At 44.2% G+C, this 144179-nt stretch overlaps 1 long non-coding RNA gene across 2 annotated transcripts; it reads right to left on the bottom strand.

Moving 5' to 3' along the window:
• Positions 1–26288: 26288 nt before the first annotated feature.
• On the bottom strand, positions 26289–106093 carry LOC147709540 (uncharacterized). Of its 2 annotated transcripts, none has more exons than XR_015296703.1 (3): positions 106016–106093; positions 53342–53645; positions 26289–26709 (listed from the first exon to the last, which is right to left on the bottom strand). It is a non-coding gene; the product is annotated as an uncharacterized LOC147709540 (long non-coding RNA). The 2 variants fall into 2 exon arrangements; XR_015296702.1 differs by lacking the exon at positions 106016–106093 and adding an exon at positions 95689–95750.
• Positions 106094–144179: the final 38086 nt, after the last annotated feature.

Genomic DNA, 144179 nt, shown 5'->3' on the forward strand with positions numbered 1-144179 from the left:
TAAGGTGGATGCTGGTGTATGTATATTTGGCCCCCATGTCTGGCCCTAGGCCCGACCAGTCTCGGACAGGCTCCAAAAAGCAACTTTGAGTTCTGTATGTTGGGTTTTTGTCATTTTGGTCTTGTTTGATTTAAATAACGATTTATTTGTCTAAAGTGGTGTGGTGTCCATTTGTAGTGTTTTCACTGTGTTACTTTGTGTGCTATGAACAAATCTTTTACACATTGCTTCTGAGATAGGCATGACTACTTGTGCAAAGCTGCAAAGGGGTTAAGCAGGGGTTATCTTGGGTGTGTAGCTCCCTTACCCTGACTAGAAGGAGGGGTCCCTATTTGGACAGGATGCATACCACTGCCATAGAAGTTCCTGACACTGAACAAAAATACTTTCTGTGCTGATATGCCCCTTGTGAAAGAGCAGATTGTGATAATTTATAATGAAGCCAGTCGATAGATGGCTAGAGAGTGAGAGGGGTAGAATTTTAATGAAAACAAAAGATCTCAGTTGACGCAAGACCTTATTAGGGGCCCAAATCTTAAAGAAAGTCACAAAAGTGCAGCCATGGTATGTCTTTACATTAGTGCAGATTTACGTATTTCATGAATTCACAAGAATTTATATACGTAGACTAGAAAATCGTACTTGTAGAAAATATTTGTGAACTATATTTTAGCATAAGCTTTATCCATGTGTATGTTTGCTCATGCGAAAATCTGATGAGCGTTGACAAGTTCTCTTTCTCTCCACCCACTTTTTCCCAACCCTGAAAGAAGTTTTGCTCCTGACCCTCGTCAAGAGCACAATTTCTACCTTTCTCTGTATGGGAAAAGACTAGTGAAGAACTGGTGAAAAACCTTTAAAAAACGAAAGTTAGTAGCTTTGCACAGACTCAAAAGGGCATTCCAATCCTGGAACTGCTAACTGTTACCTCCAACCCCAGTATGTAGATCTGCAAAAACGTGGGAAAATTAGGAAATTGTTAGCATGTAAGCCCTACTATGGTATTAGCACTGGTATAATATAAGAGGCCATTATCATACCTCCTATGGAATGAGATTGCTACCATAATTTGTGGCCTGAACTTCCACCTCGAGAACAACAACGACGCCAACACCACCGCCCTGAATGACAACCTCGCCAACCCCAGACTTAAACAACTCGTGACGACACCCACCCACGCCGCTAGACACACGCTGGACCCCATTTTCTCCGCAAGCCCCCACGTCTCCTTCAACCACACCACCGAACCCCAATGGACCGACCACAGATGTGTCCACTTCACCTTCAGGAAACCCACCACACACCATCGCACCCAACAGATGCCACGCCGCTGCTGGGGCAAGGTCACCGACGACCAACTGACCACTACCCTCGCCGTGAGACCACCCACCGACCCGGACACCGCCGCGACCAACCTCAAGCAGTGGATCAACGACTCCGCCAACTCCCTCGCCCCTCTCAAGACCTCCACAACCAACCATACCAACAAGAGCACCACCTGGTTCACTGTAGACCTCCGGATCTCCAAACGCAACTGTCGGAAGCTGGAGAAGAAATGGCTCCATAACCGAACACCAGACAGCTACATAGCCCACAAGAGCGCCAACCACAGACACCACCAACTCATCAGGACCGCCAAGAGGACCGCCTTCAAGGACAGCTTAGACAACAACGCACACAACACCAAAGAGCTCTTCATCATCGTGAAAGCGCTCTCCAACGCCATCTCCAACACCAACGACATCCCACCATCTTAAGACCTGTGCGACTCCCTGGCCACCTTCTTTCACTGCAAGATCACCGACATCCACGACAGCTTCAACTCCGACACCCCCGCACCCACCACCGAGCCCACCACCCCTTCGACCACCACCTGCACCAGCCGCCTGACTGCCTGGACCTACATCAGTGACGAAGACACCATCAAAACCATGAACTCCATCCACTCCGAATCCCCATCTGACCCCTGCCCTCACCACATCGTCAACAAAGCTAGCACAACCATCGCACCCCACCTCCGGAAAACAATCAACAGTTCCTTCAAGGCAGCAACCTTCCCGGAAAGCTGGAAGCACGCCGAGATCAACGCCCTTCTGAAGAAGCCCAAGGCAGACCCCAAGGACCTCAAGAACTTCGGGCCCATCTCCCTGCTCCCCGTTCCCGTCAAAAGTGACAGAGAAGATTGTCAACAAACAGCTAACCTGCTACCTCGAAGACAACAACATCCTGGACCCTTTCCGATTCAGTTTTCACAGCAACCACAGCACCGAGACCTCCCTCATCGCCGCCACTGATGACATCAGGATCCTGATGGACAAAGGAGAAACAGTCGCCCTCATCCTCCTGGACCTATCAGCAGCCTTCGACACGGTCTGCCACTGCACCTTATCAGCACACCTCTGTGACGCCGGAATTCAAGAGAAGGCCCTGGCCTGGACCACGACCTTCCTCTCCAGCAGAACCTAGAGCGTCCGCCTCCCAACCTTCCGCTCAAAAACTACCGAGATCATCTGCGGGGTCTGACAGGGATCCTCCCTCGGCCAGGCAAGTTAACGCCATCTCTGCGTCCTGCTTCAACACCCTCGAATGCTCCACAGGATCTTCAAACGGATCCCTCCTGGCACGAGAAAAACGTCACCCAGGCCCTCATCACCAGCAGACTCGACTACTGGAACGCCCTCTACTTAGGAACAACAACCAAGCTCCTGAGACGACTACAACGAATCCAGAACGCCTCAGCACGACTGATCCTCAACGTCCCCCAACGCAGCCACATCACACCCCACCTGAGAGGCCTGCACTGGCTTCCCGTTAACAAGACGTTCACCTTCAAACTCCTCATCCACGCACACAAAGCACTACACAACACCGGACCTACATACCTCAACAACCGACTCAGCTTCCACACCCCCACCCGAAGCCTCCGCTCAGCCAACCTTGCCCTCGCCACAGTTCCTCGTATCCAGAAAGCCACCCCGGCGGTAGATCCTTCTCCTACCTCGCCGCCAAGACCTGGAACGCTCTCCCTACCAGCCTACGACAGACTCAGGACCTGCTGGCCTTCACAAGACTTCTCAAGACCTGGCTCTTCGATCAGTAGCGCCCCCACCCCCAGCGCCTTGAGACCCTCACGGGTATGTAGCGCGCTTTAGAAATGCAGTGATTGATTGATTGATTGGCCGCACTACATGGCACCAAAGAGACAAGTAAACGTTTTTACAGGACAAGTAGATTTATGAAGCAACCTTTCCCATCAACAAGTAGATATATTTCTACTGCTTTAAAACACTATCCTTGCAACCTAACATTATCTAATCTCCCCCAGCCTCTCACCAACCATTCATCTGAATCTGCATAGCCGCTGTTAATCATGACACTTAACTGGTATCCACAAAATAATACAAAATACACAGAACAATTGTAATTATGATGGTAAACATAAAACATCAATATCTTTAGGGAAGCCAAAAAATGTTGAAGTCATAAGAGACATTAACAGCCTGAAAGTCTGTGCTAAAAGATCAATAAATGATTAAGAAACGTATTAAAAAGCTAAAAATTAGACAGCAGAACATTTCATTGGAGGTGTGGGGGGTTTAAACATTAATTGCAAAAGCTCAGAGGAAGATCGCAAAAACAATTTCAGAAATAAAGGTCTTAGCATGTTACAGTGGTGCAATCGCATATGACCATAACACACATTTAACCACTGGATTAACCACTAACCTTTGGTTCCAGAGTAGGGTATGACTCACAATAAAGTGCTTTAATGCCCCATCAGGACGCGCTTTCTGAAACTTTTCACCAGCCGTGAGAGGAACGGCTTGGCTGGTCATCTCAACGCCATGAGGGGAACGGCTCAGCACTAACCTGGACCGCCATAAAGGCAACGGCCTACATTTCCCAGCAATCCCTGGCTGGCGCAAGGAAGGAGCATCATTGGTGCGCCTGCTGCACTATGAAAAGCGCTGCTGCACTCCCGCAGCGCGGGGCAGCGCCCGGGCGAACCCCGGACAAACCCCGGGCCAAGGTCGACCCCGTCCTTGCCTGTTATTGCCAGGAAGAGGCAGGGCAGGGCCAACCCCCTACGTCTAAGGGCCCAGGTCTTCGTCCTCCACTAGAGACGGCAGAAAGGTATTGTGAGACTCTTCTTTAACTGCCCTTGCCTTTTGCAGTTAACACTTCCCCTCGTGTAGACAATTGGAACTGGCGGGCTTTGCGGCCAAGTTGATTGGGTATTATATTAATAACCACCTTCTATTCCAGTGTGGCCTGAGTGGACCCTATTGGACTTGTTATATACCTAAAACCAGGATATTTTCTGGACTTTGATGACAGCAATCTGCTTAAATGCCCATTAAGCACGTCACACTTTTGTCCTTTGGGCCAGATCTTGCTAGCCTCAGCACTTTGTACTTTATGGTCTGTGCTTACATACCCTTTTGCTGCCAAACCCATTAGCACATTGCACTTTTGTCCCTAGGGTCAAGGTTTCGTTTGGCTTCTGACCAACTCTGAAATCCAGTTGATAGGTTATTTGTCAACCATACCCTTAGGTCTGTGTTTATCCGGTTTCTTTTTTGTATTATTTGAATGATTGTTTCTCCTCTTGCTTTGGATATGGGGAAGCGTGGTTGTGTACCCAAAAAAACCCTTTGGTGTTATTACCAAACCTACTCCCCCAAACCTCAATTGATAGGATACTTCAGAGAGCTATTGGCGTAGTCTCGACTGAAATCGAGCTCACTGAGAGGCAACTATCCTTAACCCCAGATATCTTTCCTCAATCCCTAGGGCCAACTATCTCTGTACAATCTGTCCTGGCTCTATCCTTAGCTCCTTAAAGTCCCTACCTGGACCAAGTGAGACTTTGTCATCACCTACACATCCCTCCCCAGTAAAACCGAAAACCTGCAAAGGTAGAACAAACACTACATTACCCAAATCCACGAGGTAAAAAACAGGCAATGGGACAGGATCAAATAAAAAGCCAAGCCCAGAAATTAGGCTAAGTGCGGGTGAATCAGTCAGACTGGGAAGACTGCTAGAACCCCCCTCAAACTCTCACAAAAGCCCTGACTGCCCTTCATGGGTGAGGTATTTGATTGTGGAACTAGAGACACAGATGAGAGCTATTGTTAAAGAAGAGTTAGCGCTCCACCTTGGGAACAGAGCTAAGAGTCAGATGCCCGCCCCGTGCATACCTGGTAAATGTGTATATGTAAGTGTATGTATACTTGTAAAGCGCACTATCACCTTTCTGGCATCCTGGCGCTGTATACCGCTGTGGAACCCTTCTTGGCTTTCCCTGTGAGATGCCCCCTACTGGGCACCCCCAAGGTGAAGCCAGGCATCCTATCACTTTCAGGGCCGTTGTGGAGATTAAGCAAGCTATTTCCCAGAGTTGCAGAGTGGGACCCATGATTAGAGTAGGCACCGAGGCGAAAAATATTGAGTCCGTGGACATTTGAGCCCAAGACCCTGCCGGGTTGGGAATTGAACCCTGGTCCCAGGCCAAACCTCTGCCTCAGGGTGAAAGATTGCAGTACACAGAAGGACAAAGTATGGCAACTTCCACTAGCCAGGGGTGGTTCTTCCACCATTTCATCATGCCCTGCCACTATGATTGCTGTCAAGATAGGGACTCCCAGCGCTGCACAAGAGGGCAACATTCACACTCCTGGTGAGGAACCCGGTACACACTGGGCTCAATTAAGGATGGACGTTCCTAGCACCAGGGGTCCCAACGCGCAGAGTGTGAGTTTCCATCCTCATCAGATAATAGACAGGGAAGTGCCCAACACAGCAGACAACGTGCACGCAGGCCCAATCCCCCCGGCCCTCCCAATAATCGATTTACCCCCAGCCTCACTCCTTTATGTTACTGGTGTACCTGATATAAAAACTGGGCAGGAAGAAAGACAGCTGGAATTGAGAAACAAGTGCCTTTTCTGGCTCACCAGGCACGGATATTTTCCCTATGAGAGGGCGGGTGAGATATTACTAGTTCGGAGATTGGGTTGGGTTGGCAAGCACCCTAAGTCATTCAAAGGAGACTGTATAGTTATTAACTTTAGTAATCCCCCGGACAGTCCGAATTTTGGCTGACCAGTCCCGCAGCTTTCGTGCCCGGCCCACAGGGATCCAACTATACACCTTGGCCTTTTTTATTCTTGTAACTACCCATCACCATGGACTCCTTGCACTAGAGATCCAACACACTGGTTACAACCCCATCCTACATTTGGCCAGTCCTCCGGAATACAGTATAAAGTTGCAGTAGCAAACAAGTTTGGGGCCCTTGAAGAGGTAGAATGACTTTCAACCCCATCTGATCCCTCTTCTACCCGGGGACTAGGGAGGACAAATAGAGAGCTGAATCCGAAAATCACTGAGTTTCAGTCCCTAAACATCGCTTGTGAGATACAAGTTGCTTTAGGCGAACCCCATCATAAATCTCATCCGAGACTCCAAGGCTCGGTTGGTGCTTCCCTAGAGGTATTAAATAACCAAGCCCCTCTTATCTCCGAACTGACAATAGCAACTAAGGATGGGAACAGATTCTTAGTGAAAGTGGGAGTACTTGACCCCGAGATTGAGCCAAACATCACACAAACTATGAAACCTTCTGGTACTATTGTGTACAATGTCACTTCGAACTTGGGTCTTTAGCTGAGGGTGTTGACGTGGAACATTGCTGGTATCAAAAACAAACTTCAAAATCCTGATTGGATACAGTTTGTACAAAATCATGATGTATGTATGTTCCAGGAGACCTGGGCTAGAGAGGACTCTGTCATGAGGGGCTTTGCAACTTTTAATGTGCTAGCAACTATATGGGGGCGAGAGGTAGACTATTGGGAGGGGTAGGCACATGGGTTGCCACACACTTGGACTGTACTGTTGAACAGCTGAACACCTCTACGGATGAGATCCAGTGTGCCCTCCTAACTTTTAATTCTTGGATTAAAATTGCATTCATTAACATCAATCCCCGTCCGGTGTCCTTTGCCCAGGAATCCCAGACCATAGATATGCTTACCACATTCATTGAGCTAGTTCCCTCGAACACCAGGATGGTGATAAGAGGTGATTTTAATTGTCAGTTTTAGCCTCTAGCCCTCCCTACCGACCCTTCGCTCACTGCCGAGGATTCCCTTTGGCTAATTCCTGAACCGCTGATTCCTCCGGTGAGAGCGTGGATCCCCTGGTATTACAGGTCAATGCAGTCACACTAACTCATGCACTGAGGGCATGCACCCGTCGTACTAAGTCAGACCAGCACGGAAAACCCACTTTTAATAGACCGGGGCAAGCATCTTTATTGGACTATATTCTGGTTGCAGCAAGTATGTTGCATTGGGTTGTCGACTTTGCTGTCTGGCCAAGACACGACAGCGACCATAATGCTCTGGTACTCGATTTTAAGCTTCCGGACCTTCATAGTCCCCCAACCACTAGCCACTTCTCTGGTACCAACCTATCTTTAGACAATAACAGGAGGGAATTAGGTGGGAAACCCTGAAGCAGTCACCAGGAAAGACTGCTGCCCTGTATTCCCTAATTATTCCACCTTTACTCGTAACGGAGAAGGCTGCACAGGCCCCTAAGTCTCGTGGTACTATCGCTCAACTTACAGCTATCCACACAGATTTGACCACTAGCCTGACCAACATCTTTAATCCCTTGATACACTCCTAGGGCAAGAGGACCTCTTAATCCACTTGGTTTAATAATTCCTGCCGAACGGCAAAGGGTGCCCTCATTGGCACCATAAAAACAAAAGACAGTTCTATGATAAAAATTAGGAGGGCCTTATACAGTGATACTTTAAAGTTAGCCAAAACTGAGTGGGAGTCTGAAAGATGGGATGCAATTAAGCAGGGTCTCACTAATAGAGGGGAAACATCCTTTAAAACACAACTTTTACCACGCAGTGCTTTTACATCGCAACTTTTACAACGCAAACCATTACAAGCATTGCGCTGGGGGGCGCTCTAGGATAGGGAATAGATTTAATTTACTATCCAGCACCTTCCCTACTATCCACGGGGACTGGAGTTGGAATAGTAAATTAAACTATTCACTATCCAGCACCCCTCAACACTATGCGTTGTAAAGGCATGCGTTGTAAAAGTTGCGATGTAAAAGCATGCATGGTAAAAGCATGCGTTGTAATGTCATACATCCCTAATAGAGATATGAGGGCATTCTGGACCCTGGTTCGAACAGCTAGTTCCTCAGAGAGCTCACGCATTGAGCCGCACATTGCAGCAAACGCTGGGAAACTTCATTTCCAATCGTTGTATTCCACCAAGAGCATTATAGAGCCCACAGGGGGAATCTCGCCAACCGTTGTGGGGAACCCCCTCGAAGATGATATAGGGTTTACCCTGACTGAAGTGCTTAGTGCAATTGGGAAGCTTCCTCTTGGAAAGGCCCCTGGATTAGATAAGATTCCTGGGGACCTATTTCGGGAGCAGCCCAATTTCTGCGGCCCATATTTATGAGTAATATTTAATGCCATTTTAAATGGCATGAACATCCCGGTTACTTGGTTTGGGGCAGACATTTTCCAAGAATATAAGAAGGGAACTCCCCTCCTGCCCACCAACTACAGGCCAATAAGCTTGATTGATATAACCCAGAAGATGTTTGCCAGGATTGTCCTGGAGCGCCTCCAGTCCTGGGTGGATGAGTGTGATATTCTGAGTGCGTACCAGGCAGGCTTCCGTAAAAATATTTCTACCATCGACCAAATCTTTAGCCTCCAATCATTATATTGGAAGACTGTGACTATAGAGGGTGGGAGCCTCTATTTGATCTTCATTGATCTTAAATCAGCCTTTCATTTGGTGCCCCATGACAAACTTTGGGCAGTTCTAGAGCAACTGGGCATTCTGCCCTACTTGCTCTCTTTGATCAAGCGACTGCACACTGAAATTTTGCTCAGGTGTAATATGGGAAATATAGAAAATTGACTCTGCGTTTCCCAGTCAAAACTTACAGACAGTTTAGATTGATAGAGATAGATAGAGCACAAAAAAACAGTCCGTTTAACCTCGGACTTTCTTAATCCTAAAAACCAGTATTTATTTGAACTCTTTCTTGATGATGTACATCCGTTAGGAAACTCTATGTTCAATTCAGACTGGGTTGCTTGCCGGTCCATGCACGTACCAAGAATTGGTCAAAAGCTTCCCCTGTTGGATGTCCTGCCTGCAATAGCCAAGAAGAAACTCCCATTCATGTTTTCTTCTTTTGTCCAGGAAATGATGTACCTAGGAGGTACTGGCTTTTACCAATATGCAGAAACATGGGGTACAGACAGTGACGGGAGGCCTTAAGAGTTTTGAGAACCGACACTCATCCCCCGATTGTTTTTGCTGTGTTCCGTTTCCTTAACTCTATGTGGCATAGGCGCTGCAAGTTTTTAATCTCCCCCTGCACATGATAAATGTTCCTTTGCCATTTCCTACTCTCTTGATCTTACTAATATATTAAATCACTGTTTAATTCGCTTTTTAAATGTTAATATCTTTTAAACTGTTATGAAATGTGTTCAACTCACTGTACATAGCTATATCCTGTAATGTCTATTGATGTTTTAATTGCCCGAATTTAGTGATGTATGTATTTAATATTTTTGCTTTTATGGTCTATAAGATTGAAATAAAGTTTGGAAATGGAAATGGAAAAATAAGCGCTAGATAAATGCAATTACAATACTTGTGTTTAATGAGACTATATATATCTTACAAATAATTTGTATTCCATCAAGTAAGTGACTGCCTTTCCATAAGCTACCTCTGAAAGTTTGATAAAGCTGTGGTGCAATCATTTATATATCAGGTCAATGCCCTTGTGCCAAGTGCTAAACCTGCAGCAATTTCTGGCAAAACAGCGCTTTGCATGCTTAACCATGAAAGCCCATTAAGGAGAGAAGGAAAACTACAATTCCCAGAAGGCATTGTGCTGCTGGCTCAAAAGCATGGACTAACTGAAAGCGTCACACATAACATAAGCCAACTTTGCAGCACTGCATAAACAAGTCAAGATCATCTCTGACAGGCAAGCAGACCTTGTGCAGAATGCAATACATGAAATCATTACTTCTGCCTAGACTGAGGGATTATATGCCAGAATCGTTTGTAAAATACTAGTATGGGTGGTTAAGGGCATGGGTGTAGAATTCTTATCTCCCAACGTATGTTCTTCCAACATACATGGGTACTCAATAACAAGTAGCATTACATATAGATTAAACACTAACAGACAATTAAAGTACACTCAATACACATTCTAGCTCCCAAAAATGTACTAATACAAACACTTTTTATAAAAATAAAAACATGTAAAACATGTTTTCACTTTGTACCACTACTATACCAAACATTTCCACAGATTGTTTAAGTCTTTCACTGACAGTAGCTCATATAAATTCAGAGGGCTCACAAAACTGTTATAGTTTGGGTGCCAGCCTTTTTTAGGTCGAGCTTCGATAACAAGGCTATTCACGGGCACTAGCCATCGTACATCAGCCAGGCCCGCACTCTGCATCTTGCATTGGCTCCCCATAAAGGAGCGAATCCATTTTAAGACACTTTGCACGGTCCATAAAACACTCTATGGGAGTGGCCCCCCCATTCTAGATGACATGATCAGATCTTACAACCCTACCAGGAATCTTCGCTCGAACCAACAAAATCTGCTGACAGTTCCTAGGATCAGCAGAGCCCGCACAGGAGGTCGCCTGTTCTCGCACAACGGGGCTGGGTTGTGGAATGCTCTTCCTCCACCTCTTCGCCAAGAGCCTAACCTCCTTGTCTTCCGGAAAAAGTTAAAAACTCTTCTGTTTCCAAAAAACTAGATAATACAGATCTCCATTTTTAATCCATCTCTGTTTGGTCAGTCTTAAGCGCTGGGATGCTCCCGAGTAGCCATGCGCTATAGAAGAGCCTTTTAATAATAATAATAATCGACCTGTTATGTCTCTTTTGTGGGGTCTGGCAAACCCACTGATTGCCATGGGTTACTTTCTGTGGTAATCAGAAATGCTGGCTTCTTATTGGTGTATTTCTGTAAAAGTCCCTCCTTTGTGTGTTCAGCTCCCTTTCCGGCGAGTTCACTCAGAGAGCATTTTGGTCAGCCATCACACAGAACAGCGTGTGATGGCCTGTATTCCCTCCTCCTATCTGCATGTGATGGCCCCTCCTCCCTTTTCAGCAAAGGGGCAGAACAAGGAATTGTAAGGGTGTGCGAGTGCTGCATACAGCTTCTTCTCCTGGGACACGTGCAACATTGGTGAGCGAGCCTTTCGCCTTCATCTCCGTAAGCAGCAGCCCACTCCCAACGTAAGGCGCGGCTCGCCAAACTCTATTTTTATCATACTTTATGCTTTTAATGAGTAGCGCGGTACAGGCCGCATGCTGCGCTGCTTACTAAAAGCATAAAATATTGAAAAAAAATGAATTCGGCGAGATGAACTTTTTAGAGTGGGGCGAGGCGGGGCTTGCAGAATGCCCAACAGAGTTTTTTGAACTGCGCTAAATGAAATGAAGGAGCCGCTCGCCCAACTGTTTTTTTTTTACAAAATGTTATGCTTTTCGTAGGCAGTGCAGCATGCTGTCTGTGCCGTGCTGATTTTTCTATCCACCTCTCCTTCTCTATTTCTTCTTCTCCCTCCCTGCTGCTCTCTCCCTCATGCTGGAATGCTGTTGCATAGCTCGGATATGCCTGCAAGTTAGCTCCCAAACTGCCCAGACAAGCCTGCGGCTCCTGCTGCATCCATCCGTTTTGTAGTCTTTGCCGCTTTACCTGGTTTGTTTAAAATCTACATCCACACAGAAACATAGACAGACAGACACACACACACAGACAGCCTCTCACAAACACACACACACACATGCATGCAGACACACATGCAGACACAAATATGCAGTAGATCAAACAGTGTCCACAGTAGCCATAGGGGAGCCGCGTGTTGGGTGGAACTGCTGCCATGATGAGGATGGACAGTGACACTAGTGAGGCGCTCTGCACCCATGGTGCCCTTGTAGGGACATCGGGTATCACTGCGGAGCCCAGGCAGGAGCGCTAGGGTTTTTTTTAAAATACTACTGGCCCTGTGTCCAGCGGCTAGTCAGTGCCAGGGCGCATATAATGCAAGTGCCTGGCATAATGCAGCCACAGATAAACCACATTCTACCCCTCCAGGACTGATCCCATATATTGCCCATCGTTGCAGCTCCTTCACAACCTCTGGCAGTACCCCATTTAGAATTTGTTCTACGGAAAAATTCTCACATGTGGGATGAGAAAACCACAGTTCCGGCTTACTGCACTTTGACCCTGTTTATCCATTGTTTCCTACTACATAAAAACAAGGAAGAGCTTTTAATTAAACCAACCATGTGTATTACAAGTGGAAAATCTTCATTTATGTTTTCACCTCTTGTCTTCCCTGAATACGTAGCCGTAAGTGCTCCCTTCCCTTCACACCTCGCCTTAGCCTTCTGCCACATACTGCTTTTATTGATCGCATGTTCAAACTGTGCGACCCTGGCCAAATTGCCTATCATCTCTTTGTCCCCCTTCTCTGACAAACATTGAACCCCATGAGTGCTTAGAATAATCTCTATACCCATGTTAAGCTGCACAATATGGAACTGGACGGTTACAGTGGCTGCTGCTGCTCGCATCACAAGCTACTGTTATTACTGTTATAATAGTCAGCATATCAGACAAGTTTATATTAGTGGCCTTTTTATCCCCAACAGTGAACGACCTCAGTGCCACAAACAAGGTTGGCATCAGTAATCTCAAAAAGGATGTTATCAATTTCTATTGCCTCTATATTGCTAATACAAAAGTCATAACTGTTAAAAACATTTCCATTTCAATGCCACTAGCTCTAACGAAAAAAAAAGTGAGACCTAGTGCATTGCAAATGCTTTTTTTAAACATCTGCCTTCCGAAGCACAAGACCACACACACTGAAACTTAACATGGCCTGCACATGAAGCTAACCCACAGGGGTTGGACATTTCATCTGACCTTGCTTTTAGGTGTTACTTCACACACCTCTTGAGTGGAAGATTAGTATAGTAATTAGAAGGAAGAAAATGTCCACAATACTGAGAAAGCCTGTCCCCTTAACCTGATCCCCTTTGTTCACGAGGTTATAAATAATAAATGCAAAATGATTTGCAAACCACATTTTATAGACTTCTGAAACAGCTGAGTCCCTAAACACTATTGAAAATAAAAAGATATTGAACTATTGTCCTACCAAATATGAACAGATAAACAAATATGCTAAGTAAATGATCATTTGACAAGTAACAATTTCTGCTAAGAAATGATGTTCAAGCATTCGAGATCTCCGTGTATTTTTGTGCTTTGTTTCACATTTAGTTAACATCTAGAGAGGCTGCCTGATCAACTAGCAGGGTCGGTGCGTCCATTGGCCACATGGCCCCAAGTCGCACTGCGCGCAAACAAAATAGCCAACTTTAAAGACAAGTACTTGCGGCTCTGCTCAGGCAGGCATTCAATCGGCACAGAAGGGGGGTGGGTTGGGGGCGGGTCTGGCTGTGGCAGCAAGGAGGGTGACTGACAGCAGCGCTTACTAAAGCGCAGCTGCAATAGTGCGCATGCTCGATTTTTGGCTGGTCATTATTATGACCAGCCCGAACATGCGCACTAAAGCCACCTCCTTAGGACCAGGAGAGCGAGGGGGGAGTCAGGACCCGAGAGGCCGAGGGTTTCTTCATGCAGCAACCCCTGGTCTCTAATGGGTGGGTCGTCTCCGTGCCCTACCCAATCCTGGCGCTGCTAATGCAGCGTCTGGATTGGCTGCCTGAGACACCGTGCAGCCTGATGGCTGTTGTTCAAAAGGCGTGGGAGCAGGACCGGCCCAGGTTAGAGCAGCACAGAAGGCGCCAAGCAGCCCCCAACGTGGGACCCCGGTCCAGATCACCCGGTCAGGTAAGTTTGCTTTATTTTAATCTCTGTCATTTTCTTTTAAGGTCCCTCGCGCGACCCTCCCCTGAGTATGCGAGCCGTGACTGATCACTAATAGTTGTTAAAATGACAAAATAATAACATAGAATTGCTGAAGGTTTCACCATGTTATGCTACATAATTCGCACTTATTGCCGCACATGTTGTCATCCGTGCCGCATAATTTGGCCTCCCAATTCCTCGGGCTTGCAGTGGCTGTGGTAATAGATCCGCAAAGGTAGCATGCTGTGGCTGGCAGCTCCCGAACACTCTGTAGTTCTTGCCACATCTTGGAAGCCAGCCCTAGCCGGAGGCGACCTGGTGCCATAAGTCCCTAGGGGCACATTAGCAGCTCTCTGAGCAGAAGCGGCTCCTGCTCTCACTCCATACTGGACAGTACAAATTGCAATTATAAATTGTGTTTGAGTGCTGAAGAACCTGAGCGAAAATAAACAAATTGGCCTATTTTTTAGGTCTCGCCTACACAGCGCACATGCGTTGCCTAGGAAATGGACATTTTCAATCGCTTTGGCTTTTCAGCCAAGAACGTGCACGCGTTCCATTGCCATCAAAGGCAATGCGTGCACGTGGGGCGATCCACTTGTGGGAGTGTGCGGCTGGCACCATATGGTAGCAATTATCACGGTGCGGGAGGCGCGCTCCTGCAAATGAATTGCGCAGGTCCCCCTCCTCCCCCTGTTTCATTGGTTGCGTGCTTCTAAGAGTTGCACGTGCCCATAGCTCGGTGTTTAGCTGCTACTGTGGGAGGGCTCTAGCGACGAAAGTGAAGTGACGGTGACGCCTTATACGGAGTGACTAACTGAGCTTGAAGAAGCTAGCGGCGCGGGGCTAATGCAGCTTGTTTGCCTACTAAGCCTGGATGAAGGACTGTGTCAACGAGATTTCTGGTGGTAAGTAAATCCACTAAGACAGGTTCAGAGAGCTGCTTAGACTGCATCGCTGATGCCATACCTACCATGCAAGAGCCACACAGCGCTTACTTGTACGTCAGCACGTCATCTCCTCCTTCACTAGCCTCTCCTACTTCCGGTAGTGTGACTCACCTCCCCGGTGCTGTGACTCCCACTGATGTACGGGCTTCTGTGTATGAAGGCCTGCATTAGCCGATTACACCCGGGTTGTCACTACCACCATCCATCTGTGCATCCGTAGGCCTCTGTCCCAGTCCTTCGCCGGTAGCAGTACTCATCCGGTGAGCCCACCCTCCCCTGTTGAAGGGGATTTTCTTCTAGGTTCCACATCTGCCGTAGAGCACCGGACAAGAGGCTTGATGTTTTACTCTTTTTAGACGCTTAGTGGTGACTGCCAACGAAAGCATAATAGAATGTACTCAGATTTTCACCCCATCTTTGGATAACTACGCTTTTTATTTTGAGAAAATGCAAAAACTGCAAAAAATCTAATAGTGTAATGTTGTATTTCCATAATATGTTTCGTACAGCTGACAATTTATAAGTGTATGTCTCTATTCTTGTGGCGTTTGGGATGTGCTTGCCTCATGCTTCAGTATTCTCAGCAGTTGTTGGTTTCTATCCCTCTGACAGTCAGATGCCTGGTTTTCTGTGGGCAGATGCTGGCCATAGGATGGATTATTATACAATAAATCTGTTTCTCCTCATCGCTGCCGACGAACATCTCCTCTTTTAGCTGTGAGAAATAGCAACTAAATCAGGGTATTACACACTCCAAGTGTCTGAAAGAAGGCAAATTCTGTACACACTTGATTCTAACTTCCCCTGGACACGGCCCTGTCTGGCAGGTGATTCACAGTTTCACTTTCAAAATCTTTTTTTTCTCCATGTTATATGTTACAAGACAACAATAGCTGCCCTCTGAAAACAAAAGCCTGTTTATCACACTTTATACCACCCTTTTGCGGCTTTCATAGGATACAAATATCAGGCTGTATTATTTGCCCAATGGAATCACTAAGAGGGTCATGCGTGATAACCAGATCACCGTCGACATCAGCAGCAAGAGTTTCACTAAAAGAGCAATCATGACCCTTTACCAGCAAAACACAAGGCGCATTCTTAGGCGGCTCTGTCTTATTATGAATGCACATTTATTTGCTTTTCTTATTCATGAAGCTCATAGATGACATGTCTTGTACATGATAATAAAGCACAAACAAGCATGAATTAGACAACAATAGCTGCCCTCTAAAAACAAAACCCTGTTTGTTTACCACACTTTATACTACCCTTTTGCGGCGTTCAAAGGATAAAAATATCAGGCTGTATTATTTGCCCAATGTAATCACTAAGAGGGTCACGCGTGATAACCAGATCACCGTTGACAACAGCAGCAAGCGTTTCACTAAAAGAGCAATCATGACACTTTACCAGCAAAACACAAGGCGCATTCTTAGGCGGCTCTGTCTTATTATGAATGCACATTGATTTGCTTTTCTTATTCATGAAGCTCGTATATGACGTGTTTTGGAGGTGATAATGAAGAACAAACAAGCATGAATTATGGACCGGAAATAAACATATGTTTTCACCTAAATAAGTGAGAATTGCGTTACTGTCAGGAAAATCTTTGACAATTTATTCCAGCACCTGTTCCCAGCTGCATATATATTTACATTGAGAGGTACTTTTAATTGGCTTCGTCTAAATATTGATCTGGTGGCCAGGAAGGCAGCGTGTACGCTGGAGATGAAACGTGATGCCCTAAATCGTATAAAGATGAGCCTTGGATGTGAAAGTGAGGGGAGAAAGACAATAGCTTCGTGCAAAACTGAACACCTCATAAGGTAAAAATATTTCAAAGTTCCACACGTCATCTGCATTTCTTCTTCCATGTGGGTATCTTTGCATGCTAAAAACACCAGAGAGCTGCTGTTGTGAGCAAGGCAGATACCATCTTCATTAGTGAAACATTAAAACAAACTTAAGCAGTAGATGCAAATGGGAAGAGATGCATTTCTGACTCTTTGGGGCTGATTAGGAATTGCACGGTACTTGTTTAGGGTATGGGGTAAATCTGCAAGTGAAAATTTAAATTACTGTGCAGTAACATCGCACCAGTATTATGACATTATGTATTGGAATGGGGAATTGGTCTGTGGAGCTGCACTTCCTAGTTGTAAAGCCACACAGAATTTCCAGTTTTAAGGGTTTTAAGGCATACATTCACACTTGCTCTGAGAAAAATTAGTGCCAGGTAAAATCAGATTAGACGCTGGAATGCCCCACCAATCATTATCAGGTGGATTAGAATTCCATAGGTGAACCTGTTCCACCTGTCTTATAAGAGTTGGAATGGGGAATTACCATGTGGAACTGGATTTACGGTCACGAAATGATGTAGAATTCTAAATTCCATGGGATTCCACGCATACAGTTACCACCTGATCAATGTATGTGAGAGCGTCTGTGTGGGGTGTGGATGGAGGGAGAGGCTGTGGGGATTAGGAAGGAAAGGGGCATAGAAGGTGGTGCAGGGGGTAGAACTGAATGCGTCCCCACCAGAAATAAAAAAAAACAAATCGGGTGACAAGGCTTGACTTCTGCAGCAAAAGTCCCCTACGATTTTACTAAGTAGAATTACTTCCTGTAAAATGGGGTCCAGTGTTCCAGCAACTAGGAATACCAAGTGCTTTAATGCGATCCACTCATGATCCTACAGTAATTCCTCTCTGCCTGACTCATAACCATAGCCCTTTTCTGAAAGAGACAAACAACCAGAGTAGGTAACAAGGGCTAAGAGTCAAAGGTGTGGCGTAACGGCCAGAGAGGCCGACTTTGGAGCTGGCGTTCTGTGTAGACTCAGCCTGTGATTCTGAGCAAATCATGTAACCACCCCGTGCCTAGGAACAGCGCCTAGGGCCGTCTTTCTTCTCATTCCTCTGCCTCTCTCCTCTCTTTTCAGTTCCCCTGTTTCTTGACCTTTCTGTTTCCCTGCTAGTTTCTCTCATACCCAAATTTTGTCCCTTTTCTCTATCTTTTGCTCCCCTCTTTTCTCTAATACCATCACACTACGCACATAACTAATATTAAAATTGTTTTTTTGGGGGGGTGTAAAATTTCATATACCACCAACATACACACCAGTAAATCACACTACACACATACATCCCACCAACACACATCATATCACAATTCACCACTATATTCCACACCATGCTACTACCCTTACGTCACTAAACTAATCACAACTTGCACACAAACTTTAAAGTATTAAACACAACAGCTACATTGCTCTATAACATACCTTAAAAACATTACAAAAATCTCAGGCTAAACACTTATAAGGTCCCAAAGGCGAGACCTATTGGCTATGCCAATGCTTGTTTAACTTTTCCTGCTGTTCGGGCGCATTTGGATCTGCATTCTTTGACAACTTTAATGTTTTGCTAAACTTCCATTCGTGTCTGTCATCATGCTTTCTTTATAGCTCCTTAGTGCCAAGACCTCTGGGTGCCAGCTGCTCTTTACAAATAATACGTAATAATAATAGCTTTAAAATACCCTCAAAATGGGCCCTTCTTTGCAAATCGGACCAGATATCACGGGGTAGGATGATTAACTTCGTTATTGCCCAACGGTACAGTCAAATTATTCTGTACGTAGAATACATGTTACATTTTGAATGGGTGTTATTATTATTACTCTAAGCAACTAGTCAGAGGTCACGGCAGAATAAACAAAAGAAACACTTCGTTTCTTTACTGAAACCCTTTCTGAGAGTCTGTAAGCAAAGCGAGAGGGTTGGTTTTTTTATCTCAAAATATTTTTATTGAAAATAAATTTTACATATACAAAAAACAAACCATTTGTCATATTTCTTGGCAGTTCCGACAAATGTGTGCTGTTGGCTTAGTGGAGCCCGAGAGAGAAGAAAAGAGGAGAGAAGAAGAGGAGGGGGGGTGTGGGGGTGCTTACTGCCTACTGCCCCAGGTGGGCGTCAAGAGCTTCCCACATGTCTTCCCTGACAGTATGTTTCACCGCCTGGTGTTTAGCGGTGATGTTGTCTGCTCCCCGTAGGAATGTTACCCAGTTGAACCAGCGTTTGAAGGTGACTTTGCTCGTGTTTTTCCAGTTCCCCAGGACTGTTTTGATGGCTGCTGTGAACAGAACATCGACTAGTTCGCGTTTTCCTTTGGAATCGAGCTGGGGAGCTAGGAAGGCTGTGGCTATACCTTCTAGGCCACGCTGTATCTGGCAGCCTGTGATCGTGTCTATGAAGTTGTGGACTTTGCTCCAGAATGTTTTGACCTTGGTACAGTCATATAGCATGTGAGCTAAGTCTCCCCTTGCTTTGTGACAATTCCAGCAAGTGCTGCTTTCACTCGCCCCCACTGTTTCTAGCTTCGCTGGAGTCCAGTGTAGCCTGTGTAGTATCCAGTATTTTGTTTGTGCTAGTTGTGGGGTTACTTTGTTTTTGGACGCCGATGCCCATAGTCTAGCCCTCTCGTGTTCGTTTAGTGGTCTCTGTATTTTCTCTTCCCAGAAAGCTATTGTTTTGTTATTTAGAGTGGTGGTGCGTGGTGTGATTAGTTTGTAAATCTGCCCTGTTTGGTGGCCTGTCTTGTTTAAACTTTATGAGTACTGTATGATGGTGGGTTTGTGTTTCGAGAGGTTTGCTTTGGTGATGGCTGCTTTCATTTTTAGGAATTCATAGAATTCCTTGTTTGGTAGTTTGTGCATCTGCTGCAGTGCTTTGTAAGTGACTGGGTTGCCTCCCGCCTCTAGTTGTGCCGGCACTGTGATGCCTCTGCTGTACCACTCTTTGTATGTTACTTTGGGGTTGTGGCATATCGACTCCCATTTGGAACCTCTGATGCTGACTTCTAGTTCTCTGTCTACTCTAGTAGCGCCGTTTTTGTGTTCCGGAGTATTGCATTTTTAGCATCTGGGTGCCTGTTGGCCGTTATTGCCATGATCGGATCATACCCCCCAGGATGCCCCTTTCCAGGTCTAGCCAGACCGGCTCGTACTCTGGTGTAGGGGCGATCCGGTGTATTCCTTGTTTGGGAAGGCATGCCATTTGGAAGGCCTTGTAGTTCGTGAGGTTCAGTTCTCCTTGTTCTTTTTTCAGTCTGAGCTTAGCTAAGCTAATTCTTGGCTTTTTCCCCCCCATAGGAACGTGTTGATTGCTTTATCTATATGTTTGTGGAAGTCTGTGGTTAGGGTGAGTGGCAACATGCTCAGCAAGTAGTTTAGCATTGGTGTGACCATCATCTTGACTGTCTCGATTCTGCCCCACCAGCTAATGAATTTGGGGCCCCATGAGTCTAGCTTGGTCCTGATCTTTTTCAGCATTGCCTCCTCGTTGTGGTCTAAGGTGGACCTAAGGTCCCTCCCGAAGAGGAGGCCTAGATAGTTCAGGGGTTTTGTTTGCCACACCAGTCCGGACGTCCCTAGGACCGTCCTGGTGGTGTGGCAGTTCATAGGTTTGCATTCGGATTTGTCCCTCTTGAGTTTATATCCTGAGACATGTGCGTACTCCTCGATTGTTTGTACCTGGGCTTCTATTGACTCCTCTGGGTTACTGGTGGTGATCAGTATGTCGTCGGTGTACGCCGCCAGTTTGAAAGCTTGCCCCTCTACTTGTACCCCAGTTATACGCGGGTTGGTCCTAATCATGTGGAGGAGCGGCTCTAGTGCTAGTAGGAATAGACCCGGTGACAGTGGACAACCCTGCCTTGTTCCTCTGCCTAGGGTGAATGTTTCTGACGTGGATACATTGACCACCACTCGTGCGCGGGGGTCTTTGTATAGAGACATGATCATGCCTCTATATTTCTCTCCTAGGCCGAACTTGCGCATACATTGGTCTAGGAATGGCCATGAGACTCTATCGAAGGCCTTTTCTGCGTCTAGTGCGATCATAACAGCCTTCTCCCTGCTATTTGCAGTACGGTGTATTAAGTGACAGAGTAGTCTGGTGTTGTCTTGTGAGTGTCTGTTTTTTAGGTAGCCCACTTGCGTTTTGTGTATGAGAAGGGGAAGGAATGTGTTTAGCCTTGCGGCCATAACTTTTGGCGTAGATTTTACAGTCAACGTTTATTAATGAGATTGGCCGGTAGTTTTGCGGGAACTGAGGATCTTTCCCCTCTTTGGGGATGACAATAATATTTGCCTCCGCCATTGATTTGGTCATACAGCCCCTTTCCGCGCATGTCTGGAAGACTCTGACCATTGTATCTTTTAGCAGTGGTTGGAACTGTTTATAGAATGTTGCGGTGAACCCATCTGGCCCTGGGGCTTTGTTAGCTTTCAGAGAGTCTATAGCCATGCCTACTTCTGTTCTGGTTATGTTTTGTTCTAGCGCCTCTCTCTGTTTGTTACTGAGTTTGAGCAGGTCTAGTTTATCTAGCAAGCTTGCCCCTCCGTCTGTGCCTAGTGATGTGTCAGCTGTGTACAGTTCCTCGTAGAAGCCTCTGAACGTTTCAAGAATTTGCTTGTTTGCCGTATGCATTGTGTTGTTTTTGTCCGTGATTGCTGCGACTGAGTGCTGCCTTTGTTTGGCTTTTAGGTACCCCGCTAGTGCCCTTCCTGCTTTGTTTGCTGAGCATACGTTTATGGATTTGAATTTGTTAATCCATGTGGAGGCTCTCTCACTTAGTATCCTGTTCAGTTCGTACTTCTTCTTTTTGAGTGTCGTTAATGTGTTCCTGTCTGACAGATTAGCCGTGTGGTTTACTTCTAGCTCCTTTATCTGCCCCTCCAGTTCTCTGATTTTCTTATTCCTGCCTCTGTTCATCCTTGCCTTGATGCTTAGGAGTTTCCCTCTCATTGTGGCTTCGAGTGCATCCCACAGTGTCGTGACTTCGGTGTCTTTTGTGTCATTAAATGTCAGATATTCTCTAATTGCCTCTTCTATTCCGGTGACGTTTGTGGGGTTCTCTAGTATGTCGCTATTGAGGCGCCATCTCCGGCTCGGTGTTTCATTGTGTTTGCCGCTTATGGAGAGGGAGATGTGAGCATGATCTGAAATTGTTAGTGCGCCTATTTCCGTTGATTTCGTCAGGTGTGTGTGTGTGTCAGACATGAGTATGTAATCTATTCTACTGTATGAGTTGTGGGGGTTCAAATAGAATGTGTATTCTCTGGCGCTGGGGTGTTGTAGTCTCCACGGGTCTGATAGTGCAAGTTTGGTGCATACGTTTTTGAGTGTGTTCTGTTCTTGCGTGGCATGGCTGGGTCTGTGTGGGTGTCTGTCTGTGGCGTTGTCCATCGCTAGGTTCATATCTCCAGCTGTGATTAGCAGTTCCCCCACTGGGATGTTGCTGAGCTCGCTTTCTACCTCTTCCCAGAATTTTTTGTCTGTTGCGTTGGGCCCGTATATGTTTGCTATGTGCATGGTCTCCTCCCCCCTTTTGATGCATGTGAGTAGTCTTCTGCCTTTTGTGTCAGCTTGGTGGTCGTGGACCCTGAACTTTGCTTTCTTGCTAATAATAGTGATCACTCCCCCCTTCTTATTCACGGCTGGTGAGCACACTACCTCGCTTATCCAGTTTGCCTTGACCTGTTTGCGTACTCTATGGAGACTCTGGTCTCTTGGAGGACGTATATGTCTGCTTTTAACTTATTTAAGTAGTCTAGCGTCTTCCGTCGCTTGACGGGGTGATTGAGGCCTTTGACATTCAGGGATACAATCTTTATGTCCGCGGCTATCCGTGCTAGGCCTGGGGTGTCGGGTGTGGTCATGGTGCAGTGGTTATATCGCTGCTACCTGAGCTGGTGTCTAAGTTGGTGTCTTGTTCCAGTTGTGGGGCCACCGGTACTATTTCCCACCTAGAGTGTTCAAGCCCCCCCTCCGGGGTATGATTAGGACTGGGGATGTGTGCAGGGATAGAAGAAAGAAGGAAAAAGAGAGTAGGTAACTCCCCCAAGATGTGATTGTCTGTGCTTCATGGCCTCCCCCCCGGCCCTTTCCCCCCCCCTGTCAACGTACTGTAAATGTGCGACAGCAACGGTTCTCCGCCCCCCGCCCCCCAGGGTGTGTCAATTCCTCCTCGCCCCATTCCGTGCTGTGCATTCACTAAAAGGATATTCTTTGCAGATCACTGGGGCCTGCCCGTGAGTGAACACTTCCTGGGAGTTGCATAATACTGTATGTAGTAGTCTTACTTCAGAGACAAAAGGGTGGTGAGGTAGTGCAGAGTACATCGCTTGTTGAGGTAGATGGGTTGTTAGTTCTGTAGGTCATGATTTAAGTGTCAGTTTCCCCGATTGTCTGAGCACCGCTGTGTTTGGCAAACTGAGGTGGCCTTATTGAGGTAGCCGTTGTTCAGGTACACGTGCTAGTGCTGAGTCTATCCTCGACCTCCTGCTTCCCCTTTTTCCCCGGTTTCTGAGCCATCCGATGATGCCCTTCTTTTTTGCAGTTCCTGGGCTGTTTTGTTCCATCTCCTCCGGCTCCTGTACCTGGAGGTAACTGCGTAGCTCGGCTGGGTCGTCAAAAGTGTGCGTGGCTTGGATGGCAACGCAGGCGGTTGCCTAAGTTTGAGAGCTCCGTAACCCCGGGTAAACAAACGGCGAGCAACATAGCAAAAAGAGCCCCATCCCTCACGTGAAGCAGTGCAGAAGGCGTGGGAACATAAGGAGCAGAAGGCAAGGAAATCCGGCGCCATCGCAGAAACAGCGAAGAAGGAATAAACCGTAAGTCTCTCTGAGGGAGTGACTAAGGAAGGAGGCGGACAAAGATGGCGATGCTCTGAAAGAGGCTGTAGGAGAGTGGGCAGACACCGCAACACGGACTCTACCACCAAACGCGCCCGATTTCCTCAGCACGCTGAAAACAAGAGCGGAGGTAAGGGCAAAGGCGGCAGAGAGCGCGGAAAGCAATTTCCAGGCAAACACTTGAAGCTCCGATACTGGAGAAAGCGAAACCGAATCCTATCAGCCTAGGGCGGCCATCTTAAACTGTACAATAACAAGGCAGCGACGTCAGGAAGTGAGACAAACAAGGCGCGCAGGCTCGAAGGGCCAGATCCCGCGTGGGTGCACCGGCAATCGGAATCTGACAACCACCAGACCGAGACCCAAACGCAGGGGGACCCAAGAACCCAAGAACCCAGACCAACAGCCACACAACGCAGGTTGTAGAGCAAGGGCGGCGGCCATCTTAAGAAGGGCATACGGCTGCACGGTACAACAAGGGGTCTAAAGAACAGAGAACAAAGCAACAAGGGGCAGCCTTTGCGGTTTTGCCGTACTAAGGACTCAGTGGTTAACAGCGGCTATCACCGGCCAAAGGACGCTGTACCCCCGGTACCCAACAAAAAGCCGAACGAGTACGGTGGCCATCTTAAGGTGGGCATCAAACGCTCAGAGGGACGGCAGAAGGAGCGAACAAAAGGCCACAAGCGATACTGATCAAAACGCAAGCTCGCAAGGCCAGTACCACCCTGGGAATACCAACAATTACCAGACCATGATAGAGGCTGTACCGCAATAACGTACGGGTGGAGGTGAACGGGCACCAAGCACCAAGAGACAAGCAACAGGGAACAATCACAAACGAGCGCGGTGCACAACACCGACAGACACCAGCAGCGGCGCTTACACAGCCAACCCCGAAATGAATAAGGGGGTCGCCAGACAAATCAACCACACGGACACCCAACATTGCCGCAGAAGCCCTGGCATCCGGGAAAACAAGAACAAGGACAGTAAGGTGGCCCAGCAGGTTCACCTTTGGGGACACCACAAAGGATACCACAAAAGACAAACACATAAGTACTACAAACAACAGCCCACACCTGGGAATCCAGCAGGCAGACCAGCAAAAGAAGGACAGGCTGTCCATCTACCTGGAAAGAAGAGGCTTTGATAGGATGTCCGGCAGAGAAGACAAACTGGGCAGCGACAACAAAAAAATAAAGAAAGACCTGGTTGACTCACCAATCAAAACGAAGAACATCCACAACACTGAGGCAGCAATGGATGTGCTCTTCAAAAAGATAACAGAAGCCAATGACCTGGCCAAGGCCACCAAGACCTCTATGGACAATGTTCAACTAGAACTCACTGCAATACGTGCAGACCAGAACAGAATTGCCTGCAGAGTGGGAGAGGCGGAGAGAAGAATAAGTGACATAGAAGACAAAGCAGTCACCACAGACAGAGACGTACGCTATATCTCCAAGATATCGAGTGATATGCAGAGAATGCTCGCGGAACAGGATGACAGAAGCAGAAAGGGGAACATCAGGATCCTGGGGGTGCCAGAACACCAGGAAGTGGCGGCAGGGTCATGCGCAGCTTTACTTGAAACCCTAATCCCCAAACTGACAGGCCCTCATTTCGAAAAAGTTTTCGAAATAGACAAAGCATATAGGGTACCGGCCATGAAGCAACAGCACATGAAGGGACCAAGAACAATCATCTGCAGGCCCCTGAGAGCAAACCATACCGACGCCATTTTCGCTTTTGCGAGGAGAAGCCAAACACTCAAATGGAATGGACAAAAAATAATTATCACCCAAGACTTCTCGAAGAGTACGGTAGAAACCAGAAAAGGTTTCCTGGCACTGAGAGACACACTGAAGAAGGCCAGGATCACGTGTAGCTTTACAGGGCCAGCAAAAATGAAGATAACTGAGAGCGAGAGGGTTGTGTGCATTCCTTCAACTGCTCGGTACGCTGCTGCTCCTGCCTGCTGGAGCCGAGGCTCGCTTCTCCTGAGGTGGGCAGGGCTGCTGGGGGCCCGTCCGAGCTGTCCAATCAGCAAGATCTCCGGAGGCTGCCGAATGCCAGGGGATACCTGATCCCGAGGGGATACCAGATATTACACAACCCGGCCTCTTATCTTCGTTCTGTAGTACTCCATGTCGAGGGTGAAGTCGCTTTTTGGAGATGAGTGTCTTTGGAGTCCGGTAGTTCTGGGTCAGTACCAGTGAACATATCAGCAAATACCCTGGAAAGAGCAGTTGTACAAATGAGTCAGTGTCTCAGTGGGGCTGGGGCAGCCAGGTGGCGGGGGTCTGTGCAGCCTTACTGACGTCAGGCCAATGCCTGGAATGCAGGCAGCGCAGGGATACAGGAAGCTGCAGTTTATGGTGATGTTTGATGCTTGGTTGGAGGACACACACACACACACACACATACACGAACGCACGCAGTGAAGGAATACAGAATAACACAAATAGCTTGTGACAGTGTTAACATGTTAACTTACTATTGATACCGTTGATACCAATGATACCAAAGCCAAGAAAAAGTGGGGTTTTGGTGTGTCAGCTGTCCAACAATTGCCTTTACCGTTTGTGGTCGCATTACAGAATAACACTAACAGTATGAAAAAACAGTTACAATTAAACATTTATTGAATTAAGCTGAAAGAAATATTTGAACATTTCAAAATATTTTGAATCAAATTAACAAACAGAAATCCAGCACATAGGAATTAAGAGCAATCATTTTAGTGAGGCAATTAGCAGTTCATGCATCAGCAATTGCAGAAATATTGCTTTGTATTCAATACATTGAGAAAGTAGCACTCCAATACTCAATTATATCTGTAAATGTATTGAGTATGACTGTCTTGAAGAAAGGCCCTTATTCGGCTTGCTTGTATGATTCCGGTTCAGCAAAGACCTGCACTTCACAAAGCGTGAGGACCCCTCCGTTGTCTCGTATAACGACGTTGACATAACGACCGACCAATCCATGGCAGTAGAAGGTCTGGGTGGCGCCGGCTGCGAGACCGTAAATGTAGGCGCACCTGGGGAAGTAATGAACAGACAAAGATGGAAGAACTCATTAATGTTTGAAACAATCTACATTCCTGTGCTCCGTTTTGCATCAATTATTCACGTCAAAAGGCCATTTCAGAGCAAGTGTTGACAAAGGCAAGAGGTTTGGTTTTTGAATTGTTCATCCCAAGACACATGACATACCTGCACACATGTTCACAGAGCAACACACATACAATAATTTTCTTAACCGTTGTAGCGGTTAGCCCCTCGTTTTAGAGCTGTGGCAGTTTGCTCCCCTGTTATTGCACATCCTGATTGTGCTGGAACGATATCGTGGAGGGTGTGGCCGGTTGGGCAGCTCCTCTTGTGGTTGCAACAGTTTCTCAGGGCGCCTGTTCTTGGAGTCCATGAACTCAAGTCTGAGTCCAGCTAACTCACCTCGGCGCCACTGGACTGAATATGACGACTTGGCTCGGGCTCCCTGGGTTACCGACATTGGAAGTCTATGTGTCCGCTGAACCTGTGAGTCCATGTCCGAGTAGGCAAGACCAGGGAATGCTTGCTGAAATAATGTGACCACATAGGCTTTAAGATCCAAGCCTTCCCCCTTCACGTATGATACAGTTACAGTGCAAATCTTTACCCCGACTTGCTGTAGGGGGTGCTCTGGAAGTTGGAACAGTATAATTTACCATTCCAAATTCCAGGGCGTGCAACAGTAGGGAGGATGTTGGAGTTAAATCCAACACCTTCTACCCCCTGCAACAAAGCTTTTGTGTGGTAACGACATGGGGGGTAATGGCATGCATTATGATGCATGCATTGTAACGGTTGTTTCATGCACTGCATTGCTGGTATTGGACAGCCAACAAATGATGGCTCTAACTTCTCCCTTAGTAGTAACCCACTTAGGGAAGGTGCTAGCCTTGCACCCCTCTTTTGAGCATGTCGAAATGGAGCTATTGTGCAGCACCTCAGACCTTTCCCTCCTTTGACTCTACGTGGCTTATTGCCCGGGGCGCTGGCTTTTGTAGCATTAGGCCTCAAGACCTCAGTCAGTTCTATAGACCCCCCTGTGTTATCAACCGAAACATCTGGTGCAGTGACAGGCACTACGGGGTGCACCATCACTACTTCTGGGTCTGGCACAATTGAAATTACTACCGCCTCCAGGTTAGATGGTCCTGAATGTACCAGGCATTCTGCTCCCACATTGGTGTCCATGGCATCGGGTAGTTTTCCCTTCCCGTTGCTCCCTACCAAATGTTGGGGTAACAGTGATACAGAGGGAGAGTTTCCGCAGGGCCCAGTAGTGTTTTGACATATCAAAATATCAGTCTGTCCCATACCTTGTTGTAGATCATTTGACTGACTCAGGCTGTCTGTCCCAGTTGCCTCCTGGGAATCATGTTCCTGGTTCTCATCCCAGTGGTGATTAAACATTCAGGGTCAGATGTAGGTAATCTCAATTTACCTATTCCTAAATACCGAATCATACCGATTTGGTATTTAAGAATAGGTAAATGGGATGTAGGTAATTTTTCATTAAAATTACCGAATCGGTAAGTTTCGGTAATTACCGAATCTGTATTTACCGATTCGGAGGCCCATAGGAATGAATGGCAATTACCAAATCGGTAAATACAGATTCGGTAAAAGGGGGAAAACATTGAAGGGTGGCAGGGTGTCACTTTCACACCCTGTTGCACCCCTCAATTGTATATGGGTGCACATGTGGCAGACATACATGCCCTAAGGGCATGTATGTCTGCCACATCGCACTGTTGAAAATGCAAAAAAAAATGCTTTTTCAAAGGTTTTCATTATTTACCACCAACTTGTACTTGGTGGTAAATAACGAATACTTAACTGAGGAATGCACCAACTTGAGTGCTCCCTACATCCTGGATTCGGTAATTTACCGAATTGGTATGTTAAGAATTCGGTATTGTATCGAATCCTTAAATTACCGATTCGGTAAAATACTGAATCCTAAAAAAATACCACCTACATTTAGAAAGCCCAATACCGGTCGGTAACGGCCGAAATTCAGTAATTTCGGCCGTTACCGACCGGTATTGGGCGACCTACTTCTGGCCCTCAGTTACTTCCAGGGTGGTTTAAGAAGTTGTGTTAGTTCCTCAGTCTTTGTGCACAGCGCTGAGCAACGTGTCTGGCATTTCAGAGACCGGAGTGGAGTTCTCTGAGATGCAGGACTGGAGTAAGCCCGCTGGTCTGCCAGATCAAGTAACCTCAAGATTGGTTTCCTCAGCAGTGAGGCAGGAGCGGCGTCAGATGTACGTCCACCCTGAACCACTTGCAGGGGTGACGCCGAAGCCAACACTGACTTTGCTGCTACTGCAGGGCCCTCCAGGTCCATTGCCACAGTTTCAGTTATGCGGCCGCATCGTCCTCCTCTATGAGCCGCTGGGTGCTGCGGGTAGGTGCTGCAAACCTTCCCAGGCCTGATATGGCGCAGGATGCCCCACTGAATCACCTCTCCTTTCTAACTCACTGGAGATTACCGTGGGTGGCTACAGTGTATCGCCAACACATCAGGTAAACATGCGGGTTAATTCTAAACCCTGAGAGCATAGGCAGTTGACGGAGCAGGTTACGCGAAGCGCACTCCTAGGCGGAGTCCATCCGCTAACTTCCCTCTGCCAATCATACACACTCCCAAACCCTGATTCTCACTTTCACTGTTTTGGAAAGGAGTTCTTGCACACAGAGCAGTAGGTTCTTGTGCATACAGAGACAGTGGAGCCCTGCCACAAACAGACCTCATCATCTCACTAATCTGTAGATAAAGCTAAGCTCCATCCCAGATGCAGCCAAGTCCCTGCATATACAGTGATGGACCCATGAACAGCTAGAGCAGAGGCTGTGAACCCGTTGGTAATATCTTTCATTGAGCCAGAGATGAGTTCCGGCATAAAAAGCGCTGCTGCCCTGGGCAGATAGAGCTGAGCTCTTCCACATATACAGCTGAGCGTCACTGTAGATGCTGACCTTATCATTCCCATCTCAGACTTCTGGTGACCTTTACAAACCACCTGGCCAGAGATATTGATGGAGCAAGGATTCGCACGTAAAGCGACTTGCTCTTATTCATGAACCTCGCCTATCTTATAATCATATTAATCCAACTGTCCGTCGTTTATTTAGCATTTTCCCCAACACGCGGGAGTCCCCGAGAGGCTTGCCTGTGTGTCTTTTCATCCTAACAATGCTAGCACTATGGAAATGGCTGCTTCGCAGAAATCCAGTCTGCGCATGCGTCGGTCATACCCATGTGATGTGACGCACTCGCATTTTGGAGGGATTGTATTGCTCATGCGCACTGATGCAAATATGGCTGCTTGTCTCTCACCACGCTCTCTGCTTGCTACTGCTGCTTTCTCCTATCTGTCTTTTCGCACTAAACTTTAATACTATAGATATTATAAAGTAAGGGGTGTTTTAAAATCTATCACGGTATACAGTGTGATCATTTTTATGTAAGATTCTAATTTGTTCTCGCTTACTTTTCATGTATCGCGTCTCTGGGGGCTGGGGAAAAACATGAGCGACGCCATGCTGAGGCTCCTCTGAAACCTGTCATGTGACCTGGGAGAAACCTCACTGCGCAGAAGCTAAAACAAGCCAGCTGGCTCCTGAAGCCCGATGCGCCTGGGAACCCTCTCCAGGAGACTGAATTCTACCTTGACCGAAGCAACACTGTTGCTATATGCTATGCACTTGTATTGTCTTCTGTATTCCTATGCCTGGGAACGTGAACCCAAGGGGCGGGTGTGCAAAATTTAATAGTAATGATGGGAACACTGAATTCTAGGAGGTGACAATGACCAAATCACCTCTCCTGACCAATCAGAATGTGGGAAACTGTCACTTGCAACATTAGTGGGTGGTCTAAGGGTCCCCAAACCGTATAATTGGCCTGGTATTGCATAGAGAAATTGTCCGACTTGTCCGAGTAGCAGACCTGTCACTGACCCTACGAACTCTATAGGTGCTCAATCTAGAGTGCTGCGGAGCACTCTGTCCATACTTTCCACAAACTCCTAGGGGTGGAAATAGTCCTAAGTGCTGGCGAAGCACTTTGCTGGGGAAATTCGAAAACCCAATCGGGGTTACTGGCGGATTACTTGCAGAGAGGGGTAACGCAGGCGTTGCATCCGAAGCTGTGGGTGTTGGTCGTACCTTGGTGAGCCCAGCCCTGACCCAAACCTGAGGGGTATCCTGTCCTGACTGTCCGTGAGCTGTACCTGCTCGCATTCTGGTATTCCAATACTTGAGGGTCCTTGTCCCCGTCTTTCCAAACTGACCCGTGGCCAGGGTTAGTCCTCATTCCTAATTAGGTAATTATTAATCTGTGGGTTTACGTCTTTCTATCTCTCTTTCTTCTTTTCTTAATAAAGCACTCTTGCCTGTGATATTGCCCTATTGCCGTTTAAAGCAACTTATATGCAATTGTTTATTAGAACTGTTCCATTTTTCTCCCTACCTGTAGGACATTATTAAATTGTCATATTATACTAGTATGTTCCATTTTTCCCCTTCCCTTATTCATGATTGCAGTGAAATTCAGTAAGAATAGAATAACTAGCCTAGTTTAAGTACTCATTTTAGTTCCTGTTCATGTCCCTTGCCCTAGTTTAAAGTTTGCGGTGAATAGCTCATTACTCCGCAGTTTTCCCAATTGTTCTAATTGTGTTTGCCCTAATCCATAGTTACATTGTGGCATTAATGATAACACTTGATGTATTACTGTGTATTTGGCTTATCATCTTGGCATATTCATTCTGAAATCTCTGGATAAACTTTTAAACTCATCAAGTGTCTGTGGTCATTTTACAGTATATAGTGTGGATAAATCTATTTGGTTTATAAAGTGTTTTTTCTCTAGGAATCCTGTCCCCTATTCCCTGCTAGCTCCTGATCCGTCAGGAGTAATGTGCCTGTGGTAAGTCAGGTACATGATCAGCAGTGGTGTGAAGTCACCCCCCGAATTACTCATAGTAGCGTGCTAAGTACTTCACCCGGTTCACGCAGGAATATTGTCACTTGTAGGCACGCCTGGGCTCAGTGCGTGGAAAATTGGTAAACTCAGTGACCCGGGTGACCTGCGCGCTCTATCAGTAATTTTCTGGTAGCAGAGCTATGGTTTGGACTAGTTAAAATAGGTAGACAGGATAGTTGATGAACAAACCGTGAAAATAAAATGTGCTGCTGATTTTCTACCGCATTGATTCAAATATTTTGCAATGTTTTAAGGTTTTATATGTAAATGTATATGATTTTTGCATTGCTGCTATAAGTGTTATATGTCGTATTAACAAAGAACTGTTTGTAAGCGTTCAGTGTAGTCCGAATCCCCGGGGAGGTATATAGCTAACGGTGAGCAGAATCCGGTTAGCTGGAAAAGTCACTTGTTGTGAGTCATTAGTGCAGGGTTAGGAATACCTGGAAGCACTAATCAGGATCTTTTTTGCATCTGTATAATTGATAGCTACGAGTCCTTTGTATAAAACTCCCCTTGTGATATCACCTAGTAAGGGTCACATGTGGGAGGAGTAATAGGGTCTCCGAGGCTTGAATGGTAAGTAAATTAGTACGCTGGTGAAATCCTGGCTCAGTATATATCCCGGAAAGAAGTGGATGAGTCAGGAGAATAACATGTTCTATATTGCTCGTGTGAGGGGTTAGGCAAAGAAGTCTATCCGGAGTGAATGAAAAGTAGACAGAAGTGGTTTACTTGTAGTGAGAGAAAGTTTTTCTATCTATTTAGAACACTCAGACACAGTGGCAAACGTTGTGTGTTGTTAACTAAGATTTGCACTCGCACTTTAGGAAAAATTAAAAGTTTCCGTTACCTTGTGAAGGAGGGAGTCGGTCGGAAGACTGCTCTGACGTCACTCCGTGCCGCGCTGGTATTGGTCAAGACAGCGGGTGTGTAGTGAAGCTGAATTTGTAAGGGAGGGGTGAGTGCCGGAGCGTGAGACCTGGTCTCGCGAAAGGCCACGCACCCATTGGACAAGGATTTTTGTATTCACAGTGTTGATTGGTTTCTACAAAATAAAAGTTGCGCTAGCATTGGAAGTACAAAGGTAAACAAAATTAATCAGGCCGAGTTAGAAGCGAGCCTGGAAAGGCATATGTGGTATCCTGAGTTCTTACCTAATCCACAAAACTCAGGCTTCTATAAGGAACAGATTATACGAGGTAGACCGCACATGATGTATGGAATAAAAAAAAAAATGTCATTTGCCGACAAGGTAAAGAATTTTTTTAAAACAGACAAGCCCATTAGAACGAGGGAGGGTGTGATCATTCCTCCACCGAATACTCCTGCCTCCTTCATGATGTTTGAAAAGGGTATCATACCTGTGTATGGCTAAAGAATTGGGCAACGTATACTGCAGATGACGGAGTCCTAGCATTCCCTATTGATGGTACGTTTAATGGCAGAATCCTGTTTAACTTGAGGACCCGCATGAATGAATTACATCCCAGACCCAGATTAACCCAGTACGAGGCCCTAGAAGAATGGGAAATTGAGGCCCTGGAAAGAGATAGACCCCGGATGGACAAGGGAGTAAGCAAATGGTATCCGAGGGTCCATAGAGAAACCAAAGAGCAGAAAATGAAAAATTGGAGACAAAGCATGATGGTGGAGGGATTGTTTCCAATGATGGGGGTATTAGAACAAGGGAAAGGGAAATGTAAAGAAAAAACCCATCACTTAATGCCCGTAGGGGACTCAGAAGATGAGCACCTAGAAGATTTGTTGATGAAAAACCCACCTCCCTATGTAGCAGAATCAGAGCCTTTAAGTTCACCAAACCCGTTTGCAAAATATCCCAGATGTCGGAGGGATAGCGAGACAGATGGAACGGGTATGGATAGTAAAACCAGTGAAGGGGATGGGTTTTGCAGACCTAGATCTACGGTCCCAAATTATTAGCCATTTGGAGAAGGCCCACCTCGGTTGGTTACCCCAACAGCCCCAAGTATCTATCCTCCCTTGGTACCCCAAGTATTGCATGACAATTCCGCAGAAAAGGCTTTGCGAGAACAAGAGAAGGAAGCCCTGGCTAGACAGCGAGATGATTTGGTCCGGACCATAGCCCAGATACATCCCCATCCAGATTCCCTGACTATCCCAGTAACCATTGGACCCGCTATTCCTCTTTATAGGGATAACCTGGCTAGTCCTCGTCCTCCTGTTATCTCTCCAATAATGCCAACTCCTAGCATCCCACCCCCGAGAAAAGAAGTACTCATAGATGATGATCAAGAAAGTGAGTGCGAATCAGTGGTTCTGATGGATATGCCCATTAGGGAATCTAGACCTAGCATGCCAGGGGCAAGAAGTCAGAGTAAGGCAAAAGAGGTTCTGATTGAAAGTACGTCTGGGGTTAGGAGTGCCACAGTAGTATCTCCAGAAGAATTAGACAGATGGACCAAAGAGTTGGAGAAAGAGACCACTCCCCAACCAAAACCATTAGAAATCTATAAACTAAGAATAGAAATAGAGGAAATGATGGCTGGAAATGTAGGATTAGACCGTTTAAACTCCTTCAGCGAAGAAGAGTTACTGTTCATCAGTAAAAACCTCACCCGGAATGCTAGATTGCTCCATGAGATATTGATGGACACCGCCACAGAAATGGGAATCGATGTCAGTCGCTCCAAAATCCTTCAGAAACCCTACAGAGTAGATTTTTCGGACAAAGACTTAGAGAGCTTGAATGTGGTAGGAAAACAGATCCAGATAAAAGAATTATTAAAACTCTTACAGAAATGGGGGGATGTAGGGAAATGGAGAACCCGGTGGGCAAAGAAAAAGGAAGACAGCAGGGCAAAATCCCAGGCTTCAGAATATGTGCTGAAAGAAGTAACTCCCGCAGAAAAATTGTGTCCCATGAGAGAGGTCCCGGGGGGAAAATATGTCCATGTCCCTTGGTCCCGACAGGATATTGTGTCATTTACTAATGACTTCCCGAAATTACGGGAGAAACCAGTCGACTGGTACAGACAGGTCGAACGTTTCGTAAAGGTTCAGAAATGTCTCTTGAAAGACCTGGATGGGTTTTTCGACATTGTGGTTCCTGTAGATTTGTGGACTGACTGCAAAATTGAAATTGATTGGCCCAGTGAGGAATATGCAAGAGACGACAAAACAGGAGCTTCCTCGCCTGAAGTAATGAGGAAGTATGATCAAGTCATACACTACCTCAAGAAAAAGGTGCCAGCAAAGGAAACAGATTGGACCAGGATAGATAGAACTACCCAAGAGCGTGATGAAACTGTCCATTCCTTTTATGAAAGGTTACTGCAAGTATTCAAAACTTACAGTGGAATCGATAATGTGGACATGAAGGACATGACCCATTTCAGTTACAGATTCGTGCTAGGATTAAGACCTGAAATATCCCAATGGATTCGAGATAATAAAATAAGTTGGCAGGGAAAGCCCATAGATGATGTCCTTAAGTACGCAAAATACTGCGAAGATGAGATCGAAAATAAAAAGAAAGCCCTCAAGGAGAAGGTTATGTGGGCACAAGTGAAATTGGCTGAACAGCAAGAAAAGCAGTTAAGTAAATTGAATTCTAATAATAATACCCAAAGTACCAATGCTGGGGGAGGAGGGAATCCCCGTGCAAAAATGAGTCGGGAAGAAGCTATGAAAAAGTTTCCTTGCCACGGATGCGGCCAGATAGGGCATTGGAGAGACGAGTGTCCACACCTACAGGCCGGTAATGCCCCTATAAATGGTTTAAATCCACAGGTGCAGAAAGAGGGGACAAGAAAGAACGAACAACAGGTAAAGCTACCTCCAGTACCTCGCGCTCCTAGACAGAATTATAAGAATCAAGGCCAGCAGAATGAAAGGGCGGAAATATGGGAAGGAGAGAATGAAAGCAATGCAGCAATTCCACAGTACCTGTTAAACGATTCTTTCCTCTGTGATGAACAAGATTGACGGGGCCTGAGAGGGGAGGACAAGGAGTGCGTGCTTGGCGCCTCCTTACCGGTAGACCAGACTGGACCATACATTGAAGGAAAGATTGAGGGAAAAGACGTTGGACACTGGTGCTACCCGGTCCACTGTGAGAACAGTGGATGTTCCTAACCTACCCCTCTCGGGAGAAGCAATCCAAGTAGTGGGTGTCTCCAATCAAATAATAAGTACTCCAATAACTGAACCTATGGAAATCTCTATAGGAAATTTTAAAGAAATGCACAGATTTGTGGTCTGTGATTCCAGTCCTGTGAACCTGTTAGGACGTGATTTGTTGTGCAAAATGAACTGCACCATCTTTTGCACACCAAAAGGTGTCGAAATTCAGACCCCTGATGGAGATGGCTTGTATAAACTGATGTTAGTGAGACCTGACACTGATATTAAAACCTTGTCTGTTGAAGACTTACCTGAAGAGCTCCAGTTGAGAGTAATACCTGAGGTATGGGATTTCACAGGAAAGGATGTAGGCTTAATGGCAAATGTGGACCCAGTTAAAATAGCTATAAAAACAAATGCTGTATACCCCAGAACAAGACAGTACAAAATGAGTGCAGAAGTAAAAGCAGGAGTCGCAATTGAAATTAACAGGTTACTCGAAGCAGAAATCATACAAGAAGTAATGAGCAGTCCCTGCAACTCACCCATCATTGGGATTAAAAAGCCTAGTGGAAAATACCGGGTAGTGCAGGACCTACGCAAGGTAAACCAAATTGTTGTACCTTGCTGTCCCATTGTGCCCAACCCTGCAGTGATACTATACCAGATTCCTTGGAATGCGGAATGGTTCACTGTCATTGACCTGTGCCATGCATTCTTTTCTATTCCATTGCATCCAGAAAGCAAGTTCCTTTTCAGTTTTGAATTTGACAGCCATATCTATGTCTGGAATCGTGTCCCTCAAGGGTACACTGAAAGTCCATCGATTTTCAACCAGATCTTAAAGAAATGCCTTGAATCTCTAGTCCTGCCAAGAGAGTCTGTTTTGGTGCAGTACATAGATGACCTGTTAGTGGCATCTAAAACCCAAACTGACTGTGTCACAGACACCATCGCCTTGCTGAATCACCTAGGAAAAGGAGGACATAAAGTGTCGCCTGACAAATTACAGTTCTGTAAAAACTCGGTAAAATATCTGGGGCACCAGATAGAGAAAGGGATCAGAAAAGTCACTACAGAAAGGATCAAAATAATTAAAGCAATGTAACTACCCCGAACTCAGAAAGAGGTGAGAATGTTCCTGGGAGTTGTGGGGTACTGCAGGCAATGGATTGTAGGATTCGCAGCTCTGGCAAAGCCTTTGATAAAAATGACCAAGAAAGGAGTAGAAGACCCAGTCAGTTGGGACAGTGAAAGCATGTCCGCTTGGGTAACATTACGGAATTGCCTATGTACCGCTCCTGCATTGGGTATGCCTGATTATTCCAAGAACTTTGAGCTGTTCTGTGACACCAGAGAAAATTGCGCTCTCTCAGTCCTGACCCAGGAGCATGGGCTGGTCAGACGTCCCGTGGCTTATTTTTCAGCCACCCTAGATCCGGTGGCTGCTGGATTACCCGGATGCCTGAAAGCAGTAGCTGCTACTTGCATCAGTCTAGAACAGAGTGAGAATATTGTCATGGGACATCCTGTCACCGTATATGTTCCACATTCTGTTGTAATCCTACTGACAAGAACCAAGACCCAGTATCTCACACCTAGTCGGCTGACTAAGTATGAAAGAATTTTGATTGGTGCTGAGAATGTAACAATTTCTCGGTGCAACATCTTGAACCCTGCAACGTTGTTACCTGTTCCTCTGGATGTAGATGCTGAGGATGAAGTGGAACATAACTGCATTGATCTAACAGAATTCAGTACTAAGCCCCGTCCTGACATCCGTGAAATAGCTTTGATTGATGGGGATCTTACAATCTTTGTGGATGGCTCGTGTTTAAGACATGAGAGTGGAGGTCTGTGCGCTGCCTATGCTGTAGTCACATTGACAAACACCCTGGAAGCCTCTTACCTATGCGAATTGAAATCTGCACAAGTCGCAGAGCTCATCGCGTTGACAAGAGCATGTAAGAGGGGTAAAAATAAAAGAATAACTGTTTACACCGACAGCCAGTACTGTTATGGGGTTGTTCATGACTTCGGCCAACTATGGTTACAAAGACAATTCATGACTTCCTCAGGTACCCCTTTCAGGAATGGAAAGGTGGTACAAGACTTACTGGAAGCTATTCAATTGCCCAAAGAATTGGCTGTGGTCAAGTGTGCGGCTCACAGATCCGGAAATGATGATGTGACAGCCGGAAACCGATACGCTGACCAAATCGTACAGTTTTGTGCCCGACACCAAATGTCCCTCCAAATTGGGTTATGGGGCGGAAACAGCTGCCAACTGATGTTGTTTGATAATGTGTCAACGTGGGATGAATTGAAAGACTTACAACAAGCAACAGACAGGGAAGAAAAAGGCAGGTGGAGGGCGAATGAATGCCGAGTAAGGAATGATGGTGTGGTGGTAAACTCAACTGGGGTGCCTGTACTGCCCGACAGCCTGATAGATCCCATGGTCAGGATGATACATGAACCCACACATATGGGAAGGGACGCAATGTGTTGTGTGTTTGACAAAGTGTTCTATAACTCAAAGTTCAGGAACCAGGCAGAAAGGCTTTGCCAGAGGTGTCTAGTGTGTCAGCAATTCAATGCAGGAAAGAGGACTGTAGTAGAACAGAGTACCATTGGAAAGGCAGTGGGTCCCTTTGTCAGGATGCAAGCAGACTTTATAACCATGCCCAGGTATAAAGGATATAGATATGTCCTGGTCGTAGTTTGCCTGTTGTCCAGGTGGGTGGAGGCCTACCCAGCAAAGAAAAATGACGCCCTGACAGTAGCCAAACTATTGCTTAGAGAGTTGATACCTAGGTTTGGAATTCCTGAGACGATTGAAACAGACCAAGGTGGGCATTTTGCCAACGATGTCCTAGAAGAACTCTGTGCGGCATTTAAGATGAAGCAAAGGCTGCACTGTGCATACCACCCAGAGGCTTCTGGGGTAGTTGAGCAGATAAATGGCACAATCAAGTCCAGATTGGCGAAGATGTGTGATGCCACCAAAATGAACTGGATAGAAGCTTTGCCCCTTGTGCTGATGAGTTTGAGAAGTATTCCGAATCGAAAAACAGGCCTGAGTCCCCACGAAGTACTGATGGGGAGAGTGATGCGACAGGCTTGGGTACCTGGACACAAACTGCTAAGCATTTCTGATGATTTGGTACTGGAATACTGCAAGCTGCTGGGTGACCAAGTGCGTTCTCTCTCTCACCAGATTGGAGAGACAGCTGACGACTGGCCCAAGACTCCAGCACATAAACTGCAACCAGGCGATTGGGTGGTGCTAAAGAAACACACCCGGAAGAGTTGCCTTGGACCAAAGTGGGGAAAGCCAAGACAAGTGATCCTTGTCACTACGACTGCTGTGAAGTGTGCTGGTGTTCCGAAGTGGATCCATGCCAGCCACACAAAGCGGGTAACTGGAGAAAACGCGACTGAAGCTGAAGGCAGCCCAGCTGAGGAGACTCCCGAAGAAAGTCCAGATCTCGCTGACATCGAACTGCCGAGCACAAGTCGAGACGTTGATTGGTACCCTGCCGACGACCAGGTTCATGATCCAATACGAACCCGGAAATATTCCTACCTAGACAATGAGTGGGATAGTCCAGGTGAGACAGAACTAGAGGACGAAGGTCAGGTCAACGAGACTCACATCACACCTGATCAGGAAGTAGGCCAAGTAGGGACATATCAAGACATCAACACTCCTCCTGAGACTCCGGAGTCTGGAAAGGGACAGATAGTGGTCAAAGCTGAAGTTCATGCGGAAGAAAGTGAAGAGGTCGGAGTGCATGAACAGGAACAGATAGATATATATGAACATGTTCAGGAAGTAGAAACAAAGTCACCTGAAAGTAAAGAGCAAATACAACTCCAACCTGAACAGGGCCAGCTTAGGGACCAGGCAGAAGAAATAGATGAAAGACCTGGAACTAGTCAGACAGGAAGGGAAATAGACTCTGATGATACAGAAGTGCCACAACGAAGTGAAATAAAAAGAGTACACGAGGAAGGCCAAGTTTCCTCGACCACTGGAAGTCACAGAGACAAAGGTGCACCCCGATACATCAAAAGACTAAGACTTCGAATAAAGACAGTCGAAGAGAAACTAAAAGACCGAAAGAGGGCTGAAAGTGAAAGAAAAGCAGCCCGAGGCAAGTCGCTGAGAAAGAGCGACAGGGTAAAGAAACAGAACAGGCTGTATCGGAACCCTGAATGGACATACTTGGTATTGGAAGAAATTGATGAGCCCCACCACAGTGGTAAAAGTGACGAAGAGTCCATAACTGATCGGAGTTCAGACGAAGACCCTCCTTGAGAAAAACCCGAGTGAGCCTTTGGTGTAAAGAAACAAAGAGGGGTTGCAAAAGCCACCTGTAAGCTAAAATGTCTGATTCAACCGTAGCTGGAAGGTCCAGATTTGGGTGTTGTAAAACTTGCTGTAAAATATGCTTATGTAGTGTAGCTATGTTAATAGTGATGTGGATAGGACTAACAGTCTTTATACCTTTTATGATAAGTAAAGATCCTAACTTGTCCCCTACTGAACCTGAAGTATTAGACGCAGACGTTGTACAGACTGCAGAAACACCACGAAGCTTAGAACGACGTGACAACCCAGTTAGTCTGAGACACACACAACCAAAATTAGAAGCATCAGATGAGGGTGGACTACATTTTCACAAGATGAAAAACAGGACGCATTTAAATGTTTTCGCTAACCTTTTAGTGCATTATGTAGAGGCTATGGAAATAGAAGATTGTTATTTCTGCATGAAGCTACCCACTTCTGGAGCTGAAGGTGTGACATATCACCATTTACCCCTAACCTATGGAATTTCCTGCAGTATATTAGCTAGCTTATTTTATAGAAGCACTTTACAGTACTACTATTCAAATGCTGACGTAATCTTTTCTGAACTTCCTATTAGGGGACACCTGAACCTTGTACATGTTAGGAGCGAGGTAACCCGTTATATGGGAGAATATTTTCTGACTATAGGTGACATAGACTTAAATGAAGCAAGACAAGCTAATCTGACCTGTTCCTTGCAAGAGCAGGAAAAGATATTCATAAAAATGGCAGACAGAAGGAGGGAAAAGTTTCAGAAAAAGGCAAATGACGAGAAAGATAGAGTCCCTAGGTGGGCAGAACATATGGATAACACCTCACAAGGCAAAGCTAATCCTGCTTTGTTGCTGGATTTTGAACGGAAAGGAAAACTTTGTCTCCATAGAGAAAGGACAGAATATTATAACAATGTATTCATTGGTTCCAGCGAGTGTGAACATAATTATAAGGTAATTGGAGGTTGGGGTTTCAAAAATGGGTCAGAACCTGTGTTTCCCGGAATATATTATATATGTGGGAACAAGGCTTATTTTAAATTGCCGGATCACTGGTATGGAAGCTGCTACTTTGGCATTGTTTTCCCGAAAATATACCATGTGAATAATGCTGCTGGAAGCAATGATGAAGACACTAATGGCATAGTGCGTAGTAAACGTGAGAGTGTAGGAGAAATCATAGGTGATATTTTTAGTGCACTGATACCTGGAATGGGGGTAGTTCTAAACACTCACAGAATCTGCAAATTATCTACAGTAGTGGATCGGTTATCCACTGACACTGCTGCTGGATTCCTGCTGGTAAATACTGAAAGGGTTGCGATCAGATCAATGGTTTTGCAGAATCGCCTTGCTCTTGACACCTTATTGGCAAAAGAGGGCGGAGTCTGTAGAATGCTGAAGGCGCAACATTGTTGCACCTATATACCTGACAAAAGTATCGAACTTAAAAGATATGTGAAGAACATAACGAATTTGGAAAACAAACTCAAACCATTGGAGGTTGACAGTGCCTGGACGAGACTGACTGGAGGTCTCTCCTCTATAGGTAGTTGGTTTTCTAACCTAGGTAGAAATCTTCTGTGGAAAATACTGATGCCAATAATTGGAATAGGTGTGGTTGCACTGATCATATTCATCTGCTGTAAATGTCAAAATTGTAAAAAGAAGTACACTGTGAATAAGAGAGGAGTGAAGAGAAATATTGATGAGTTAGAATTAGAGGAATTGAGGAATCAAATCTACAAAAAGGCAAAGAATCACCACTCTCATAGAGAAGCCGAAAGAAAAATCAACAATAAGTTTGTTGAGATCGAAATGAATGATATGGAAGAATGAAAGTTGGCATCTGTTTACTTAATGTAGTAATGATAGTAAATATCATCAAAGAGGGGATTGATGGAGCAAGGATTCGCACGTAAAGCGACTTGCTCTTATTCATGAACCTCGCCTATCTTATAATCATATTAATCCAACTGTCCGTCGTTTATTTAGCATTTTCCCCAACACGCGGGAGTCCCCGAGAGGCTTGCCTGTGTGTCTTTTCATCCTAACAATGCTAGCACTATGGAAATGGCTGCTTCGCAGAAATCCAGTCTGCGCATGCGTCGGTCATACCCATGTGATGTGACGCACTCGCATTTTGGAGGGATTGTATTGCTCATGCGCACTGATGCAAATATGGCCGCTTGTCTCTCACCACGCTCTCTGCTTGCTACCGCTGCTTTCGCCTATCTGTCTTTTCGCACTAAACTTTAATACTATAGATATTATAAAGTAAGGGGTGTGTTAAAATCTATCACGGTATACAGTGTGATCATTTTTATGTAAGATTCTACTTTGTTCTCGCTTACTTTTCATGTATCGCGTCTCTGGGGGCTGGGGAAAAACATGAGCGACGCCATGCTGAGGCTCCTCTGAAACCTGTCATGTGACCTGGGAGAAACCTCACTGCGCAGAAGCTAAAACAAGCCAGCTGGCTCCTGAAGCCCGATGCGCCTGGGAACCCTCTCCAGGAGACTGAATTCTACCTTGACCGAAGCAACACTGTTGCTATATGCTATGCACTTGTATTGTCTTCTGTATTCCTATGCCTGGGAACGTGAACCCAAGGGGCGGGTGTGCAAAATTTAATAGTAATGATGGGAACACTGAATTCTAGGAGGTGACAATGACCAAATCACCTCTCCTGACCAATCAGAATGTGGGAAACTGTCACTTGCAACATTAGTGGGTGGTCTAAGGGTCCCCAAACCATATAATTGGCCTGGTATTGCATAGAGAAATCGTCCGACTTGTCCGAGTAGCAGACCTGTCACTGACCCTACGAACTCTATAGGTGCTCAATCTAGAGTGCTGCGGAGCACTCTGTCCATACTTTCCACAAACTCCTAGGGGTGGAAATAGTGCTAAGTGCTGGCGAAGCACTTTGCTGGGGAAATTCGAAAACCCAATCGGGGTTACTGGCGGATTACTTGCAGAGAGGGGTAACGCAGGCGTTGCATCCGAAGCTGTGGGTGTTGGTCGTACCTTGGTGAGCCCAGCCCTGACCCAAAGCTGAGGGGTATCCTGTCCTGACTGTCCGTGAGCTGTACCTGCTCGCATTCTGGTATGCCAATACTTGAGGGTCCTTGTCCCCGTCTTTCCAAACTGACCCGTGGCCAGGGTTAGTCCTCATTCCTAATTAGGTAATTATTAATCTGTGGGTTTACGTCTTTCTATCTCTCTTTCTTCTTTTGTTAATAAAGCACTCTTGCCTGTGATATTGCCCTATTGCCGTTTAAAGCAACTTATATGCAATTGTTTATTAGAACTGTTCCATTTTTCTCCCTACCTGTAGGACATTATTAAATTGTCATATTATACTAGTATGTTCCATTTTTCCCCTTCCCTTATTCATGATTGCAGTGAAATTCAGTAAGAATAGAATAACTAGCCTAGTTTAAGTACTCATTTTATGTCCTGTTCATGTCCCTTGCCCTAGTTTAAAGTTTGCGGTGAATAGCTCATTACTCCGCAGTGTTCCCAATTGTTCTAATGGTGTTTGCCCTAATCCATAGTTACATTGTGGCATTAATGATAACACTTGATGTATTACTGTGTATTTGGCTTATCATCTTGGCATATTCATTCTGAAATCTCTGGATAAACTTTTAAACTCATCAGGTGTCTGTGGTCATTTTACAGTATATAGTGTGGATAAATGTATTTGGTTTATAAAGTGTTTTTTCTGTAGGAATCCTGTCCCTTATTCCCTGCTAGCTCCTGATCCGTCAGGAGTAATGTGCCTGTGGTAAGTCAGGTACATGATCAGCAGTGGTGGGAAGTCACCCCCCGAATTACTCATAGTAGCGTGCTAAGGACTTCACCCGGTTCACGCAGAAATATTGTCACTTGTAGGCACGCCTGGGCTCAGTGTGTGGAAAATTGGTAAACTCAGTGACCCGGGTGACCTGCGCGCTCTATCAATATCACTTGACCCCTTCAACGATAATATTGGACCAGATTACACAGTTACCTTTTAAATATCCTCTGTATGTAATTATCTGTAACCATTGTGTAGGTGCGGACAGTTAAAGCTCAGCCATAAACAAGAGACAACTCATTCGGGTGCTATCCATGTATAAAACATAAATACCAAACAAATGTGCACTCGACTCACTAGGCAGTATGAAGAATATGGCCTAATGGCTATTTTAAGACATCAACGCAACAGGAGGGTTCACAAGGAGTGGTGAAATCTTATCTTTGAAGCTTTTTTTTAGAAAGTGCTAATCTATATACTAAGGAGGGAGGCATTGTCTTGTTGCTAAGCAGTCGATCTGAGGACCCTAGTTTGAATCCAGCTCGGCATTGACGGAAAAATGTGCAATTGTGGGAAATCACTTAATGAAAGTGTGCCTAAAATGTAATGTGTGAGATACTACTGTAAGTGTATGTAACAAAAGGATTTAAGTTAGCACTTGAAGAATACAATCTTGCATCATTTCCCATCACCTCTCATAATGTGCAACACTCTGTTTCTCTCCGGCTAGGTCCATGCTATAGAAATACCTTCAGATGCATGCTTATACATTGTGAACTGGTAACCATTGCTCTCTGTGAATACTCCTTCCTTTTGAGCTGTAGGTTACCCCTGATCATTGTGTGACAGCCAGATAGAAGCTCCACACAATTTTCTTTATCCTGGTTTATTTTTCACACCTCAAGTCGACTTTTCAATGTTTGTTGGGAGATTCCTCTTGTTTCTTGTAAGCATTTATCATTATGCACTTCATGCTACTTTTAATCAGACGAGACACTTTTCTTTTATGTGCATCACACTAGGGACGTATTTATTTATGTACTTTTTATTTTATTTATTTATTTATTTGCACTTATAATGCGCAGTAGCTACCCAAAAAGGGTTTCCCGGCGCAATTAACAGATTCGCAGAGAGGCCGAGGACATTGTAAATGTCTAGGTGTTGAATAGCCATGTTTTTAAGGCTTTGCGAAATTTGATATAATCAGTCTCGTTGCGAAGTGAAAATGGCAGTGAATTCCACAGAGAGGGACCTAAATAGGAGGAATATCTTCTGCCCATCCGGGAAAGCTTGATTTTGGGAACAACAAACTTCTCTTGCTTGAAGGAACGGAGAGTACGAGAGGGAGAATAAGGGCAGACAAGGGACTGAAGGTATTTCCGTGCACTACCTACTTTGATTTTGTGCATAACACTGAGCGCTTTGAATTTGACTCGGTTTTCAACCCTGAGCCAGTGCAGGTTTCAAAGGTATTGGGAGGTGCGGTAGCTCTTGGGACCTTGCATAACAGCCTAGCTGCAGAGTTTTGTACCATCTGTAATCTACGTGTTGTGGCTTTATTTGAGCCCAGATAAAGCACATTACCATAGTCAAGCCTTGAGGTAATCAAGGCATTGGCCACGGTTTTCTGAGTGGACTCTGGCAGCATCCAACAGTCTTCTTTTAGCCATTTGAGGATGGCAAAACAAGTGGCAGTGGTTTTTACTGCATGCAGGTGCATGTGAAGAGATTCATCAATAATGATGGCCAAGCTACGCGCTTGGGGAGAAGGTGAGGAAAGAGTACCCATTTCACATGACCAGTGTTGGGGACCCCCCAAATTTTTGTTTTTACCAAATATGAGTACTTCTGTTTTTTCTCCGTTTAGTTTAAGAAAGTTCTCCTGCATCCATGATGCTATTTTTATTAGACCCATTTTGAGGGGAGAGGAATCATTTGTATTCTTAGAAGAGAGCAAAAATAAGTTGGGAATCGTCGGCATAAGAATATAGCGTCAGCCCAGAATTTTCTACCACTTCGGCTAAGGGACTCACATGTAGATTGAGAAGTAAGGGACTAAGTATGGAGCCCTGTGGCACCCCGTGAGCAAAAACATGCATATTGGACTAAGCTGTGTGGTAGAAAACTTGGAACGTGCGCTTAGTCAAAAATGAGGCAAGCCAGTTGAGAGATGCCCAGGGAGCTGAGAGTTTTTATTAATACAGTGTGAGATACCGTATCAAATGCGGCGCTTAAATCCAGTAGGATAAGTGCCACTGTAGCTAAAATGTAGCTAAAATGTGCGCAGCAGGTGCAGTGGCATTGGAGCCCAGAGCCCTGATTATTGCTGTATTTACTACCACACCAGCATTCAAGCGGCCATTTCTCCTTCTTGTACCAGGGTCTATGGTATCCTTGCTACTCTACTTCTTCAGACATGCAAAGGACTCGCTTGGTACAAACCATCCTGCAGAAACCTGATGCTCGTAGGTCTGATGCACACTCTCTGGGATCCAGCAGTGCTCTGTGTCTCAGAGGAATGCATTGGTGATGATAAAAGATCTGGCTTTAATGTGCTAAAGCATGAAAGAACAGGCATGCACATATGTCTTTTATTTGCATTAGCACATTAAACCCGGACCGATTGACCTTCCAAAAGGGTCTGGTTCCCAGTGTACAAAATTGTACCCCACTACCAATGTTTAGTACTACCCCCCCCCCCGCCCCCCCGAAGATCGGGTCTAGTTGCCCCCCTGGTGCTATATGTGTGCAATTGACATCAAACTCCTGTGTCCCGTAGTCAAGGGTCGCAAGCAAAGTACCAGGGAGTATCAACAGGTGACCTGGGTGTAGCAGTTGCTGCTCCTGGCGACCCATGATTTATGATTTATGTCCATGCTGGTTTCCCTGCCAGTGCGACCTGATGGATAAGATGCCTACTAAATTTATGAATGGCATCCAACGAGTAGTAATTTATAAAACATTTGCAGGAACTGCCCTCACGTTGGTTCCTGTCAATACCTTGGCTTGCACCAAACTGCTATTTTTATTTTGAAAAGAAAGTCCAGAAACAAAATTTTCTTTTTGAATATAAAAAGATGATGCTCCCTTGTCATGGAAGTCATCTCCCATGGCAAGTGGGGCATGTTTTTATTTACTGCACCTTACTGCCAAGGTTTGTATGGCGGTGACAGACAGTAAAAATATGGGTCATCGGTGAAGTGTGGCTACGGTGGTAACAGAGCAGTTACTGCGGAAGCCAAACCTATGGTCCATCCGCATTTAGGCACGGTTACACAGTCCCGCATAATAGGCCAGGCTTGTGGTTATGTTATAGGATTCCACTAAGTGGTCAACTTGCAGATCATAAAAAAGACCCCGGGGCACATTTGCGGGTTAGATCCCACATCTGCGAGTTTGATCATGGAATTTTTGCAGGAAGGATTATGGTTGGGGTTGGGGTTGGCTGGGCAGTGATCCAGGAATTCTGGGGACCATGGAAGAATTTGGCAGATGAGGAGGGCTTAGTTGCTAGACTCTTGAAAGGTTTGTCAACTGCCTCTTCTAGACCATTCAAGGATTATTTTCCTGCCTTTGGTTTTGAAGGCTTGAGAGTCTGGAATAGGCAAACCTGCAGTATCTGACTCTCAAAACGGTCTTTTTTTGCAACCATTACGTCGGCCAGAAGGTTGGAGGAATTAGAAGCTTTGTCAAGTTTCTTTCTGCAGAGTTTTTCAGGACAGGTTGTGTTAGTTCCAGTGCCTTTCTTTGTTCTGAAAATCGATTACCACTTTTGCCAAAAAAGGAGGTGGTTTGATGGGATTCTTTACCTCTCCTTCCACTCAGAAGGTTATAATTCTAACAAAATCACCTCGAGATGTTAGAAGGGCTCTCCTTATCTTTTTACAAACGGTTCAGACATTCTGGAAGTTGGAATTCTTGTTTGTGAATTTTTGTCCAGGAAAAAGGGGAAAAACCTGCAACTTTGAGTAGGAGGATCAAGTCCCTTATAGCAAAGGGCTAGTTGATGGTCAGGTCTGTGCACTGGCAATTCAAGGGATATCCACCTGCAATATGTCTTCTACCGTAGCTACGTTGCCAGGTTCTTCGATTTCCAGGCAGCTACATGGTCTGATTCATCTACATTCTTTAAACATTATAGGCTTTCAAAAGTACAAATCATATATGATATTTGGAGGCAGGGGACAGGGTTCTAGCCCTTATGAAGGAATAGGGGAGAGTGGACTTTCTGTTTTCAATATAAGACTACTTCTCTTGCCAGTTCTCCATGTTGTGTTTGCTTGCTAAATAAATCTCATTTGCCATGAATTCAATAGAGGAGGGGCAAAAGATATTGCTTAAATTACATACTAGTAATGGCATTACTGAGTCCTACTCTCTCCCTTTAATTCAAATTACCAGTAAGTAACTTCAGCGTGAGGCTAACCTTCGTTGCAAGTGTTCCATATGTGACTATGATGCTCTGCTCCCTGTGTCTCACCAAGATGTGCAAAGTCCTGGAGGTCCTGAAAGCTCCAATGAAAGTCCCAACAGCAAACCAGCTGAAGGGGAGAAACTGAAGCTTCCAAAACGACTTGAAAAGGTCAGGAGGATGGGTAGCGGAGGACGTACATTGTATAGCTTTTTGTGCTGATCGAACTGGTGAAGGGTGATTATATCACTGGCACCCTGGGAAGAGGATACATTCTTGCTGGTTTGTAATATGTGCTTCTCCTCTGTGGCAGGTCTGGAGAGCTGCAACCTGTGAGGGATTCAGTGGAAGTGCACACATGCTTTTATGTCCATGGAACACGTGCAGGTGCTCCTCCGATGACTGCTAGAAGCTGCAACAAGGCCAGGAAGCAATAGAATGGGGGACATTATTTCATATCCATGGATGCCTTCCCTGTGAGCTACCACCCAAGACTCTGAACCCTCTGCCCAGAATGTTGCCCTGAGCCCAACAACAGGGTTTGTGGGAGAGAAAAGAAATCCACAGGCAAACAGTGGGAGCTGTGGTGGCAATGTGACAGCTTGAGGGCCAGACACTCCAGATGGATGACTCAAGAATATCAAGGCCATCTTACACCAAGCACAGGGAAATCACACAGAAGTGATCAGTGTCCAAAAGTATGTTTGGCCAGAAATCTAACTTTCGAAATATGAGTCGGTTCCCTCATTCACATCAGGTGTAAGAGCACAGCAGTCATAAGGGGTAAATGTGTTCAACATACACCCTGAAGGGAGCTGCAGGAAGCAGTCCAGGTCCTATCTAAATAGAGAGCATCGCTTTCCATGATGCCTACAATGGCAGCTCTCTGTGCCTTTGGCTCCATCCAGGCAAGGACAGCACAAACACACTTGCAACTGACATGCCCACGTCAAGCGTTCTCTGTGTGCGCATTCAGCGACCATCATCAACAAGCATTTGCAATGCAATAGGTCTTGCATTTGCGAGACTTGGAGCTACTGGTATAGTAAATGACAAACTTTTTATTTAGGTGTTGGTTTTGAAAACAGATAAATAAAAGTTTATTCCAGAGGCTTACAAGGAGTCAAGGCCATCCAAACGGTAGCGTTTCTTGATGAATTCTTAAGCAATTACGATGGAGGAATACAGATACTAATGGCTGGCGATTTTAAATGTACTTTTGAACCCCTGGACTTCAACGATATGTTTTTAAATGTAGAGGAGGATGACAAGTGGTCAATTCCTCCGCTTGATCTGGAGCCCATTAAGAGATGGTCGGGCCGCTCTACAACTCAAAGTATTGTGCCTCGAACACGGGTTGAGAACTGCCAACGGTCGCTCCCTATCAGATAAAAATGGGTTACCCACATTTGTCTCAGGCACGCGCACTAGTCGTATTGATTATTTTCTTTTATCTATGGAGCTCTGTTTTTTTTTTAAGATATGGAGCTCATTCCACGTTTGGAGAGTGATCATAATCCTTTACTCCTTTACATGGAGGTGAGAATCTCTAATACAAAATTATTACCGGAACCTGAGGCAGATCCTCCTGAAGTATTTTTGACAAACGACACACGCAGGCTTAAATGGTTAACTGTGTCTAGCACGGCTGATCAATTGGAACAGATGGATATTATGCTAGCGGAAGCCATAGTTACCCTACAGGATGACAAATTGCGGGGTTCTCTCTTATTTACGGCTACTAAGGTCCACAAAACCTTTTTTAGTAATCTTAGAAAAACATTTTTTAGTGTTAATTCTAAACCAAGACATGCCCCCATGGTCCAGAAGGCTGCCATCTGGTATAACTCTGCCTGCCCCACTGCCTATGCACAACTAGCTTCGGCCATAAAAAGCAAGGATGGTGTTTTGATACGTGAGAAAAGGGTGGCCTATAAGGTCGTACAATTTCAAGCCAAGAGGGTCTGGGACGAAGATCATTGAAAGGATTTCCTAGATTCCTGTAAGGGAAGGGACATGACTGCCTTCTGGCATATAGTCAAGTGGGGTAATAGGGATCACAGTGATATACCATCCAATAATATGACCCAGACTTATGGATAGACCACTATAAGGGCCAGTTTGCAGCCAGTCAACTAGATTCAGGGCCTTTTGTGATGCCCTCTTATGTCCCTACAGCATTTTTTTACCAAAAAGGAAGTAGAAACTGCTCTCCTTCAGGTCCCAAGAGGTAGAGCCCCAGGGCTTGATTGTATCCCTGCTGACGTATTTTTACATGCTGTTGACTCCTGGGCACTGTACATTCAATTGCTTCTTAATGCTATCGCCCAAGGTGCTCCTCTCCTGAGTTCATGGGCAGGTGCGGTTATCCTACCGGTCTTTAAAAAAGGAGATTGTTCGCACCCCGGCAATTACAGGCCCATAAGCCTGATTGATTGTATTCAGAAAGTTATTGCCAGGGTGGTCCTAGGTAGAATTCAGGAATGGTTGGAGGAACTAAATATTATCTCCAATCTCCAAGCAGGGTTTCGCCTATCAATCAGCACTGTGGACCTGGTCTTAAAATTTGTTTTAATATATTAGTGAGCAGTTACACTGGGGAAAGGGGTGATTTATGCTGCCTTTGTTGATTTGAAGTCAGCGTTCGATCTGGTTCCTCGCCCTAAGCTCTGGTCAACCCTTTTGAAACTGGGCCTACCACCGGACTTTTAAGCACTTGTGGTTGAATTTCATACCGAGAATTAAGCCCAGGTTAGGTATGACGTAGCAGGTCGGACCACGGAAAAGTTCCCGGTGGAGAAGGGGGTGAGGCAGAGATGCGTCCTTGCACCAACCCTCTTCTCCATCTACATAAACGGGGTGTGACATGTAAATACTAGTGCTGGGTTATATACACCTGGCACACAGGAGAGAAAAAAGTGAGAGGAACGAGGAGACAGGAGTGAGCGTGGCAGTCAAGTGAGGGAGGGAGAGAAGACAGACAGGAGCTGTGGGGGTACTGGCAGTGAGTCCTCTGAACCTTGCCCAATGCCCCGGCATTCCTGCGCAGGGGATCTTAGGATGTTGACAAACGCATACACGTTAATAGACCCAGTGCAGGCGAGATGCTCCGGATTTTTTACGCCACAATGTATTATTTTGCCTGTCTCACGCCAGAAATCGCCTCAATGGAGACATAGCAGCGTAGAGCAGCAGCATTAGGAAGGGTGGCAGGGGCTGGAATGTGCACATTCTGGGTGCCTTGCAGTAGACAGACGAGGTCAATCCCTTTGAGCTGCTCCTGCTCATGGGCCGACTTTCAGAAAGCCTTGGCTATGGTCGCTACTGGTCATGCAAACATATTACTGCCAATTACCCGACGGTCGGCGCCCCACGCATCCTTCAGCGAACATCGCACTGCTCCTGCCTGCACCACAACAAAGGACGTCGCCATCTTCCAAGTGACGCTAGCACCTCAGGCCGCCCACTGCTGTCAGCCATGCCATAGAGGCGAACGTGGCTAGAGCGGCAGCATTTCCATGGGGTTTGTAGACGGCATGCAGTCGCCATCTTCCAAGTGACGCTAGCACCTCAGGCCCGCCTAATGCTGTCAGCCATGCCATAGAAGCGAAAGTAGCTAGAGCGGCAGCATTTCCATGGCGTTTGTAGACGGCATGCAGTTGCTGAGATTAACAAGTGGGAAACCGCAGCTGCGAGCGTCTAGCATGGTGCTCTGCGAGAAGACGCAAGTATCCTGCCAGCATCAAAAAGTGAAAGCGCGCGTGGCCAGCCGCCTAAAAGAAAATAGTGCACACCAAAGAGCGCGGACGAACACAGTAGTTAGGCGCTGCTGCGTCCGGTCTTAACCGGAAGTAAATATCTCATCAATAGCCAATTAAAAACCATCTAACAAGAGCAATGACTAAGTTCAAATAATGGCAAGCAGCAACAGAAATGACAGGCAATAGACGGAGCTACACCCTAACAAACTAATTACTTGATGCCTTGTAGAGGCAGCGCAGGGAAACATCCTTTACGACGCAACTTTTACCACGTAGTGCCTTTACAACGCAGGTTTTTCAATGCAAGTCATTACAACGAATTGCGCTGGGGGGCGCTCTAGGATAGGTAATAGTTTAATTTACTCTCCAACACCTTCCCTACTATCCACGGGGACTAGAGTTGGAATAGTAAATTAAACTATTCACTATCCAGCACCCCCCAACGCAAGTCGTTGTAACGACTTGCGTTGAAAAACCTGCGTTGTAAAGGCATGCGTAGTAAAAGCATGCGTTGTAACAACGTACATCCGCAGCGCATGCGTTGCCTATGCAAGACCTAAAAACATGCTGCAACAATCAGCTAATGATTGTGAGGCGAGGAGGTGGGGTTTTGTTTAGAAATTAGATTGATAGCTGACTAGAGCACCACAAGAAAGTGGAGAGCAAAAAAGAAGCAAGCAGAGGTAAATAATTGTGTACTGAAATAAATTAAGTAAAGTAAAAATAAAGGAAGACTAAAACATTTCCCAGATCACAAGGAAATGGAGAAAATAAGGAACTGTTGGTAAGAAATAAATCTAACAAACTGAAAGTAAAGTGAGGAATCATTCCTCTTTCCAAATAAGTAACATTTATTGTGACAAAGCAAGTATTAAATTTAGTGCTTTAAAAGTAAGGTATAACTAATAAACCTGTACACATGCCCTGAAATATGTCTTACATACGTTATCAGAGTGGAAATCGAGTCAGAGGATTGCACTTAATCTAACTTATTTTCCATAATATTCATTTAAATTATGCATTTAGGAAATTGAATGCTTGCACTCTTCATTTCAAGATGGCGGATCTATTACTCTGATCATATGCAGGACTGGAATTGGTAAGCCTTGTAATAAAATAAATAATATAACTGATCCGGAGAAACAAGCGCCTGCCATCTCTGAATGGCAGCTGAAAGTGAACAAAGATTTCACTGTACCTTGCATTGTTATTTCCATGGATTCATAGAGAATTTCCTATGAGAATTTCTGCTCCATTCAACTTTTCAGGGACATAAAGTTGGTTGGTGATGGAAATGGCAGAAATTGTATGTGGTTTTAGTAAATCCACCCTCCACCAGGGATTGTGTTCATAGTTTGTATGGGTGCAGGATCCATGTGAAAATTCGGGGTCCTGATTTCCATCTATTGCGTTGATTGCATAGGCCATGTAACCTATGTGACTCCATTCTCCGCTAATAATACTTGACTGGGTGGCTCGACCACCCAGGGCCACATTCTCACCTGAAAGAAGACAGAACATGTGGTGAGACCCAGCTGTGGTTGCTTCAATACAATCTCCATTCCTAAAACATATATATGCCATAACGTATTTACTATTTATAACTTAGAACAGTAGTGGCTTTTGAAAAATAGTGTGCCTACGTTAAAGATACAATGCCATCATAAATGTAGTAAACAATCAACATTCAGGTCTAGGCGGTGATTGTATCCAAGCATTCTGATAGACACATTAAAGGTACATTTTTATTTTTGAATTAGCTTAGTCCAATTCAAATGAACTTTACTTGATCATTGTTAAATAATATCATAAAAGTACATTGCAGCAGTAAATTAAAAAAACATTCTCATAGGTGGCCTACAGTAATCAGTTCAATTCAACGTCTATAAAAAGTTATAAAAAAGAGGGTACAACATTCTTTTAGAATTTCAGTTTGTGTGTACAAAGTCTACCCGATCTGGTATGAAGTCAAATACAATAAACAATTTATATTTTTCAGAGAAAGTTATGTTCCCAGATACTTTCTTTTTTTTTATACAGGCCCAAAGAAATAGAGCTAGCGAGTAGCCCACTAGATGTTCAGGAAATTTTTTAAAGAAAAATTGTGCAACCCTGCATTGTTTAACTTGTAGCTCTTTAAAATAGGTACAATGTATTTTTCCTTTCCTTATGATAGTAACCACAGAAAAACAAAAAAGAGGTTCTTTTTGGGGAGAGATTGTGTCGCAGGGGCAATTGGCCAAATTTGAATGGTTAAATGATTTTGATGGAAACCTTAACATTAGTGGTATCAAGTTGAACCGAAACTGCAAAATTATGAATTTATGTTGCGGTATTGAGACCTCCTCTAAGTAGGGATATCCAACTTATACGAGAGATAAAAGCGGTTGGTAAGCCAGAGTTGACTGCTTCCTGTAGTTGTTTTCCCTGCAAATGTATCGAGCCTTCCACATTAAGGTATCCACCAATCTTCACTTTGACATTAGCCTGCAAGCCATTGGATCCATAAACAGATCTTTCAACCCCAGGACAGTCAATTCTTGCTCGACATAATGTAACCATCGAATTCTCCAATCTAAGGCAATCTTTTATTATACTCTAAGTTAGGGGAACAGTGTTCCTACGCCAGATGGAAAACCACAAGAGCAGAGGGGCGAGTCTAATTGAGCCTTTAATGTGAGGCAAACTCAACTCCAAATGGAGTACATGATTAGATGTTGACTGCGGAAGAGAAACCAGGGATTTAAAAAACGTGTCCTCAATGATTTGAAGTGTTTCAGTATATGCCGAGCCCCAAACGCACGCTCCATAAGTGACCGCGGTCTTCATTTTCACATGATAGATATGCTGATCAGCTGCTAGAGGTTTCATGCCATCCTAGAGTTAGCACAGTCATAACTATGCTGATATCCAGAAGGTACCATGACCATTCACAAAAAACTTTTACTTGTTTCTCCCAATTCAATAACTTTGCATACCACACGTCACTTTTACCTGCATCACCTCTAAATGGTCTCAAATAAAAGCACACAGAGCTCTATTCAAATTGGGCATGCTGTTTGACTGCTTCATTAGCACAACTACTCAACATGGATGTCATACCCTCTCCTGGGCATTTTAAGGCCGGGTCCTAACAGATTCACTTCTGTCCCTCAGTGATAGAGTCCTACTTTCACCATTGAGCTATCTATCCCTTCTTCAGGTGGGACAGCACAGTCCGTCTTCATTGAAAGGTCAGAGATATCACTGTATTTTGGGCTTTTTGTGCAACATAATGTATCCAGCTTCCTTAGCATGTCCAAACCCCCATTGTAAACGAGGGACCTGTGCACTCTTCTCTTCTACTGTGAGGTACTTTGCTCAGCCAGATCTGTGCCTCAGAAATCTGTGATGTCTTTATTCATTTTGAAAACCTTTATTTCGGTCATTGGGACCATAAAAGTATACACAAATCAACAAAATAACAAACATACATGAGCAACTCATACAATTCTGTACAACATTCTATACAAGGATACAATTACTAATTATAACTCACAGTACTGGGTTTTACCGGGTAAGTTGGGTGGGCGATGGGGAGGAGATGAAAGTGGGCATAAGTGGGAAACAGTTATTTCAGTTAATGTTGGTGCACTCGGCAGACAGTCAAGAAATAACAGAAATATTTCAATAAATAACTTAGGCTATTTACAATAAAATCACATTCATCATAAATACTTGTATATACAGAAGCAATTAAAAAATCTGTATCTCAGAAAACTAATCTCATGCTAGTCACATTATATTAATGTTGGTGCTGATATTCGATTTACAATAATTTTTCCTCTTTGATGAAGCCCCATCTCCTTCGCCACATTGTGTTTAAATAGCGTGAAACAGCATATACAATGGGTTTGGATGTGTCATATTTTAGGACTCGAAATGCCTCCCTGCAATGCTTGAACCCCAGATTCCGGCAAAGTTGTACTAGCCAATAGCGCCTCGCTTTTTGGTAACCTGGGCAAAAAAATAAAACATGCAATTCTGTTTCCTCTTGTGTGTTGCATGCTGGACACCCCTCCTCATTCTGCCCAGCCCATTTATTGGTAAAAGCACGTACAGGTAAAGAGCTATGTCTAAACTGGACATATAGTTTCCTTGCCACCTGTGGAAGGATATCATCCATAAAGGTTTCAAGTTCATAGTTATCCTTCACTGTAAGGAACTGAGATGTGAGGGTGCCCAGTTTAGGGTTTGAGTACATGGTCTGGAGCTTTTCGGTGTGATAGGTCCTTGGTAGTAAAGCTCGAGGAACCGAGGGGCTAGTAGCCCCTGGAGTACTCTACAAGGTTGGTTTGCCGAGCTTTTCACACTCGTGCTTCACATGTGCAAACCAAGGGACCTTTTTCAGCAAACCCGGGTAGGATAGAAGCTCATTTGTTTCTGCCTGGTATGATACTAGTTCGGGAGTCGCCCAGAGTCTTCGCCAAAAGGTTAGAGGTCTTAAAGCGACCTCGTCTTCGATTGGCGAAATGCCAAGTTCTAGTCGCAAGGTGATTAGCGGGACACCCGCTGGAAGACTCATAATTTGTCTTAGGAAACTGCTCTCCACTACAGTTAGCGGAGTGAACAAACAGTGTCCCCAGAGTTTCGCCCCATACAGTGTGGCTCTCCGAGCTTGCACCCTGAACATTTCAATCGCGGGGCCAATGGGTTTAGATGGTGATTCTCTTGCCAATTTGGCTATGATCCTAGCAATCTGGGATAACTTAAGCTTAGCTTTGGCTATTTGGGCCGCCCACTGCATATCTTCTTTAAGACTGATGCCCAGATACTCAAAGACCGACACCCTTTCCAAAACCATCCCATTCAGTTGTGGATTGGGCCGTGTTGCCTTAGGGGGATTAACAATCATGAATTTAGTTTTAGTGGTGTTAATCGCCAAACCTCTAGAGTTGCAGAATAAAGAAAAGCTATCCAATAACCTCTGGATACCCATCGGTGTCTTGGATAATAGGAGGGTATTGTCAGCAAACATCAATGCTGCCACCTTAATGTTTGCTAAATTTGGGACATCATTGTTTGCGACCTCAGCCAGTAGTGGGATAAGTGTGTTGAAAAAGAGGCAAAACAGGGTTGGTGCGAGCACACAGCCCTGTCTGACGCCTCTGCCAACTGGGAGCCTGATGGTTAGTTCTCCTCCCCTTCCACATCTAACTTGGGCATAGGTGGCGTCATGCAGCTTGATTAGCAGATCAAGTAGAAAGGAAGGGATCCCCATATCTCTTAAGACCCCCCAAAGTTTGGGTCTGGGCACGAGGTCAAAAGCAGTTTTCAGGTCCACGAATTTCAAATAGAGGCGCCACCCTCCATTGATACCATCTTCCAAGTAATTAGTTGGAATCTAAATACTTGCTCCACTGTGGAGGTGTTCTTCCTGAATCCTGCTTGATAGGGGCTAATGATGTCATTTTCTTCCAGCCAGCCCTGGGTCCATTCTAATATTACCAGAGCAAACAGTTTTTGCGTGACGTCGATCAAACTGATATGTCTCTAGTTTGCGGAGTGTAATGGGGAGCCCTTTTTAAATATTGGGACAAATTCAGCCCCGGCCCAGGTGTTAGGAATGGGCATGCCATTCATGATGGCATTGAATAGCACCAACAAATAAGGGCCCCAAATAGACGGTTCTTCCCGGAACAAATCCCCGGGAAGTTTGTCTAAGCCAGGTGCTTTTCCGGCTGGTAATTTTTCTATCGCTACAATAACCTCGCGTAATGTTATCCCTTCATAAACCTCATTTGCCTGTCTAGTAACTAGTACTGGTTGATCTTCTGCACAAACAGTTTGTAAACACAGTATGCCCCTGGGTTCTATTTGATGATCCTGTTCTGGATCGATTGCAAACAGAGCTGTGAAATGCTCAGTCCACACTTCAGCTGGTAAATTAGGTTTGCCCATGGTACCCGCTCTTACTTTTGCCCAGAATGTTTCCATGTTCCGAGTCAGTAGGGCGGTTTTAATATTCAACCATTTGTTTTCTTCCCAGGGCAGTTTTGCACTAGAGACAACTTATTTGTACTGAGCCCGCCTGATGTTTGTTAGGGACTTATTTTCCACTTTGATAGCCGCTAGCAACTCTGTCTTGGCCTTGCGACACTCATCATTATTCCACATTGTGGTGAAATTCTGTTTTTTTGGGGCGACTATTCGGATTTAAAATGTTAGCTAAATTATCTATGAGCTGGTTATGGAGTGTTGCAACCAAGTGTGTATGGGCTGAATTAATCCCATCAATCATAGAGGTGCCAAGTTCCTGCAGTATTGGAATGACCAATTCATACAGTGTTTTCAACTTCTCTGGTGACTGTTTCATTGTCCCCCACTTTATTCTTCTCCTGTTGTTGGTGAGAATTAACCTGCCGTCAATGGGGGTCTTACTAGCAGGCAATATACCTGAATCTGGAACCCTATAGGATAATATCAAAGCTTTGTGGTCACTGTCAACATGTGAGATGACCTCAAAGTCCATGACCCTATGCCAGGAACTACACTTGACAATAATATAGTCTATTTGGGAGGCCTGGTCGTTTCTATTGAATGTGGGCTTACTCGGCCTATCCGAGGGAGTGCGGCCATCACAGGCCCACAGGCAGTGGGTCAAAAAGATGGCAATGATTTGTAAAACTAGGGGAGACCAAGATTTAACATGGCAAGTTTGAGGATCAGGTATAGCCCACTGTAGGTCCTCCTCATTGTTGATAACATCATGCGAGCCTGAAAGGGGTTCGAAGTGGCAATTTAGATCTCCCCCCACTATCAGTCCTGAATTAGGCAGCACCTTCTGGATGAAGAGGTTTAACTCCTCAAGAGTTTTTGATTCCTGGGCCAGGGTTACAGGCCGGGAATAGATAATATTAATTTCGAGTCTCAGTTTAGATGGAAAAGTAAGCATTACCAATTGGATATCTTGGGAGTAGCTGTTCAGGGTAGTCAGATAACAGCCCACATGAGAGGCTACCCAAATGGATAATCCTCCCGATTGCCTTCCCCTCCCCCTTGTGATAGCTGGTATGTTAAAAGTAACAAAGCCTACCCTTGCAAAGTCCTCTCTTGCCCATGTCTCCTCGAACAGGCACACATCAAACTGGTCAATGAACAAACTCAATCAGGAGAAGAGAGCTTGCCCTTGATTCCAGCCAGATTCCAGGATAAGATCTTGAGGTCTCCACCAGGACTAGATGTTCCATCCAATGGTCTAGGGGCGATTTCAGATATCGTTTGGGAATTAAGATACTTGATGGTGTCAATAGGAAGATTAGTGAAGGTAGTTAGTAAAATCTCCATTGGGAGGGAGGAAGATTGACATGCCACAGCCCCAGCCCTAGGAGTCAACCAGTCACATGACCCTGATTCTGGTTTCAAGACAACCGAAGATGACCCCTGATGGTTCCCCAAACTTTTTGACACATTCCCTTCCTGGTTTTCCTTAATGCTCTTGCCATAACCCATAACTTCTATAGTTGATGGTCAATCAACATCTTCCAAGGGACCATAGCGATTGTTTACTGGCAGGTCATAAAACAGCGGCCTGTTGATAAAATGCCTATGGGTCAGATGTTGTCCCTCCACCCTCTGGTTAGTATGGCCTAAGAGAGTCCTTGGCCTCTCCTGATTGGCACAGTTGTAATAAAAATGATCAAGAGAGCGCATTCTCACTCCTGTATGGGTCTCAGCAGAAGCACTTCTATTGTTGAATAGGGAGCTTACCATCTGGGTTTTTTTTAAATTAACAATCACACAATCGCCAGCAATTCTTTTTTGTTGGGTCCCACCCAATCCACTCCCCGTACCATCAAAATTTCCCCTGCCCTCTCATAGGGAAAGTGCCTGTGTGATGCTAGCCAAAACAAGCTCTTGTTCCTAAGTTCCAGCTGCGACTCCCTCTGTGAAGCATTTAAGGGAGGGACCCCAGTTAGAACAACTACATAAGGTAATGATTGTGGGGGGAGGTTTATAGTTGCCAAAACAGCATCACTCTTATCCCCTATCTCTTTATTCCTTACATCCTGATCCTCCATTGTGCTTGCAGGTTTGGGGTGGGGGGGGGGGCAGGCCTATGGATGACTCCTCTCTATCACAGCAAGAGCTGGCCTCTGTGAGATCTTTATAAACCTGTCATGCTCGAGCTGTGTAGCCCGGGGCTGTGGAATGTTGCTAGGGCCTTGCATTAAGACTGTTGGTTGGTCCTCCCGCTTTGGTCCATTCATTTTATCAAGAGTGGTGGATTGCATCTGCCTCGTTGTTAGCATGTATGTCAATAATTTCAATTGCTCAATTAATGTTGCAACCTCTTGCCTAATCAGATCGCCAAGTTGGGACAGGAGGTCAACTATTAGTGACTGTGCCCAAGCTGGGTACTTAGTTGCAGTAGTCGGATAATAGGAGGTTCAATTATGAGATCCCGGCCAGTGGGAACTTTCTCTCTTGAATCACACCCTGTTCTTGCCTTTTTATTTGTAGTCGCCCTCCCAGCTTACTGTTTATGCTTCCCCTATTGCGTGTGACCATATCCTTATTTGGCGGTAATGTTAAATCCAAATCGGGGTCCACATGCTTTGGGGGTGACATTATCTCAACTTCAGGGGATATCAGAGTACCAGACAAATTAGTTTTGCTAGGTAGATCTAAATTGTGCATACAAAGGTCCGGGGTGATTGAGAACCGCGTTTCAGTCTGTTGAATTTCAGAGGTGACAACACCTTGAGCCCTTTGCAACATTTTGTCAAATGATGTCACCGGCGGTGGCGTTGCAATAACGGTTTGACCCCGAACTGCATTTTTCTTTGGAATACAAGTAGATTTCCCCATTTTGGGGCTTTAATTATTTATAGGAATCACCCCTTGACCTAGTTGCTAAGCAAATACAGTTCTAATTTGTGATACAGTTCAGTAAACACAATCACTAGTCTCAGCAATTTGGGTCACCTCAACTATAAATCCCCGGGGGTAGATAACTCCATGCCCATCAATACTTAAATCAAAAGATAACCACACACTCTATGATGATAACTGCAAAATGTAGGTTAGTTTCAAGTCCCCGAGAAAAGAATGACTACTTGCTGTTTAGGTGACCAGTCCAGCAATAACTTCCAGAAGGATAGTCTTTACTTGAATGATGTCTAGTAAGGAAGCCAGTGGGGGTGGCCCTGACCTGCCTCTTCCTGTCACTGACAGGCGCGGGACGTGCCCGCCCCGGGTAGCGCACGGCCACTCCCGCGCGCGTCCCGTGCTGCGGGTGCCCTGCAGGGATTTTTTTGCACCTCCTGGGGCGGATGGATGACACCTTCAAAACAGAATTCCTTGTCATCACTCCGCCTAATCACACCCACAAGATCGACCACTGGCTGAAACGTCTCAGGCCTTCAACTGCACTCCCCACATTACCGATGCTGCAATATCCTTTGGAATCACACTTACTAAGCACTTGAACATGCAGAATTACATTAGCAATTTAAGCAAGGGTGCTACACACCAGATGAACACACTAAGGAACCTAAAAACATTCCTTCTACAGGAGGACTTCAAGATGGCGGTTCAAGCTCTGGTACTGCCTAGGCTAGACTATGGTAGCCCATGCTCCATGCAGGCTATGGTAGCCTGCATGATCCACAAAGCCCTACATCTCAAGACTCCCACTTATCTGACTCAAAAAATAGAACTATCTGGAGGTTGCAGAAAGTCAAGAAGTGGAAGTTCATTGCTCCTAAAACCACAGATCTTCTGCAAAAGGAGAACGAGTCCCAAAGCCTTCTTTGGTGGTGCCCCAAAGATGTGGAACTCTCTTCCACCGGAAGTCTGATGAATTTCCTCCACTGCTACCTTCAAAAAGGAAGTTAAAAAATCCTAATGTCTAGGTTTTTACCATAACACGCCCCTTGCCCCACTGCTTATTGAATGCCCCCTGTTTGACTACTAGATTGAATCCCAGCATTCGCCTGCCAAGCTCATTTATGTATCGAACATTATCAAATATTTCTCATCATGGCCTATATCCGCCCTACCTTATTTGTGACACACTCATATCTTGTTGTTTAATGCATATTCATGTAATACCTATCCTAATTGTAAAGCGCTCTGATACCCGCCTTGGTCATGTTCGTGCTATATAAAACTTTCAAATCAAATAAAACCGAATTTCTGAGATATTTAAGTTCTGCCCGACTCTAAAAGAGTTTAATTTAGTGGCGAGGGTACTCCATTGCCGTTGCAACAGAGTACCCTCTCTGCTGAACCCTAGATCAGGCCCTTTATCTTTTTTACTTCACTCTCTGAGATCCATCTCATGCGTCCTTGAATCAAATCATGTCTTGTTTACTAACTCTGTGTCTGATAACGTTTTCTAGTTGTGAGGCCATGTTTTAACAGTGCCCTTCAGAAGGTGGGCACCCAAAATATGAATATGTCTCTTTACATCGTGGATTTTACTCTGCGATGCAAACACAACACGGTGTCACAACGCACTACCATTACAACACAAGTCATTACAAGGACTTGTGCTAGATGGCGCGCTGGATTCTGAAATAGTATGATTTACTATTCCAGCTGAAGTGTGTGCAACTCTACGGAAAGTTTTGGAATCGTAAATCATACTAATTCCTTATCCAGAGCACCATCTAGCGCAAGTTCTTGTAACAACTTGCGTTGTGATGGTAGTGTGTTGTGACAATGTGGTAGTTGTAACAACCGGGCTGTGTTTGCATCACGGAGTAAAATCCATGATGTAAATGGTGTTTCCCCCAAAATATCGACTTAGGAATCTCGATGGCACCAAGTGTTGCATACACAATACTGAAGGACAATATCTTGAAAGGTAAGAAAGTATAAATTTTCTATAGGTAACTCCACATATATGTACCATATTGATATATATATATATATATATATATACATATATATATATATATATATATTACCTACTGGCGGTCGCCAGTAGCTATATATAGTTAGGATTTTTTCCCTATGGGATTTTTGAAAATTCTATGTCTAATACCTTTGGTGTTTGTGGACGAAATTGGCTGGAATTTTCAGGAAAATGGCACAATTTGTTTCTGAGCAGCCCCTGAAAATTTGGGGGGTGTTCGTCATTGGGGGGCCGAGAAAAAAGGGGGGTCCCAAAACGCATTTTTCCCATGTTAATTTCCATAGGGCGGTTGGCCTCACTTTTAGCTCGAACGGCTGAATGGATTTGTTTGAAACTTGGCAAAATTGTAGGGACTGTTAGCCCGATGTGCCTTTGCTAGGTCTCAATATATGTGCTCCAGTGGATTTTGAGAAATTAACGTTCAAAAAAATATATATATCTGTGACAGCGCTCCGGGTAGTGCTCCGGTTCGCGTACTTTTTGCGTAACGGAACTTTGCGAAGCGAAGCTGATTGGCTCTCCGGTGTCTGTCAACATTCTAAACAGTCCGGAGCGGCCGCCATCTTGTCTCTCGGTAGGATCGAGAGACAAGAGGAGCCCAAAACGAAGGGGGAAATGGCCATAAGGGGGTATAGTAGATCCTCCCTGACCCCCTAGGTTTGAAGAGGAGGTTTTAAAAGGGCCCCGCGGGGCAAAAAAAATAAATTATTTTTTTATTTTTTTGCGTGGGAAGCTCCCGGTTCGCGCACCGGAAAGCGGTCCGGGGAGCGTACTATGAGGAAAAAAGAATGATTGACTTTTAACTTATTGTATGTTTATTGATTGTTTGTTTTGTTGTTTTTTTTAAATTTATTTATTTTGGTTGTACTTCATGAATTAGATATAACAATGAATAATGTCTCAAACAATTTTTAATTATTAAATAAAAATTTATTGGTCAGAATTTTCATAGTTCAATAAAACTTCCAGCATTACTTCATCTGGAATCTCTTCAAACATGCATGTTTCTATGTCTTGTAAGCATTCAATAAATTGTTCATCAAAAGACTGATCCATAAAATCTTCATCTAAAAATTCTTCATTTAAAATCTCTTCAGATGTAATGTCGAAGGAAACATTGATATTTTCGTGCTCCCGTTCCATTTTTTTGCTGTAAATTGCATAAAAAAATAATTATATTAGAAGAGTTAGGGCACTGTTGGGTTTAAGTTCAGACAGGTAGTTCTGTTTTTTTAACAGTGAAGTTAAAGTAAGTAAATTCTTAATTATAGCAGAGAAGTGTAAGTCAATCAATAAATATAACAGAGGAGCCTATCTGTAGCTATAACTATAGCAGGGGGACAGTAAATAATTATCAAAAAACGTTTTTACAAATTAATTTAAAGTGCCCCTTACAAATTATCAATTTACTTTACAGAGAGGTGAAAATGTTCTTGAAATGTAGTTCAGGAAGTAGTAGTGAAAATGGCTGTGTTTCCCTCTCTTTCTTTATATATATTCAGGTACATAACCAATCAAATGTCAGGTAAAAAAATTGAAAATGAAAGTAACATTTTCATTGGTTGTCAATACCAACACTTCAGATGTGTTTTGTGAAGTAATTTACCTCAGGGTATTTAGAGAGGTCTACAGGCTAAATGGCTAAATGTAATTCCAAACAAATTTATGAAAATGGTAGGGATTGGTATGTAGTATGAGCTAATCTATATTTGGTGAAAGTGTTTCCAGTCGTTTTTCTGTAAATTACTTTCCCACCTTTTTTAATGGAGCGCTTCCCGGGGAGCGTCCCGGTTCGCAAACCAGCAGCGTTACGGGAGTCCACCATTTTGTGTTTCAGTCGAATTAAGATACAAGATGGAGGGCAAATAATGTTCAGAATGGGTAGAAGGGGGCACGGTAGACGTATCTTGACCCCCTAGGTTTTCTGAGGGTGGCTGAGGAGGCCCATATGTGCGGGTAAAAAAACATTTTTTTTACAAATTTTGCGCGGTTAGCTTCTGGTTCGCGTACCGGGTAGCGCTTTGTTGAAAATTAGTGAAAAAAGTTAGAGTAAAATAATAATTGTGAGTGATCAGATGTAGGGTAGCTCTGAGAAGAGCTTTTGGGTTTATGGTACATTTAGGTACTTATAAGTAGGTACCAATGCACAGTCTTAAATTCAAAATGAAAATTCTGTTGCCCTCATCTGAGAAGTGAACTCCATCTCCTCTGTAGATATCTTGCATGCAGTAACGCAAGTTATTGTTGTACATGGAGCCCATTCCATGGTCTCTCATGTAAGCTGAAACAGATTTGTTTACATGCTTCCTCGACTTCTCAATTTGTGGACAAAATTGGTTCGACCACCTCCATTTCTGTCTTTGGCATATATTTGAATATACCAAGGCAGTTTGAGGAAAAAGTGCCATTAATTGCTCAAAGGTGTCCTTTAAAAGCATTTCCAGACCTACCCACTCACACACGCAACGCCACTCACACACGCAACGCCACTCACACACGCAACGCCACTCACACACGCAACGCCACTCACACACGCAACTCATCCACGCAACGCCACTAATCCACGTAACGCTACTCATCCACGCAACGCCAATCATCCACGCAATGCCAATCATTCACGCAATGCCACTCATCCACGCAACGCCACACATCCATTTGCAAAACCAAAAGGACAAACTCTTCTATTGTGTGACCTATTGCATTTTCAATGCTTGATTCTTTCACTTCCTTATCTATTTTGTTTTCCACAATTATATCCTATTCCATCTTTTCTTCGGTAAATAAATCTATTAAACAGCATCTCTGGTTTAGTCCCTATAGCTGTCTTTCTTTTAACATTACTCTCTGTTTACTTCCAATGTACTTACTCCTTTATTTTTTTTAAAAAAACTTTGGGGTTAGCTCCCGGTTCGCGTACCGGCGAGCGAACCGGAAAGCGAACTAAAAAAAAACAGCTTGCCAGAGTGTTACACTTTCTAGCAATTTTTTTTATAAAGGGGAGGTAGTTCTGAAAAGAACTTTTTTTAAAATGTTTTTGTTGTTTTATATTTTTTTTTTCTTTTTTGAACATTATTTGTTTTTTTTGTATTTTTTGAACAATTTTATGTTTTTTTTGTTTTTTTTGAAAGGGAAAGAACAAAAAACAGGTATTGAAAAGGTCTCAACAAGAGCAAAAAAAAAAAATTATTTCTTGTGGCGTTTAGGGCATTGGTGTTTCTCAAATGCTAAATTAACTAATTTAACACTCATATTCGCACATGAAAATAAGGCGCCACAATATAAGCAAACAATTTTCATATGTACAAAATTTTTCTGAATGTTTGGCACTGTATCTCGTTCTTCTGCAACCGACAGAGATATTTCTGCTGATGTCCTGGCCACAGAAGTTGGAGGGTTATCTTGCAGGTCACGCATCTCTGCCCGGCTATAATTCAGAGGATGCCACCTCTGCATGTGACGATGCATAGTGTGGTTCCCATAACTATATTTCTTTTCAGTGCCTCTAGATAATTCATCGTTACAAATTAGGCACGTTGCATAGCGTGCATTAACTTTTTTCTTTCCTGCTGGAATTGAAAAAAACTGCCAAATAAAACTAGTTTTTTTTTAGATACCCGGGGCAACTCTTTTAAAAATTGTGGTGCCTGTTCTTCTTCTTCTTCATCCTCTTCCTCCTCTGGGTTTGCCAGGAACTGTGGAGGTGGTCCTCTCTTTTGAGGAGGTGGTGGTGGTGTCGGTGGTGGGGATCCAGCAGCTGAAGCAACTAGTAAAGCCATTTTCCAAAATAGGTCATCCTTTCTCAAAGTTGAAAGTCAGAGTGAGAAAAAAGGCGGGGGCTTTCATCATTTGGGAAAAAAAATAGTTCTAAACCAATGAAAAGTCTTATTTTTAGGTCACATGACCTAGTCTTACATCATTAGGAAACCAAAAGTGAAATGAACCAATGAAAAGTTTTATGAACAAGTCACATGACCTGTTTCGCTTACGTTACGCGCTGCGCGCTGCGCGCCGCGCGCCGCGCTCCGGTTCGCTTCTGGAAAGCTGCGTTTCGCGCCTCGTTCGCGGTCCGGAGCACTTCCGGGTGCGCTAACGCGGCGCGTCATAAGACGCATTATGCGGCAACGTGATATGTCGCGCTTCCGCGACGCGTCACGATGTTGATTTCTAACGCGGCAGTTACGCAAACGGAACGTTTACCGGTTAGCGGACCGGGTCGCGGCATCAAATTGAGCTAACGGAAAGCTTCCCGGTTCGCGAACCGGGAGCGAAAAAAAAATAAATAAATAAAAATTAATTATAAACATATAAAATATATTTTTGGATTTAAAGAAAAATACATTTTACAGCTACAGATATTAGCTTTTAAAAAAACAATGAAATTCACTGAAAAAACCATAGGTTATAGACCATATATAGTTAGGAATTAGCATTTGCAAAACCATATTTTACTCACACAAAACCATTGAAATTCGCATATATAGTTAGATGCACTAACTATATATCACGCACCCGCAATCTACTGCTGATCATGTCACATATTACATCATTCATGACATGGTCAGTGACATCACTGATGAAATCACTGATGACATCTCAAATGACATCACTGATCACATCACTGATGACATCTCAAATGACATCACTGATCACATCACTGATGACATCATTCATGTGATAATACGATGAACCTCTTCAGACTCTAATAAAACCTTAGATACACTCAGTGTAGCCAGACAGTCACAGACTGTCACTCATCCATGGAGTTACTCACACACCTAGTCAGTCATGCAAAGAATCAATCACACCTCCATTTCCTCATCTAAACAGTTATACACACCTTACTTATTCAAACATATACTAACACATATTTACTCTCTTATACAATCCCTGATACAAGTTTACAATGATCCATACAGCCACTCACACATTCACTGGCTCTTATGCACAGTTATTTATATATGTCAACTCTCACATGTGCTGTGTTTTACATATCTACTTACTTGGACATGTAGCACTGAGATATCCATTCACTCACCAATACACTCATGCACACAGTCAACTGCCCATACAGATGTTTCCACATGCACTTTTAAACCCATACATCTAGTGAATCCACCGCTCACACATCTATGCACACTCACTCTCTCAAACAAATACTTGGGCAACCTATCATTAACCAATATACATAATCATAAAGCAAATGATCAACATAAGCAGCAGTTTACACAACAACAGACATAATGATGCACAAATTAAGACAGTTTAGTCACTAACCCATGCACTCAGTGAGGCATATTTAATCATTCTCTCAGTAGGTGTCATGCACCTACTAAATCCTTCATCCAGAGACTTATACATCCACTCATTCTTCAATATGTAAGACATATTTTGACTTTTCATAAACATGCAGTCACTGGATGTTGTCATCAGTGATGTCATCAGTGATGTCATCAGTGATGTCACTGACCATGTCATGAATGATGTAATATGTGACATGATCAGCAGTAGATTGCGGGTGCGCGATATATAGTTAGTGCATCTAACTATATATGCGAATTTCAATGGTTTTGTGTGAGTAAAATATGGTTTTGCAAATGCTAATTCCTAACTATATATGGTCTATAACCTATGTTTTTTTCAGTGAATATATATATATATATATATATATATATATATATATATATATATATATATATATATATATGAAAACAATACCCTTCTCCTCGAAAAAGGGAAACGAGCCGCAACCTCAGCAGTGAGGAAAATTATTTATTTCATTTTGTTACAGGCATTCCTGACGCGTTTCAGTGAGCATTGACCTTTTTCAAAGGATTGAGCCTGATGTATTGAGTGTCACAGGCTTCCACAAACCTTCAGTTTTGTTTAAAAAGTTCCGCCCTCTTCATTGTTCCTGGGCTCCCTCAGTGGGTCGACATGCCATCTCAACTCGCAAGTCCGATGTTCTTTTTGAGTCCATTTCCTCTAATGGTGTTCAGTGTCTTGTGGGACCTGTGATGTAGATAGCGGTCGTGTTTTCCATTTTGAGGTTTGCTGGGACTTTTGGTTTCCTGTTGCACGATTTTTACAGGTGTTTTTAATTTGAGTGAAAGTTCTTTTTCTTTTTTCTATCTCACAGCTGACTCCGTAGCATTACCTCCTTTGCAAGGCTGCTTGGACACCATCCCGAAGCCAGTCTTTGGTGTCACCTGCTAAGCCCTTTTCGTTGGCACGAGTCATCAAGAAAGGTTCATTTGCGGGCAGCAGTGGTGCACTGTGCTGGTGGTGCGATCCTCATGGCTGAACCACGCCGTAATTATGAAAACAATACCCTTCTCCTCGAAAAAGGGAAACAAGCCGCAACCTCAGCAGTGAGGAAAATTATTTATTTCATTTTGTTACAGGCATTCCTGACGCGTTTCAGTCAGCATTGACTTTTTTCAAAGGATTGAGCCTGATGTATTGCATGTAACAGGGTTCCACAAACCTTCAGTTTTGTTTAAAAAGTCCCGCCCTCTTCATTGTTCCTGGGCTCCCTCAGTGGGTCGACATGCCATCTCTACTCGCAAGTCCGATGTTCTTTTTGAGTCCATTTCCTCTAATGGTGTTCAGTTTGGGAATTACTTCCTTTAAAGACGGAGTGTCTTGTGGGACCTGTGATGTAGATAGCGGTCGTGTTTTCCATTTTGAGGTTTGCTGGGACTTGTGGTTTCCTGTTGCACGATTCTTACAGGTGTTTTTAATTTGAGTGAAAGTTCTTTTTCTTTTTTCTATCTCACAGCTGACTCCGTAGCATTACCTCCTTTGCAAGGCTGCTTGGACACCATCCCGAAGCCAGTCTTTGGTGTCACCTGCTATGCCCTTTTCGTTGGCACGAGTCATCAAGAAAGGTTCATTTGCGGGCAGCAGTGGTGCACTGTGCTGGTGGTATCTTTAAGGTCTATAGATATGGAGTTAGGAATAGTTAATCTATACCTCCTCCATAACCACTTACCTTATTTTGTCCCTCAATATTCCATACAGGATATTAATGTATCTTGATATTCCTAGCCTCAATATTCCGTAGTGCAATACTTTCAGAACCCAGTATTATTTTGGAACACTTTAGTTTTTATTCCCACAAACAAGCCTCTGTTGAAACTATAGACCGATATGTTGCCGCTCTCAGGATTCTAGCAAGTACAAGCAAATTTGAGAGTGCTGTGAATCCATATTTTAGGGACCGGATAATATTGAATTGTTACGTAAAAAAGTACAGGAGCATTTATTATGCGGCACAAACCCTTATTTGGAACAAACGATAAAAATTGCTAAAGGCATAGAACATTCCTTAACATCAGTTAACATTTTAGAAAATGCAGGTCTACCTGACAAGTCTGACAGCGTGAATTTTGGTTTAGTTAAAAAATTAGTTACCCCCAAAACTGGAGGGTTTTTGGCTCGGGGGAGGTGTGGGTCGAGTTACCATTTAAGTAACAATGTAAAATGTCCTGCTCAGGGAAATAGGTGTAGTAAGTGCAATAAGGTGGGATATTTTGCAAAAGTATGTGCGGTAGCACGAATGTAGATTATGTTACAGAGAAGGAGCAACAGGATTTAAGTGAGTTTGAGCGTAATGATTTTGCAGGTATTTCTACTACCACTATTTTGACTCTGGGTTAATAATTCGGATGCAGGAGATATTGCTAGCAAGAATGGACCATACTGTGATGTGAGGATAGGGGAGGTTTGTGTGAATATTATGTTGGACTCTGGTTCACCAGTAACTATGTTGTCAGAAATGACTTTCCATGCTTTATGGAAGGATAGATGTGCCCGATATTAGCACAATTGCGTATGGTGACACTGAGATAGAAACATTAGGTTTTTTTGAAGAATGTTTGTGTTTTCAGGACAGGGTTATCAGTGCCAAAGTGTATGTGGCGGTAAAAGGTAAAGATATTCTCGGATGGATTGATCAAGGAAAGTTATCTATAATTTTAAGACCAGGTACAAAAGTTCCTATTGTGTTGATTGATAAAGTAGACCATGATGTGAGTGACGCAATTGATGTGGATGCTATTTAAAAAAAATACCCACAGGTTTTGAAGACAAGTTTGGAGAAGTGATAGGATTTGAGCATGAAATCATTTTTAAAATAGAATGCGACACCATGGTGCACAAAGTACTTGAAGTACCTTTGACGGTTAGGGAGGAGTTAAAGAAACATTTGGATCAGTTATGTATTATTGAACCTGTGAATTCATCTGTGAGTGCTGTGGAATGGAATGGAATGGAAGCAGATTTATAAAGCGCATGGTTACCCGGAGGCATCCCAGCGCTATGGAACCAAAGATACTGGGGGGGAAAAACTAAGTTAGGGGACCTGTGGGAATAGGAAGGTTTTGAGAAGCTTCTGAAACTGCAGATAGCAGGGTTCAGCTCACATCTTCAATGGTAATGAGTTCCACAGAGTCGCTGCATCAACGGAGAATTGACGGCCTCCTGTTCGTGACCTCTTCACTCTGGGAATTTTGCCTAAACATTCACAATCCGAGCAGAGAGTCCTGTTAGCCTTATAGGGGGGCACCAAGCTTTTTAAAATAGGAGGACCCTTATCCTGCAGAGATTTATGGGCAATACGCAGAGATTTAAACTTTATCATCTCCCGGATTGGCTGCCAATGGAGAGATCTAAGAGCCGGTCTCGCAGAGGACCTTGCCGATGTACCTGTGAGCAGCCTAGCTGCAGAATTTTGAATCTGTTGAAGTTTGTTGATTGTAGCTTCTGGGGCGCCCAAGTAAAGGGTGTTACTATAATCCAGCCTAGACAGGATCAGTCCTTGAATTAGAAGCTTCCTTGAGTAAAAAGGAAGAAGTGGAAGGACCTTCCTGGCTGAACAAAGTAGGCCAAAGCAGATGCCAGCCGTTTTTTTGGCTTGAATTCTGAATGAGGGGTCCTGTTCAAGCCAAACCCCTAAGCTCATAATTTCGTTTCTTGGGAGGGGGAGAGCCCCCATACAGGCAGGCCAAATGGAGTTGGGTAGGGATGTCAGCCTAGGCCCTAAAAGCATAAGCTCGGTTTTGGAGCCATTTAGTTTAAGCAAGGACTTGCTCATCCAGGCGTAAATTTCGGACAGACAGGAATGAAGGTTTCCGGAGCACTGGTCCAGTTGAGTAAGCGAGACGACTAGTTGGGTGTCGTCCGCATAGCTGACTATTTCAATCCCGAATGGAGCAACCAAGTCTTCCAGTGGGGTCATGTACACGTTGAACAAAGTAGGGCTCAACGAGGAGCCCTGCGGTACCCCACACTGGAGAGGAATTAAGTTGGACCGTGCATTACCTTCCCATACCTGAAAGGTCCGATTATTTAGGAAGGATGTTAACCAAGCCAGGGCAGTGCCTGAGTTTCCAATATCGAACAGGCGCTGAATTAAGACACAGTGGTTGACCGTGTCGAAAGCTGCACTTAGATCCAGGAGGATCACTATTGCTGATCGTCCTGAATCCAAGATGCACCTTGCCTCCTCAATGACTGATATAAGGGCCGTGTCTGTTCCCTGGCCAGGACGAAAGCCTGTTTGAGAGCTACGTAGTAGCTCATTGGATTCCAGAAAGGAGAAAAGTTGCTGAGTCCCAGCGATAATGAAATAGGCCTGAAGTTGGCCAACTCTGTGGGATCCAACTGAGGCTTTTTTAGTAGAGCTTTTACAATAGCCCCCTTCCAACTCGGAGGGACAATACCTTGACACAGAAAGGCATTAATTAAGGCATTAATTAAGTCAGTGGCCAGGGGGAAATGGTGGAAGTGATATGTTTGAGAATGTGCATAGATGCAGGGTCACTGGGAGAACCACTTCTCATAGTTGCCAGGACTTTTTAAAATTCCTTCCCGGAAAGTGGAGCAAAGGAGTCCAGCTGAGGGCCATATGCATAGGGCTTGCTACAGGGATCTAATAAGCAGTCAGATTGTGGCAAAGTTTTTAAAATATTTTGAATTTTGGAAGCAAAAAAGTCCGCAAGCTAATTGCATTTGGCCCCTGACATATCCGGAACTGGGAGAGGGTCGGGAACCTTCAATAGCTCCTTTACTATCTGGAATGTCTCTCTAGAGGAGTTGGAGGCAAATCTAATTCTTTCATCAAAAAATGCAGCCTTGGCATTCTTGAGAGAGACTTTATAGGCCCTAATCGCTAAGCGATAGGTTTCTTTGTTATAATCTTTCCTCCAGGCACGCTCTATTTTTTTGCATTCTTTCCTTAGGACTCTTAGTTCAGGGGTGTACCAAGGAGATTTGACAACTCTACTCTTCTTATCGACTCTATTCCGAGGCAGGACTAGGTCGAGTGAGCTGTCCAACCAACTCCTGAAATGTTTGTCGGCTACCACAGGGTCAGGGTCATGTAATGGAGCAGTCTGTTCCAGTCTATACGTTCAGTTCTTGATGGGGAGCTTGGACCAAGCTCTTTCCAAAGTGCGAGAAGCCGGGGTTCGAAGAGTATCATTCCCGACTTGCCAGGAGAAATGGACCAGAAAATGACCGGACCAGGGGAGGGGTACTGGGGAACTGGACTCCAACGACGAAATGTTGGAAAAGATGGGGTCCAAAAAGTGTCCTTTGTTATGTGTGGCATCTTTATTAATAAGTCTCAGATCGTAAGATTTGAGATCGAGCTGGAGTTCAGTCACAACTTTGTCATGGGGGTCATTAAGATGTAGGTTTAGATCTCCCAACACGACAAAATTGGACGCAGTGGAAGCAGAGACAATCACTGTTTCCAGCAGTGAGCTAACAAAGTGCTGTGGTCATAGCAAAAAGGAAAAATGGCAGTATGTGTTTATGTGTGGATTTGTGTGAATTAAATAAGAACATTATCGTGGATTGTCACCCATTACCTAAAATCCATGAGGTTTTAGCGACATTGTGTGGAACAACGTTTTTTACTAATATTGATTTAAAGTCTGTGTCCCATCAGGTCAGATTGAAGACAGACTTACAAATGCTTACCACATTCATTACACAATTTGAGACGTTTAAATATCTATGTTTACCATTTGGTTTAGCATCCTCTGTTTTGCAGAAATGGATGTTTTGTCTATTTAAAGATTTACGAGGGGTGCAAGCCTTCCAGGACGATATTCTAATTCATGCTAAAACCATTGAATAACACAATTGTATTTTAAAGAAAGTTTAATCCATCCTTTGTAAAAATGGTATGACAGTTTCAAAAGAAAATGTAGATTTTTAACAAAATATCTGGATTATGTGGGACATTGTATAACAGCGGGGGTGTTAAGCCCAAAGACGATCTTATCAAAGCTTTGAGAGAAAGACCATGCCTGCAAAATAAGGATGAGTTCAAGTCATTTATTGGGTTGAGTGATTACTATGTGAGGCTTGTGAGTTGTTACGCTATTCTTAAAGAACCTTTGATGAAACTTTTAAGGAAAAAAGAAAAGTTTGTGTGGGAGGAAGAACAAAGTCATGTCTTTGAGGTAATTAAATGCACACTTGCTAATGTGCCAGCATTAAAAACTTTTGAAAGTGGTGCAACTTGTACCGTATCTGCTGATGCTAGTGCAGTGGGACTTGGTACTGTCTTTTGTCAAAGAGTTGGTGCAGAAGAACATACTATAGTGTTTGCATCTAGAATTTTATCGGATGAGGAGAAAGATACAGTACAATAGAGAAGGAAGTTTTAGCACATTCGCAGGCTGTTGATAAGTATAACGCATATCTTTTGGGTACCAAGTTTATTTTGTTTAGTGACCATAAAGTATTGAGATACCTCTGGAATGACAAGCTTGACAAAGCTTCTTCTAGGCTTATGTTGACATCAGGTACATTCTGAGAGGTAATAATGCTAGGTCGGATTGTTTATCACGGTTGCCCTTTGCAAGTGAGATGGAGGAATCCATTACTTTGAGTTCAGAATGTTTTGTTGCCAGACTTGATGTAGCAGAGGTTTGTCAGGGAACTGTTACTGAGGAGGAGTGGAACAAGGGTGTTGCAGAAGATGCTTGTCTTTTGAATGTGATTGATTTGTTAACAAAGAGTGTCCAGCACTTAAGCATGTGCAAGGGGAATTACACTGCTATGGACAGATAGCATTCCAACTTACAGTTGAATCTGGCATTTTGTTAAGAACAGGCATGTATGTTTCTCCAAGTAGCATTAAATGCAAGTTCATTGGTGTAGCTCATTCCAGACATATGGGGCCCGATGTAGGTAAATCTATATTTACCACTTCATAAATACCGAATCATACCGATTCGGTATTTATGAAGTGGTAAATTAGAGGGGGGGAGATGTAGGTATTTCAGATTCGGTAAATACCGAATCTGTAAGATTCGGTATTTACCAATTCTGTAAATACCGATTCGGTATCCCCCATTGATTCCTATGGGCCTTGAAGCCCATAGGAATCAATGGGCATTACCGATTCGGTATTTACCGAATCGGTAAATACCGATTCCAGCAAGGGTGCAGGGGGTGTCACTTTGACACCCTCTAGCACCCCCAATACTGGCTTGTGTGCCATGTGGCACACAGACATGCCCTAAGGGCATGTCTGTCTGTCACATGGCATAGGTGTGCATGCACACATGTGCATTCACACCTGGATTCGTTATTTTAACACCCAATTGGATTGGGTGTTAAAATACCAAATCTGAAAGGCCTGTGGGACTCAGAAGAGTCCCACCTACATCTGGAAGATACCGAATCGGTAAAAATACCGATTCGGTATTTTACCGATTCGGTAAATATACCGAATAGGTAAATACTGGCCCCCTACATCTCAAAGTGCCAAATACCGGTCGGAAACGGTTAATAAGGTAAGAAAGTAAAGTACCAAGAAAGACTTTTTGTATAATGAGGGTGATGGTTTCTGTCGAATTTCTTCTTTATCATGCACACCTGACTTTTCATATCTGCACATTTGATCTCTTGCATGTCAGTGACTATTTCACTTGAAATGACCTTCAGTTGTTTTCTCCTCCTGCCACCTTTATCTACATTTTTTATTTCATTTTTGGAAAGCGGTTTATTACTGTTTGGTCTTTATACCAAAGGTTTTTCTTGGTACTTTACTTTCTTACATTATTATATTTGTAACAAAATAGTTACTGGGTATATGTATATTTTCTATTATAGACCTGAGGAAGTCGAAGGGTGATGACCCTAAGACGAAACACGTGTTGGCTACGACTTGACTACGACTACTAAAAGGTGTGATTGTAACAAACTACAGTGTTAACAATTGTAAATCATCTGGATTTGGTAACCAAGACATATGTGATGACCGTTTGAAAATAAAGAAGAAGAACTGGGCTATCATATGTTTTAAACTCTTGAACATTTTATTACTTGCTCAGGATTAGGACTGAATATTGATTTGGTTTTGGAACTATACAGCCCAAAATACTTAGGGACGTGGGTGGCCGTTTCCTCTTTTTTCTTTGAACATTCTACAGATTTTCTAAAGAGCTAATTGTTCTGATGGTTATGCGCAGATTCTAACCCAGCCACACTTCTTACCTTGTTCCTACATGGATAAGCAAGTGCAGGAATTTGTGGATGGATGTGAGAGTTGTTTGCTATCCAATAAGCATTGGAGGACTACGGAGTCTCCTTTGATACTGACTCCTTTTCAGCATGGGCGAATTTTGCGAATCTCGCGTTCGCGAATTTTGCGGATTTGCGAATTGGCAATCCGCAAAATCCCCGAATTCTCGCGAATTTGCGGATTTTTTTTTCTTTTGTGTTCGCAAGTGTTTCTACCAGTTCGCGAGGATTTGGTACTAGTTCGCAATTGCGAACTTACTTGTCGGCTCGCAACGGTCGCGACTATGTTGTTTCTACGTCTGGTTCATCATCACAGCCTCCCAGCACCCTCTGTTTCACCACTGGCACCCTCTCTTTGACCCATGCCACCCTCTGTTACATCAATGCCACCCTCTGGTTCATCATCACTGTAGAAGATGGGGGGGAAAAGCAAGCCCACCTGCCCTGCTTGAACTGACATGAATTAATTTGGGGTTAGTTTATTAACAACACCTGCCCTGCCCCAACTGACAATAATGAATTAGGGGCTAATTAATGTGTCACTGAAAGAATTTCAAGTTCCAGCCTGGCACCTGCTTGTCTGCTCCTTTAGCAGTAAATCAGGACCTTTGTGGCATACAGTTAAGGTCAGAGCAGGGTCACACAATAGTTGCAAGCAGGCAACCGAATTCTGGAGGGCCCCCTCAGGAAGCACTACAGAGAATCGTTACAAATCATGAGGTTGACCTTTTGCACCTGCTCATTGCTTTTGCTTTTGCTGAAATCGTTTTTCGGTTTTTTCGCGCTATTCGCGGGGCGCGGCGTCGTGCGAAACCGACCACGGAAGCCGCCAATTCGTGCGAATGAGCATTTTATTTTTTTGCGGCTTGTTGTTTCGCGAGTTTTTTTGCAGTATTCGCGAGCCGCTTGCAGCGCAACACGCAAATTTACCCCAAGGTCGCGTACGGGCGCGGCCATTTTGTTTGCGTGACGTATTTCCGTTTCCGCCCGCTATGTATAATCTCGCGCAGTAAGCGCATTGCGAGTAGAGGTTCGCACGAGATCGCGCGGGAAATCTAGAGGTTCCCACGAGATCGCGAGGAAAATCTCGCGCGAACTTACTTTCGCGCTCGTGAACGGGCGCCGGCCATCTTGTTTTTCATTCATTTCCTGTGTCTGGGCATGGTGTTTAATCCTCTTGGTATCTTTGCCATCCTTTGCTTGTTTTCAGTTTTTTTTTTACGATTTTGCTTCTTATCTATCCCTCTCTTTTCCTAGCTGTATATTTTTGTCTTTTCTGCTATTTTTCTTTACTTTTAAACTACTTTTTAAAACTCTTTTCTTTTCTTCTTCCCTATCCTATTCTTTCTTAATTTTCTACTTCTTCCTACCTTACCTGCCCAGACCATGGTCAAGCCAGGCGCCGTGAAGCTGCCCAGGCACTTGAGGGCCGCAGCGGCGGCGGGGAGTAGTGCTGGACCCAGTGCCAGGACAGCATGCGGGAGATTGAGGGGGGAGCAGGTGACGCAACGGGAGATATTCAGCCCGGAGGAAGTGGGCGCGCTGGTCTACTTCGTCCAGCGCCGCCTGCCCAGGACCATCGCGGGAGGCGGCAGGATCGCGGCCGGCGGCTACAACATGCGGGAGCGCCGGAAGCGGTGGGAGAAGGTGTGCTGGGCCATATCCCACCTCTACGGGGTCCAGCGCACCTACAGCCAGGTCACCCATCGCTGGACGGACCTCCTGGACCGCGAGCGTGACCTGCTGGACCAGCTCGGCTTGGAGATCCCCGGGCTTGGTGAGTAGTAGTAGCCATTTAATCACTCACTACTATGATGTTTTCTCCTGCTCTGTGTTGTTGTATTGCAAATATTTGTTTTTTACATGGAGCAAGCCAATAATGCCGCTGATGACGATTACATTGTAGTTAAATTATATTTCAAAATCTTCTGTGCATTTCAGGTGCACTGCTCTCCTTCTCAGTGGCGTTGCTACTATGCTTATTTGTTTTCTATTTCGTGGTCTCATTGGCCTGAGTAACTATTATGAATGAGTGTACTTTACAGAACTGCGTAATGCTAGACACTAGGGGGCAGATTACATTTACAAGCCCCTTGCGCCACGTTTATGTTGCCTTGCGTGACGCAACAGCGGCGTAAACGTGCCGCATCCCTGCGAGTCATTTACGACATGACGCATCTAGGGAGATGCGTCACGTTATAAAGCCATAGGCCTGCACCACAATGGGTGCGTTCCTAGTACGCAGGGTGGGCGGTCCGGCGGCTGTGCGCCTCGCAAAATTGCCTGCGTGAAATCTACAAGATTTAACGCAGGCACTTCTGCGACGCTGCTACGTCAATTCAATTCCTTATGTCTGCTCGAAGCAGGCGAATGGACTGACACAGCATTCTTAAGTATTGGGTGGCCCTGAGCATTACTGGAGTTGCATTGCGTTGGCGACGTGACTCCAGCGATGCGCCGCTCTTACGTGACTAGATGCGGCACGCAAGTGCCTACCCTTGCGCCAGGGTGCGCCGCATTGTAAATGAGGCGCATCTGCCGTGTCGCAAGGGTAGTTTTGCGTGACGCATTTGATCTGGCGCATCTCTGGAGATGCGCCAGAACGCGTAAGTAAGTATGCCCCTAAGGGGCAGAATTGCAATTACCGTCGCATCCCTGCAAAGTAGCAGGGATGCGCCATTAATTGTGCGGCCCGCTACCACCACCAAACATGGTGCGCCGTATTTGCAATGCGGCGCACCATGGGCCCAAAACGTCACAGAAGCTTTACTGCTGGAGTTGCGTCGCAACGATGGCGCAGCTCCAGCAATGCTCTGGGGTACCCTATCTCCCCAATGCTGGGTCAAGCCGTACGTCTGCTTCAAGCAGGTGCAGGGTTTGTGTGACACATCATTGTCCTAAAGGTGACTGATTGAAATTTTGTAGATTTCCCTCAGCCACTATTAGGATGTGTTCCAGTGCAGGAATGCCCTCCCTTGCACCGGAACGCCCCCTGATGGCGCAGGGCTTTATAACGGGATGCATCTCCCAAATGCGTCAGGTTGTTATAATATTATACGCCGCACCATGGCGCCATTTTTTGTTTAGCTGCTGCGTCACAAAAGTCACGCAAGAAAGGTGCAAAAGAGCCGCAAGGGGCTTAAATCTGCCCCTTCCTTTGTACCCCTGACAATAAGAAAAATAGTGGCGGTGGATTGATAGTTTGACTATTTAAATGACTGGTAATGTAGCAGGCAACTGTTAGTGTTGTCACTGATCTGACTGAAATCACAATGGAGTTTGTCTGTCACTTTGCGTCTTGCCTGCGGACTGCTGCCTGCCAGTCCTAGGTGAACGTTTCAGTACTTTGTTTAGTGAGTTACGTGACTTTCGAAGTCACAGGTCCGCAAATAAATGAAAACTAACCCTAATCAATATAATTTCGCTGAAAAATTTTGTTATTGTTCCTTTGAAATGTTTGATTTGGTTGACATTGACAAGCAACAATCATCCATATTTTCTGTTCTTTCTTTCATGTTGTACGTCAGCTCCCCCCAGGGGCGAGAGGAGGACACAGGAGCAGCAGGCGGCGGATGCTGTTCAAAAGGGCCAGGATCGGGCAGGCGAGGGCTCCTCTGCTGGCCCCAGTACATTTTCATTTTAGACTAGTACCCATTTTTCCTAGCGTTCCTCATTTGACTTTTTTCAAAATTGTCTTTGCTCTTCTTGTAGACTGTATCTAAATTCTTATCCTGCCTCTACTATGACTCCCTGTGGTATTACTAGATTATTCTTATTAGTCTGTCTGTGTAGCTAACTAAGATTGCACGGTTGGCGAAACTCCCATGATTCTAGTCAGCAATTACTCTATCAACTTAGTGCAGTCCTCTGGGATTGTCCATAATGTCTTTTGAAGTGTTCTATCTGGACTCATGCTTTCAAAAATTGCAAAACCTTTCGCTCAGTCACTCTAGTCTGGACCAAAATACACAGATTGTATTTAAGTTTAAAAGCTTTATTAAAAGTAAACACATTTATTAAAATGAAGTCATAATAAAACTAAACGTTTAACTGATAATGGAAAAGTGGTTAGTGCTGACGATTAATTGAAGACATTTCTTGTGGTCGAGCCGAGCTCTCACCTGGTTTCAACTTGATCTTGTTGTTAGAAGTCCATCTTCTGTCTGTGTGGAGAAAAATGGTGCGTGTTAAAAAAACAGCCTTCATCAGTTGTGCCAAAAGGTGCAGCAAGACAACCTTCCCTGGAAAAAGGGACATTTTTTTTAACTTTAACGTAGACAGTCACAAATTACATTGTTTTCACATGTCTTCATTCCTAGACCAAAGACTAGTGAGTGCTTTATTCTAACATTCTTAAATGTACTTTGTAGGTGGAACATCTGGTGGCGGGGCCAGTGTGGAGGTGGTGGTGCTCGACACGGAGGCGGAGGGCGATTCTTCAGGGGAGGAGGCGGCGGCTGTGAGAGTTGAGACGGTGGTGGTGGCGGCCAGAGGTAAGCTCTTATATATTCCTTACTTATTGAGATTGAAGACTAGCTGGGAAGGCAAGAATATGAGATGCATGGCTGGGTGACGGATGAAGCAATGATGGGTGGAAGGACAACAGCCTGGGTGGGTGACACAGAAACTGTATGTGTCCATATACCTGGATCATGCTACTATCTGACTCTTAGATAGCATATGTGTATCTAGAGCAGTGGTACTCATAGTACGGCCCGCGGGCCGGTGGTGGCCCGGCAAGCCTTCCTTGGCGGTGCGCAGACCTTGCAGACAATCACTGCTCCCCCGGCCCCCACAGAGCAGAGGCTTTTTTGTATTTCACCTGTTAGCGCCCCTGCATCTCCACTCTGACAATCACTGCTCCCCCGGCCCCCACAGAGCAGAGTGGAGATGCAAGGCCACAAAGAGGTGAAATAGAACAAAGCCTCTGCTCTGTGGGGCCGGGCAAGCAGTGATTGTCAGGGTGGAGAAGCAGGGGCGCTACAACAAACAAAGCCTCAATAATATGTTAATGGTCTTTTAAAGACCTGTTAAGTACTTTGGTGTTGTTGTCTGTGTGTGTGCGTTGAGGAAGCGGTCTCAACCCGGGCTGAAGGCTGACACAGATAGACACACACACAGTGAGATGACAGAGGGGGAGGTAGAGGGAGGGCAGGAGGGAGAGAGAGAAGGAGAGGGAGGGCAGGAGGGAGAGCAGGAGGGAGAGAGATGTATGTAAATGCTGGGTCTGGTGGCTCAGTGGGTGAGGGCATCTGTTGCAGGGACCTGTGTGCAACCTCATGGTCACAAGTTATCGTTTTGCTTTAGCCCCGCCCCCTCTGACTCCGCCCCCACCAGTGCGGCCCTCGGCCCCAAACTACACTGTAAATGTAGCCCCTGAGAGAAAGTTTGTGAGTACCCATGATCTAGAGAGAGTAGACGGTCAGTGGATGAACTAAGTGTAACTTTGAAGAGCATGTAACACTGCACCCGCACGTCCGTTCCAGTGTAGGAAAGGCAAGGAAAAGAACTTTTAATTTTGTCCAAATACTACCATCAATAGTAGCAGTAGTTTGTATTGCAAGCACTGCATAGATCTGGTTATTACGGTGGCCACTCCCTACCTCTCTTAATAAGTTTAGTACTCAGTCATTCATGTGTGGATGTATCACTGGTCACTCAATAAAAAGCAAAGCACCTAAAGTCATCCCATATATAAGCAAAAACATCCCATGTGAAGTGATAGATAATCAGATTATTTATCTTCTTCAATTTTCCATTTCTAGTACTCATTTCCACTGTAGGGTGAAAGTTAAATTAATTAAGCAGTAGCCCTTGAGTTGTAACAGAGTATTCTCAGTGCCACCCGTAATAGAAAAGTAAGAGCTTCACCACCTGCATGTACTGGACAGGTACAGTAACGCAACGCAAGTCTAGGTCACTCCTCATGGCGTGCGTCTCTTTTTCTCGGGTGCAAGTTTACTGCGCTGGCATTATGCCGGCTTGCAGAAGATAACGTACCAATTTTCCAAAACAAGAGACAAGAAGAAGAATAAGACTGGTGTACTTTCATAGTCGACTCCAATGGAAGTCCATAGTGCTCGTAGAATTTGTTCCTTAAACTCCCACTAATGTTAGAGCAAGGATGAAGAAGTGTGAGGTTAGATAGATACTGGCCTCAATAGTTATGTAATGCGTTTGCAAGTTGCTAGTTGTAGTGCAACACAAATTTCTGCTGAATGATTGAGTTAATCTTAAGGAGCATTGGTTACAGACTATGTCTTTCTTTCTTCATATAGGTTCTCCTTCCAAACGAACAAGGAGGAAGGAGCTGGCTAGAGCGGCCCGGCAACGGAGGATCGATGCCACTGTGGCCGAATATCGGCGGCTTGTGGCCCTGGAGGACGAAGAAAGTGTGCAGTCGACCACAACAACTACGTCGTCTGCATCGGCCTCCGTTCCCCCACGGGCTGCCAGTGCCACCCAGCACAGTGGTCCACCCAGACTGAGCCGGGCTGCCAAAGCCAAACGCCACCGCCGAGTAGCAAGGACAACAGCTACAGCTTCCTCTCACAGCCGTTGCACCTACAAGGCATTGAAGGCACGCTTGCGCCGCAGTACCCTGATGGTGTCCCGCCTCCAGCAGGAGCTCCACCACTTTTCCAACCAGTTGGAGGGGCTCCGCGTAGAGCACGCCTTGCTCCGCCAGGAGCATGATGCCCTGGCCCAAAAAGTTGACAGCATCCACCCATAGTGTCCCTTGCCCCTTTTTAGAGACTTTTGGGGGGTGGGAATTGGGAGTTGGGTTTTTGGGGACTTTTGAAGGACAATCGTTGGGGTTAGGGAGGGTCTTGCGGGAGATTATTTTGTTAGGGATATAAATATACTTTTTCAAACTTTATCTGAGCATACCCATTTCTTACTGCTTGCCTGGTGGGTGGGGGTTTAACGTTGACTTTGTTTTCCTGAAAGTTTAGTTCCATTTTCTTCCTTTAAGTGTAAATGCCCAAATGTTTTCAACACTAAGTGCCTCTCACAGGCTAAGTGAAGTGAATCCAAGAGTCCTAGGACTTTAGTAGTACTACCTTCAGTCTCTCGTCTCTCGTACTAATACTCCATTATACCCCCAAACCACCAAACGCTCATCTTACCTGTAATTTGTGTTTGAAAGTAGGGCTAGACCCAGGGCTGGCTCCACGGGAAACAGCGAATATGGTTGGCAATCTTGGTCGGATAAAATTTCCTCATAGCGGTGGTACTAGTGGTGTGACACAGTGGCAGTTGCATGCCTATGAAAAAAAAGAAAACGAAATCTGGTTTGTCCTCCTGAGCAATTCAACGGTACAACTGAGAATATAGCAGGTGACAGAAGTACAGTAGAACAGTGCCACATTGTAGCCTAACAAATGGTAAAGTATAACTACTAATTCGGTTGAAGTTCTTTCACATTAGCAATGGTTCTTTGTCAAGCAGAGTAAGAATATATCCTCGGATTTCTTCACCAGCCTGTTGCTATCACCTTATCCTCCCCAGCAAGTGTGTGGATTTATTGCTGTCATTTAGTCACACATCAATCAAAACCAAACAGCCCGGGGGAAGAGGGTTAGGGTTTGAAAAATGGATGGGTACGGGGGTTTTTGGGAAAGGTTTTAGGAGACAAGAAAAAATAGCACAGCATAGACAAAGAATTGTGAACATAAACAAATCTTTGGGTACAAACCTATCCATCAATCTTTGAAAGTGCATGCACTACTGCATACATGTCAATGAAAAGTAAGTAGTACATTCGACAACTGTGGAAGAAAGAATGCGACAGTACAGGGCCTGTGTGGAATTATTGATAACGATATTCAACATAAGGTCTCTGTAGCCAGATACCCGAGAGCCTTGCTGGTCACTACAAATCCATTCACAATAACACTCAATGGGGTTGGTCTGGAAGGTATAGTAGATAGAAAAGGAGAAATTGTTTTTTTTCTAGGTGTCCCCTCACTCACCAGGGTTGCCCCTTGGTGACATGCTTCATCATTGGGGCCATCCCAGTCCTCTATGGCCTGGGGCGTGCTGCGACTTGCGAATTACGTAGGAGCACTTACAAATGACTATGTGTGGTGCAGATGTGATAGTGGAGTGGACTAAGTGATGTGTTAAGGGATCAATTTCGAAGCAGAGAGAGATCCAAGAAATGCAGTCACAGTCAGAGAAAAAGGCAAGGGATACTGTATCTATGTGGTTGTAGTGGTCCTGTTGGAAGTGGTAAGTAAGTTGCCTGCAGAAAAAAAATCCTCCTATTAGCGGCACTCCTCCATTGCAGCCGACGCTTCGTCCATCGATGTTGGTCACCAGAAGACACCCTGTAAAAAAAAGCACAGCATAGACAAACAATGGAACATAAACAATTCTTTGGGTACAAACCTATCCATCAATCTTTGAAAGTGCATGCACTACTGCATGCATGTCAGTGAAAAGTAAGTAGTACATTCGACAACTGTGGAAGAAAGAATGCGACAGTACAGGGCCTGTGTGGAATTATTGATAACGATATTCAACATAAGGTCTCTGTACTTAGCCAGATACCCGAGAGCCTTGCTGGTCACTATAAATCCATTCACAACAACACTCAGTGGGGTTGGTCTGGAAGGTATAGTAGATAGAAAAGGAGAAATTGCTTTTTTTCTAGGTGTCCCCTCACTCACCAGGGTTGCCCCTTGGTGACATGCTTCATCATTGGGGCCATCCCAGTCCTCTACGGCCTGGGGCGTGCTGCGACTTGCGAATTACGTAGGAGCACTTACAAATGACTATGTGTGGTGCGGATGTGATAGTGGAGTGGACTAAGTGATGTGTTAAGGGATCAATTTCGAAGCAGAGAGAGATCCAAGAAATGCAGTCACAGTCAGAGAAAAAGGCAAGGGATACTGTATCTATGTGGTTGTAGTGGTCCTGTTGGAAGTGGTAAGTAAGTTGCCTGCAGAAAAAAAATCCTCCTATTAGCGGCACTCCTCCATTGCAGCCGACGCTTCGTCCATCGATGTTGGTCACCAGAAGACACCCTGTCCACTGCCTGCCTGATGCTGAATTGTGGCTCGCTACTGTGAAGCCTGACTCCATCCTTTTTTCCCCATTGCAGAGACTGAAACCCGGCCTGTAATTATTCAACGAAAAACAGGAAGTGATATAATATTACAACACCACTGATAAATAAATATAAGGTATGTAGGCTGTGGAGTGCAAAAAGTCACAATTTGATTTTCCTAGTAGACAGTACAATATTTTTGAAAGTGCGTACTCTGAGTCACCTTTTGAAGGATAAATAAGTATGGGCAAATTAATGTAGCGGACCCTGCCCCTCAAGCTAGGTGTACTGTAAACTGTGTTTTAGAACAAAATTAGATCTTCCTAGCAGTGCTCCCACCCAGACCCTTACTAAAGCCAGTCGCAAAAATGTAGAAGACCCCCAATCAAATCTCAAAAAACGAGGCCTAGCAGAAAACTGGTGACAAAACTTACTTTGAAATTAAAAGTAGGCCGAAGTACCCCCTTCCTAATTACCCCTTACCCACTGTGGATTGCATTCAAACCACTTGCAAGCAACCAAGCAAAAGTAGCCATAGCCAGCATCGCTCCAAGACTCGAAATCCCCCCCACTCAAACACATGCAATAGAAATACTGCTAACCCTAACGAACCCTAAGTTAAGAATAGTGGCAAAGGCTTTCTTTAACTATGCCAAATCCCCCCTTTCCCACCATGGATTTTCTTCAAATGACTTGCAACCAAAATTACACATTCTCAAGAGTGCTCTAAGACCCCAGAACTCAGTTGCAAAAATCTAGAACACCCCGAAACACATGCAATCCTGCTGCTAGGGCTAACCCTAACGAACCCTAAGTTACAAAAAGTGCCAAAAGGCTTTTCCGCGAGGATTTTGTCCCAACCACTTCTACCCGGTATTAGACCTTCCCAGGAATGCCCCAAGACACGCCAACCCACCCGCCAAGAAGCATAACACCCCCAAACAGGCCTAAAGCAAAATCTCATACTTGCAATATTTCTCGGCCTTCGGTCCAAACGCGCTGCGTAGCTAGGCCATAAGTCGGGGTTGCCACCACGGATTTCCTGAAAAGCAAATGCAATCAAGATTAGAGTGTCCCAGCAGTGCTCCCAGACCACGAAACTCACCCACAAACACCAGGAAGCCCCCCAAACAGGCCCCCGAAAACGCTACATTGAGCAAAATGTCAGAAATAGCCAAAAAAAAATTGCCCTGGATTTTGTCCCAACCACTTCTACCCGGTATTAGACCTTCCCAGGAATGCCCCAAGACACGCCAACCCACCCGCCAAGAAGCATAACACCCCCAAACAGGCCAAAAGAAAAATCTCATACTTGCAATATTTCTCGGCCTTCGGTCCAAACGCACTGCGTAGCTAGGCCATAAGTCGGGGTTGCCACGACGGATTTCCTAAAAAGCAAATGCAATCAAGATTAGAGTGTCCCAGCAGTGCTCCCAGACCACGAAACTCACCCACAAACAGACGGAACCCCCCCTAAGAGCACCTCAAAGGCAAGCAAGTCATCAAAAACACAAAAAAAATTCTCACTGGGATTTTGTCCAAACCACTTTTATCCGGTATTAGAGCTTCCCAACAATGGTCCCAGAGCCGTCAACTCACCTGCAAAGAGGTACAACAACACCCCCACAAGTGCTGATGAGTTTTTCTTCATTGGGCGTAAACCAGCCCTCTGGTTTGATGGAAATAGGAGTCTGGAGGAGGAGGATAGAGGAGCATGTTCTTCTGAACTTGTGAACCTGAGGAATGCAGACTGCGGCAACTTCAAATCAATTAGCAAACCAGTGAAGACAGTTCTGCTGATGAGCTTGATTTTGTGATTATCTGATTAAAGTTTGAAATATATTAACTGTGCACAACAAAGAAAGACAGACACACAGGAATAAAAGTGAATAGGGACGAAAAAGAAAGTTATTGATTCGTTGTCTCATTTTCAGGGCTCGGTATCATGGCCCAGGAATAAGAATAAGGCTTCTTCATCATACTCTGCGAATTCATGCAGGGTGAGCTCAGTGTCACCTGACAGAGTAGAAATTCCCTCATCTATGTTGCTGGCCACCTCCTCTTCATCCGGCACGCTCTCTCGTACTCTGAAATCTGGTGGTATGAGGTGCTGATTCATCTTGATCATTGTTAACCTCTCCACATTTTTGGGCGAGAGGCGGCTCCGTTTGGGAGTTACAATGCCACCAGCCGCACTGAAAACCCGTTCAGAAGACATGCTTGTGAGTGGGCAAGACAAGTAGTTTAAAGCCAGGTTGGTGAGCTGTGGCCACAATTCTTTTTTCCCATGCCAATACGCCAATGGGTCAGAATTAACATAGACCTCTGTTGAGTCATTCAGATAGTCCTTCACCATCGACTCAAGGTCCTCATCCAAGGTTCCTCCACTTTGCTTAGCTCTTGCTGTGCCTCTGACCTTTTGAGAACCAAACCCACGCAGAGCTAGCCAATCCTCTTCAGCCTCCAATGTTTCTGTTGTCTTTCGTGCAGATGATCCGGTTGCCGGTGTCTTTAACGGCTGAGAGGTCACTTGTGCCACAGCCACAGGTGCAGAAGTGGATTGTTTTGACTGGGGATGGCCTGCTGATGTACTGCCATTTCCTTCAATTTCCAGCCGTTCTGTTTCAAACCTCTTGGCTGACAAGGCTAGCCAACGTTTGTACTTTGGAACATGTTCATCATCAAAAGGAAAGAATGCTTGGCCTGCCAGCGCCTTTTTGTAGCGTGGATCCAGAATAGTAGCACAAATGTAATGCTGTTCTGAGTGGATCTTTTTAAGACGTTCATCACCTTGTAGGAGCTCTAATAATTGCTCAGCCAGAAGCAAAGAGTCTTGGTTTTTGTCATCTTTTTCAAACACAGAACACACCTCCTTCAGTTGGTCCTCCAGCATGCACAACAATGGGATAGCTTTTCCCAAATTAGAGTCCTCCTTGCTGACTGCACGCGTGAAGAACTCAAAAGGACGAAGCATGCGTGTCAGGCTTTGAACTATGTTCCATTGCGGCCCACCCATCCTCAGCTCCTCTGTACCCTCTGTAAGGAAATATTGATCGAGTTCCGTATACTGCTCATACAGACGCTCAAGCATGTAGAAGGTTGAGTTCCAACGTGTTACCACCTCCTGGATGAGTGCTTTCACTGGCATTTTACGTTGATATAGCAGGCTCCTCAGCTGCTTCCGGGCCTTAAAAGAATGGCTGAAATGCTTGCACATTTTTAGGCAGGTGTCCAATACACTGTACGCTGCACTGGCTTTATTAGCCAAGAATTTTTGGACAACCAGGTTTATACAGTGCGCCAAACACGGCACTCTGAAATAGTCACCGTCCCTCATGGCCTTAACTATATTGGCGCCATTGTCCGTGGAAACATAACCAACCCGGCGTTTTAGTGGGGACAGCCAGTTAAGGACTTTTGTGTTAAAGACATCCAAAATGTTTTCTGCTGTGTGACGTTTCTCGAAACCAAACATGGCTAGTGTTGCATGTTTCCGAGCAGCTTTAAAAACAATGTTCGTGTCAACACCTGTGTTTAGCTTTGCTTTAGCCCCTGAAAAAGAGACCCAGTGTGCAGTGATGCACATGTAATCAGCGCCTGCGCCACTGGTCCACATGTCTGTTGTCAGATGTATAGTGTGAACAGCACTCTTCTGCAAAGCTGCCCCAATCACCTTCAGAACATCTTCATGTAGTGCTGGAACCGCAACTCGGGCAAAATAGAACCGGCTAGGAACCTTCCATTTAGGGCAGAGCGCTGCCACTAATTCTAGAAAACCAACCCCTTCTACAAAAGAAAAAGGGAGAAGGTCCAGAGCTAGCATTTTAGCCAGCTTAGTGTTATACAGACGCGTCATTGGGTGGTTGCGTTCATATTGCGCTTCTGTAAACAACATCTTTTTAATGTTGCCCTGGACCAAGGATTTACGGGATGATGATGATATCTTCGACCCAGTTACGCTCGCTGATGAACTTTTCCGCATTGATGTCTCACTCTCTCCCACACTCTTAGTGTGGCTCACATGGGGTGTGCTGCTGACAGTGGTACTGGGTGTAAGTGAAGTGTTTGAATCGTCTTCTTCCTCCTCGTCATTATCAGATGAAACAGCATTACGTGCAATTCCAGCTTCCTCGATCGCCTGTAGGTGCGCAAACCATTTGACAGCGTGATTTCTTTCAAGATGACCTCTCTGGCCTCCGGTACCATAGTTGGAACCCAACTTACCACGACTAACTCGAAGCTTACACATGCTACAAATGGCTACGGTTTCATTTTTTGGGCAAACACTAAAGAAGTCCCAAACTGCAGACTTGAAATGTCTTTGGGGGCCGGAGGAGGCGGCGATACTGGTGGAAGTGGTCCTGCTGCTAATGCCAGATGAAGTGGAGGATGTGGATTGCCGAACTTCAGTACGTTTTGCACTTTCACCACCACGAATTGAGGTCGAGGACGAGGTGGGTACCTTCTTGCGAGGAAGAAATATGGAAGCGGTAGGTTTTGGTGTACTACTTAACTCCAATTCTAATGATTCCATTTCCATTGCCTCCTCGCCGACATCATCATCACGCTCAGCAGCTTCTCGGGATTGGGTCAAAATGTCTCTTTGCTGCATGCCCTGTGGGGCTGCAGTGACCTTTGTGATGACTGGCTCGTCGTCATCGTGAGAGGCTTCATCACCAGCAGTATCTGTCACTTCTTGTTGAGCCTCATCACACTCCATAGGTTTGAGTTTTTGGACGACCTTCCTTTTACGCTTAGGTACCTGTGTCAGATCATGGTGTGCCTCACTGTCAGACCGCAGTTGTGGTTCCCAAGACAGATCACTTGCATCAGAACGAGGTGGGCTTGAAGAAGATGTAGACACCCCCCTTGATCTTTTCCTTGCTAGGGATGTGGAAGACAATGAATGATCATTAGGAGGAGTGGCTTCCAATGATACCTCGGCTTCATTGTCGATTTCCTGATGTGCCCCTACTTCGGGAGGAACAACTATTGTGGGCACTTGTGAACCTCCATGCACCTTTGCTTGCGAATCACCTTTTGCTGCTTCTCCTTCCACATGTACTTGGGCGTGTACTTGCACATGGTGTTGTTGTTGCGGCTGTGGTTGTTCAACACTTGTCAGATGAGTTACAACAACCTGTGTTGATTCAGGGACATTGCTGCTACTTTCTTGCGATGAGCCAACATCACTGGTCGATGGTGATTGGAGAAGTACACTGACTGCCTCTGAAGCACTCAAGGGCTTTGACTTAAGTTGGCGTGGTGGTGGATGACCTGAACCCAATGGAGCAGGGGTGCTGCTCCCAGCTTGGTCCCCAGCAGATCCTGCTGCTGCAGGCGTACTTTTTTTTTTCCTCCCAAAAAACGTGGCGGGTGGCACACCAGCCTCCTTGGTAACTTGCTTCTTCTGCTCCTTACTAGCAACTTTCTTGCTAGAGGAGCTACGGAGACCTTTCTTTGGGGCCATCTTCTTCAGAGCAGGTCAGACAGCAGGCCGCAGTTGCACGAATTGTAGAGTTGTCTGAGGCCAGACGTGACGTCGCGTGACGTTATGCTGCACACACACACCGCTGCAGGACTTCTTCCTGGCACTGGTGGTTCTCTTGAGTCTTGTGCACCTAAAAAAAATGGAAGACAGAGGAACATCAGTTTAGTTATACAGCACAAAAAAATCGAAAAACACTGCAAAATCAGCACAATCCCAATCCATCCATGCCCTCCATAATGTTTAAATTCAAGACAACCCACAGAAAGACTAGGCCCATGCAAGACTCACTACCCCTGGGCATAAATAAAGGTTGAAAAGTAGGCAAAATGGTTGGAGGCCTAACAACAAAGCCTGCATTCAAAATGGCCACTTGCCTGCCAGCACACGGCCAGTGCCTGTAGCTGCACTCAAAATGGCCACCAGCCACATGGCCTGTCCCTCCCCATGAACACCCCCAAAAATCGAAAAACACTGCAAAATCAGCACAATCCCATTCCATCCATGCCCTCCATGATGTTTAAGTTCAAGACAGCCCACAGAAAGACTAGGCCCATGCTAGACTCAAATACCCCTGGTGAAAAGGCCACAAGTACAGGCCCAAAAAACGAAAATCACTGAAAAATCAGCACAATCCCATTCCATCCATGGCCTCCATGATGTTTAAATTCAAGACAACCCACAGAAAGACTAGGCCCATGCAAGACTCACTACCCCTGGGCATAAATAAAGGTTGAAAAGTAGGCAATGTGATATCGGATCTTCTCAATCCCCTGAGTTAGTTTTGGCAGACCCCTCATGCTCTACTCGACCATAGACTCAGGTGGCTAATAGCTCTACACTGACATATACTTCCCTGATCATTAAGCGGTCACACCACGAACCCAGTGGCAGGTTATCCCCTCACCACTCTCCACTGCCCTTTCTCTCTCCTGGTGATCGCCTTTGCACGATACTGCGAAACACGCCACCAACTCAACCGAGCTCCAGGCTCTTGCCCTCCATGGTTTCTATCCAATCCATTCCATCCCACTCCCCTTCACCCACCTCCCATCCTTTATATGTTGCTCACCCCACCACTGCCCTATCCCCTCTCCATGGGAACTGGCACAACACAAGACATCACTGAATCACTGGCTCCCCCTGACCCTTCCATTGCTACTTTTGACCCACTAGATCTCCCTCTGGCGGAACTGTCCACACAACCACTAAACTTTATTCAACATTCTGACTTGGCTGCATTCCTAGAAGTGATCTCTCTCCACCTGCGCCTACACACAGATGAATTTCATGAACTGAAAGCTCTCTCTATTGATCATCCCCCCTGCTCAGAATGCTATGCACACTAGGGTGCCTGCCCTTGAGACTCACAGGCGCAACCCCTGTCTCAGACATGAGTCCCTCTCACCTAACCTAAAAAACTTTACCACTCCCCAATGCCCCCTTCCACCTTAGAAGAATGAAGACCAAGCTATCGAACAGTGATATTGATGTTCTTCTCCTCTCTTATGCCATCCCAATAAACCCCGACAAGTCCCCTCTGGCATCATGCAAGGCCCCTCTGGGCTTAATCCATGCCCTTCCTGCCAACTCGAACAGGGAACCCTCCCACAACTTTAGAGTTATAAACAATGACAACATCAAGCAAGTGAACATCATGCAGACTCCGACCATCCATGCACCTCTCCAATTGAAATGCTACTACTCAACGGCAGATCAGCGAGTAAACACGCAGCCGATATCTTTGACCTCATTCAAAACAATGAGCTGGATATCATCATCCTCATGGAAACCTGGCTAAATGGCTCATCCACCCCCTATCCTTGACCTTTAGTCCCACCTAGACATGACATCATTCGATAGGACAGATCTATAAAACAGGGTGAAGGATTAGCCTGAATACACTGAAATACAGTATCGGTCTCACATTCAGATTCCTCCACTCTAAACTCCAGTGAGTACATATGCATCAACATCTCTAGCAATCACCGCCCAGTATGCAAATTACACACATTCTACCACCCCCCTGGAGACCACCTTTTCTTCATTGAACAATTAACGGAAATCATCTCTTCTAATTATAACACCCTAGTTTCCCAAATCTTCCTAGAAGATTTAACCTTCACTGGTCTAACCCAAACAATAAAGCTGTAAACCGTCTAAAATCCTTCCCATTGAAGCACGAGCTGACACAATATTGCAAGAGTCCGACCCATAACAAGTGTGAAACTCTGGACCACATCATCACCAAAGGAAAAACCATCTCAATAGATGCCATATCCCTTGTGATTGGTATGACCATTACAGCATCTTCTTCCTAATTAACAAGGAGGTGTCCCCGAAGTAACCTCTCTACAATAAAAAAGTGACTCCTTCAAAATCTCCAAACCTTGGTTCAAGGACAACCTAAACGCTGAACGCCATAACCTAAGGGTAGCTGAAAGATCCTGGAGAATCAGAATCCTCCACTGGACAACTAATTCAAATTCGATCTGCCAGTAACAATTATAACAAAAAGATCAGAGCTGCAAAGGCTGAATTTGTCTGAACCCAACTCAATCAAACCAAAAAATCACCCCAAGAAACTGTTTGAAATTGTTAAGCAACAATCGGGCAAGACACCCAACAGTTCTGACCATGGCGACGGCCTTCTATCATGCAAAGATTTGACAGCCTTCTTCACAGAGAAAACAAAAAGCATCTATATCGACCTGGAAGAAAAAAGGGTTATTGTCCCAACATCCAGGAGGGCTGCTCCTCCAGCTCACCATGAGCGGACCATTCCTTCTAATATTTACACCAAGATCAACGCCTCTTGGATCTCCTTTACTCCCCTCAGCAAAACAGGCATAATTAACACTCTGCGGGTGATCAACCCATCTAATCATTTCATTGACCCGCTGCCACCACCCATCTTCAAAGACATCAAGGATACCATTCTCCCCCATGAAGACAGGTTGTCAATACCTCACTGTCGCAAGGCACCATCCCTGATTGCCTAAAAGTAGAGCAGGTCTCCCCCATTTAAAAAAAACCTAATGCAGGCAGATCTGATCTCAATAATTTCCGGCCTATCTCCACCATCTCCAGGCTGGCTAAACTGCTGAAAAAATGCATGCAGATGTAAGTGTGTGCACACATGGAGTATTTCCAACTTCTGGACCAACATCAGAAGAGGTCACAGCATGGAATCTGCTCTCACTCACATTATGAATGACATCTTGAAAATGCTGGACCAAAATCAAGCATGCCTCCTGATTCTCCTTGAACTTTCTTCAGCTTTTGACACTGTTAACCACTACAATCTCTTATCCATCCTTGATCTCGAGATGGGCTTTTCAGGTCAAGGTACTGCATTGGTTTACTTCTTTACTCCATAATAGGTCACAAAAAGTAAAGTTAAATCAATCCCTATCCCAAACCTCCTCAGTTTCTATGGGTGTTCCACAACCATTTTCACTATCACTGATACTCTTGAATACAGTGAAGTAGTGTGGCTCACTGGTTAGAGGCGGCAGACCCGAGAGCAGAGGACGGCCCGGGACCAGGGTTCGATTCCCGGCGCGGCAGGTTTCTGGACCAGGGTCAGCGGACTCGATAATTCTCTCGCCTCGGTGCCCACTCTGATCAGCGTTCACACTCGGCAACTCTGGGCATTAGCTTGCCTCATCTTCACTAACGGCCCCACCAGACCGCCGGGGATGCCTGGTCTCACCCTGGAGATACCCATTAAGGGACCATCTCTCAGGGAAGCCAGGAAGGGTTGTGCAGCGGTCGAAGCGCCTTGGGACCCTACGGGTAAGTAGTGCGCTATATAAATGCCAATACATTTACATTTACATATATTCCTAGAACCCTTGGCAAACACTCTGAACTCCATAAGCATTCTCTTCTATATGTATGCGGATGACACTCAACTTTTTCTGAAAATCACCTCCCCTGAAGACTTCACCTCACTAAACTCTACCCTTATGGATACTCAAAACTGGCTAACTGACAACCACCTCAACACCTTCAAAACAGAATTCCTTGTCATCACTCTGCCTAATCACACCCCCAAGATCGACCACTGGCTGAAACGTCTTTTGGCCTTCAACTGCACTCCCCACATTACCGATTCTGCAATATCCCTCGGAATCACACTTACTAAGCACTTGAACATGAGGAAACAGAGATGCCAGTGCTCAAGGACTTAGACAATGGGCTTGTGACAACCACTTAACTTATTTTGTCCCTCAATATTCTGTACACGATATTAATGTTTCTCGATATTCCTAGCCTCGAAATTACGTAGTACAATACTTTCAGAAAATGCTGCAGAAAAATCTTATTTTCAGAAGAGCAACATAAATCTAGCCTTCCAGTGTCTAGGAAAGAAAACAGGTGTTTCCCAGAGAGCACTGTGGAGGGAAAGTCCAACAGAAATGCCAGTGCTCAAGGACTTAGACAATGGGCTTGTGACAAGGGAAATATAATATGAAGATAACAATGAAAATGCAGCTTTGTACGTTGCATATATACTCAATAGTTTCTAATAATGGATATTTATATTACCTGTCACCGCTAAATCTACCCCAAGCAGCAGTGTGCAGACAAACGCAGTTGTAGGAGCAGCTTTCATTCCGCAAATAGAAAAAGACATGTTTAGCCATTTTGATTTCATTGAAACTGGAGAGGAAGCAGAGGGCCACCATGACCATGGAAGAGACTACTGAAACAGAGGACTGGGCGAGGCCAGGTGACAAGAAACTCATTAAATATCCCACCATTTAACATGACAACCTCAGATAACTGAAACATGCTTTCCCCTTTATTTGTTTTCAACTTTTAGGCCCCGCTGGAGTCAGCAGGATTTGCAGACTTTGAGGAGCAGCACGTTTCAATATAATACAGAGTTATAAGAAACAAAAACAATTTACATTTTTTATAAACAGAATGTGGCAGAGTTTCATCTGTAAATCACCATTGCTGGTGGGGTAGGAGTCCTCCATATGTTTGTAAAGAAACTAAAGGTGCTTGTATGTTCACTATGCATCTCAATGCTCTGGCAGCAAGTAGTCCATGAAGGGTGTTTTTAGAAGGCTTGTGTGGGGTGCAATTCATGCTGAGTTATGCGCTTCCCATAAGACAGACTTATGGCTTCTCACAATTCGAGGACCCGCTATAATACTTAATTTCTGGTCTGAGTAGTTGAGGTTTTAACTTCAGGTCTCGCTAAGTAATACTCATTCAATCATACATTCTGTGTGCTTCAAAGAAGAGCCATTTTAGAGAAGAAACAACAAAGGTGATATGGTATCCTTTATTTATTGGTTTGAAGCTAGCCAAGACCTTTTGATTTTACAGAAATTATAGCTACTGTCTAACGTCATTGTGAGGGACACTTACTCTGCTCTTTACCACGGAGCACACCCACCATCAAAGAAGTTCCCTCCAGTGCCAGGGACTCTCATGACAATGTATACTTTTGGAGACCCAAAATTATTTTTACTTTTATCCCAAAATTTGTAATAGTCGTGAGTGGCCAGCAGCTCCCCACAACAATAAGTTTGTACACAAACAAAATAAATTACAAAGCCAAATGAATTCCAGATCCCAGACTTTTGTAATGCTTGTCTATGTTTAAAATGAGGTGTGCTACAAAGTGTATGCATACGTCAGGAAGGAAACAAGTCATTGGATCTGATGTGAGCCACAAACTTTTCATTTTAATAAAAATATATTGACCTTAACATACTTATGTACAGAGAATTTTCAGGCAAACATTTTCATCCATTGTTAAGTTGCATGGTCAATCATATGCTTCTTCTGCCCACCATATAACACAGCAGGTGTCTGTGGTTGAGCCCACTTCTGCTGTTGGTTTCCTTATGTGTGAGTGAAGGCATTCCGAAGAACAGTGCAACGGACTGGTAGGTCAATGCGTCACTTTGTAAAAATGTATGTGTATATATTCACATTCATTTTCCATTATGCGTGGTCCCAGAGAACACCCTATTTAATCAGAGCAACAGACGTAGACAAGTAAAAAGATTTTACTTTTTAGGATACAACTGACTCAGAGGGAGAAGGCTCCTTGAATCAGTTTGATTTGTAAGGCAATAGAAGGAATCAGTAAAATAGGTCCACCCCAACAATCTTTTTTTTAGGGAACAGAAGGAGGAACTATTGCTCCAAATTTCGAACCAACCCAGGGGGCGCCTCCAGGACCCAGATCTGTCTCAGAAATATCTACAAACCAGGAGCCAACAATGTTGGAGAAACTAAACACCAAACCTGTCTTAAATGATCTATCTGTAAAAAATATTGATTCTGTGGCAGAGTAGATTAGCCTAATCCAATCTACCTCCATTGATAGATTTGAATTGATAAAAGATGTGTTGCCTTCTTTTGACGGATTACACAAAAAAAAGTAATGACCCATGAATCCATGACCAGTCCAGTCTGAAACCAACTTCTGACTTTATTCTTAGTTTAGATCAGATAGAACCGGAAGTGGAAATCATTGAAAGGGCAGTTATTTCTAAAATGTTGCAAGTAAATAGATATGTTCCCACCCCCGCCCAATATGTCACAACAGGAAGATCGAGCCCTTCATTTATTGAAGGACAACAGTAATATTAATATCACACCATGTGACCATGGTAGGGGTATTGTTAACTTCAACACAAAGGAATATAAAACCAAAATTAAAGAGGTCTTTAAGATACCTGAACACTATAGAAAGATCAGAGGAGATCCTGAATTGAGGCTAAAAGAAAAAAAAACATGCCATTGTGAAAAGGGCAGTTCTGGAAGGTGTTATTTGTACAAAGGAAGCAGAATTCCTTACACCAACCAATACTCCCATACCAGGCATCTATGGGGTCATAAAACACATAAAAACACTATTAACCTACCTTTGAGTCCCATTGTATCCACCTTAGGAGCAGCTCCAGAACCCTTGTCTAAATACATTGACGTGTCACTTAAACCTTTGGTAAATATCCTATGTCAAAGATACAAGTCATCTTATTTCTAAGATACAAGGCTTGCCCTTTAATGCCCAAAAGGAATTTCTGGTAACTATGGACATAGAGGCGCTACACATGAATGTGCCTCAAACCCAGGCCCTTAAGGTTATTTGCGAGACTGCACGAGGACAACAACAATTTAAACCATGACTTCATCCAGCCATGTTTGGAGATAGTTCTTAATTAAAACGTGTTTAATTTGATTGCATGTGCGCATAGTATAGCGAATCTATACATGGATAGCTTTGCGACCAAGTATATCTATAACAAAATTGCCCCATTTTATGAAAACATACCCACTGGTCCAGTTTCATTGATGACATCTTTTTCACGTGGTGCGGCAACGAGGATGATCTCAACTAATTTTGTAAATGGATCAACCTATGTGATATTCATCTGAAATTTGCTGTGAAAACTAGGACAGAGAAGGTGGAATTCCTGGAATATGGATAGAATACTGTAATCAACAACTTCAAGTTTCCTTATATACTAAACCTACAGCTAGGAATATTCTTCTTCACTTCAGTAGGTTCCATCCTCGCTGTCAAAAACAGTGAATTCCCTTTAGTCAAGTGTTACCACCACAGAGAAATTGCACTAATATTGAGCAATTTTTGAGGCATGTCGAAGTTTTTAAATCTAAACTTTTAGATGGAGGGTATCCCAAAAACCTTTTTCAAGATTCTTTCAAAAGAGCTAGATATTTCAACAGACCGCATGTTTGAGACCAAAAATGAACAAATAGAAGAGAAGTTAGTCTGTGTCACATGGCACTCTAATCTTGATCAGATAAGAAGTTAACTCTCAGTGGCACCTCTTGAACATTAACAATGAAGAGGTCAAATTTGCCTGACCAACTTATGCATTAAAGAAAAATAAAAACCTGCCTAACTTTTTGGTCAATGCCAAATTGGGAGAGAGAGAACGCTTTTTTTCAAAAGTCGATTACTGAGACCCAGTAGGTGTGGCTCACTGGTTACAGGCGGAAGACCCGGGAGCAGAAGTCGGCCGGGACCAGGGTTCAATTCCCGACGCGGCAGGGTCGCAGACTTGGGTCAGCGGACTCGATAATTCTCGCTTCGCTGCCTACTCTAATCAGGGGTCCCACTCGGCAACTCTGGGCATTAGCTTGCCTAATCTCCACAACGGCCCCATCAACGCCAGGGATGCCTGGCTCAACCTTGGGACTCCTAGGAGGGACCATCCCACAGGAAAAGCCAGGATGGGTTCCCCAGCGTTATACAGCGCCAGGAAACCTACGGGTAGCAGTGAGCTTTACAAGCTCAAACATTAATTAATCCAGTCAAGGGAAATCACAAATGCCACACCTGTGAGAATGCTATAGTATTGGACTCTGTAACCATTGGAGAAAAACTATTAGACTGTGAGGCATGACCAATTGTAGGATCTCAAACATTGTATATCTCATCCTATGCCCATGTGGACCTGGATACGTTGGAGAAACTGAACGAGAGTGCAGAACGAGAATAGGAGAGCACAAATCTAATATCCACAATCAGAGGGTTTCTGCATCCCTTGTTCAACATTGGTCAGAAATGAATCACTCTGAGAAAGAACTGCGATGGACGTTCATTGAGGAAATTGTACCACATAGAGGAAGGGATGACACTGTTCTTCATAAGAAGAGAGAAGTCTTTTGGATTTTTCTGTTTGACTCCCAGAACGAGAGCCTTAATGAAATCACACCCTGGGAGAATGCTATCAAATGTAACCCAGAATTATTTTGTTTGCATTTTTGTCCAGTGCACGATGCCCCGTTGCTTTGTGTTTTGAGCCCTGTTCAGCATGTTTATTATATGGCTCTTTAATTCTTCTCAGTAACTAACTGTATACTGATTAAAAATATGTTTTCATTCTACTTGGTCTCCTGTAGTGCGCACCGCTCTTCTACAACATATGTTCTTTATTTACTTTTGGTATACACAGTTTTAGAGTAAGGAGTACTTTGATCTTTCATATTGATAGGTTTTTTTCTAGCATAAAATCTGTTTTACAGTGGCTATATATATATGCATATCATTATTAATATTCACCTGATTTTAGACCTACACTGGGAACTATTGTACAGATAGAAAAGATTCTGTTCAGCTCACTGCTTGGCTCAGTTCATGTTTATCTTTGTACCCTCTTCGTGGATCCATGGATCCTTTACGCCATGTTCTTCGTTTCTGAGTTGTATCACCTGCTCATATATTCTTGTCATCATAGTATTTCTTTACTCAGGTGAAAAGAGCGGTTGTGATCCTGTTAATAGTTGATTCTCTGCTTATAGTCTGGTTTTGGAAACCATATGCATATATTCTGCAGGAACATTTTTAGGCAAACTGATGCCATGGCTTTGCCAGAGTCAAAGACCCCTTTATAGGCTTCTCAATTACTTGGGTCTTTACCATTTTTTGTTTTGGTAAATATTCTTCTTCGGTTATTTTACCTATTGACATTTGATCATTCTAGTATGGCGATTCTCCATCTTGAGAGTGCCTGCATCAGTTATTTTGCATTTTGACTTCTGTTTCTTTTAATATGGTGCTTCCCTATCTCAAGAGTGACCGCTTTTTATTTGTATTCATACGATCATCGTGAATGTCATAATTGAATGCACGTTTTATAAACATGATGGGCTAATTTCTTTCCCTTCCATTCTGAGAGGGCGAGAAACATGTGGAAGGAGTGAAGATGTGCGTACGTTTGCCAACTAGGAATCGGTGAGTGGGGAGGCCTTATGCTTATGACTTACATTTGGGCTTTGAATAAAAGATCCAGATAAAGGGACCTTTATACACAGGACACTAATAGCTCGACCCATTATCTTCATTTTGCATGTTTCATTACATATATTGCTGTGTATATATCTTTGGTGATCTTTTGTGGAGAATATAGGAATATAGTCCACGTGAGGGATTTATGTTTACTCCCACATAGAAGCATATTCAGAGGGCATGGTGTTAGAGATGCCATGCCTGTTTCGTTTTTCTTGAAGACACAGGTGTTCATTCTCCATTTGCTGCTATCCTTTTTCCATTGGGTGGGCATTCAAGACATCTTTTACTGAAAAAAACTTATATTCAGATAGAGGGAACATTGTCCATTATGCTAATGTTAGTCTTGAGATATATGACTGTACATCCTGTCCATGGCTATGCATCTTCTTATTGAGAATGTTCACATATTCCTCTTGTGGATGTATTGCACACTTTGTCCCTTTGATATATACATCTGTTCTTTAGTGCTGGGTCCAGTGCATCATTTTGCCTCTTGGTGCATATCTCATGAATATATCTCATGCATGCGTTGTTTTTTTAGATGCGTCTAAGCAATTCCAGTTCTCTGATACCAGTAGGTTCTATTCACCTCGTGCTTTATGTCCATTTACGACCATTTGATGTCTGGGTCCATCAACCATTGGATATCAACCTACCTCTTAAGATTCATTTCTTCATACTAGAGAGGTAGCAGACTTCCTTGTACCCTTTTGATTTAGATACACTGGACATATAGATTACTATTTATCCTAGACTGCCTATTTACTTGTTTCTTGTGTCCTCCTCAAAATGCTCATTGAGTAGCAGATAGAGAAAGCTTCCTTATTAATAATTCCACTCTGGTGAGGTACCTTATACATTTCCTCACCTTCCTTTTTCCAAACCAGTTAGTAATAAAGGACTCCCCTTGGGACCTATCTGGATTCTGTCACCTCTCTCCAAAAGAGACTCGGGTGTAAGGCTATGTTCACTTGTAGGACATATTTCACCAATTTATTTCTTTTAGATTCTTTTTGGTGAACCTATAATTTTTTCTTTCCCTTTTGTTTCTTTATTTGAATGGTTGCTCACTTTATGGTGTGGTATATGGTAATGTAACACCCTTTATCCTGAACCTCAATATTTAACCAATATATTTAGTTTTAGCATAAGAAATGTGAAGCCCGCATGTATACATTCGTCATCTAGACTTTTGTATTTTCTAGATGTGGCTCAGGCTGTACCCCTTGTTCTTTGACCTTCTGAAAATGATGAGTTACTGCCCTGACGAAGTTCGACCAGGATAGCGGGTCCTAACCGAAACGCTCGTCGGTGCGGTGCCAGAAAGCAAGACACGAGAACCATTATATCCAGTTTATGGTCTTGTGAGCCAATTAATTTTTCTTTAACAAAAGAGTAAAGATTTTCTGATCTCGGGTCCTTGTATTGTTTGGTTTGTCTTCTTTTTTAGATTATGTTATTCTGACTGTTTCTGGATGATAAATGAATAAGGTATGCATGAATGTGGTGGGTAAAGAGGAGAGTGGTCAGGGATTAAAACATATTTTGTCTTCCAGAGTGCTATACATTGTAAACATATGATTATGTATTTCTGGGCTATATTGTAAAGATATCTTATGATAGATCTATTCTATATAGGAATCATATGAATTAAACGATTAAAAAAATATTTGTACAACAAAAAATATTTCTTATGATTAACTTCGAAGTTTAAATTGATGTATTTGATAGTTTATTTTCTTCACTTATTTTTTATAAATGTGTATATATTTTGGCTCCATTATGAATGTGTGGCATATTTCAGGTATGGCAAGATATTCCGCCCTTTAAATAGACTAGGTATGATTTCTGTATTGTTACTTTGATTTCCGGTTTTCCTGCCTTTGGAATTACTTTTACAGGTTCCCTCTTCTTGCTTGTTTTAAATAATTATATGATGCAATGGCAGCTCTCAAAACATTGATTCCAGGCATACAAACTTTAAGGACTTTGGGGCCCTGGGCCACACATATACTGGTGACACCTGTTCAGGACAGCTTTGAATTTTTGATCCAATTTCGCTCTTTTCTGTCCTCTTTGGCCAGGTCACTGACAGTGCACAGGCATAATCTCCAAATTCTAAATGTGTTTACACCTATATTCAGGGATAGTGATATGCATTTTCAATATTGTAGCACAGCAGCAGCTCACTACTATTACTGCAAATAATCTCTGTGGCAACTTTCCCATTTCTCATTTGAGGTCCTTGTTTGATCTAAAAGAAACTTGGGGCCTCATTTATGAGAAATTACGCATCGCTGCGTGAAAGCAGCGATGCGTCACTTCTTAGTGCGCACTCCTTGTGACATACCTGATGCGTCATATTTAATGTATGACGCATCATGTCGCAAGGAGTTACAGATACGCTAGTATTTCTGACGTATCTGTAAGTGCAAAGTGACGCATTGCTGGAGTGTGTCACAAAAATGACGCAACCCCAGCAATGCGTCCTTTCACATGGGGCAAGCCCCATGTGAAAGGGCCTGCGTCAGTCTTACGCCTGCTGTGAGGCAGGTGCAAGATTTTGACGCAATGGCGTCCTAGAAGTGACGCAGTGAAATCTCATAGATTTCACTGCGTCACTTCTACGAGGCTTTTTGTGGGGGAACGCACCCCCTGCATACATTATACCTGATGCAGGTATAATGTAGTGCAGGGGTTTACAAAGTCACGCATCTGCTTCCATGCGTCACTTTGTAAATAGTGTGCAACAGGAGGCATATTTTATGCCTCCAATGCGTCACAAAAAGTGACGCATCGGAAGCGCAAAAGTGACGCAAGGCCTCATAAAAGAGGCCCTTGGTTTATTCATGTCACATGAAACATAAACACACATTTCTCTGCAAAATGTCTGTAATACTCTCACACATCACCCACATTAAAAATAAATGAAAGGACAACTGGAATTTAAAACAATCTATTTAAGATGTATCAAAGGTCATGAGGGAAATGCACTGCAGAACAGAGCTGGCTGTATCAGGGGGCCCCTGAAAGGCTGGGCCCCAAGGGCAGAGCCCACTTTGCCCATGCCCTAAAGCTACCAGGTCCTTGCTGTTGCTTGCAGCATGCCACATACCTGAAATGAACTTCAACCATGACCCCGATTTGAATGGGCTTTAAAACTACTCAAAGGTGGCTGCAAAACCATGCACACGGAAACACTGTGGGTGGCTTTGGGGGAGCAGACTGAGTTTCAGTGGACTATTGCATGGCCCCCCTGATGTTTCCTAATGCCCGAACATTTCTACTTTAAATGCAGCACCTATCCTTCCTTTAAAAAGGCTCCTTTAAAAAACATTTTTAGCAGACCTCCATCCATGTATTTTCAGTCAGGTCATTTTATTATACCTCCAGCAGGTGCTTTTTGTGAAGTTTTGTAAATGTTGATTTTATGATGTCCATTGATGACTTTGCAAAATGCAACTCTCCTTGCAAATCAAAAAAAAGGGTGATGAACGTAAGGCTTGTGTTAATCTCAACACTTTACGATCGGTTGAGCCACATTCCAGTCCATTGTTTTTCGCTCACTGTGCCACTCTAGACAGAAAGACCTGACATATGTAAATTACTCTTGGGTAAAGCCATTGCACTTAGGGGTCTACTGCACACAAAACAAGGTGATGGAATGAATGCACATTAGCCGATGTCCAATTGGCACCTACTTCTTTGCAACCATGATGTTACACAACAGTCCCTAGAGAGTGAATAGGGTGTGACAAAAACCAACACACCCCTGTATTTTCTGAGGTATTAGAGATAGTTTTTACATGTGAAGAGAAAAATGCGTGCACATGCAAATGCACGTTTCTACATTTCTACCTCCTGCAGATTATTCACACTGCAAACAATCTTCAGTAGCAAATGCGGAAGAGTAAACTTGCCTCTGAAATCTACAATCAGAGGGAATCCTGAGGGGGGTCCACTGGATCTAGAGTCTGCCCTGGTTTATAGGTGCCATGCCTTGACTCTGGGACCTTGTGATACAGGTTACAACAAACACATTTCCCCTCCAATCAGCTGACCAAATCCTAACCCCAGATGAATCAAAAAAGTCAAAGCAAGGCTCCTGCCTACATGGTGCGATCACAGACCAGAAAGTAGTGAAGGAAACATTTCCCATTACTCCCAGCAATAGGGTGGTGGTAATTGTTTGGCAAACTGAGAAATTCAGGGGGTTATATTACAGAAGGTGCCCTGGGGCATAGTTGGTATTCGTGCTGTTTTTTACTGAAGGGATTGCAGACTCCACCATCTGTGTCATGGATCCCAGGCAGGTGTCTCCTTATGACATGGAGGCATGGGAACCATGACAAGGAGGGAACACCTCTCCCCTTGAGTGGTATTACAGATGCAGGTACAAGAGCAAGAGTCCATCTGGTGTTTCACTAATTTTGTGCCACAAATGAAGTGGTGCCCAGTCCATGCATCCCACTGAGGATGCCCCTTAGCAGGACCTCATGGGGTCCCAGGGATCTTCCCAGTCACCTTTGCGCTGGGTCCAGTGACGCGCTGTACTGCCTTGAGGAGGGTCCCTGCCTCATCCTCAACGTGCTCCCACTCCCTCTCCATTAAAAGTCAGAGTGGTAGTCTCAACCCTCTTTCAATGCTGCGCTTGACCCAGCGGAGGCGGAGTTGCCCCTGCTCTGGGCATGGCACCTTTTTGATGTACTTTGGCACACTGCTCCTGCCCGCAGTGGCTGTAGAAAAGAGTAGATGGATATGACCCACATATGGATAGTGTGTCCTTTTCCATAATACAACCCAGGTTTATATTTTCATTTTACCACCCTAAATGTAAATGCAGTTCAGGGGTCCATGGGCACCAGGCTTGTTCTGAATAAACATTGTCATTTCTCATTCTGAGTTACCCTCTTTCCAAAAGTGACACCAATTTAGCTTTTATACTAGAGATTTTTGCTTGATACAGCTCTTAGAACCCCCCACATATACTGATGGTTACAGGACATCTAATAAAACTATGTCAGTGTTGATTAGCTTTCATGTCTACCTCAGCTCCATAAACGAATAAGCAGATTGAGTCTTTACCTGTATTGATGGAGAAGACGGATCTTCTGCAGATGTCTTTGGTTTCTATTCTGCCTTAGATCTTAACACCTGAAGCACACTCACTTATATAGCACGTGATGTCTTAAACAGAGCGATACTATATTTGCATTTACAATATACCATCTGTTATCTGTTAATACAGGTAAAACATTAATGAGTACTTTCTTTGGAAATATTTTGACTAGAGGAACTTCATTTAGCCTGACTCATTGACATACAATATTTGTTTCGGCCTGTCAATTAGTCATTGATGAATTAAATACCTAAACAATGTTCCTCTAAGCAAACAGTCTCAAAAGTAACAGCTGTTTGCTGCGGACCAGGTAGAAATATAGCTGACAGGGAAATTAAAGCTAAGCAAATATAAAGATGGAGTCAGAGTGAGAGGTCCTTACAAAAGGAAAAAAAGAATATCAGACAAACGAGTTCATGAGGTGACAAGAAACAAAATGAACCAATAGAAAAAGCATAGAATTAGCACAATCAGGTGTAAACTGTGAAGCAGGAGTAGCTAAATTATGTAGCAAGTAAAATGGTAATTATCATCATGTTATTTTATTAAAAACTAGAGACCTAATTCAAAAAGTCAGTTAGGACCATGAGGAATAGTTTTACTAAAGCACTAGTTCACATACTTAGAGAGTAACCCTTTTGCTGCCAGGCCCTACCCTGTGCCACACCCTTTTTGGCTATTAGGGGTAGACGTTTGTCAGAAAATAAACATTTTCTACACATTTCTGGCATTTTACTGGGACTTTGACCATTATTCCTATTTTTGTGCTTTAGCCTCCTTCCAGTTAGTGGTAGAAATGGGTGTTAAACCAATATTAGCTCCTGGAAAGCTATACATTTCTGGAAAGTGGAATTCAGCACAGGGTCATTTGTGTAGATCCTTCAAGGTTTTCCTATAGAAAGTAACAGCTAAAATTAAAAAAATATTGAAATTGAGTCGAAAGAAACAGCGTTATGTGCCTACATTTTCTCCTGTAACTCAATCTAACTATGACAAATTATTGAAAGCAATATACCATTTTGTCCGTTTGACCCTTATGGTTGTGGGGTTATATCGGGCTTCTAGGTGCACCAACAACCTGAGGTGCCCAGAGCCAATAACTGAGCTACACCTTGCAATGGTTTTTCAATATGTACCAGGTATACAGTAATTCATTTGGTAACACAGAAAGAGCGAAAAATAGGTATCAAGGAAACCTATGTATTTACAAAACGGGAATAAGATATGGAGTTTAGAAGCAGTGGTTATTTGCACATCTCTGAATTTGTGGGTGCGCATGCTCGCATGTGAATTAGAGGGCCTTTTTGAAAATGTCTACTCTTTTACACACTGTCTTACATTTGGAAGGCACAAATACATAGAAAGACAAGTGATAATGACACTTGTTCTCCTATTTTGTGTTCCCTCATGTCTGCTAATAAAAACAGTACCATAAGTGTGTGAGTAGGCATAGTGCCCTCGACAGGAAAAAGGTCAAAACACAACGTGGACACATCACATTTTTCTACTAAAAACTGACCCTTTTGTTTGCAATGTGCCTAGCTGTGGATTTGGAGCCCTAGCTCAGCTGGCACCTAGAGAAATCTAGCAAATCTCTAAAAAAATTTAAACTAGACACGCAGGAGAATCGAGTATTGTATGCCTTGTGTGGCTCTCACCAAGTTATGTTACCCAGAATCCCTTGCAAATCTCAAAATGTTTTAAAAAACAAACAAAAACATTTTCCTCACATTTCTGTGATGGAATGTTCTGGAACCTGCAGAGAGCTACAAACTTCCACCCATCCAGCAGTCTACTAATGAAAATGGTGCGTCACTTGTGTGGGTAGGCCTAGTGCCTTCGGCAGAACTTCCCAAGGTGTGTAGTTTTCAGAAATGTCTGGGTTTTGGAAGGTTTTCGTAGATGGCCCCCGATCACAGGACCAAAAACGTAGGTGACCCCCTTGCAAAAAACAGGTTGTTTTGTGATATACTGGGGACACCTACGTTTTTGGTCAGAAGCTCGGCGGCCCAACTAAAGAAACCTACCAAACCCAGAGATTTATGAAAACTAGACACCCAGGGGAGTGCAGGGATGTGTAGCTTCCATGGATCCCCCATTGATTTCTTCCCCAGATTCCCCTGAAAACCTCAAATTTAGTTAAAAAGTCACATTGTTCTCCAATATGTGTGTGGGAAGGTTGTGAGATTACCATGCCAGCACAGATTTCCCTCCATCAAGTGTTCCCCTCAGTCTCCGAATAAAAATGATACCTCACTTGTGTGGCTGCCCAAAGCAGAGTCAGCCTAAAAATGACCCTTTTGGACCCACTTTGGTTCACCCCTCAGGTTTTCATTTTATACGTTTTTAGGTTCTCTCCTTTGAGCATCCACACAAATGAGGTATCACTTTTATCAGGAGACCGGAGGGAACGCTAGGTAGTGGGAAATTCATGCTGATGTGGTGATCCCACAACTCTTCTACACTAAAAAGGGAGGCAAGTGCACACCGCCTGCCAAACATCCACGCACACCACCAGCCAAGCGCCATCCATGCACACCGCCAGCCAAGCGACATCCATACAGACCGCTAGCCAGTCCACACTCACTGCCAGCTAAGCGTAGGTCCACACACAACACCAAAAAAATGCAGGTTCACACACAACCAGCCAAACGCCAGTACACACAGACCATCTCCAAACTCACAGAATCCTTCACTAGTGTCTAGTGGTTTTTGCCCCATTGGATGAGCCTAAAAATATCACTGTTCTGCCCCAAAGGGGGAAGAAATGGTCAAAATGTGTGCACAATAAAAAATGGTAAGCGTTTCTTGCCTAGAAGTCCGCCCCTGACATGCCCATATCTCTGGTGCCTAGCAGGCTTTCTGCCTTCCCTGGGGGCAGATCTTGGACTCTTGGTGGCAGGAGGACTATGTTTTTTTAGGGGCATTGGCATGCCCATTCTGGGCATCCCCCACCCCTAACATACAAATAAAAATACACCCTGGCTTCCTAGTGGGCGTTTTGCCCCCCTGGGGGGCAGATTGGTAGCAGTGCTTCTGTATGCTGCCAGGGAGGGTAGAAATAATGTCTATTTGTTTTTGAGTGGGGTGGGGACATTGGCATGGCCATTCTGGGCAGTCCCCACCCCTACTCTAGCTAACAAAAACTCCCTGGTGCTTAGTGGGCTTTCTGCTCCTGTGGGGAGAGAACAAGAGACTATGCACCCATATACCACCCTAAAACATTGGTGGGGAGCAAAAGCCCTTGCCCAGGGGGTCGCTCCTCCTCTCTGTCTAGTGGTGGATCCCTGCTTGGAGTTCACCCTCCTGCTGCATTTCCCAAGCAGGGATCTACTAGGGAAAGGTAGTACTGGAAAGGGAAGATTGCCTCCTTTCCAATGATACCTCTCCTTTGTGTTTCGGTGCTCAGGGCTGAGATAGCCCCATGAAGTGAATCTGAAATGAGGCGATCACCTTATTTCAGTTTCACTTTCAATGTAATGACGTCAGCACGTCTATCGTCATTACACTGGAAAAAACCTCAGAAGGCTAAGGAAGCGATCCCCCAGCTCCCAAGGCTAAGAAATAAAAAAATAAATCACTCTGCTGCTTACAGCAGAGGGATTTCTGGGTGGTGAGCAGAGGAAGTAATGGTTATGTACTCGGCGCACCATCCCACAGCAGAGAACATAACTGTTACGTCCTCAGCACAGAAGGGGTTAAGCAGGAGCATAGCCACAGCCTTCCTGAATTGACCTGCAACCGGTCCTCAACCAGTCAAGGGCCTTGGGACCTGGCTCCAGCAGCTTTGCACCACCTGTCTCAACTCTCTCCCTCTAGCTCGCTGTCTCTCTCTCTTTCTCTCTCTCTTTTTGTCTCTTTCGCTGACTTTTGTGCAACTTTACTTGCACTTTGTGCCTTTAATCTTGCTCTTTTGTTTATTTTCACGCTTCGTGTAACTATTTGTGTGCCCTTTCTCTTGTTCATTGTGCCTTTTCACACACTCTTTCTGTGATATTTTTTAAACTTCTCTTGCTATTTGTCCCTTTCTCTTACTCTATTCCTTTCGCCTTCTCTCTCTGTTAGTTGTGTGCCAGTTCTCTGGCTCTTTGTGCCTTTTCTCTCACTCTTTTTTCCTTTTCTCACTTTGTGTCATTTCTCTTACTCCTTTTCTAACCTTTGCCATCTCTCTCACTCTTTTGGTGACCTCTGTGCCCTGTCTCTCCATTCTTTGTGCTTGTCTCCTTACCTAACCCCTTTCCTGCCCTCTCTTCACCCCTTCTCTCCTCACCCCACTCCTACCTGTTCCTCCAGCCTATCTCTTTCCCTGCTATTAAGCTCATCCTCAGCCCCGCCCATTGCCTCCTGCAGTCCTTCCCTACTCCCAATACCTTTTTAATGGTGGCCGCAGTGCAGGCCAGCCATTATGCAAGTTTATAGGTCCAGCTCCCCACCCCCAGGACTCTCCTGGGATCAGTCCTCTGACTGTTTAAAGTAATGTGGACCCAGGTCCAGTGCCTCGAGACACCTGCCTCTCTCGCTTTTGCTCCCTCTTTCTCACCTTATTCTCCCACTCTCTGACTTTTGTCCCACTCTATGTGCCTTTTCTCCCATTCTGTGTCATTTCCCTCTCACTCTCTCTGAAACTTTTGTCCCACTTATCTTGCTCTTTGTGCCTTTTCTCTCACTCTTTTCGTGACCTTTTTGTGCTTTTTCCTGCTCTTTGTGCATTTCTTTCAATCATTCTGTGACTTTTGTGCTACTTCTCTTGCTATTTGTGCAATTTCTCTCATTCTTTCAGTGACTTTTGTGAAACTTCCACCTTGTGCTTTTTCTCTCACTGTATCGTTTTCTTCAACTCTCTGTGTGACGTTTGTACCATGTCTCTCTCTCTTTCTGCCTTTTCCTTGGTTCTTTGTACCTTTTTGCTAATTCTTTTAGCATTTTATCACTCTTTGTTCCATTCTTCATGCTAATTTTCTGACCAGTGCCATCTCTCCTCTTTCTCTGACCGTTGTGCTGTGTCTCTCTATCTTCTCTCTGTGCACTCTTTTGGCTCCCCTTTCCCAGCCTGTCTAACCCACCTCTTCCTCCTTCCCCGCTTCTTACCTGTTCCTCAGACCTCTCACCTTCCCTGCTGTGGCACTTCACCTCAGCCTGCGCTTCACTTACTGCACTCTTTCCCCTACAGGAGTTACTTTTTTTTAAGTTTAAAGAGCTTTATTGAAGCAAATAGAAGCAGAGGTACGACTTTATACAAAAATGACATAAAAAGAGCAAAAAAGTAACAAACAAAATATACATTATAAAGGAATAAACATCTCAAGATAATTAGCAGTGATAGACAATAACCCAAAAGATGAAAGCAATAATGAAAGGTTGTACCTTGAAACACAATGGCATTTTACATTTTTCAGAAGAGTAGAAAGCTCGAGAAAGAAGGAAAAAAAGAAGGAAAAGAGAAAAGAGGGGGGAAAAGAAGGAAAAGAAGAAGGAAGAATAAGAAAATAGGAGGACATCCTTATCTAATGTCATATTTAAGATTACCAAAATACATTATTATATAATTCTTCTGAAAAACAGGATAGAAACCAAACCTTGACTAATAAGTGCTAAAGAAGAAAGAAAAAGAAAGAAAGAAAGAAAGAAAGAAAGAAAGAAAGAAAGAAAGAAAGAAAGAAAGAAAGAAAGAAAGAAAGAAAGAAAGAAAGAAAGAAAGAAAGAAAGAGGATACTCATGGTGGTTGATAGACAAAAGAAAAGTCCCTATTCTGACGTGCAGATGTGTATAAATAATTAGTGAGCGGGGACCAAAAGGCTTCCTTTCGAATCAGTTGCTTAGTCTTGCTAACAGACGCTCTATCCAGTCTGTGATGATAACAAAGAAGGTTCCACCAAGCAGAAAAGGAGACCTTAGAGTCGTCTTTCCAATTAGAGGTTATTACCTGAAATAGCAATTAACATGAACAGATCCACAAAGATGCCCACCTTGCGAGAACCAAACCATGTTACAGAGTTACTCCCCAGGAATATGGAATAGATATCAAAGGGAAAATTAGTAGAGCAAATGGAGGAGATTAATTCACACACCTTAATCCAAAAACGGGAGATGTTGGGACAAAGAAACAAAGAAAAAAGGAGTGTATTAATGAGCCAGGGTTGTGTTGACATGACCAGCAATTCGGGGATAAGTCTACACTATACTTGGAAAGAGAGAATGGTGTGAAAAATAGTCTTTGATAAAAATAGTAAAGGGTCTGAGTTGTGCTAGCATTGCAAGAGGTATGGTGTATGCGTGCACAAATAGAGTTCCATGAGTGAACAGAGAGAGAATGCTGCAAATCAGATTCCCATAAAATGTCAACTTTACTCTTGGGGCGATTAATAGAGAAAAATGAAGATATTTATAAATGTGAGAAGCCCTGATAGAGGAAGAAGATGATAAAAGTTATAACAAGGATTCCGAAGAAGAGGGAGGAGATCTAGAAAGGAGGGAGAACCGATTGGTGAAGAGCGATCTCAAAGACTCATATCTAAGTAGTGAGGAAACAGGTAGATCAAACTTAGACTGTACCTCTTGCGGGGAAAGACAAAGAGAATGCTTTATTAAATGCTTTACAAGGAAAATCCCTTTAGCGGGCCAATGTGTTTCCAAAAAATAGTACGATTTGACAGTTTAATGAATTTGATATGCCACAGAGGTGAGTCTAGAAATATTTGTAGAGGAGAATAGTATCTGCGCTTAACTGGGTGAAAGGTAGAAATAAAGCTTGAAATCATTGGGTAATTAAAAGAACGAGGAGGATTAATAAAACTGGCTAATAAGGAAAAAGGAAAATGTTAAATCAGAGATTCCTCCAATCTGTGCCAGACCGAACTGGAAATCCCTTCAGAAGAAGATAAATAGGGTAACACTTGTCGAATTAGAAAGGAAGAATGATATTGTCAAAAATTGGGAAAGTGAACACCTCTCCGTTCTTTAGGGGCAGACAAGAGGGCTAAGGAAATACAGGCTTTCTGACTGTGCCAGAGAAATTTGCTCAAAACTCCATTAAGGGTTTTAACATTTTTTAAGGGAAGTTTCACTGGTAACAAAGACAAATAAAAATGAATAATGGGAAGAAGCATCATTTTGATTGCATCCAATGTACCCCACCAATACAGAAAAAGTGGAGACCATTTATTTGTCATGTTGTTTACTTTTAAAAGGACCTCATCTAAATTGAGCTGAATCGTTTTTGCAATAGAAGAGGAATAATTAATCCCCAAGCAAGTTATACTATTATTATTCCACTTAAAATCAGACCCTTCAAACATGCTCCTTAAACAGTATTTATTTAGTGGAAGCACTTCTGATTTAGAAAAATGTATTTATAAGCAGATAAGGCGGCATAAGAAGAAAGAAGATCTGAGAATGCAGGCAAAGAAGTAGATGGATCCGAAATATATAGCATAATATCATCAGCATAAGCAGTACATTTAATGTCTTTTTTTTTTTTACTTTTTATTTATTGGGTTTTGTACGGAAAAATGACAATACAACACATAAGACAACCCCCCCCCCCCCCCCCCCCTACGATCGGGCAGATTAAATGTGAAACAAAAAGAATTTCAAAAGCATATATGTATAATAAAAGAAAAAAGTAAATATATGAATTAACACATGATTATTCAAAGACAAATAAACATTGGGTTATATAGGTACACATTGCAATTAGACGATTTGTAGCCAGGTTATTGTTATATAAGTCACTCGGATTCAGACCATTTTATTAAGGGTGACCAAATTTTTAAGCCTTTTATTCTACGTTTCCTACCTTTAGTTTTATATATTGCCATTTCTAGATTAAAAATTGCTAACAGTCTTGAAAACCACTGTTGGTATGAGGGGACAATAGGATCTAAACAAGCTGATGCTATACAAATTCTTAATACGGCCATCGAAATAAAAATCAATTCATGACCGATATTCTGATTAGTAAAATTTGTTAGGCCCAGGACAACTGTTTGATCAGATAGATTGAAATTAAATGTACTTTAGCAGTACATTTAATTTCAATTGCCTTATGCTTGAAGCCTCAGAAGGTGGGTGAATTCCACAAAGAATGAAGAAAAGGTTCAATGGAAAACTAAAAACAGAGGAGAACGAGGACATCCTTGACTGGTACCTCGTAGTAAAGGAAAATAAGACCATTAGCAAAAACCAATGTAGTAGGAGAAGAGTATAAGAAATTAATCAGAGCTAAAATAGAGTGCCCAAAACCATGCCACTTGAAAGCACGCATCATAAAAAGCCAATGAACACGGTCAAAAGCATTCTTCACGTCAAGGATTATGGCTGCGACAGGGGAAAGCTCTTAGATGCAAGTTAAATATTATTAAGAACATTTCTTGAATTATCAGCTATAGTCCTCCCCTTAAACACCATCTGCTCAGGACCGATCAACTCTGGAAGTACCTGATTAATGCGAAGGGCTACTACCTTGGCAAAGATTTTACAATCTAGATTAATCAGTGATATGAGGCGATAATTAGCACAAAATAAAGGATCTTTATCTTTTTTAGGAATTAAACAGATGATAGCTTCTCGAAAAGAGCCTCGAGCCTCATTGGAGGAAACAAAATTTTGAAACAAAGATAAAAGATGCGGCAAAAGGATATGAGAAAAACGGGAATAAAATTCAACAGTCAGGCCGTCCGGGCCAGGGGTCTTATCATTGGGTAACTTAGATAAGGCAGATTTGATCTCCGAAAGGGATATATTGGCATACAAAATAGAGCAATCAGGAATAGGGGAAGAGTGTGGAGGTAATGAATCAAAATGTGGATCCAAGGTGGCGTCAGAAGGAGAAGATTCAGTCGTATATAAGGTCTTATAAAAATCAATAAAACATTTTAATATCTCTTCATCTGTAAAGCAATGAATACCGCAGTCATCAGTAATCTTGACAATTCTGGATCTTTGAGACTTAATCTTCAAGTAATTCACCAGCAATGTACCCGCTCTATTGCGGCCACCATAAAATGTAGAATACATTTTTAATAATGTTCCAGAAGCTTCCTCCATGGATTTTCTATTAAAAGCTAGTTTTGTCTGAACCAGACTTTTAAGAGAGCCGGCATTGTTAGATAAAAAATATGCATGCTCCAATTTCTTAATAGAATATAACATAGAAGCAGACTCCTTATGATATTGTTTCTTTTTACTGGCTACATAATCAATAATAAAACTTCTAGCTGTCGCCTTAAAGGCATCCCATACGGTGTGAAAAGGCATATCTGGACAAGCATTAAGGAGAAAGAATTCGGAAACAAAGTCTTTAAAGCGTCAAATAAGCGAGGGATCTTTAAGAAGATAATTATTAGGGGGCGTGCTCTGGCCATGCAGGAAGATGGCCGCCTGAAGGACGAGCCCTGACGGGATTCCTCCACATACCTACATTGCTGGAGCTTTCCTTTCCTGCCCTACTGTTGTCGGACGGCATGAGGAGGGGTCTGGTGGCGTTTTATGGTGGCTGACGCTGGCGGTTTCCTCGCGCTGTGTATCGGTGAGGTGACTGCGTGGCTCCATTATACACAGCGCTTCAAGCGTCACACGCAGCATTATGCCGCGCCATCTTTGCTTCAGAAGGCCGCGCCTCCTTGCGCATTGGAAACTCCTCGGCTCGCATTGCGCCTCCTCTTGGTGCTTTCCAGGGGTCTCTTCGGCTGTCGTTCAAGCAGCGTTTTCATTATAAAAGGCATTTCTTAAACAGCGCTCTCTGTTTGGCATGCACCATTTCTTTTTCTCACAGTTTTTCTCTGCTTAAATGGAAATGTGCTTACCATCCACACAATACTATGCTCATTAATAATTGACGCTGTGTCTCTCACCCCACATGAGTTTGAACCTGACACTGCTGCATATTGTGGTCATGTGTGGGAAATACTAACACCACATATATTTTTCATTTCTTGCACCTTTTATAAAGAAAAATTCTCCTTGTAACTTTCAGCAAATGCTTCCATTACATATGACTACAAGTCCCCGAAGTTTATTCATGCATGATACTATTTCTTCATTTATTCATTGAGGAAATGCAAATATCGTTGAACACTTTGAGGGTATTACATCTTTATTTGCTTCTAATAGCATAGAATGACTTGCATTGCTGGGAGTGTGCCCATATTTCTGACAGTGCCAGTTCTCTCTGTAGTGTCATCAGCGTGCTTTCACCGCCCTCTTTCAGTCAGCCACAGTGTTTGATACCTTTTCATAGATAGTGACTCTTAAGCACGCTGCAGGCAACTTTTCGTGGGCTTCACTGCGATTGGAGTTATACTTTCATCATTTTATGCGCGACATATCAGCTGGTTCTCCTCACTACCGTGACAGCTGCTACTGTGCGCTCTTTGAATATTCTACGCATTTAAGCCTTACTCTCACATGAATGAAATCTTCTCAATACCATAGGCTTTTGCATCATTAAGCTGGCGCAATCTATATAAGCTTGTTTATTGAGAAATATACAAATGTTGCTTACTTTTTGTTGTTTTCCTTAACATGTATTTCCGATGAAATTTTCGTATTGCCTTCACATATGATATATATGATAAGTTCAGTTTCCAATACTGCTTTATATATTGTATTACTACTTTTCGCTTTGTGTTGTAAATTGTGCAATTGCTTTTAAACATTACTTCTTACCACGTTCCTACATCAATACGTTACTGTAAAGTGTCTATGAAACACAGCTTACAAATGTCTACTAATAGGAACAGGAGTAAAATACCTAAACAACCACTCTTCACAGAGGTTTTGAATCAATCTCCAACTATGCCAACAAAAGGGAACTCGTCCTCCACGTCGCTTGGAAGGCATGGATATCACAAATACATCACTAGCTGAAAAAACAAAATCAATTAGAGCAGACCTCACAACTTTTCATACCAGAATGGAAAGTCTTGACTCTAAAATTATGGCCATGGAAAATCGCCTGGATTTTGTTCAAGGCTCCGACCAAAATCTTCTCTTTCTGCACAGCAAAATCATTAGATTAGAAGATCGCAGCAGAAGAGATAATGTCTGTTTTTTGGGGTTTCCAGAGAACGTTGAAGGGCATAGCACTAAAATGTTTCTCTGTGATACCCTTCCAATATTGACATCTCCTTTGCTCCACATCTTGAACTTCAACAAGCTCACAGAATTGGCCCTCCACGTACAGGCCCTGCAGCACGCCCGGGTCCAATGATTACCTGTTTTCTTTGTCATGAGCAAGCCCGACAAATATTGAATGCAACTCATTCACGAGGCTCTCTTCTTTTTAAAGGCCATACCATTCATGTAGCAGCGGATTTTTCTAAGGAGACGAATGAACAACGGATAGCGTTTCTCTCCATGCGGCCTCAATTACGTCAGCTGGATATCAAATATGGATTATTTGACCCTGCACGCTTCCCAGTCACTAGAAATGGAGAATCAAAAGATTTCTATGATCCTGAACTTCTGCGAAAATTCCTGAATGACATCAACTCACAGGATATGGAAATGTAGTCTTCACATTGTGAACAGTTCCAACCATCTTCTTCCTTTTCAACGAAACCGCCGGTGCATGGGCCACGATCATTTAGTTATTCTGGAGAAGTGTGGCTCAGGGGTTAGAGGCGGCAGACCCGGAAGCTGAGATCGGCCCTGGACCAGGGTTCAATTCCCCGCCTCGGCGGGTCTTGGGCTAAAAATTCCACGGACTCGATAATTCTCTTTCCGGTGCCTCCTCGACTCACGGGTTCACACTCTGCGACTCTGGGCAATAGCTTGCTTAATCTCCACAACGGCCCCTCGCGGCGGGATGCCTGGCTTTCACCTTGTGGATACCCTGCCGGGATATCTCACAGGGGAATACCAGGACGGGTTCCCTATGCAAGCGCCGGGAAACCCACTGCGGGTAGCTGTGCGCTATATAAGCTCAAATACATTTACATTTACATTTAGACAGAGAGGTAGAGATTTGAACAGAGTCAATCGTTCCCAGGATGATAAAACTTCAGCCTTACATTCTGTCTCTACACTTACAAAGGACCCACAGAGAGACAGATCTAGGTCACCTCTTAAAACTCCTTTGGATGCTGACTGAATAATTTACTGTTATTCAATTGTCTATTTTTGTGACTTGCTGTACTTCTATTATATCTTATATTCAATTCAGGCCATTCTTCATCAATGCTACCACTAGAGTTAATCTGGTTGCCTTTACATGCTATTATATCAATGTATATTGTTTAACCCTGGGCGGAGAACTACGCTCCGTTCGTGGAGTTTGCGAATTTTCGGCAACTTCGCGGTGAGCGCGAAGCTGTCGACTACTTCGCAATCTACAGCGTAGCGTAGTAGTTTTTCTTCCTCGCGCTCTCAATAGCATTCTGGCGTGCGCGGTAATGACTTACCGTGGTTCTGCGTTCGCTTTCTCGCTTTTCTCTCCCGTTCACGTTCACTACGATTTTTGGAATCCGGCCTCACAATCCCACCCGACTGTGAGAACGCAATAACGTCATTCGGACGCGCGAACACGTCATTAGGATGCGCGATCTTCCTTGCAGCGCCATGTAGGTAAGATTGCATTTCCGAACATGTAGAAACTGTAATCTGGCACAGAATATCTCTCGAGCATGTTAAAACCTTCTCAAAAATGATCATTTTGCTCAGGAAAACCACTCAGATTGTGATTTGGCTGTATTTTTTTGGGCAAGGAGTCCTCTTTTTGCTTCTACTTTTTTTCAAGAGAAAGGGAGTGCCCCTGAGTCTTCCTCTTCCTGTCCACCAGGCTCCTCCCAGTGCTTTGTCCATGTGGTGTTCACTATCATTTGGATTTGGAGCTGGAAGGATCACTCTTTGTGTATGTCTGCTGCATCATAGCATTTGATTGGATTTATTGAGGAATTTTGGATTTGAACTTTTCTTTTACAAGTAAGTTTGAGAATTGGTGTACTGTAAATGATTGTTTGGTTTGGGTTTTTTTACTACAGTTTTCTGTGCTTCTCAATCTTTCTTAAAAATTATTATTGAGGTAGGCCAGTACTTTCGTGAGGGACCAAGTTGTATGTCTTTGAAATTTCATCCAGTAGGCCTAGAGGTACCCACGGGTCCAACTATGTTTCTGTGGTGTCTGTAAAACATCATGGATGCCATTGGATTCAATTGCAAATTCTGTTGTAGTGGAATTTCATTTTTCTTTAGTAAAATTAGGTAACCCTAGTAGTTCATGTAGTTAGTGTAGGCCTGCTTGAGTTAATTTACTTTCTGTGGGTGGCTTGGCCAGGTGGTGGCGGCAATTTTGTGTTTTAAGCCACTGTGTTTTTGCCATAGGCCTCCAAGCTTGTGGCCTACTCTGCCAGTAGGCCCAAGGGTACCACTAGAGTCATCATCATGGGTGCATGAAAGTTGTTCAACTGTTATTGTGGTGTTTAAGTTGTAAGTGTAACATCATCTAGGTCATGGATGGCTTTGGATTGATTAGCAAAATCTGTGTTTGGTGTTGAATTGCAGGTTTTGGGTGTGTGTTGAATAATATGGCTTTTTCTGCGCACTAGGTAACCCTAGAATTCAGCTCGCGTAGTTTTGGTAACTTTGCACAGTGTAACAACGCAACCTTACAGTTTTTGTCTTCTTCACGCGCTCAATGTGCGTGCTCGGGCACACAATAACGATGTTTTGTACAATTCGCGCTGCCGAACACGCCGATTTTGCAATCTCGCGAGCAATACGTCTCGAGTTGCATAAAACCTTCTCGAAAATGTTGATGCTGTTCATTTTGCTAAAGAAACTCCTCAGGTTGTCATTTGGTTGTAGTTTTTGGAGCATGGACCACTTACTGTTTCTGTCCTCCATGTACTTTGTTGTTTGAGGGTGGCCTGACCATGTGGGTGGCGGGGCGGCCATTATGTGAAGCCAAGCATTGTCCTTTTGCCGTAGGCATGTATTGTCTGTCTTCTCTTTCTTTTCATGTTGTTGGGGATGGCCAGGCCATGTGGGGGAGGCCATTTTGTGTGATCTTCCATCGTGCTTCAGTTTTGTTGCAGGCCTACAAACTTGTGATTTCTTCTGCCAGTAGGCCTAGAGTCCCAGAGGTAGTCTGCGCAGCAGGGGTGCTTGATGTAGAGGTTTCCATTTTGTCTGTTGAATTTAACATCATTTAGGGCGTTGATGGCAATACATTGAATTCCCAAATGTGGTGTTTGGGGTGTAGTTAACTGTTTGGGTATGTGTAAAAACACTGTAAATGCCTTTGTTGTTTGTGTTGTTGTTGTGTAACTTTCAAACCTGAAAGCCATGGGGATTTTCTTTTTTGTGCATTAAGCTGTGATGTGTAACAGGCATCCTCCTTTTTCTGGCCATATAGTATATAGGCCTGCTTGAGTTTATTGTTTTCTGGCCTTTACCCATGTACCTGTGATATGTGCCCATGTGGCTGGGAGCTGTGGTGGTAGTGTGCTGTTTTGTTTTTGACAAATTGGCCTGTGTCTTGCCATTGTTCCTGTTGGCTTACTACTGTTCACATCCCCATTGCTATCTGCTGCAGGTCACTGATGCTGCATCCATTCTAAATGATGCACAAATTAAGGATAACCAAGTTCCACTTCCACTACATTTGCTTTTTAGTTATTTGCTATTCTTACTCTTACTGAGTGTACTAATCCTTCTAGTAGTAATTAAAATTAAAGCTAAAAAAATTCCACATTTGACTGATGTTATTCTGCCTTCTTTGCTTGTAGGTGCACAAAAGACTGAAGACTGAGAGGAGGTGTCCCTCATCATTCATCGCCTGTTCTACTGCCAGACGGACGTCCTTCTGTACTACGTCACGTGTGGTGTGACTCACCTGACCAGACATCATTCTGCTGCTGACATCTGAAGAAGATGGGCCCAGAGAAAGCAGGTACCAGGTCCTCCAAGACCAAGAAAGTTGCTGAGAAGAAGGAATAACAGAAGAAGGAAGTGACACTTAAGTCTGGTGTTGACCCGAAAACCTTTTTTGGGAAAAAAAGTACGCCTGCAGCAGCGGTGACTGGGGTCCAAGCTGGGGCCAGCACCTCCGCATCAGTGGGCCCAAGCCACCAACCCAGGCCCAAGCAGATGAGTGGGGAAGAGGTAGCCAGCCTAATGGTGGAAAGCAGTGATACTGAGCCTGACCTAAACTTAGCGCTATCTCAAAGTAGTACACAATCCATGCAAGACGGAACACAGCAGAAAAGTGGTGAACAACAACCACCGTCCACAATAGTAGATGTTCCAAAACAGCATCCACAACCACCGCCCGCAATAGTAGAAGTTCAACCTGAGCCACCGCCCGCAATAGTAGTTGTTCAACAACCACCGCCCGCAATAGTAGATGCTCAACGAAAAGAACAACCACAACCACCGCCTGCAATAGTAGCTGTTCCACAGCCACCGCCCTCAATAGTAGATGTTCCTCGAAAATAACAACCACAACCACCGCCTGCAATAGTTGTTGTTCAACAACCACCACCCGCAATAGTAGTTGTTGTTCCTCCCGAAGTCGGGGCAGTTCAGGAAATTGAGCCTGATGCAGAGCAAGAAGAAGAGGAAGCACCTGATGCAGGACATCTATTGTTTTCCAAATCCCCACCAAGGAAAAGGAGGGTTAGTCCATCGAGTTCTTCGCCAAGCATCCCTTGTGATGATCTTGATCTCAATTGGGAGCCACAACAATCTGAGCATGAGAGGGAGAGACATCCCAAGAAGACCAGGCTAGGGAAAAGGAAGGTTCCATGAAGCCTCACACTTATGGAGTGCGATGTTGAACAGCCGGATAATGATGGTGATGAAGAGTCAGACCCAGTCATCACAAGCATTACTTCTGGGCCTGAGAACATGGAGACCAACATTTTAACCCTAGCGAGAATGGCTGCGACTAGTAGGGATGTAGCACACATACCTCCAACACAGGCCACACCAAAAGCAAAACTACCTCCAGCTTCCATTTTTACATTTGCACAGGGCCGGCAGGCTCATACATCCAGCACAAGTTCCACCTCAGCAGAAGTAGGTTGCGGTACTACTGTGCAGCTACATAGTGAATTTCAACACACAACCTCCAGTTCATCCGGCATTGGAAGTGGCACCTCTAGCAGGAGACAAAAGTTAAGCTCCCCAGTGTGGGACTTCTTTACAGTTAGCGCAAATGAGGACAACATTGCTATATGCTCCATTTGTCATTCCTCTGTTAGTCGTGGTAAGCTTGGTACAAACTATAGTACAGGAAGCCAAATGACCCATTTGAAAAAACACCACACAATCCAGTGGGAGAACCACCTACGTAGCATGAAAGCAGGAACCATTGATGTTGGTGGGGAAGTAGTAAAAGGTCCACTCACGGTCGAACAGGAAGAAGAGGGAGACATTCTATCTGGTAGTGGTACGCAAAGTACCCCTGTCCCCAGCACTGCAGTGGTAGAGCCCACATCCTCCGCATCAGCAACATCTAAGTGGCACCAGAGTAAGAGTAACCCGGAGACACCAAGGAGTACGGGTGCGAAGTCTGCAACGCCAAGTGCTGCATCGAGCATAACTGAAGGAAATACCAAGAAGCGTACCATTCTTAGCATGTTTAGGCAGGAGGGAAAGTACGAGCGCAACCACCCAATAGCACGTTTGTACAATGCTAAGCTTGCTAAAATGTTAGCACTGGACCTTCTCCCTTTTTCTTTTGCTGAAGGGGTGGGTTTCCTGGAATTTATGACAACCCTCTGCCCAAAATGGAATGTTCCCAGCCGCTACTATTTTGCCAGAGTTGCTGTTCCAGCACTACACCACGACGTGCTGGAATTGCTTTGAAAAGCCTTGCAGCAGAGTGCTGTTCATAGTATCCACCTGACAACAGACATGTGGACCAGTTGCCAAGCCACTGATTACATGTGCATCAGTGGACACTGGATCTCTTTTTTAGGTGTTAGAGACAAGTTATCTGCAGGCTTTGACACTGCTGAGATTTTTAAATATACTCGCAGACATGCAACTGTAGCCATGTTTCCTATGGAGAAATCGCATACTGCTGCAAACATTTTGGCTGAGTTTAACAGCAAGGTCTTTGAATGTCTGCGACCGAGAGGCCTTAACATTGGTTTTGGTGCCACCGACAATGGCCGTAATGTAGTTAAGGCCATGGAAGATGGTCGCTATTTCAGGGTCCCGTCTTTGGCACACTGCATTACCATTGTTGTTCAAGACTTTCTGAAAAATGAAAGCAAAGTCAGCAACTTACTGACCATTTTCAGAAGAATCTGCATGCATTTCAACCATTCTTTTAAAGCCCGGAATAAGCTATGGGTCATTCAATGTGACTATAAAATGCCTGTGAAAGCACTCATCCAGGAGGTCCCAACACGTTGGAACTCTACTTATTACATGCTTGATCGGCTGTTTGAGCAGTACATACCACTTAATGCTTATGTCATGACAAGAAGATCAGGGGATCCTACTGTTAAAGCCATGACCGTTGAGATGTGGCAATGGGACCTCATTAAATGCCTGAAAGAGATGCTACTTCCTTTTGAGGTCTTCACACGTGCAGTCAGCAGGGAGGACTGTACTATGGGCCAAGCTATCCCATTGTTGTACATGCTAGAGCAAGAGCTGAAGGAGGTGTCTGAAACATACGAAGGTGTTGAAGGAAAACTTGAAGCATGTTATTTGGCGAAGGCCTTAGCCGGCCGCTTTTCTGAGAATACAAGGATTCAAAATAAGATTGTGTCACATCAACATAATATCACTGCCACAATTTTGGATCCACGGTACAAATTATTTGTGAACAGTAATGCAGTAATTCCTTTTTCAGAAGGGGATGTTGCCAAGTACAAAACTGTAATAGCTGAGGAAGCCACTGATTTAGAAAACAAACGGCTCTCAATTAGAGGCCTGCCAGTGCCAGCCCAGGACAGTGCAAGTACTACTGAGCATCCTACAGCATCAAGTTCCTCTTCATAGCATGAGAGCAGTGCGTTTGCTTCCCAGCAGTCACCAACACTACCAATAACAACAACAGCACCAACAGGATCTGATTCATCAGACACAAGCAAAAAAATAGCTGCTTGGTTTCCACAGAAAGGGATGGGTAAGTCTGTTGCTGTCACAAAGCAAAAAGAGGACAAGAAAACCGGAGCACCACTGAACATTGAGCGGATGGTCCAGGCCTATCTGGATGACACAACAGAGGTGTTCATGGAGAAAAGCCCATTGATGTATTGGTATAGGAAAAGAAGCGACTGGCCAGTGCTCAGAAGGCTGGCGAAAAAGTATCTGGCTTGCCCTGTTGCAAGTGTCTCTTCTGAGCATGTTTGCAGTGCTGCTGGTGCCATTGTAACTGTGAAAAGGACCAGTCTCTCGCCCAAAAGCGTGGAGAGGTTAACCATGATCAAAATGAATCAGCACTTCATACCACCGAACTACAAAATACGTGAATCACAGCTGGAAGAGGAGAGCGATTCGGAAGACATAACTACTGGGTTACATGACCTACTTCTGTCAGAAGAACCACCAGGGTTTGAGGACAAGCTCCTCTTCCCTGACAACTAGGCTTTTAAATTGTTACATTCTCCCTTCCTTTATTTGTGTGTATCTGTCTTTCTGGTTCAAACTTCAAAACCAACACCATCCTTTCTTTTCCTTTTTTAATTACCTATTGGAGTTGCACATCTGCGCATTTAACTGTGCACTCCACTCCTCACAGTCCTGCTCCATCTTCCTGACTCACCCTAAATACATTTCCATCTTGCCATACATTCGATGGAGATGGAGAATAGTACAATAATGTAGCGTCTAACAGTCCCTCCATAACAAGTGATACGTACGTGACTATAGCCATCTTCTGTTTTAAGGCTACCACCTCTGTCTTCACTGGCATACACAACTCTTCAATGTCAGAACTTGAGCAGGGCTCCAAAATTAAAGTTATCTCGTCATCACTTTCAGAAGGCTCTGCTGCATCTGTGATCTGACAGTCACAAAGAAGAGAAAGACAGGTATATGAAATGAATGATGCCATACATTGCATTGGATGCTTGCTGACTCAGAGCAAATGTGCATGAAGTAGAACTATACTAGTAGTTTAATATAATATAACAAAGTACTTGTGTCTCAAGTGATGGTCAATGTTTCCATGTTGTTTAATAATATGTATGCAATTGTACTCCTACTACTGCAGGTGCAGTCTAGACTTAATCGTAGTCACTCACTACAGACTGAGTTGCAGTTGGTGGTCTGTTGGACAACACGTACACGTGCCACACCGGATGATGATGACCACCATACCATCTTTACACGCTGTCAGTCAGTTTGATCTGTGATGATTGATGGAATACGTTCAGGAAGTGAAATACAAGGTAAACACAACCAATCAACAAGAACCACAGAAGACCTAGGCTACATGTGTGTGCAGTGGTGGAATAGAATAGTGGTATGATTGACTGACAATGGCGCATTGATTTAATCACTTGATTTGGCAAATGCTAGGTTGCTGTAAATGCCTTTTGTCTGGAACTGTGAAAAATGTAGGTAAATGGAGTTTGGGCCACAGACTCACGGCCCGGTCTTGTGTTGTGGTCCTGTAACTGTTCTGTGCTGGCTCCTATCTTGTTGTTCTTTTCAATGACTGCTGTGCAACTGGAAGAGTAGAGTTAATCAATGTATCCAAGCTGCCTCAGTCTGAAAATCTTCTCGCTCACGAGTCTTGTCTTTTCTTTTTTGCACTACACAATAGTGCATAGATTCATCAAACCCTAACCCTCTTCCCCCGGGCTGTGTGGTTTTATATTGAGGTGTGATGTTACTACATTAAATCTACACCAACAATTGATCACACGCTTGCTGGGGCAGATGGGGTGAAAGCAACACTAATGAAATAAAATGTCAATGAGGCAGGGCGAGGATCTTCTTCTGCTTGCCCACCCAAGCTCACTTTATGTACTATTGTACAAGGCAATTATTTTCCCAAAGTGACCCAACAAATAAATCTAATTAATTGCTGGCATTGTTTGAATTTAATTTTAGAGCATTTAAGTTTACGAATTGGATTGTGTTTTACTGACTCCAACACAACTACAGTTATCTTCTTGTACTTGGCAGTCCCCGACACCATTGATTTCTTTGAGTTCGTTTAGCAGTTGCAATATTGTTTGTATTTTTTTGTCAGTCTTATGTACTGTATTTTTCTACTTCTCCCACATTCTCTCTCAGGCAAATGACTGTCTCTTTGTTTTTGTTTGCCAATGCTAGTGCCAGTGTCTAGTCTACTACTACCATCACACAACTACGACATATTCTCCGTTGTCTTGGGAAACCATGCAGCCCTTGCGGTGCCAAACTTAATCATCATCAATCACAAGTAAGAAGAGAAGTTTGCTGGGAGGTATAATGGAGGAGAGGCTGGTAGTACTAATAGGACAAACATAACTGAGTGAGGGGTACCGCATCTGTTTGCATGTTACACATGTGGTCTAATAATAAAGTATGTCAATCAAACACTGGCCGCTGCCCTGCATCTAGAGTAAACCTTGTGACGTACAACAGTAACCCCACCACAAAACAACATCATATGTGTAAGTTGAAAATAAATAACATTTATTCATGTAAAAAAATATCCTCCTAGTCCTATCCCACCCATATCCCCACCCTAACCCCAACCAATGTCCAAGTCCAAAGAATGTCCAACAAAAATAACACCTACACCCAATTCCCACCCACCAACAAAAGTATTAAAAAAGGGGCAAATCAACAGGGTCCATTAAAATTGGCGGGCTTTGAGGTGTTTGTCCACTATTATCTTGACGCCCTCCTCTAATTGATCCTCCAGCTTGGCCACCCGGAGGAGAAGTTGTTGCCGAAATGCACGGCACCTACATTTTGCATCCATGCTGTGAGGGGGTGGCAGATGTTAAATGCCGGCGGTGAGCGGCTGCCTGGCCGCGGCGCCGTACTCCTGCAGGTGGGGCCTTGTGGGGCCAGACTCATTGGAAGAGGCAGCAGCTGCTGCCGCCGCCTCTTCCTCCTCCTCCTCGGCCTCAGCCACCAGCCGGCGGTACTCCTCCACAATGGCCTGCAGTTTCCTTTGCCGGGCCCTGGCTGCCAACTCCTTCCGTGATGGTTTTTGGGAAGGAGTATGAGTATCTATAAAAAAAGAAACAGAATTGTAACTGAAACTCTTCAAAATAATTTCAACACATTGTGGCATAGTAGCACTACCAAACGCAGTACATACAATTGGTGGCAACTTTTAGTATCTATCTAATCTATCCTCCTGCTTCCCCTGCCTGTAGCATTTTTTGAAGTTTTTTCCGGCATTATACTTGCCCTAGTACTATGGGTGGACTTGAGTACACAGAAGAACACCAGTCTTTTTTGTATCTCCTTTTATATTTTCAAAGTAAGACTCTGCTTCCAGTGACAGTCTCCACCTATGATGAATACAATACATTTAGGGGGCATCCACCCATTAAAAGTAAATGTCTATCATTCTTTATTATCGCCTTAGCTGGTTTCACTTTCACCAGCAACCACCCATGCGTCCACTCCTTCCTTGCCTTGGGTTTCATTGACACAAACTCCGCTCATGATTCTTGCTATCCACTATATTCATGCACCCATATTGTTTTGCCCAACCAGGCCTGCATTTTCTTTCACCTTCCAGTTCTACCCATCCTTCAACAACCCATGCATCGGATTCATATCAGCCATGTGCATGAACCTTCCAAAGTATCCTTCTATGGTAGTCTTATTATGACATCTCTTTAGTCCTTCCTCCTTCCACCCTAGTTCAGTTCTTTCCCTTTTTTTTCAACACATCCCTCAAGGTCATCTGATCTGACTTTTAGTCTTCTCCATAACTTTCACAGCTGAGTTGGAGTCTGATAGAAGAGGCCTTGTTTACTCAACTCACACTAGTAATGCTACAAAGGGTGTCTTCTTCAACCATTGTATATTGTCGAGTACAACTTCAAATTCATACTTTCTTAATAAGTCTCATAGCACAGTGAGGGAACTGTTCCCCTTCCACCTAGTAACGCAAATAAGTAATGAATATAACTTACCACCGCCCACCGCTGAAGTTTCCTCCCCCACTGATGCTCCTGCAGGTGCCGCAGCCACTGTCCCCTCCTGTATGGCAATCACATCGCCTCTGGCCCCGTCGGCACTGGTGGTTGGTAGTGGTTGTGCACCTATAAAAGCAAGTACACCTTTTTAGATGCCTGCACACCTCCCCCTATTTTACTAGTTGTACTTTTTTCACCAGGAAGGAAGATTGAAAAAACAGTTACGTACAACATAAATCGTTGTAACTAGTCCAAATTGCGTCCTACTGTACAGCAGTCACATTAGACAGAGTTTAGTTTTAAGTTATTAGATGGTCCCTATTTATTTTTTTTTATTTATTTTTTTTAATTTATAAGGCGCAACAGCTACCCAAAAAGGGTTTCCCGGCGCCGAGACACAGCATAATGATGGCAGGGAAATACTGGCTGTTCAAGTTATTGTTCGAATAGCCAAGTCTTAACGTGCCTTCTAAACCTGGCATGGTTTTCCTCCTTTCGAATGAAGGGAGGGAGTGCGTACTAATAGTAGCACAGAGAGTCAAAGGGCAGAGGTAGTTTGAAGGAACTAAAAGTCAGGGATGGCATTGGATACCCAACATTTGGAAAACAAATTGCAGACCAAAGAAGGTTTTGCTAACATTGAATTAGGAAGGAGGCTTAATAGGTTGGAAAAAATAAGGTGCGTTAAAAAGTTAGGGAAATATAATTGTTAATAATATAAGCACTGAGGACTTACTGGGGCCAGCAGGAGGATCCTCGGTAGAGGAGCGCTCCTCTCGTGGTTGTCCCGCCAACTCGGACCCCGTCTTCTTACCACTGGGTGGTGCTGATCATGTAAGAAATAATAAAGAAAGAGAAACATTAAGTGCTGTGAAACAAAGACATCATTCAAAAATCCTCTCAAACATTTTAGGAAACAACAATTCCAATAAAATTGACTTCGAAGTATAAATGACTACTGACTTGCAGGATTCACAGACCGTCTACTTATAGAGCACTAATCAAATATTCCATAAACATTCTGATTGCAGAATATACTAACGAAGCCAGTACCACCTGACCTACACCACCTATTCAAGAATCCAGACGGGCCAATTGTTCAGTAAGTCGGCATTTCCATTTTATTTTTGCCCGCAAGCATGCATAGATGAGATGGAGGACACATGCATACATTTGTGCATACACGGAATTGTTGGTTGCTTGCGTCATATGAACTGCTACTGACTGAGGTGACCATGCTATTGCTGCTAAACCTACCACTCAGTAAACAAACTTCAAACTGGTTCTATGGAGGGGTGGGATAAATAAGAACTAAGCATTCAGTAACAGAGGAGGCGTCATGCAGACCGTTAAAAAAATATGAACTAAAGAACAATGTAAGGACTACACTCTAGCAATAGCATTAACTAACTTCAGTTCTCTAAAAACTCTAACATCAATATTCACTAGCGCAAAGTTACAAACCAGTAGGAGAATTGGCGAGCAGCACCTGTGTCATACAATAACAGAAGATTTTGCGACAGAATTGACCTGCAATGTAACTAAGCGCACCAGTAATCGTGTTACTTATTCGTCCAAGAATTATACACAATACTTATACTACTATATTATATATTATATATTAAATTATTAATATTACTAGCTACTCACCAAGCCCCACGACCTCGACACCTAACAGCTCCAACAGGTCCTGCTCCCTGTCCAGAATGTCTGCCCACCGGTGGGCCAGCTGCTGGTGGGAGCGCCGGATATCCGAGCGGCGGTAGACTGCCCGGCGCACCTTCGCCCACCGGCGGTGACGCTCCTCTGGAAGGTATCCGGAGCCTGGCCTGTCGCCTGCTGCCAAGGTCAAGGGGAGGTGGCGCTGGATGAAAAAAACCAGGGCGGCCACCTACGCCTCCCCGAAAAGATTCCGGGCCTGCACTCCTGCAGGTCGCATTCTGCCACAAGGCAGCCAGCTCTTGGGCGCAGGCGCCTTGCCCTTCGAGCCGGTTCTGCTGCTCCCCTTTGCCATGGTTCTGGGGTGGAGGTGGAAAAGAAAAGTTAGAACGAAAGGAAAAAAAGTTAGGGGGAAGAAGTAGGAGCTTAAATTAAGAAGTAAAATAAAACAGTAGAAAAGTTAAAAAAGGTGGAAAAGTAGAAATAAAATGCAAAATATAAACTTAGGGACAGAGAGAGATAGATGATAAGTAAAAAAAGTAAGAAAAACTGTGAAAATTGGTAAAGAATGCAAAGATAAAAGGTGGAAAGAAAACTAGGCCCAGAACCATAGTGTGAAAAACAATATAGCCGCACCCAACGCGACCACGTGGGTAAGTTTGCACGCGATTTCATGCGAACACGCTCTTTGTCAGCGTGAACAAGTAGTTGTGTTCCCGAACAAGACGTGCACCACGCGAACACGTTATACGCGACCCGGAAGAGTTAATAGGGGACGCGAGCGGGCGGGACAATTGAAAAAACAAGATGGCCATGCCCATAGCCCACAACATGGGTATGGTCGCACGCTACAATACCCCGAACGCGCAGACAGCGCCCCGAACACGCACAACGCGCTCCCGAGCAAGAAAAACAGCTCGCGAACGGGTCCAGCAAGCTACTACGCACGCTCGCGAAGCTAGCATAGTGCAAGAACGTCTTCGCGTAGCTTCGCGTAGCGCGACTACGCGTACTACGCCCTGGGTTAATATTGTTAGAAAATGTATTGTCAGTTTTGCTTTTCTGCTGTAAAGATGTTTATTTACCAATTATTGAATTGTTTGTTGCATGCTTAGGCATAGATTATAGTACCTTGCATGTTTATTCTTCATCCTCAATATCTTTCAGGGAAAATTTAATTCTTTTATTAATATTTGCATGTTTTATCTTCCTATATTGCTCAATGAATTACGGTTACTATTGTTATTCCTTGTCTTAATATATTCGACTTTTTTAACTATGCATTTTTCTCCCATCCCCCTTATTCTATTGTGTAGAACGTTATCTTTCATTGTAATAAATCATTTTAATATAAATTTCAATAGCTAGAGCTTGGGTATTAAGTACTATTATACTATATATCTTTGAGTTCTTCTAATTATGAGTACTCATATTATCAGTAACTCGCATTTTATTAAGAGTTGCTGTTATTTGAATCCCTCATAATTCTGCCATTGTATATTGTACTTTCCTTCTACTACATTTCTATTATTTTACCATATTATAGTATTGTTAGTTATTATTCTGTTGATAGGCTGTGATATTATATTGTAGGGCATGATTTTATGTAGACATTTTAGTATTTGGCTGATTAATTATTACCTATAGTGGTCTCAACTTGTCTTCATTCCTCTTATATTGTTTCTTATTGTATTTGTATATTTCTCTTAATTCATTCTTCCGGGCTCCCTTACACTGTCATTTACTCTGCTGCTCTATGCCTTCTTTTCTTTTACTTGATGGGGTCCTATCCCGCAGTGGTGTTCTAGTTCTTCCATCCACTTCTTCTAATCTCCCTATCCCCTACATTTCTCTTTTACATTTATCCTTCTATATAAACAACATCTGCCTTATTTCTCTTTGACTACTTATATAATTCTATTTTGTCTGCTCTCTTTTATTTTATTTCTATACAGCTTTCCTTGTCTCTCTTTCTCTTTCTCCTTTTCTTTTCTCTTCTAATATTATCCTCTAAAGTTTCTAATATTGCCAACTCTTTTCTTACTTTATAGCCAGAGTAACTCCCCCTTCTATTCTGCCCTTCCGCCTCTTTTTTTCTTTGATATTATTTGTTTATTATACTAATTCTCAAGATCATTTGAACACTTTTCACTATGACCCACTCTCATCCTTTATCTGTTATTACGTGGAATGTACATGGTCTCACACATTACATTAAAAGGAAGAAAGTTCTTTCATATTTGCAGTCCGAACATGTAGACATAGCTTTATTGCAGAAAACACATCTGGATGAAATCGAATCTAACAAACTCAGTAGAGACTGGGTTGGGAAGGTCATTCACAGCAGCATCCATAAAAATGACCCCACCAATCCTAATCCTGTCTGTTAATGTGGAGTGGCTATTCTTATCCAGATATCGCTTCCCATTTTGATTTCTAAGACATGGTCAGATCCTGATGGTAGATATGTCCTTGCTGAATTAAGAACGATTCAGAAAAGGGGGTGGTGATGAACAGAGTGTCTGAATTAAGCAGACCACTCTTACCCAGTCCAAAGATCAGGGCTTGATCCATCACCGTTATTTATCTCACTGCACCATCCCAGCTCAGAACCTGGCTATTTGCAAATCAGTCTGTCCCTGGCCCAGTGCATCATGGGAACAGGGCAGACTAAACTACCAAGCCAATTCTTCACCAGAAAGGAGACAAGCTACCGGGGACCGGTTTCAGGCATTTCAGCCGTCTTCGGCCCGGCTTGCTTGAATCCTGATGATGCAGTGAGAAAGGGACTCATGTCTGAGTATACCCTGCCACACCTATAGTGGCCAAAAACGATTCAGAAAAGGGGGTGGTGATGAACAGAGTGTCTGAATTAAGCAGACCACTCTTACCCAGTCCAAAGATCAGGGCTTGATCCATCACCGTTATTTATCTCACTGCACCATCCCAGCTCAGAACCTGGCTATATGCAAATCAGTCTGTCCCTGGCCCAGTGCATCATGGGAACAGGGCAGACTAAACTACCAAGCCAATTCTTCACCAGAAAGGAGACAAGCTACCGGGGACCGGTTTCTGGCATTTCAGCCGTCTTCGGCCCGGCTTGCTTGAATCCTGATGATGCAGTGAGAAAGGGACTCATGTCTGAGTATACCCTGCCACACCTATAGTGGCCAAAAACGATTCAGAAAAGGGGGTGGTGATGAACAGAGTGCCTGAATTAAGCAGACCACTCTTACCCAGTCCAAAGATCAGGGCTTGATCCATCACCATTATTTATCTCACTGCACCATCCCAGCTCAGAACCTGGCTATATGCAAATCAGTCTGTCCCTGGCCCAGTGCATCATGGGAACAGGGCAGACTAAACTACCAAGCCAATTCTTCACCAGAAAGGAGACAAGCTACCGGGGACTGGTTTCTGGCATTTCAGCCGTCTTCGGCCCGGCTTGCTTGAATCCTGATGATGCAGTGAGAAAGGGACTCATGTCTGAGTATACCCTGCCACACCTATAGTGGCCAAAAACGATTCAGAAAAGGGGGTGGTGATGAACAGAGTGTCTGAATTAAGCAGACCACTCTTACCCAGTCCAAAGATCAGGGCTTGATCCATCACCGTTATTTATCTCACTGCACCATCCCAGCTCAGAACCTGGCTATATGCAAATCAGTCTGTCCCTGGCCCAGTGCATCATGGGAACAGGGCAGATTAAACTACCAAGCCAATTCTTCAACAGAAAGGAGACAAGCTACCGGGGACCGGTTTCTGGCATTTCAACCGTCTTTGGCCCGGCTTGCTTGAATCCTGATGATGCAGTGAGAAAGGTACTCATGTCTGAGTATACCCTGCCACACCTATAGTGGCCAAAAACGATTCAGAAAAGGGGGTGGTGATGAACAGAGTGCCTGAATTAAGCAGACCACTCTTACCCAGTCCAAAGATCAGGGCTTGATCCATCACCATTATTTATCTCACTGCACCATCCCAGCTCAGAACCTGGCTATATGCAAATCAGTCTGTCCCTGGCCCAGTGCATCATGGGAACAGGGCAGACTAAACTACCAAGCCAATTCTTCACCAGAAAGGAGACAAGCTACCGGGGACTGGTTTCTGGCATTTCAGCCGTCTTCGGCCCGGCTTGCTTGAATCCTGATGATGCAGTGAGAAAGGGACTCATGTCTGAGTATACCCTGCCACACCTATAGTGGCCAAAAACGATTCAGAAAAGGGGGTGGTGATGAACAGAGTGTCTGAATTAAGCAGACCACTCTTACCCAGTCCAAAGATCAGGGCTTGATCCATCACCGTTATTTATCTCACTGCACCATCCCAGCTCAGAACCTGGCTATATGCAAATCAGTCTGTCCCTGGCCCAGTGCATCATGGGAACAGGGCAGATTAAACTACCAAGCCAATTCTTCAACAGAAAGGAGACAAGCTACCGGGGACCGGTTTCTGGCATTTCAACCGTCTTTGGCCCGGCTTGCTTGAATCCTGATGATGCAGTGAGAAAGGTACTCATGTCTGAGTATACCCTGCCACACCTATAGTGGCCAAAAACGATTCAGAAAAGGGGGTGGTGATGAACAGAGTGTCTGAATTAAGCAGACCACTCTTACCCAGTCTGAAGATCAGGGCTTGATCCATCACCGTTATTTATCTCACTGCACCATCCCAGCTCAGAACCTGGCTATATGCAAATCAGTCTGTCCCTGGCCCAGTGCATCATGGGAACAGGGCAGACTAAACTACCAAGCCAATTCTTCACCAGAAAGGAGACAAGCTACCGGGGACCGGTTTCTGGCATTTCAGCCGTCTTCGGCCCGGCTTGCTTGAATCCTTGCTGAATTAAGAGTCAGGAATTCTTCAATTTGCCTTGGATCAATTTATGCTCCGATTGGCCCTAAAAAACAATTTTTTCTCCAATTGAATCGTCTTCTTACTGAGATTAATGCTTCTCAATATCTCATTGGAGGGGACTGGAATTTGGTACACAATCCTATCCTTGACAAAACGGGCCAGTTTGATAGGGTTAATGCAGCAGATATGGCTATTTTACAAGATATCCTTGCTGATAACGGTTTGGTTGACCATTGGCGTCTCAGTCATCCGAATGATAAAGAATATACATTATTTTCTTCCTTGCATGGCACCTTTTCCCAATTAGATCTTGCCTTTTATCAAATAAAGCGGTTCAATTGATTACAGATTCTCAAATTATGTAAGCTGCTTTATCTGACCACTCTCCTATCCTTCTATCTTTAGATTTAGGATTATCTAAACCTGGACGCAAACCGTGGCGAATGAGTTTACAGAAATATAGGATGCCAGGGGGAAACGTCTTTTACAATCCTATCTTCAAGATTATCTCACTATCAATGAGGATTCTGTCTCTTCGAAGAGAACAGTTTGGGCAGCAGCAAACGCCACTATTAGAGGGCAGTTAATGCGAGATGCTGCTCTTACCAATAAGAATAGTATTGCAAAGCAAACAGAATTTCAGCGAGACATTCAACATTACTCTCAATTACATTTATCTGAACCTACTTTACAAAATCGCAAATTTTTGGAACAGACACGTATGTCTCTTAATAGTCTCTTTACATCTAAGGCTGAATATGCGTTGCAGAGGATGAAGGGGAGGCATTATGAACAAGGAGAAAAAGCTGGCCGATTATTAGCTGCACATTTACGCCAAAGGGAAGCTTCTATGGCTATTCCAGCTATCAAGTCAACTCAAGGTGAAATACTCACCAGACCTCAGGAAATAGTTAATGAATTTGCCTCCTTTTATCAATCTCTATTATATACTCCAAGTAATCAACTTGTCAACTTTCGTAGAGAAAGTGAATCTTCTGCGGCTTTCGGATGATGGCAGAGCCTTACTTGAAGGTAACATCACAAGAGACGAGATTTCCTCTGCGATCATTGCTCTGCCTTATTATAAGGACCCTGGAGAGGACGGTTTTTCTGCAGAATTTTATAGATGGACTGGTCAGAAAATAATAGACACTTTACATGCTGCATTTCTAGAGGCTGACAAACAATCTTCTAATAAAGCGATCATTGCCGTTTTACCCAAACCAGGCAAAGACCCTCTACTATGTGGAAGCTATCGCCCTACCTCTTTATTAAATTCGGATATTAAGATCCTGGCTAGTATCCTTGCGTCTCTTCTTTGCAAAGTATTATCCTCCTAAATTCATAATTCACAAGTGGGTTTTGTTCCGGGCCGATCCTCCCGGAATCATCTTCGTACATTGGCCCACACGCTATGGTCTGCTAAACATCTTCCAGAAGATGCCTTGGCTCTTTCACTTGATTCTGAGAAAGCGTTTGAGCGCATTGAATGGGAATATCTCTTAACAATAATGCATAGATTTGGTTTGGGCGACCAATTTATTACTAAAGTACGTCTACTGTACGATAGCCCAATAGCTCAAGTTAATTGCGGTGGCTTCTTATCTACCCCATTTCCAATTCACAGAGGTACTCACCAGGGTTGTCCGTTGTCCCCTCTTCTTTTTCTCTTAGCGATGAAACCTCTAGCTGCTGCAATTTAACAATCTGATGATATTACATGTGTCCCCCTTCCAATTGGACTTTCCAAAATGTACTTATATGCAGATGACATCCCACGGTCTCCCCATGCCTTATTCAAATTATTAGCGATTTTTCCTCCTTTTCCGTTTATAAAATCAACTGGGATAAAAGTGAAGCGTTACCTATTTCAGTTGGCATTATGAAATCAGCAATCTATGGATTCCCTTTTCACTGGCAACCTTCGCACCTTAAATATCTAGGAATTTTGATTAATAGAGGTTTGGATAATATGGTTGCGGATAATTTGGCTCCTTTATTTTCTCAAATGCAGAGGGATTTTGACAAATGGAAAGCTCTGAGATTATCTTTATGGGGCAGAGTTCAAGCGATCAAGATGGTTACCTTACCACAATTCATTTATGTTTTGGGCATGCTTCCCCTCCAAATTCCTTTAGCTACTCTTAGATTAATTGATTCCAAAATAAAGCTCTTTATCTGGGGTACAGCGAAACCACGTCTTGCTGCTGCTAAACTAAAGGCCCATCAGCTATATGGAGGCATGGGACTTCCATCAATTGAACATTATTCACTTGCCTTACACATTTCTCAACTCTGATATTTTTTACCTAAATCTAAAGACATTCCACAATGGGTATCTTTTGAATGTCATCTTCTATCCCAGGATTCAGGATTATCCCTTTTATACGGTAGTGGTACTAGTTCTTCTGATCCTAAAAATTCCATCTTATCAGCCATGCATAGATCTTGGCAGAGGGGTCATCATATATTAAATTCAAATCCGCGAATTCACATTAAAGCTCCCTAGTGGAATAATTCAGCTATTCGTATCAATGGTCGTTTTTTATCCTGGCCTTTATGGAAAGATGCTGGCATTTCTTCTCTCGATCATCTCTTACATAATGGAGCCTTTAAAACTTTCCCCCAACTTTGTGAGGAATTTCATCTTCCACACCAACAGTCCTCTAAATATGTCCAACTTCAACAATGTCTTAAAGATTAAAATTGATAAAGACAGGAGCATGATCGGAAATCAAAATGTAGTGAATCTCAGCATGCAATAGATTGAAGATGTGGGCTCAAAAAATATAATCAATTCTAGATGTAGAGTTATGAGTCAGGGAATAAAAGGTGAATTCTAAACAAAAAGGATTGAATATTCTCCAGGCATCAATGAACCTTCTAGAAAGCATGGTGTTAGCAAAGGTTTTATGGATATTATTAGGAACGTATCTTGAAGAAGATTTCCTATCAATAAATGGATCCATGACCTGATTACAATCACCACACACTATGAGATTAGAGTCAGAGTATGAATGAAGAGGATGCAACATGGATTGCCAGGATTGGGAGTCGATACCTGTGGGACCATAAATGTTGAGGAGAGATATATATGTGAACCATTAATGAGAGTATGAAGAAGAAGCCAACGTCCGTCCCCATATTTCTCCTCTCTTTCTACAGTAAGGGAAAGGTACTTATGAAATAGTATCACCACTCCATTTCTCCTATCTTTAGATGGGGAACTATAAACATCACCAACCCATTGTTTTCTAAGGGAATTACCATCGTTGTCATTAAGGTGTGTTTCCAGTAACATTGCAATTTTACATTGTAGTTTGGAAAGATGCGTAAGTACTTGTTGCTGCTTAACAGGATTACGTAAACCTTTTACATTCCATGAACCATTTCGAACATTATCAGTCATCGCATGAGGGAGAGGACATTAATCAATAACATAAGCACTGCAAAAATTATCAATAACATGAGCATTGCAAAATTCAGAAGGGTTATACAGGCAATATTACAGCGATCAAGGTCGACAAGGTTATAGAGTTGAACTGAAAACAGATAAGAATAAAGAAAGATATGAGAAAAGTAAGGGTTATAAAGAGGAACAAAGGAAAAGGAAATAGAGAAAATGCAAATGAAAAAGTAAATACATAAACTAAAGTCAGAAGAGAGATAATATAAAGAAAGAGAAAGAAACAGAAAGGAGAAGGAAAAGAAAGAATAGAGAAGAGGAAGTAGATAATATACAAAGGAAAGTTGACAAGTAGTCAAAGGACTTCAGTCAAGAAAGATAAGATAAGTATCCAGATTAAAGAAAATAACATGGGGAGCGGGAAACCGCAAAGGAAGACAAATGGCAGAGCCAGCAAGAACAACTGAGAACAACCCAGACCAATAATAGAAACATACATATGAAAACAAGGAGCCTACTATGGAATAACACAACACAACGGAGGAGACCAACTATATATTAGACGCTAATTGATAAACGTAAAACAGGCAGGCAACAGCAACAAAGGGTGCATTATGAAATTCTCAAACACTTACCAGACATGAAGATTAACGAAGAATATTAGGATTGAGGTAAAAAGGCAGGGAGGAGGGAAACATCTGGGGAATGGGTTCGTGCAGGAGAAAAGAACATCTGTGGAAAAAGACAAGAGAAACGGTAATATGAAATGACCTCCGAGGAGAACAAAAGAGCCACAATAATCTAGAAAGAGCAGCAACAATAGACTATAACCTACAACCAGAAAAGAAGAAAAAACTCTTCAAAAATTTTGAGTTAAACAGACGAACTCAGAGAACATAATGCAAAGCTGAAACAACAGTGTTGTTCAAGGCTCTCCAAAGTCCATTACATCTTCTTTATGATGAGAAATAAATTGTCTTAGATCTTCAGAATGATCAAAGGATTAGGACCTCTCTTTGTATGTAACTTTAAAGAAGCAGGGATGTACTACGCCGTATCTAGCATTCATGGAATAAGAGCCGGGCGAAGAGAAAGAAACTCCTTGCGACGGGCAGCAGTTGCGCGAGCCACATCTTGAGAGAAAAAAACTTTCTGACCGGACCATAACATCTGCTTTCTTAACTTTGCCGCTGAAAAGACCATTAATAGTTCGGTATACTTCAAAAATAAAACGATTATCCCTCTGAGACGAGTGACTGTCGAAGAAGGCGGCAAAATCCTTGATTTAGGACCAATCCGGTGAGCACGCTGCAAATTAAGAGTGGTGCCAATTTTGAGACCAACAATTTTAAAGATGTGTATTTTTAAGAAGGTGAGCGTGTCATATCCCCCCTCTCCCTCAGGAATACCATTAATTTGAAGATTGTTGCGTCTATTGCTATTTTCTAAGTCTTCCGTTTGTGCCTTGAGGAGAGCAATTTCCTTAGACATATCACCAACCTGAGGAATCACATCTTAAGCAATGCTAATCTTCTGTTCCACCGCCGACACTCTTGAGTCTAAGTTAGACCATTTCTCGTCCAACCTCTGAAGGGTAGCATTGGTTTCTACCGTGAAAGGTTTAAGCATACTTATCTCTTCCATGAAATCCCCCATTGTTATGGGTAGTGGAGACTTGGTAGGCGAGTTACGTTCCTTTTTGTGAGGTTTTGGTGGGGCACAGGATTGGAATCCTTAGGGAGAGAAGACATACTTGCTGAAGTAGTTTTCTGACCAAGTGTGGAGAACGCCCCCATTTTGGGCGTAAAATCCGTTCCGTTCGTGGAATTTGCGGATTTTTGGCAAATTTGTGGTCTGCGAATCACGCGAATTTGCCCAAAAATCCGTAAATTCGCAAGCTTGCAGATTTTTTTGCTTGGTCGCGCTTCAAAAATACAATATTGCGCGTGCGGCGTTGACTTACCCTGATTTTGAGTCCGCCGAGTTGTTTTTCTCCCAGTTTGCGTGTGCTGCGTTATTATGGAACTTGCTGCGTGATCGCGTGAGAGTTTTTCGACCGCAATTACATCATTGTGGTCCGCCATCTTACACAGCAAAAGTTTGACAACGCGAGTACGTCATAAGGGCCCGCGATCACGCATACTTATCTCTTCCATGAAATCCCCTATTATTATGGGTAGTGGAGACTTGGTAGGCGAGTTACGTTCCTTTTTGTGAGGTTTTGGTGGGGCACAGGATTGGAATCCTTACGGAGAGAAGACATACTTGCTGAAGTAGTTTTCTGACAAAGTGGGGAGAACGCCTCCATTTTGGGCGTAAAATCCGTTCCGTTCGTGGAATATGCGGATTTTTGGCAATTTCACGGTCTGCGAATCACGCGAATTTGCTAAAAAATCCGTAAATTCTCAAGCTTGCAGATTTTTTTGCTTGGTCGCGCTTCAAAAATACAATGTTGCTCGTGTGGCGTTGACTTACCGTGATTTTGAGTCTGCCGAGTTGTTTTTCTCCCAGTTTGCGTGTGCTGCGCCATTTTGGAACTTGCTGCGTGATCGCGTGAGAGTTTTTGGACCCCAATTACATCATCGTGGTCCGCCATCTTACACAGCAAAAGTTTGACAACGCGAGTACGTCATAAGGGCCCGCGATCACGCATCGCGGGAGCTAACAATGCCAAACACGTAGATGCGGCGCGCAGCTGACTTCCGGCGGGAGATTTGAACAGTTCGCTTTCCCGAACTTGCAAATTGCAATTCTGCACAAGAAATCCACTGATTTTGATCACAATAACTCCTCAGATTGACATTTGGCTGCACTTTTTTTTGTGCAAGGAGTCCATTTTTGGGGGGGGGGTGGGAGGAAGGAAGTGCCCCAGAGTCTCCAACTTCCTGTTCCTGTCCAGCAGGCTCCTCCCAGTGCTTTGTCCATGTCCTGGTCACTTTTGATTTGGATCTGGAGCTGGAAGGATTACTTTTTGTGGCTGCTGCTGGATATTTGTATTTGAGGACTTTTTGGACTTTGGAGTTTGGATCACTTTTGGATTTGAGATTTTACAAGTAAGTTGGTGTTGTTAGTTTGGGGCATTGCAGTTGCTGTAACTACAATTTTAAAACTTTTTCACAACTTAAAAAAATATATATTGTGGGTAGCCACAGTATCCAGTAGGCCCAGGGTTAGTCATGGGTGCATGATACAACTGTTTCTGTGAGTTTTTTTTTACTTAAATCTCATTTATGTCTGGAATTTTAGCTCAGTTATATGTGGATTTTTTTTTAAATTTTGGGGTGCCTGTAAAGCCTCACTAGCCATTAGGCCCAGGGGTAGTGAGTGGTGGATGGACCAAGTCTTTCTGTGGGGTGTCTTGAATTTAAACATCATTGAGGGCATGGATGACATTGGATTGTGGTGATTTTTTGTGTTTTTTTACATTTTGGGTGCTGTTGGGGCCTGACCATGTGGGTGGGGGCCATTTTGAGGCCTGGTCCAGGCAGGGCCTGGACATGTGGTGGGGGTCAAGGGGCCATTTTGAAGCCAGGCAGTGTGCTCAGGCCTGCACCCAGTTTGCCTTGCTTTCAACCATTATGCCCAGAGGTACTCAGTGGTCCATGGACCTAGTCGTTCTGTGGGGTGTCTTGAATTTAAACATCATTGAGGGCATGGATGGCATTGGATTGTGTTGATTTTTCTGTGTTTTTTTACTTTTTGGGGTGTTGTTGGAGCCTGGCCATGTGGGTGGGGGCCATTTTGAGGCCTGGTCCAGGCAGGGCCTGGCGTTGTGACTAGGGGACAAGGTGCCATTTTGAAGCCAGGCAGTGTGCTCTGAGACATAGGCCTGCACCCAGCCTGCCTTGCTTTCACCAATTATGCCTAGGGGTAGTGAGTGGTGCATGGACTAAGGCTTTGTGTGGGGCCTTTTGAATTTAAACATCATTGAGGGCATGGATGTCATTCGATTGTGTTGATTTTTCTGTGTTTTTTAACTTTTTGGGGTGTTGTTGGGGCCTGGCCGTGTGAGTGAGGGCCATTTTGAGGCCTGGTCCAGGCAGGGCCTGGCCATGTGGCGGGGGGACAAGGGGCCATTTTGAAGCCAGGCAGTGTGCTCAGGCCTGCACCCAGTTTGCCTTGCTTTCAACCATTATGCCCAGAGGTACTCAGTGGTCCATGGACCTAGTCGTTCTGTGGGGTGTCTTGAATTTAAACATCATTGAGGGCATGGATGGCATTGGATTGTGTTGCTTTTTCTGTGTTTTTCGACTTTTTGGGGTGTTGGGGCCTGGCCATGTGGGTGGGGGCCATTTCGAGGCCTGGTCCAGGCAGGGCCTGGCGTTGTGACTAGGGGACAAGGTGCCATTTTGAAGCCAGGCAGTGTGCTCTGAGACATAGGCCTGCACCCAGCCTGCCTTGCTTTCACCAATTATGCCTAGGGCTAGTGAGTGGTGCATGGACCAAGGCTTTGTGTGGGGCCTCTTGAATTTAAACTTCATTGAGGGCATGGATGTCATTCGATTGTGTTGATTTTTCTGTGTTTTTTAACTTTTTGGGGTGTTGTTGGGGCCTGGCCGTGTGGGTGAGGGCCATTTTGAGGCCTGGTCCAGGCAGGGCCTGGCCATGTGGCGGGGGGACAAGGGGCCATTTTGAAGCCAGGCAGTGTGCTCTGAGCCATAGGCCTGCACCCAGCCTGCCCTGCTTTCACCCATTATGCCCAGGGGTAGTGAGTGGTGCATGGACCAAGGCTTGTGTGGGGCCTCTTGAATTTAAACATCATTGAGGGCATGTATGGCATTGGATTGTGTTGATTTTCCTGTGTTTTTTTACTTTTTGGGGTGTTGTTGGAGCCTGGCCATGTGGGTGGGGGCCATTTTGAGGCCTGGTCCAGGCAGGGCCTGGCCATGTGGCTGGGGGACAAGGGGCCATTATGAAGCCAGGCAGTGTGCTCTGAGCCATAGGCCTGAACCCAGCCTGCCCTGCTTCTACCCATTATGCCCAGGGGTAGTGAGTGGTGCATGGACCAAGGCTTTGTGTGGAGCCTCTTGAATTTAAACATCATTGAGGGCATGGATGGCATTGGATTGTGTTGATTTTTCTGTGTTTTTTGACTTTTTGGGGTGTTGTTGGGGCCTGGCCATGTGGGTGGGGGCCATTTTGAGGCCTGGTCCAGGCAGGGCCTGGCCATGTGGCTGGGGGACAAGGGGCCATTTTGAAGCCAGGCAGTGTGCTCTGAGCCATAGGCCTGCACCCAGCCTTCCCTGCTTTTACCCATTATGCCCAGGGGTAGTGAGTGGTGCATGGACCAAGGCTTTGTGTGGGGCCTCTTGAATTTAAACATCATTGAGGGCATGGATGCCATTGGATTGTGTTGATTTTTCTGTGTTTTTAGACTTTTTGGGATGTTTAACTGATGTTCCTCTGGCTTCCTTTGCTTTTAGGTGCACAAGAGAACCACCAGTGCCAGGAAGAAGTCCTGCAGCGGGGTGTGCAGCACAACGTCATTTGACGTCACGTGTAGCCACAGACAACTCTGCAACTCGTGCAACTGCGGTCTGCTGTTCTGAAGAAGGTGGGGCCAAAGAAAGGTGGCCGTAGCTCCTCTACAAAGAAAGTTGCCACTGTCAGTAAGAAGGAGCAGAAGAAGCAAGTGGTGACACTTACCAAGAAGACTGGTGTGCCCAAAGACATTTTTTCGGGAAAAAAAAACAACGCCTGCAGCAGCGGGGTCCGCCGGGGACCAAGCTGGGAGCAGCACCTCCGCTTCATTGGGCTTAGTGCCACCACACCAAGTTAGGTCCAAGTCCATGAGTGCTGCAGAGGCAGCTACTTTGGTTGTTCAATCACCTTCGACCAGTGATGTTGGCTCATCGCAAGAAAGTAGCATACAATCAACGCAAGGTGTAACTCAGCTGACGAGTGTTCAAAAACCACAGCCGCAATGACAACCACAGGTGCAACTAGTACAAGAGCAAGTACATGGGCAAGGAGAGGCGCAAGTACATGCGCAAGGAGAGGCGCAAGTACATGCCCAAGGAGAGGCGCAAGGAGAGGCGCATGTAGAGGCGCATGGAGAGGCGCAACATGAGGCGCAAGGAGAGGCGCATGGAGAGGCGCATGGAGAGGCACAACTAGAGGCGCATGGAGTGGCACAACTGCCCACAATGC

This window comes from Lissotriton vulgaris, chromosome 6, assembly GCF_964263255.1.
Source record: "Lissotriton vulgaris chromosome 6, aLisVul1.2, whole genome shotgun sequence".
Classification (NCBI taxonomy): Eukaryota; Metazoa; Chordata; class Amphibia; order Caudata; family Salamandridae; genus Lissotriton; species Lissotriton vulgaris.